Genomic DNA, 116,300 nt, shown 5'->3' with positions numbered 1-116,300 from the left:
GATTCAGAGATTCGGTCTATTAGATTGTTAAGACTTAAGACTACTGCATACTATATCATAAAAAAGACTACTATAGATATATCTTCAATTTGGTAACACGTACTCATGCGGGACATAGCTCATGTCCGATTTATTATAAGTAGGGTATTTGAATTAAATTAATTTTGAAGAAAAAATTAGTTGATCTGATTATTTTAATTTTATTAATTTATTATCTAATTGATTTAATTTAAATTATTAATTCGACTTGATTCAATTTAATTCAAAATGTTTTAAATAAGATTGATGGTTTTAATCTTATTTTTAGTTTTTTTTGAAAATATTAAATAAAAAAATACATAATAAATAATAATTTAAAATATCTAACATTTTATTTATATCTCATTATATAACTAATAATAGAATATTTGTTAACTTAAATAATTATTAAAAATATTTTTAATATATTTTTCATAAATAAATATAAGTTATATGACAATTTTATAAATATATAAGAAATAAAAATAAAAATGAATGATACTATAAATATATGAATAAAAATATATACGTATCTATAAGTTGGGTTTGGATCCGTTTCTAAAATTAAATCTTAAATTCGATTCGATACTTTGATTTTTCAATTTTTTTATCGTTCAATTTTCTGTTTTTGATTTTTGGATCGATTTTTTCCGTTGTTTATAAACACCTCTAGCTATAAATTTACATAATAATTACACGTGGATTTTTTATTTGTGATGCACGATGTGTATGTATTAATTATGTAATATTCGGATAGAAACGAAGGCAATTCCATCATCAGAACTTCTGAAACAAATTAAACAATAATCAACAATGATCGGATATTGCACATGTACGTTAGTCATTATTAAAGGAAAAATATATTTTTGTCTTTATTCTTTTTTGGTCAAACGTGATTAAGGTTATTACATTTTAATTGATAAATTTTATCTTCAATCTTTATAAAAACGTACATGTAAATTGTATTCTCTTAAATTAAAAAAAAACATAATGAATTCTTAGATAAAAAAACAAACTAAACTCACATATTTTTAAAGTTTGAAGGCCAAGTTAATCAAATATAAAAGTCAGTGGCGGATCATGGTCCTCCCAGAAATTTTAAAATTTTTATATAAATTATTGGTTGGTCTGTGAGACAATAAATTATATCTATTGGCTGGTTCACTTTGTAGATAAAAGTAAAGCATTTTTGCCATGACAATCATGAATAAGAATTGGAATTAATGTTCGATCTCTGCATGTCATGAGTAGCTAAAGGCACGATATAATGTTCCAAATTGTTTGAAGAGGTAGCAGTATATTTTTGTATATTACTTCTTTTGTTGCATTTTTCAAAAGAGGACGAAAAAGAGAAAGAAGACGAGTTAAATAAAACAAGACAGTGAATAATTAATTATATGATAATTACTTAATAGAAATTAAAGATAAAAATGTCGAATAAAAAGTGTATATCAAAATGAGATATCTCCATTATATTCTAATAATTTTAGACAACACATTATAATCTTAACTGTGTTAGTCCTAAGGATTCAATATTCAAAATATAAATAAAGTATACAAAAGTTATAAGAAATCAACTTTTATAATCTTGAATATATTAATTATTATAGAGGCACAAAGTTCATGGAGGCGTTAAGGTGACAATGGAATGGATCTCAGTTGTTAGCAATCGATAACTTCGAGTGAGTGGATTGGGATGAGTGAGGGCAATAATATGACACACACATTTATCCCATGGCCCATTCCCAACAAAGTCTCCTGCTACCCACCTACTTGACCCATCGAATGCAGATATTTTTTTTCATCATAGGGACCAAATAAATAATAAAAAAAAACAAGTTCGGTTATAAAAACAACAAGGCGTTTCTGATTGATAGTAAGAGTTCAAGTTTGAGTCGGATAAAAAAAATGAATAAAAAGGAAGAATCTCTTTAAAAATAATGAATAAATTTCTCAACAACAAGAGATTAAAATCAATAAAAAAAAAACAATCACCGGTTATTATCAACATATTAAAAAAATGTGAAAAACAAGTAGTGTGGTCGTACCACTTGCATAGAAAAGCGTAGCCAATGAAACTACAACCCCAAGGCACTCCTTTCTCAAGTCTAAGCTCGAAAGCACGCTCTGACCAAAAATAAAAACGAGTGATCGAAAAATCAAAATTTTAGAAAAAACCAAACTAAAATTCTCGTGACCCTTCCTTGGTAGTTGGTACTTGGTTTGGCACGCCTGAGCCTGAGATGGGATGAGTCTCACGCCAACTTGTCAAAAGAACCCTTCTTAGCCCTTCTTCGGTCACCGTCCCGTGTTAGTTGAAAGTGATTTTTTTTTTAATTATTCATATAGATTAAAATTAAACACAAAATATTTCCTTCAAGAAAAAAAATTAGCCAGAGAGAGAGCGAGAGAGAGAGAGAAAGGGTCGCTTTAAGGCACAGAAGCTTTAAATGCGAGTTGGTTGATTGTAGCTTCCTTTCAATCTTCTCCTAATGCTTATGGACTAAGCATTTGCCCAAGAGCGCGTTTTTTATTCTCAATATCCTTCTTCTTGTTATTATTATTATTGTTATTGTTCTTTGTTGTTAACATATATTAATAACTCTTTCTTAAACCCAAATCTTGTGACATCACAAACCGTACCCTTTTTGTTTATTTCCTTTGTGGGTTTTCAATTCGTGCAAATTTCTGCGACACCCAGATGGATTTTGCGCTGAATCCGTGTCCTTTGCGATCTTCTACGTTCGTGAATTTCGTCGAGAGGGTTAAACAGCTTGGTACCCTCGCCTTTTCTGCAGTCATTGGGAACATCTTCTCCGCGATCTTGACCTTCTGCTTCGCATTAGGTTTGATTCGTCTTTTCCTTTTATTCATTTTCATTTTCATTCGTTGCATTTCTCGCTCAAACGCTTGATCTGCTTCTGTTTACCTCGTATCATGGGTTTGGCCTTTTTTTTAATCATTTTTTTTGGGGGTGGGGGGGATGATTGTTGTCATTGTCTGGTGTTGTACGATGTTCTGTGCTTTCAATTAAGACAGAAAATGTGTGTTTTTTATAATTTGTTTGAAAAAAATTGAAACTTGGGGTGGGGGTCTGCTATTTGTTGGCTGGATTGTTTTGCTTAGGTTGTCTTATTTGGTTATTTTCATATTTTTCAAAAACGTCCAAAGTTTGGTTAATGTTTTTCTTATATCCCTACCCTAGTGTTTTAACCATTAAGGTGTGGTGTGTGCTTTGTTTAAGGTTGTTTTTGTCTTCTGCAGTTGGCACTTTGTTGGGGGCTTTGACTGGAGCTTTGATAGGACAAGAAACTGAGAGTGGCTTCATTCGAGGGGCTGCTGTTGGTGCCATATCAGGAGCTGTTTTTTCCATTGAAGTGTTTGAATCCTCTCTTGTTCTCTGGCAATCTGATGAATCTGGGATTGGCTGTGTCTTATACTTGGTGAGTTGCTCAGCTTTCAGGGCAAAGGACAAAACTTAAATGCAGTTGTTCAATTAGAATTGGAGTTTTACCGTAGTATTTTGCGTAATCCTTTGATGCAAACCTTTATCATTGGGGTTAGCTAGATGGAATTTCAATTCTTATTGAAGAACAAGACAAAAAAACATTTGAAAATGCCATGTAAGTTTTGACTCTTGTCAAATTGGGAACATTTGTTGGGTATGGTGCTCATGATGTAGCTACATGATTACAATGGAATGTTCTGTTGGCTTGTAAACTTATTGTGTTGTAACCTCCTGAGTTTTATTTATCATTTATAATTGCATGTTGTGTAACCTGATCTTTTTGAGTTATACAGATTGATGTTATTGCCAGCTTACTGAGTGGGAGACTTGTGCGTGAGAGGATTGGTCCGGCCATGTTGAGTGCTGTTCAAAGTCAGGTAATTTGCTTTGCCAACTTGCATTTGGCCAGTAAACTCAGTTTGGCGATATGTTTAGAGTATGTTTGATTCATCATTTGGTGGGTTCAAACATGCTTTTGGACCCTCAAACGTTCTATGCTTCATGTTGGTTGCCTCCAAACTGAGTTTCATCCGTAAGCAACTTGGGGGTTCCTTTTGAAAACTCATTTTCTGTTTGAAGTATTTATCTGATAGCAACATCAAGTAAAAGTACTTTTAATTAGTTTTATCCAAACAAATTTCATTTTACCAACATACTTTTGAACAAAAAATATCCAAACATAATCACATTATAGTAAACTCATTTTTTTTTATCAAACTTAAGTTACCAACATATGTTTGATTCTAACTTATGTTTAGCAATATCAAGGTACTTTTGCAAAATGAAATCCATTCAAACTTAAGTTTGCAAACTTTAATCCAAAAGTGCACTTATTGCAGCAATGAGACTTGAGATTTGCTCATGAACTTCCTCTTCTTGCTGACAACTCTGCTCTTGCTTATCAGATGGGTGCTGTTGAAGCCAGCTTTGATGAGGTTCAAAACATCTTCGACACCGGGGGTTCCAAAGGTTTGTCTGGAGATTTGGTTGAAAAAATCCCCAAAATAAAAATTACAACAGACAACAATTTTGATGCATCCGGTGATAGAGTCTCTTGTTCAGTTTGCCTGCAGGTTAGTTCTTACACTTTTCTTTGTCAATACCACTAGATGTCTATACCTTGAACTAAATATTTCTAAGATTGTGTATTGTGATATGAACATTTCTGCATTTGTGCAATATATAGGACTTTATGCTTGGAGAGACAGTAAGAAGCTTACCTCATTGCCATCACATGTTTCACCTACCTTGCATAGATAAGTGGCTCTTCAGACATGGTTCTTGCCCATTATGCAGAAGGGATCTGTAATTTTGTATATGCTTAGTACAGACCGCTAATAATGTCCCTATTTTATTTTTGTTTTTGTTTATAAGCTTATTTAATTCTAGGACTTACATCTAGTGGGAGCCATTGCAGTTTGAGTGGTATCATTGTACTAAATTAGTGTAAAGAAAATTTTGAGATGAAACAGCTTCCACTTGTATATGGAGGAGAGTGATTGACCCATTTTCTAGCCCGTCTCCACTCTTTTTCTGCTCTTTTTTTTTTTTTTTTGAATAAAGAACAAGAGACGGTGATATAACTAGTGTTTTGATTCTTGCCAACTAGTGTATGTTTGGTTTTCGTTTGGGGTGCTTCAAACTTAGTTTAGAGAGTAAATTCAGTTTTATGACATGTTTAGCTATTCTAAGAAAGTATGAGCAAATGATTGGTTCTGAATTTAAAACGCTCTGTATGGTTTTTAAATCCCATTTAGACAATATTGTAGAATATATATTTCAAATTTTATTCTTATAAAGTGAAGAGGCATGTAGTGTCAACAAATGTGGACTTAATTATTATTGACTTGTAGTGGGTTGTGTTTATACAATTAATGGTAAATTTCTTTTTTTGTTTTACTTTATACATCTTAGGAGTTAAAATCTCAAGACTAATAAGTTATTTAAATTTTTAGAGAAGGAATGATCTTAGCTGGTACTATTTGAGATTATGTACACTATTGTCAGAGCAAGATTTACCTGGGGATTTGGATTCCTTAGTTAGAGAATGCACGTGTTTATGCAGTGGGTTAGATTTAGAATCATAGGATAAAGATTGGATGATTCATATATTTAAAATATAAATCGTTCCATCTTTATCTAATTGTTAGATTTATGAATGCGACAATCCGTGAATGCATGAAATTCCTTCTGGCCTTTGTATCTAATCTCATTCGTACAACTTTTGTTTTGATTTGAAGTTTTGAACTTCACAAACAGTCTTTCTACAATTTTTTGGCAAACAATTGCAAATTTCCAATAACAGACTATAGATCGAACCTAACCAAGTTGTAACAAAAAATAAAATAAAAATCCAACCTAACGATCACTCGTTGACAAGTGTCCATAGTTCTAATCCGACAACTCAGATGAAGCCCGGGGTTTTAAGTGTCTAATCCAAATAAGCATCTATAATTATAAAAAAGAAAAGGACTAACCATATTTATTGGTCCATGGCCTTACATGGGAGTTGGTATAAAACCATGTACCCATCAGAGTCAGTACAAAACAATGGTTTGGTTAACCCAAAGTCTAAATTAAATTGAAGAGAAAAATTGAGTTGGTTCTGACCATCAATTTAGTTCAGATTTTAATATTATAAATACGATAATATCACTTCAAGTATCAAATATAGGTATGTGGAACATATTTGACATCAACCAACCTAAACTTAATATAATTCATATAATTGGAACCATATTGCGGTGAATGAGAGAAACCTTCCGGTGGGAGACGTTGAAGACCATCCTATCCTAACGTTTCTGTGATTTGATTGCTCCTATTCCAACCCCCCAGGATGATTCTGATTGGCTAATTTTCAACCTTCAAACCCACTCTTTTAAGCCTCCAATGGAGTTGTGGTGTACCAACTCTGGAACGCTTTTTAAAATATATATACGTGATGCTATGGGTCGGGTTACTTCGTGCTTCCATGTTAAAATGGGTTCTTGTAATGCTTTTTTGGCATCAAGGTGGCTGCAGTTGATAAAAGGAAACAAGATTCCTCCTCCGGATTCCTATCTCATGAACATCCTTGGCAATATCAAAAGGATGTTATCCAACACTGATTGGAACACTAACCTCCTCAGTCATATATACCGGGAGGCTAATAGAGCTGCTGTCTTTATTTTCCTTTGTATCGAAAAAAAATAATTCTGACTTTTGAGATTATTCGTTAATTTTCTTTCATTTTAGTATGTTTTTTTTTTAATTTTTATGATTCCAATAATAAACCAGATAATTAACTCAATCAAACTTGAATATGATGGGGTTAGTTCATAACATGCTGTTAGTTTTTTTTAAAAGAAATTCCTAAATCAACCTAAACCAATTGATATTGATCAACTTGGATTTGGATATAAATATGATGTTGACTTGATCTAATCCAACTCAAACTCATCTCTAATGGCAAGAGTAAAAAGTAATAATAGGCTAAAATGTAATCTTAGGTTCCTATTTTTTTAAATTTATGATTTTAATTTTTTTTAATTGAGATATTTTATTTTTCACTTTTAAAAAATTTATAATTTTAGTCTTTATATTTTTTAATTGTGACATTTTGCTCCTCCCTTTTTAAAAAAAATCTATAATTTTAATCTTCTTTTTTAATTTCAAACTTATTTATGCATGTTTTTAATTTTTTTAATAAATTAAGCTTATTAGCAATTAAATAATTTTAAAAAAATATTTGTAATGTAGATAATAAATAATCACATGTTAGTCAATATTTACAACATATATAAATCAACATTTCATATTGAACATCAAGATTAAATTTGTGGATTTTTCTTAAAAAAAAATAGAGGATAAAATATCTCAACTAAAAAATAAAAAATAAAATCGGGAATTAAAAAATGGGCCACAATGCTCCCTTATTTAAGTATTTTTTTTTAAAAATGAAAATAATTTAAGTTTAATTTCTTTACATATCGTATAAAATCTATTATTATTTAAACGAAGTTCAAATCCTCTCTAAAAAAACCAGCATCTTGAAAGTGTCATTTGCTCAGACCATGAACACCATGCATCCCACAACATGTAACTAGTCGTATTTTATTCGTTCCTTAACCCAATTTTCACCATCATAAGGCCACGAATGCTAACACGAACATTCAGTTTTTAACCCAGAAATAGAAAACGAGACAATTACCCAACATGATGCACCAACATCACCCACTTATCACTCATCAGATCCTCAACATCTTTTTTAAACGTAACCAAAACCCACAACAGGCCAAGGTTATCTCGATGTCGTTGTGTCTCCGTTGTATACACCGCACCTTTTTTCCTTTTCGACGTTAGTCTATGCATGTGTTTTGCGTTGAAGAAATTTATTTACAATTTTTTTTCCTGTTTTGAAAGAAGCTTTCTCGTAACAGAGGCGATATAGTCTAAAGCAATCACGTGAAGTGTAAAGTTTAAAATGTTTTTCTAGGTGAGGAAGGACTATTTCACTTACTATGCTTTCCTCTCTTTTCTAACTTATTATATAATTATTTTATATAACATTTTTACTATCATAAAGAAGATAAGAAAAAATATGGAAGTATAAGATAAAATAAGAATATATTAAGTTACAAAATGTGCGTACAAATAAGAAATCTAAAATTATATAGTTTTTCATTTCTTATTATATTGCAACTAGGTAGAGGGAGTGTTCGTCACTAACCATGCTCTTGAATATGTAGTAAAAAGTTCGATTTCTAAAAATCTATGCTTATTATAGAACATTTATTAAAAAAAATACAAGTTCCTTAATTGAATTTAGTAGTTCGAGATATTAATTTTTCCTCTAATCAATTAGGGAATTCCTGGTTGATTAAAAAAGACATTGGTAGCTATCAATCGATCTTTTTTTTTGCTTGGTTAATTACCAAAAGAAATCTTTTTGTAAACCTTTTTTTTCCTCCCAGCATCATATAGTGTAACCTTTTTTTTTTTTCTTTTATTTGAAAAAGAAACAAGTTTCATGTTTGGATCTGGTCAAAGAAAGAAAGAGAGAAAGTCACCCACTATAACGGTCAAAATGTTTCTTAGAAATCTTGGAATTGAGAATTCAATGGCTTTGCTTCCTATTCTATTGTACTCTCCATATAATAATTTCCATCACTAATATTTTGGTTGTAATTTTCAGTTGAGATGTCTCTGGCGCACAATGCAGAGACCAACACCAACTAGCTCGCAGCCTCCCCAACTTTTTCATGCATATTTCAGGAAAGTGGGTAACTTCCACCAATCGCCTCCTTTTCATATTTTGACTTAAAACTCTCACTTGCCTCAACCAAAAGCATCCATCTCTTTATATAATTATGTTCTTTAAATCAGTCCTTCAATCAATGAAAATTAAATATGTCTTTAATATCATATAATGTATCAAATAAAAAGTAATATAATAAAATTATTAAAATAGATTACATCAGACTTTAAATTAATATATATCAAAACTAAAAGGATTTCTGGTCAAAAGAATAAAATAACCATAAATACAAATATACCCAGAAAATTAAATAAATGATGGGAAACTGAAAACAATAATTTATGAAGACAGGTGGAAGGAAACAAAGAGGTCTTTTAATGGAGTAATTCTTTTATCATTATTCTTTTCTTCCAGTTTGTTTTTAGAGTATTTGAATAAAATAATGCTTTTAAAAGTTGACAAAACAAAAGTAAATAAAAAAGTCTTCCTTACCATTGAAAGTGTAAATAATATAATTGCTGGTTGTCTGGTTTACTTAATTGGGAGTTTTATGTTTGAATCTAAAAAAAGTAGCTGAAATGTAAAAAAAAAAAAAAAAAAGATGAAGATAAACCAATATTTTTAACATTAGATCAATTATTAAACTATATAAAATCTGTTTGCATCTAAGGTTAGAAATGTTTTTAAGAATTTATTTACTGAAAAATGATTTATATTTTTAGTAAAAAAAATGTAAAAAGTAGTTATCTGCAGACCCATAATAACATTCCTTTTGATTTATGACAACCAATGGTCGTGACAGAAATAATAAACATTTGAGGAAAGGTTGAACGGGTGCAGTTGGCTTCCCGTTCTTGTTTTCGCCAGCAAAACCAACTTCATAAGATACAATTTTATTTTTGAAGGAACGGTGCATGATTAGATAAGATACAATTTCCATGATTTTTTAATATCCACTCTCGCGTAGTAAAAATTACCTAGAGAAATATAATCTATATTTTATTTTGAATGAGAGAAATATAATCTAGTCCCCCAATCTTTACATTTGAGAAGTATTATTTTCTATCCGTAATTAAAGAACACACTTTATTAACTAGCTATCCGAATGGATAAATAAACTCATATAGAATTATTTATTAATGATTTCAAGTTAATATATTAAATATAAACATTCATCAAATAAGTTAAAATTGTGCCCAATTTTCTCCAGTAAAATCTCGATTCAAGTATATGCATACAAAATTATGATTAGAAAAAGAAATCTCACAAAAAGATAATAGCTAAATTTTCGTAAGCAAATTAATCATCATTTGCATAGTGATCCAAAAATTCATTAAATAAGTTATAAAATAACTTTGTCAATCATATTATTTCTATCCATAGTGAGCAAAATTATATCCCCTAACATGTTATAGGTAATAAAAAAAACACTACACCAAAATACAAACTAGAAGCAAAAAAAGAAAAAAAAATATTGATTCAGAAATTGAATATATAGAACAGGGGCCCACAGTGTTCCAACGTGAATCCCTTGATGCTAAGGGGAGAAAGAGGAGTTGAACTTTTCCCTGCAACTGGGATGCTTAACCAAACTCAACCGACTTTTGACGTAGCTTCCTTCTCCCTCCTTCCCTCTCTCTCCGTTTTTTTTTTTACTCATTTTTATATTTTATCTATTTCGTCTTAACGACCACAGTCCACAGACCAAAAACACGAAGCCTTCTCACACATACCATAACAGAACCATATATCTATCTCTCTGTTCTGTCAAAACCTCTCGTAGCTACCTTCAACAATAACTCACGGTCATGGCTTGTCACAGTTGGCTCTGTAATATCTCACTGCTGTTGCTGCTGCTGAGTTTAGCTTCGCAGAGTTGCCACGCTCTCAATTCCTTCGGCTTCGACATCCACCACCGTTTCTCCGATCCGGTGAAGGAGATTCTCGGCGTTCATGACTTACCCGACAAGGGAACTCGCCTGTACTATGTTGTTATGGCCCACAGAGACCGAATATTCCGGGGCCGGCGACTCGCCGCCGCCGTTCACCACTCGCCTCTCACTTTTGTCCCCGCCAACGAGACTTATCAGATTGGAGCCTTTGGATTGTACGAATTCTTTGACAACTTGCAAAAAATTTCATTCTTTCTTTTTGTTTTCTGGGTGCTACTCATTTTTTTATAAGGATTTTGTATATATAGATCTGTGCAAAGATGGAATATTGTTTATGTTTTTTGGTGCTTGAAAAAAGTGGTGCAGGAAGAGAATCTCCAGGGGATTTTTTTTTGCTTTCTTTTTTAAGATACCATATGAAAACAAATGGATTTTTCCTTCTTTTCGTTTTTGGGTTGTGTGAAAATATTTTTTTTACATTTTACACCCTTTGTCTTTTTTATTTTCAATAAGGGAAATTTTTAATGGGTTTTTTTTGTGTTGATGTGTGTGTGTATGTGGTAGTATTAGTAATTAATAATTTAGTAATTTGTCCTCCTTATTTGGATTTCAGCTTGCATTTTGCCAATGTTTCTGTTGGGACTCCACCGTTATCGTTTCTGGTGGCACTGGATACTGGTAGTGACTTGTTCTGGTTACCTTGTAATTGTACCAAATGTGTTCGAGGTGTAGAATCAAACGGAGAGGTATGCCATCTTATTTATTGTTTTAAGTATTTTTTTTCTTTTAATTATATACTTTTTTATGTTTTATCTGAATACTTGTTAGTTTGTAATTTATGATGGTCAGTGAATGCCCTGTGTGAAACTTCATTGGTATCATTATTAGTTTCTGAAGGATATCTTGATAGTCACTTAGTCTTGGTTAAATGGAATCATATTGTTTTTGTCTCTGATGTAGAAGTTTAAATTTAATGACACTTTCTTAATACTTTTATCTGACAGAAAATTGCTTTTAATATCTATGATCTTAAAGGATCATCCACAAGCCAAACCGTTCTGTGCAATAGCAACTTATGTGAGCTACAGAGACAATGCCCTTCATCTGATAGCATCTGTCCATATGAAGTAAACTATCTATCGAATGGTACTTCAACTACTGGATTCCTGGTGGAGGATGTGTTGCACTTAATTACAGATGACGATGAAACAAAAGATGCTGACACACGAATTACTTTTGGGTAAAATTCTCAACATCTTACTGAAATGTTTTGTTGGTAATACATGTACTGAGCATACATATGAAGCATTAGAGTGTAACTCATAGTAGTCCAACCCAGGTCGAACAGGATTGTCTCAAGTGAAGGATACATATGATCTATACAAAAAAAAAAAGTGTATTCTTGGCCATACTGCATTACACTGCTTTAGGAATTTGGCAAAAACTTCATCTCTAGGATGTTTGATGATACCCACAATAATAACCACATGTCCAAATCCAAAATGATCCTTGAAATTAAACTATTATTTCACAATCATAGCTTCTGTTTGATTCTTGTTCTTTGAAACTGCTAGGTATAATCAACTTTTTCTTCGGCCTCTCTTGTCTTTAACAACCTGCTCATTGTTATTTGTCATTCAATATGTGGCAGTTGTGGCCAAGTTCAGACTGGTGCATTTTTGGATGGAGCAGCTCCAAATGGTCTATTTGGACTAGGAATGGGTAATGAATCTGTCCCAAGTATCCTAGCCAAAGAAGGGCTCACTTCGAATTCTTTTTCAATGTGTTTTGGATCTGATGGTCTTGGAAGAATCACATTTGGGGATAATAGTAGCTTGGTCCAAGGAAAGACACCATTCAACCTCAGGGCATTGCAGTAAGTAGTTATTCTTCTCTCCTTTTAGTCTAAACAAGAAGTGGCCACTTAGATGCATTCTGAAACATACCAAAAAAGAATAAAAATGAATTGGTGCTGGCTGAATTGGTATTTAAAAAGTGTTTGGTTTGATTCCAGTTGAGGCTCATGACATGCCTTGACCTTAAAATGTAGCACCCTCCCCTCCCCCCAACTTCTTTGGTAAAAGAAAAAGAAACATACAACAGAAACTGTAGAAGAAATTATTGAGTCTAACTTAATTTAACTAGTGCTTATTTTAACATGTGTATTTCTTTCCAGCCCTACTTATAACATCACTGTTACCCAAATTATTGTGGGAGGAAATGCTGCCGATCTTGAGTTTCATGCAATATTTGACTCTGGTACCTCGTTCACACACCTAAACGACCCGGCTTATAAGCAGATTACTAACAGTGTAAGTAATCTTGATTGTGGTTCATTAAGAAGGTAACTAGAGCTTCATGTGACATGAGTTTTTTTTTAATTTTTTTCCCCATTAATTTTGCAGTTCAATTCTGCAATTAAACTACAACGGTATTCATCTTCTAGTTCTGATGAGCTCCCCTTTGAGTACTGTTATGACTTAAGGTGATTTATAGCTTGAGAGAAGCCTCTACTACTTCTTTTTCATTCTAAACCGTTAGGCACTGAATTTGACTTTATATGCAGTTCAAACAAGACTGTTGAACTTCCCATTAATCTGACCATGAAAGGTGGAGACAATTATCTTGTCACAGACCCTATAGTAACGATCAGTGGTGAGGTGAGAACATAAAATCAAACTTTGGGTTTCATTAATATTACTATATAATGATTTTCAGCCCTCTTAACCTCATAAATGCTTCTTGTGATGTCCAGGGTGTTAACTTACTTTGTTTGGGAGTCCTGAAAAGCAACAATGTGAACATCATAGGACGTGAGTATTTTAATTGAAAAACCTAAATTATACTATATGAATATATGATCTTGAAGCTTTCATTTCAGATTACTTTGTCAATTCATGTTTCTTATCAATATAGCAGCCACAACTGCTACATTCTTATCAGACCTTCTATGTTTCTTCTGGAATTTTTTAGCATTCACCAATGCACTGTCTTGTTTGTATGTTTTTAAGTTTGACAAATCATACATCAATACTATGACAAAAACACCTAAACTTCCACTGTTATTGTTGATGAATCGATGCATATACCTGAAATATTCATTTTATTTATCTTGATGCAGAAAACTTCATGACTGGTTACCGTATAGTCTTTGATCGTGAGAACATGATTCTTGGTTGGAGGGAATCTAACTGTGAGTACAGTTCACTTCTTCTGCTTCATTACACTGCATATCCTTTCTCCATTAATTATTGTTAATGAGACATGTTATTCACAGGTTATGTTGATGAACTCTCTACTTTAGCTATTAACCGATCAAATTCCCCTGCTATTTCTCCTGCCATAGCTGTGAATCCTGAAGAAACATCAAACCAGTCTAATGATCCTGAGCTGTCACCTAATCTCTCATTTAAGATAAAACCTACCTCTGCGTTTATGATGGCCCTTTTGGTGCTTTTGACCATACTTTGAGCATATCTTATAGGCTATTCAGTATTTTATAACTAATATTAGTATTTTTTTAGGACACACCAGAGAAGCATTATTGCTACGCATTTTTTGGATTCTTAGTAGCATTATTTTGATAATGAGTTTGTAAATAATGTAACATGTCTGTATAGTTGTGAAAATATATATTTCCATTCTTACATTATTATACTTTTATGGACTATGGTTTTTGTCTGATTTCATTTTTACTCGGTCTCAAGACTTTCAATGCAAATCCTCACGGGTTAGTTACAAATCCTCGTTGTTGTAAACGCAGCAGTGTTGACTCGTGACTTGGACAAGCACCAATCAAATTGTGCTGGTTGTTCTAGAAAAACGGACTAAACGTCCCATGAGATTAGTTACAAATCTTCATATATAGTTGTAAAGGGTCTAATACATTTAACAATAATTAAAAGTTTCGAATTTTTATGGATTTAAGTGGACCTTTAGATTATTAGTATAAAGACACATGGGGGTAGAGATTAAACCATCTGGCCTTGTGCTTTATCTCAGTACCTACACTAGAAGGGCCGACCTAGATCTCTTAGGGGAAGTCACATTTACTACGAAAACGGTTTTATTAATTCTCATTAACTTTCATTAATCTTCATTAACCCTCGTTAGTCTGTTATTTCTGCTATCAATTTAAATATATTTAGTGTGACAAATCCGTAGGAGGCAAGGCACTTCAAGACTTAGCATTCAGTCTCTAAATTCATTCAGAAGAGCATAAATAAAAAGACCAACATGGAAAGCAAGCCATTCAGGCATTCAATTAAAATTGTCACCGTCCAAGTTGGCCGTGCATAAATCAAGTCAACCAGTTATGAACACATATATTGACCAGAAAAAACAGATATGAACTCTTACCAGCGGCCTTTAGCTTCCAAAGTTGAAAATAAATTTATCATGCGAAGAAATTATTTTTTTTCAACAATTGACATAAATATCGGATGCTATCTTAAGCCTATAGAAGTAGTAGTCACAATTAAAAACTTGTACTTGGTACTCCTCTTCCATCTACAATAAATGTTTTGTAAGAAAAAGAAATGCTATAGCAGATAGTAGTAGCTTATAAATTGAGTCGGTGTTCAAAGATTGATCCAAAACGTGGATCATCAGCAGCTCTTATTTTCTCCCTAATCAACACAGCATCATTACCCTTTTGCCCTTGCCTGTTAAAATCTTACAAGAATATCCCAACCCTAGGAAAGAGCTCTTCTTTGCTAGCTCTGTCTAGTGTCTACTCCATCCATAATTTGGTTCTTATGTTCTTTCACTTTTGATCCTTCCTCTAAACAGCATGTTCCTAATTAAAGACGGAACAACATCCAAAACAGAAATGTGTATGAATATCCATTAGTCGATCTCCACTTCTTCGTCCAAAGAAGGTATAAACAAATACGTATATACACATGTATTGCAAATTATTAATAATGCGCAAAGGCATGTTAATTAGCTGTTTAGCACCAATAATGAATTCTGGTTCATGACACGGAAACGTAAGTCATTTTATGAATAAGCGCCTCTAACTCTATCTACGGAAGGTTTTTAATATAGAAAGAGAAAAAATTATCGACACAATTTCAGTATTTTAGGACTAAACACATTGACCTGATCGACATTGCAGACATACATGAGTACACAGAAACCGTTTTGATTAGCCCACTTCTCACTGGCAAAATAAAAAGATAAAACTTACAAACGCAATTTCACTGTTATTGTTCTCTAATCAGAATTAGAGTTTTACTTCAACAATCTTTAACATAAATCTTTAGTATGCGAATTATCAAAATACCAATTTTACTTAATTTCAGAATTCATTAAATACTAACATAAACTTACGGGAGGGTAAATATAAGGAAGAAAGGTATTGTTCAATGTATGCAAGAGGAGGACGTTATTATTGGACTATTAATACGATAGAACAATTAGTTTGTTACTATTTAAAATGACTCTGTCGGTCTTCTGAAAATGAGAAATTGTAGTAATTGGTCAAACTCTCATAGTCACTTGTGTTTTAACATCTTGATTAATGGGAAGGGAGATAAAGCAGTAAAATGTATTTCAACCGTGGGGCTTGTGTATAACTTCAACTGGTAACTTTGTCACTCAGTTTTATAGAATATAGGTACTTAGCATCATTTAATAATTTTTTTGGACCAACAACTACAAGCATCGTTTAATATATAGATAAAAAAAAATCATTTCATCTTTACTGTCAACGTAGTCAAAACTCTTAAGATCGATTTCAGATGGATAAATAAACACCTTACGAATTGATTTGTAGATGCAGGAGTAATGAACTTAGAAATTGTAGTTTTGTTAACGTGGGACTGTAGAACTCACGTTGCAGCAGCTTAACTCTATGGAACTATTTTAGTTAACGTGGTATTAACGTATTTAATTTCTTTCTTGGGCAATTTCTCACAATAGCTAATTTGAAAAATACTAATTCTTGGTTATTTCTCACTTACACTTTGTTGGGATAAAAGAGAAGAAATATGGGGAAACAGACATAAAATATAAAACATGTTATTTAAATGGATAATAATAAATAAACATTAAAAAAAAATTCCTTAACCTATTTGGATCAGTAGAAAAAAGTGTCTTACGCACAATCTAAAGATAGATTACGATCCCCATCATAGAAATTCCATTTGCATTCTAAAAACATCCAATTAATGTCGCCTTCAATTCACCCAGTAACACAATAACACTCTCACACTGAGTGTGACTTAAATCAAGCAAAATCCCTTAACCAAAATATCATCGGACTTCAGCAGCAAGTCGACTAGGGACCATTGTTTTGGACTAAAATCACATCATCTCCGGATATCTGCAAAGATCACAACACAATCATCTTACATTTATTACCCTAATAAGATCTTTGGAAAATACAAGTTATGATTTTATCTTTATACAAGCAATTGCTAATACAATTTTAAAAAATATATAAAATAAAAAAACAATATAGTGAAAAACTATCAGAAATTTAGTCTAATGAAAAAGAATTAGTCCCTACGAAGTAGTGAATTATGGTCAAAATTTTCATTGAAAGTATTCACATTTAGTGTTTAATTTATGCTTTGAGTATATGCTTCTAGTAAATTTTCATTGAAAGTATTTATATTAGTATAACTGCACAAACATGCAGTACCAGCAACACCATAACTGGCCACATAGCGACATCGTATGCATATCTATTCATCTTTTTTGACAGAGAAAAAAGAGAGTAGCTAATTTACATTTTCAACCCAAAAGTGCATTACAGACTTATTATTACATTACATAAATTAAATACACCCCCGCTGATTCAATAAGCTACTTTTCATCTTAAGAACATTCAAAAATCGCATTATACTATTTGCTTTTTACAAATGCACCGGACTATGCGGACACAAATCAGTATCGTTAATAATTAGATTCCTTTGAAGTTTAAACCGTAATCCACATTAGCACAGGAAAGCTCCTTCAATAATTATAGTTTTGATAAGACCTGGCGACCATCATGGCTTGCAATGCAAGCTTTGGCCCCAAAAAACAAAATTACGATGGCTCAACCTCAACCTTAACTACCGCATACATTCCTATAACTGAGGCGCAGTTTCCTATGCTAGTGAAAGCCACTAGTGCATCTAGACTAATTCTAGCATGAGAAAGATTTTTTTGTTTTGAAGATTTAAAATTTTTTTGAGAAAAATGTAAATTATATTAAACCCAAAATATACAACAATAATAGGGACATATCCTGCGGCTAAAAAAAATAAAAAAATCTCCCTAATATAAGAAGGTCTATATCAAGATGCTAAAACAAATACAACACGTGCGCTTGTCTATACATAAAAAACTAATCTTGTTAATAATCTCTATTATACAAAATTCATAATCCTCAAAAATCAGTTTGTTCTTAGATCTTGAACACCTGATGTGAATCTACCTCTAATTAAAGAGTCAGTAATGTGCTAGTAATGTGTTGCAAAGAAGTGAAATTTTCCTTAAAATTGATTGGATGGATGATTGAGAAAAAGATGATGAGTTTGATCTTTTCCGATAACACAAATTAATAATTAATATTTGTTGATAAAAAAAATATTTTTGTTTTGTTGTATGAAAAGTTATAATAGCCGTTGAATTTATTAGTGTTGAGATGGATGGGTGAGCAATTCTTTGAGTGTACCGTGGAAAGGTCATAGACTTTGCAAATTTAAGATGATTAAACAACTTTTTATTTTAAAAAAGTTGAAACGCAGAAAAAGAAATGAGTACTTTTCTTGTAAATTAATAATAATAGTTTTAAAAAAAACCATAAATGTGTTTTACAAAAGAAAATTATCCAAACATAACATGATATGGCATGGACAATTGGCCACGAGGCTGTTGGCCTCAATTTCCGTCAAAAAGCCTAAACTGGAATATGGCAAGAGTTTGATCACAGAAAAAGTGCTCGCGGTAAAATCAAACATTTCACTTTTGACATGAGGACAATAGGAGAAGAGACCAAGGATTATGTCATAATCAATGAATCATAACCATGTATTATGGGGTGGAGGATGATGACATTGTGATTTGTGATCTTACCAACTACTCTTGAAGAGTGAAGATCATGAAACTATAGCTTAAGACTGGATTTAACATGAATATGTAATTAAATTATTCTGATCGAGAGTAACATACAAATAAAAAAAAAAAAGGAGGAACATCATAAGCCACAGAAAGCTACCAGAGGCTTGAAAAGTTTAACCTTCATTTAGTCCACGGAGCATAAAGTGAATTGTCTTTTTGTAATGAGAATGCTTCAACATTACTACTCTTCATTGACAGTACTTCTTAACGAAATGATTTCTTGGGCCACATTATCTCACACAATAATTAATCTCTTTTATATCTATAAGAACCCATTTTCCCCATCTTTGATTTCCACGGCTAAAAGCTAAAAATCATCGAAGTACTCAAATTAGCATGGCTGTCACGGTTGCATTCTTGAATTTGATCATCATGTTTTCAGTAGTCTCTACAAGCAAGTCACTGAGCTTAAACTACTATTCAAAAACATGCCCTGATGTGGAATGCATTGTTGCCAAGGCAGTGAAGGATGCCACTGCTAGGGACAAAACTGTTCCAGCTGCACTTCTGCGAATGCACTTCCATGACTGTTTCGTTCGGGTAATGACCCCACCCCCCTCATTTCCTCTTGACAGCTCCGCTTTATTTGATGCATTATTAAATCAAATCATATTATCTTTTTTCCTATACTCTTGAAGGGGTGTGATGCCTCTGTGCTGCTAAATTCAAAAGGAAGCAACAAAGCAGAAAAAGATGGGCCACCAAATGTTTCTTTGCATGCATTCTATGTCATTGATGCAGCGAAGAAAGCACTAGAAGCTTCATGCCCAGGTGTGGTCTCTTGTGCTGACATCCTTGCTCTAGCAGCAAGGGATGCAGTTTTTCTGGTAAGAAAACTTTGTTAAGTACCAAATTTCTCATCATTCAGATCCTAAACAATTCTTATGTCTTCGAGAATTGACAAATGCAGCTAAGGTAGCTTGTATTTGCAAGTCTTGACTAATGGTATAAATATATTCTGCAGTCAGGAGGACCTACATGGGATGTTCCTAAAGGAAGAAAGGATGGCAGAACATCTAAAGCCAGCGAAACCAGACAATTACCAGCGCCAACCTTCAACTTATCACAACTGCGGCAAAGCTTTTCTCAAAGAGGACTGTCAGGGGAAGACCTGGTAGCTCTGTCAGGTAAGTTATTCCTAAAGTCAAAACTGCCAAAACTTGACCATTTTTCATTTATTCCAATTTATATCTGAATAGAGTTTAGAGTAAATGTCCTTTGACCCATATGTAGGGGGGCACACTTTGGGTTTCTCTCACTGCTCATCTTTCAAGAACAGAATCCACAACTTCAATGCTACACATGATGTTGACCCTTCATTAAATCCATCATTTGCAACAAAACTGATATCAATTTGTCCACTAAAAAATCAGGCAAAAAATGCAGGCACCTCTATGGACCCTTCAACAACAACTTTTGATAATACATATTACAGGTTGATCCTCCAACAGAAAGGCTTGTTTTCTTCTGATCAAGTTTTGCTTGACAACCCAGACACTAAAAATCTGGTTGCGAAGTTTGCCACCTCAAAAAAGGCTTTTTATGACGCTTTTGCAAAGTCCATGATCAAAATGAGTAGCATCAATGGTGGACAGGAGGTTAGAAAGGACTGCAGAGTGATCAATTAAAAAGTCTTAAATTAATTCAAGTTAAATTGATGTTTCAAACAAGTTAGAAGTATGAACTTGTTGGATCAAATTTCCTAGATGGCAAGAATATTATGTCTTTTTCCTCTATTAAAGAAATATGTATATTTATCTGAAGTTAATAAATATATCATTTTGATAGTCTTGAGTAATGAGTGAGGAAAAGTCCCAATCAGGATGAATAGTTATGAAGAATGCAACTGTTTTCATCGCAAAAGAAAATTGTCAAATTATCAATTTGAACTAATTATATGGCTTTTACACTCTAGCCACTTGACAGCACTGCAAATATCAACATTTAAACATTTTTTTTATACATCTATAAGAACACACCTAGCAATCCTTAGAGGCAAATTCCTCAACAATTTACATCCTAGTCCCCATCCATAAAGATTGCTGCTTGATACCATGTCTCAAGATTAAGCAACCGGAAAATAAAAAGGAACAGTGTCTTTTCTTCATCTAATGTATAGCAAAGAAGTGCAGTATCTGTTTTAAGAGGCATTTCTGTAGCATGATCAAGCCCAATTGAATTTCTTGATCATCTATATATGAAATGGAATTTTCTCAAAGCAAAAAGAACATAGATAATAACAATGGCTGCCGGATAAATAAATAAAAAAAAGAGAGAGAACTGCTAAGCTTTATCACAATTTTGAGCTACCTCGGGCATTATCTTTTGAGATAAGAGATATCTCTGCCAATTGAATGTTACCACTTAGCAGTGATGCTTTGTCAGATGCCAAGAAGGAAAACCCATCAAGAAGCTTCAGACACTCTAAGCCCCATTTTCCTATCAAAAACTCAATAAGGTGATGCCCACTGCAAACAATTAGATAGCTAAATTAAAAATATAGGGAAACAAATATCAGATGCAAGCTGTAGAGCTACTATTAAATTTCCTCACAAGTTTTGAGCATCATATAGAATGCAAAGTACCTTCGGTTATGATATGAGGTTATAAAAGTTGACCCAGGAGAATTTCGAAACAGGAAAGTCACAGTGGCAAAGAGGTTATCAAAGGCTAAATAATACATCAAAAACAATACTTTAGTCCAATAGACAGAGGAAGGTGACAGATAATTAACACAGCCCATTTTTTCTCACCGTTTGAATCATACAGCACATCAGCCCCTAGAATAATTGTTGGCTGTAAACTGAATAGGGATGAATCCCAAACTCCCCATGTCAATCCCAACACCTACAAATAGAAGGCCAACATTCAAATTAACAAAAACAATATGATAAAATTTCAACATCAGGAACATGCACAGACAAGCATTGACAAACTTCCGCTTATTCACCACATGCCCAATGTAATCACTTATCAATGGCGAAAGGCCAAAATTCCTCCATATAAACACGCCATTGTGGCCTATGGTGCCGCCATAGCAGGCCTCCCTTCACAAATTGCCCATGGCATTTGGCAAAAAATCCGCAACACCATTTGGTCATGGTGGCCAAGGTGCCACCATTTAACAACAATGTCCATGCCACAGACATAGTACTGTCATATTCTACTAAAATATTAACACATTATTAAACCATGCACACACAGGCTTTGTTATCTGGAATACATTGAAACAATCACTATAATAATAGCATACGTTGCACTCAAGTTTGTTCAAGTCACAAACTCTTCTCATGTTGTTAAGCACCTGCAGGCCCAAACCAAACAAGAAGCAATCAGCTGCTAGATATATTAACTTTTAGGATCCAACCATTAATTTAAACACAAGCTTATAAAAATCATATAAGAATACTATTAATAGAAATCAATGAGTCATTGACAACCAGTTTTTTATCTGTAAAAATCACATGTAAGTGCTCTCCCCAATTATTCATCGCAACACAGCTGCAAACCCAAGGCAGGACTCAAACTAAAGATGACTGATTAAATCAAAACAATCATGTACCAATTGATCCACGTGCTTGGTGGTTGACAACAGTTTATTTGAAAGCTTTATAAAAGTATATAAAATAAAAATTGGATGGTAATAGTGTAATACCTCTAATCTGGTGGAGTCATCGGTAAGAGTGACACAGGCACCGAGTTTTGCTGCAACCAAGTCAGGCAAGGAAGTTCCAGCACCTAGATGCATGAATACAATAAGAAAAAATAATGGAGAATAATAAATGAGCACATAACATTAGACAAGAATTTGAAATAAGAGGGTACCTCAACAACGTTGGCTCCTGAAAATCGATGTTTGTGCTGCCAAACATACTCGGCGAGAACTACGCTGCAGGGCCACAGGAATAGGCCATATTCGTCCTTCATGTTCTGCGAGAAGAAGAGTAATTGTTAGTTGGTTGGGAAATTCATGGAGAGTGTAGTGGGACTGGGAAGTGAAGAACCTCGATGATGGAGATGTAGAAGCTTGGCGCTTCAGAATCATCGCGGAAACAGTGCTGAGAAACGGTGGTCATGGTGAGGCTGTCATCATTCCAATCTTTCTCCTCCATGGCTCTCATCGGAAGGAGTTAACTGAAACCTCCAAATTTCAGGGGAATCGGACCTTCAAAACTTTTTTTTAGCAAATAAGTAAATTAAACACTAATTAATGGATTAAGTATTTTTTTTCAACCCTTAAAAAAAAGTATTTTCTTGTTCAGTGTTATCCATGCAAAATATTTTTCAATTGCTGATTAATTTTTATTAAAATTAATTGTGATTGCTTATAATAAGTTCTCACCTATCTTAGTCATATTTTTCCCATTCAGAAAATTAAAATTTGAAACATTATTTAAAGAAATTAAGTCTGATATCACTTATATTATTATTAATCATTAAATATAACATATTTAATTATAATTATTTTTATAATAAATATTCTAAATTTTATATTTAAAGTGGCTTTTAATTAAATAATAGTATTCTAGAAGAAAATTTAACTATGTCTTATGAGAGTGCTTATATGAATTTTTTAATATTTTTCTTCACTGCTGGAGCAAATGAGGTCACCTTAGTTATATAAGCACCATTATTTAACACATTTATATTATAAATAACATATTTTTTAAGTATTATAGGAAGCACAAAATTAAATTAATCATTTTTTACAACCTTAATTTGAAATGAATTTTATGTAGAATGTTTAAATTTATGTGAAATTATAAGACTTTCAAAATTATGATAAATAACTCATCTAAACGATTATCCATGATAGATACTCTACTTATAATTTTTTTATTTTGAAATATAATATTTCTGGAAAAAAAAAACAGAGAAATATTATATCGTTGATACTTGATATTCATGTTTGATAGTGTAGTTTTTATTTTTTTATTTTAAGTTTGATAATCTTAATCTTAAATTATTTTTCTAACACGTGTAGTTTGGTAGATGCGCCAAATTGAACAAAAACAAAAGGTTTTCTTACCTCAAATATGCATGGGCTAAATTGACTTACGTAAGAGGAAAACAAAAAGGATAGTTGCTTTTCACACTGGCATAATTGCTTCCTACACCTAATTTGAAATGTAAATATTACATTATCTTACTATACGTATTTAAACTCTTATTCTTGGACTTAAGGCCCGGTTTCCTCCAAATCAGGAAAAGTATTTTGCAGAAGTGCCAGTCCTCCTACTTTCAGTTATTAAGTCATAAGTGGCTAGTCCTTGAAAACTTTAATTTCCAATCTGTTTCGGGAATATAAACATGAGATATTTATCGTATAATAAAAGGTAGATTATATGATTTATCATTTTAAAAACTACTAAATAATGTGAATTTTGGAAAGAAATAAAAAGTTATATGAATTTAAAAATTATCATGTAGCAACTTTTAATTTATGATAGTACTTTATAAAATTTAGCCACTTGTTTTTAATTAAATGTTATTGATGGACACCTTACTTCATATATCCTCCTTGCGTCTGTACTGAACTTAGCCTTTATATTATGATCTATGAAAAGTGCATCTTGAGTATTTTCAAAGATGAGCTGTTATTCAAGCAAGTTCTTAAAAACCATCGACACGTGAAGATTTTAGTGATATATTCGAAAGGCGGTTTTGTTAGGTTTGTGTGCCCATCGTCCCGTCTACCCATGATCAGGTTAACATAATTTTTGGTGTTCTTGGACTATTTCATAGGGACCACATTGTACGATTAAAACTTGAAAAGTAATAACAATAAAAAAAAAATAGTATTCAAAATTAAAAACTTGTGAAGTTACAATGATCACCCAAAAAACTTATTTACTTTTTTCATCTTAGTTATTATACTATACAAAATTATTCATATAAAAAATTCATTTAATTATACATTACCTGGATGCTATGACTATAGCACCATGTTATTTCGTTATAGTAAGTACTTTTTGTTTGGGCCAAAGCTACGTGGAAAATGCAAGCACCTTTTTCTTGCCAAAGGAAAACCCGACCATACTTGAAAAAAGTAATGGCGTTAGTTGTAAGAAATAATTAATTGATTTAATGGTTTGACAAACAAGTTGTCCAATGGAGACTCACAATTTTAATTTGAGTGCGTAACTCTAATGGTTTTGGATAGAAAACAAAACACTAACATGGGGAGGTTTAATTACGAAAATGGGATTTTTTTTTTAAAAAATTACCATGGATATTTTTAAAAAAAATTACTAAAATGGATAAATCGTATTTTAATATATGATTTTACAATGAAGAAATTGTATATCAAAATAAGATTTCACTTTTAATTTATTTAAAATATATCTTTTGTAAGAATTAAAATCATATGTTAAAATATGAGTTTAGTTTTTTTTTTATTATTAAAATCGTGTGCAAGGGAAGGGCATTATTTCTAAATTTTTCTTTTAAAAAACTGAAATCGTATTCTATTGCATGATTTTAGTTATGTTTTTTAAATGGGTTTTATTTTTACGTAGAATTTATGATTTTTTTAGAAAGAAAAATAATATATAAAAAATAAAGTGGTATATGGATGAAAATTATAAGTTGAACGATATATAATAATTAATTATGTTTGAAAGATTAAAGATTACAAAATATTCAACATAATTCATTGTCTATATGGACAATTACTATGATGATAACCTTCATTTAGACACACTGAATATTTCTTCGGCCTACTTAAAACTGATTCATCTATCTCATTATGTATGCAAGTAATAATTGACCTGCCTGATAGAAATCATCGTTTGTCAAGATTAGGAACAAAATTTGGATCCATGTATTGAGACCAATAATCCTTATTTCCAAGGGAGTGAAACTGAAGTTCATAAATCTTGTAAATGGTATGCAACTTGTATGTTAGGTCAACAAACAAGTCGGTCTGTTGGTGGCAAGAGGAGCAAATTGCAATAACATGAGAGCAAGGGAGTCGCAATGCCTGAAATTCCCCATAGTCACACTATCATTCATTTAGTTTAACACTAGTCATTGCTCGTCAACCTAATTGGGAATTTGCTAGCTCTTACACCTCAAACTTAAGATGTTTCGCGAGTATACCTTTGCACATGATGCATTTCAACACAAAAACGATTTTCTTGCAACATGACAGCTACCTTTTTCGGGTAGCCGTGTCCCACATGTAACATGGAGGATACATGCATCCCTCTTTCAACTGAACATGCTTTTATTCTCTCAAATGTTGCTTTCACCGAGACAATTATAGGCAAGGTGTGTGCTCCTTTTAAAGCAAAATTCATACACTCAACAAAATTAGTAGTCATATGGCCATATCGTTTGCCACCATCATAGGCTTGAGTCCATTTTTCCCTTGAATATTTTCTAACAATTTTCTTGCTCGCCGAAAACTCTGATTTCATATCAATCAATTTTGCATCAAACTTCGATTGCTACATTCCGTATCCTATGACAAAAACATCAAAATAATTCAATAAATAAAGGTTTCATTCAAATAAATAAATACATAAGTAAAAAAAATTAAATAATTACCCATACTAATAACTTTTTTTCCAACTCAACATTATGAAACTTTTTATTAAAGTTTGATGCAATATGTCAAATGCAATACACTGATGCATTCCACCCACCCAACTTTGTGTGATCGTAATGGTGATGAAGATAATAACAACAATGATGGTGATAATATTGGGACCCATAATGACAATGATGATACTATAACAAGGAAAGCATAACCAACTCAATATGGTCGTAAACTAAGACAACAACAAGCGAAACCAATTCAACAAAAAGAAAAAGAAAAAGACCATGATGCTATATGCGGCAACCTACACGTGGGACGTCATCCCACAAACAATTTTTTTAATATATGAAATATGTATATGTTTTTCTTATTTTTATAAAAAAATCTCAGTATTTTATATTAGCTATCCAAAACTTATGAAAAAATGAAAAACAAGTGTTACCTACTTAACACAAAGTTTATCAAAGAAATCATGTTGAAATACACAATTTAAAAAATAACTAAAAACATGTTAAAATTGATATACAATTTCAAAATAATAAAAAAATGAAAATTGAAATCGTATGATAATATACAATTTTAGTGTAAAAGTTTTCTGAAAAACAAAATTGTATTTTGAATTCTTCAAAGTCAAATCGCATCTCAAAGTATGATTTATCCATTTTCATAATTTTAAAAAAAATTTTCCATTATGCTATTTTAAAAAAAATAATTACACCATAATGGTGTACGAGCCAACATGGGAAGGAAATTTAACGGCAGTCACAGTAACTGCGTAATGACGCCAACAGTGAAAGTCATAACGGAAAGAGAATGGAAATAACGCGGGGACATTCGGGTAATTTCGCGCGCGCGGAAAAAGAAAACCTGGCATCCGAAGCATTGCACAATAATCCTTCGTCTGAAAACGCATTCATTCTTTTCTCCCACGCACGCACGTACACACAAACGAACCAAGGTTCTTCTTCTCTGCGATCAGATCGCACAAATTTTGGAACCCTAATCTACTACATTTCGTTTTGGACCTTCATCCGAATCGTAAAAATCACTCTCTGCGAATCGAATCCTCTTTCTGACGTCGATCATTTCGTCGACTGAGTCATTTAACCCTAAACATTTTACATGGCCATGACCGGTAACCATTCCCCTCGCCATTCCTCCGATAACCACCAATCGCGTCGCGCCACGCGCCTCCCTGCTTCTTCGCCGTGGAACCAGGTCGTCTGCGGCGAATCGGAGCCCGTTGCGGCGGTTCCGTCTTCCTCGACGGAGGATTTCCCCTCTGCCGCCGCGCCGGTGGAAGATTTTAGCTCCTCCGCGACTGAGAGCTCAGACAATGGCGGCGCTGCCAAGAGGCCTGTCTGGAACAAACCTTCTCCTAATGGCGCGGCGGCGGCGGCGGCTTCGGAGGTGAGGCCGGAGATGGACGCGAACTCGTGGCCCTTGCCGTCGGAGTCCACGAGAGCTGCTACGAAATCGGAATCCTTGAAGGGTCTGTTGGATGGATCTTCTGTGCCACAATCGCAGGTTTGGTTCTCTCGCCATTACTCTATTGTTTCAGTTAGTAATTAAATTAATAATTAGTAGTTCCTGCAATTTTAGTGTTTCAACTAGTTGCAGCCAGTTATCTTTATTGCGTCGTTGAATTGATTATTCATGTGTACTCAATGGTGATAAGTGGCTTGACTATATAATGTGCGCAAGTAAGCCTTACTTGTTCGTTATACTGGCATACTGAATTACTGATAAGGAGTGTTCTAGTTTCCATTTCTAGCATAATTTGTAAAATGCATGTATGTACCTCATGTGGTATGTGGATACCGGTATTGGATCAAGCTGCTGTGAATTAGGAACTGAATGGGATGGATTGTGAAATATATGATAGTTTAGTTTTCTGGCGTATATGTTTTGTTTCTATTGGTTGTGTCAATATGCATAGACATTGGTATTGTTTTAAGTGTTCTGATTGTAGGGTTTGGGAAGTATGTCTTCTTCTTCCCCTTCACAGAGGGAAGTCAGTGATAATGCAAGCACCAACAGTGTGGTGCCGGCTCGGCAGAAATCAACAAAGCATCACAGTTCTAATGCATCTTCTAATGGTGGCCACATGCAACACTCTGCGTCCCAGGTTTCGATAGCTGCAACTGGGTCCCGAAACTCCTCTCCAAAGGACCACACACAAAGAAGTGGGTTTGCGTCTCATGATCATCCACAGCAGCGTAATTCGTTTAGAAATCGTAATGGCGGTCAACACCAGCGTGGAGATGGTTCTCACCATCATAACTATGGGAACAGGCATGATCAGGACTGGAATAATAATAGAACTTTTGGTAGTAGAGATACACATGTGCCACCAAGAGTTGTTCCAAGATTTATACGGCCGCCTCCACCTCCTAATTCTGCTCAGTTTTTTCATCCATCACCAATGCGGCCATTTGGTAGTCCCATTGGTTTCCATGGTATGGTGTTTTCTCATGATGATTTCTTTCAATATATGAATATGCTCTGATGACTGTATTCATTTCCAGAACTAGCACCTCAGCTGGTATTTGTTGCAGCTCCACCTCCACCCCCGGATTCACTAAGAGGTGTTCCTTTTGTGCCTCCTATGCCACATCATTCCCTGTTCTTTACAGGCCCAGATCCTCAGTTGCACAATAAGATAGTCAACCAGGTTGACTACTATTTTAGGTATTGCTTTTACTTCGGTCTGTCTGTAATTTGTTTTTATTATTTTTTGTCTTTAATTGGTTTAGAGAGTTGACTGTAGACATACCACAACTTGTCTATTGCAGTAATGAAAATTTAGTTAAAGATACATTCTTGCGGCAGAACATGGATGACCAGGGCTGGGTTCCCATAAAATTAATTGCAGGCTTCAACAAAGTGAGTTTTTTGGGACATGATTGCTTTTATATGTATTAATGAGGGAGAAAGAGATGGTTTGCTTTGTTGTTTTCATACCTCACTCATAAAATATATGCGTTTAGAAAAATTGCACAAATAATTAATCTACTATAGTGTAGAAGGATTACATTATTTCTGATGAATCATCCGCCTTTGACTGGATTGACTGATTTGGGTGTTTCTTGGTCTTGGCAAGGATTAGTCATGACTGATGCATATGAAGTGTTTTTTTATTTTGATCAAATTATGTGTTAATTTTGTTGCTCTTTCCATACAATCATGGGATGACAAATGTTGGTAGCATGTATTGTGTCCCACTGGTTGCATTGTCTGTACCATTTCAGTAGAAAATATGTTAGACCGGGAAAAACTTGGCTCACTAAAGTCAAGTTTTTGCATCAAAATCTTCAAAGTAATGTTAAGGTCTGTTTTGTAAGTGCTGCATTTTAAAGAGGGGGTTTTCTGGAAGTTTGTCTTTCTATTTGTGGTGGGTCCAAGTTTTAGTGTTTGATTTTTCAGTTTTTTCTTCAATCCTACTCTAGTTTTCTCCAATATGCAGTTATGTTGTTATTACTAAATGAAACTTACAAAGAAGTTACTGTGGTGTCTTGAGGAAAAAATTATAACATTTAGACAATACTTGTTTAAAAGGTTAAGCTAGGTTCTGATTAAGTAAATACAAACTAATTTTTGAACGATTCTTTTACATTAAAACCTTTTATTTTTATTTTGCATAATCCAAATCTTTTTTTAACCATCAATATGATGAAGGTGTCAGATGTCTCCTAATGGGTATCATATGTTGACATGAAAATTGTTTGTATGTGATGGGGTTTCTCTTTACCTAAAAAGGGTAATAGAAACAAAAACATGGGTTTGATTATCAAATTTAGGTTATACATGAATATATGCATAATGCACCATTATTATGAAGAAAAAAAAATAAGGAGCTAAGTTTGATTTTTTTTTTTTTTGTTATCTTGGATTTAAAATTCAATGTTTTTTTAATGTATTAAATAATATTATCATCATTATTATTATGAGGACTTGGGTTGCCGCCGTTATACACCAAAAAAATATTCAATCGATATAATTACTGTCATAATGAGATATTTTGGTTATACACCACATGGACCAAAAAAGGCTTTATGGTTTGTTATTCATAGCCATAGGTCAATGTTTTTTTTTTTTATCTAGACTATTTTTTTCTTTTTGCTTAAATTGAAACATCTTACACTCTGGTGCATACAAAAGTTTATCTCACTAATTTATGTAGAATCTTAATTATGACTGAGGTGAAATGGCAATGGATTAGTGAATGTTTACATTTTGGGCATAATGCCTACACTATTCTTCAGTTTTATTTTGTATTGTTAACTATTGTAGTGTTGCCGTTCTTCAATTATCATCTGAAGCAGTTCAAGTTATGCATTCGTTTAAAAATTTCTCCTATTTGGAAGTGAGTTTAGCATTGTTTGTCTCCATTTGATGAATATTTTTGTCTGTCAGGTTATGCATTTGACTGACAATATCCAAGTTATATTAGATGCTATTCGAACTTCATCTGTTGTTGAAGTGCAGGTATTGTTTTGAATCTTGCTTTGGAGATTCAAGTTTATGAATTTGAATGTAGACATGATTTCATTGGGATATTTAGGGGGTGCTTACTTGTGATCTTATTTTCTGTTTTTCATTTTTTAATTACAAAATGGTTACATTGTTTTCGATCTGTTTCTTATTTTCAATGATTTGCATAGGAAACACTGAACCTTTTTTTATGTTCTATGTTTTCAATACAAATCTTTGAAAATGGGAACAGATTGGAAACAAGGTGACAGTTTTAAAAGGTGAAAGCAAGAAATGAAAATACAAGTAAACAACACCCCCTTTTAGGAAAATGTTAATTCTCAGTTTTGCTTTTTTACCCCTATCAATTTGTTATATCTCTTGTTTTAAATTTATATCCTTTTCTATTAATTATAGGGTGACAAAATAAGGAGACGAAATGATTGGAGGAGATGGATCATGCATCCTCCTGTTCAGTTTTCTAATGCTACAACCATTGGAGTGTTGAATCCTGACATGCTGGCAGAACAAGTACACAATATTGCTCTGGAGACAAGTGACTATGATGGTGCAGGAGGACCGGATGTTCTACCAGATACTTCACGACATAGATCTACATTTAGGGATTTGCAGCTTTCCACTAGCGAGGGTCCTGGTCCTGGTCAAGTTGGTATTCAAGAGGCTCAGATCACTCCATTCCAGGAAGAAATTAGAGCTGTAAATGTGCTTTAGCACTATGTTTTTTTGGAGAGCTCTCAAGAGGGACACGGGAAGCAGGTATCTAAGAATGGTCTCGGTTTTTTTCTTATGGTACAATGGGAAATGATATCTCTCGAGGCATATTTAGGAAGGATAAAACATGATGGAGAAACGGAAGGAAAAGACCTAGTATAAAACAGAAAAAAAAAAAAAGAAGGAGGATCAAACGGTAACAGTCCCCTCCCCCCTCTCACCAAAAGTACAGAAAAGGATTTTTTTTCTTTTATGTTTATTTTTGGTTGTGGAGCTAGTTAGCACGACTCTTGTGAATACTCTTTTTTATGGGTATAATGTCCTCACTCTTGCGGGGGAAATGATTTGCTTCAATATGGGGGAATTTTTGTCCTTGTTTCCCGTCTGCCCCTCAGCTGTTTTTTAAATCTTTGGGGTCAGCTTCCCCCCAGTTTTAGGAGCATGTGTTGCATTACATTAGTTCATGTCACGGGTGTTGAATTGAATGTGTTTGATAGCTACCTGCAGCTGCCACTGAGGGAAGAGCAAATATAGCTTTCTGCTGCTGGAGCTTTGTCCTACTGCTTTAAAAGTGTGATTGTTAGCCATAATATCTCCCGTTACGTCATACATGACATGGATATTTAGTAGTATATCTTTCGTCTGTTAAAAACTCGCGAAAATTCTGAAGCATAAGTGGTCCCTGTGGGGTCATTAAGACTTTTAATTATACAGGTTACAGCTGTATAAGATGGATTTTTCTGCCTATTTTAGACCTGAAGTTGCACGGGCCTTGGACTTAGAACCTGTATTTGATGTTTGATTCTTCAATAACGCCGCCCCTTTCATACCCGCTGTTGATGTAATTAGTTTATTATCACGTTTGCTGTTACGGGCAGTCATTTTTATTAACTAACATACTGGTTAATTTTGACTGGGCACCACATCTATTTTTTTAAAAAATTCTATATTTATAATCTATTTTAATTTTATTATAATTTTCGGTACCTAAAATAGTTCTAAAAAAAATTATAATAAACACAGTATATTTTAAATAATTCTTGACCGATTTTTTAAATGTTACGTAGATATATTTTAGATATAGTATAGCTTGGACTATTTTAAAATTCCATTATATTTTTTTTATCAACTTTACCGTGTTAATATTTGATTACATGAATATAATGACTAATGTTATTTTAATATATTTTTACAAGTGCTCAATTACTTCTCTTAATAGTCTTACTTTTGATAGTTTTATAAAATAGCTCCATTATGTTTTTAGTTCCTGAAATTTGAAATAAATTTGTATTTAGTTTCTTTAATTAAAAAAAATCATTTCAGTTATAATTTTTTTTTTGAAAAATTCATTTTTAGACTTTTAGTTCTTGGAGATAGATGGCGTTAATGTAGGTTGTGAAAAATGGTCACATGGTGTTTAGAAGTGTACATGTGAGAAATGCTCACATTGCTATGACACCGTCTGTAGAGACTAATCGATTTATTGAAATTGTAGAGACTAATTGAATTTTTTTTTTCAATTTGATTGACCAAAAATAGATATATCCTAAATTTCAGGAAAAAAACATAATTAAGTCTTATAAAATTATTAGTTAAGGTCACCTTACCATATATTGCCCTACTAAATTTATCGACTTTTTTTTTTACACTGAAGAATAATATAATGAATATAGAAATATTTGTTTTATATTATTTCTCATTTTCTCTGCATACATCAGAAAAGTTGAAATTTATTTAGAATGCTCACAGCTCGTATTTATCATTGATAATATATTTGACTCTACGTATTATACTAACTGCCTGTTTTATGCTGTCAACATGGAATAAATGAATTTAGCCGTCAACAAATTTGGCATTGAACATGCTGATGTGGTTAAAATTCTAATAAAATATTCAGCTCAATCTAACCGAGTCCAATTTTCATTCTTCTCAGCAAAGAGAAAAGAATGAAAGAAAATTGAAAAAATATTTAAATTAAAACAAAGAGAAAGAAATATGAGAATCACATTATTTTTTAAAAATTTCTTCTCATTTTTTTCTCAATTTGAACTCGACCAAACACACACTAGAGGAACCGGAGGGAAGCGATGGAACCGAAACCGAATCACAATAGCTACTTGCAGGGGAGAGGATGAGGCTAACGTCGCCAAAATTCTGCATTAAATGATAAATACAGATGTTGAGGTGCTTAGAAGAACACCCATCAAATAAAGGGATAGCCTTAGAGGCGAGGAACTGGCGAAAGCAAATATAGATCTTACAAGCGTGTGTATCTAGAGAAGTCGATTTCGCTATCATTAGCAATTGAGAATTGTTAAGTTATATAACAACTTTATACTATGTTTCGTGCAAAAGGAATAAAAAATTATGATAAATTGTTTCATGTGTGATACAATTGAGAGAAATAAAGAAAAAAAAATGTTATAAAAATGCGTTGTAAGAACAATCTTGTTTACTTCGATAATAAAGTTTTGTGACTTAAGAGGTGTTTTGGAATAGATGTGTAGTGTCAATAGGGTGGCACGGCACTAGGTGAGACGAAACTAGCTTGGGGGAGGTGTACGAAAGTGAGCAGGGTTTGGTCTTGGTTGGTGAATGAACATGAACATAGGTTTAGGTATGGGAGGAAGCTCTAATGTCCACGTTGATGCCACCTCTAATAATGATTATAAATGAAAGCCACCTCAAAAAAATAATGATTATTTATTTATTAGAATAGATTAACCCGAAGTAATATATTACTATATCTTTTTATGCAAGTTGACAAAAATGATTAAGGATATGGAATAAACTCCTATTTTCTCCATGTGCATGAGTTCGAATCCATTCCCCCACCCTCTCCCGACATCTTGGAACCAGTTGAGTAATTACAATTAGGTGAAACTGCTTTACATTCATATTTGTGCTGTAATCATCAGGTACAATCTCAACCAAACATATCCAGGGGGTGGTCTCTCCCTGTTTTATCACTACATTTCAACACACACACTGTACTTACTCTTTGTAAGATCGATACACTTATCACGTTCCTACATATATTTTGCAACTTTTATGACTTATCATCATTTTATAACATCTATAGGTATATATGGTTAGATCGATTCGTTTAGCCTAATCCACAAGTTGGCCCAATATCATACATACACCAACTTGTAAAATTCGAATATTAACTCAGAGACTCAAACGACATAATTCACAAAATAAATAGAATAAGCCCAATAAACCCACATTTAAGTGTGGTTTGCATATTTTTTTCTACCTTGTCTTAATTTGTTAGTCTCATAATACAACTTATTATTAAATTAGTCCCTCAACTTTACTATTTAATATAAAATTGATCTTTAAAAATTATAATAAAATATAAAATTGATCCTTTAGTATTATAATTAAAAGAAAAAAGATTATGCACTAACAAGATAATTTTTATATATAATTATTCAATCACAATTTATCATGTATGATAAATTTATTAATTTTTAAAGTAATTATCTTAAATTAATTTAAATAATAATTTATATTGTTTTACATTTGAAATTAAATTCTATAACTACCCCCAATTATATCTTCCAATTGTCCACAATAACAATCCACCCTTCTCCCCTAAAAGGTGATTTTAATAAATATTTAAATATAATACTTAGACTAAGGGTTAAATTGGTTATTTTTCTTATATTTTCATCCCCAGAGCTAGACATGGCAATGGGGCGGGACGGGTACGAGTATTATATCTCCAATCCCTTACCCCAACTCTCCCATATATTCTCATACCCGTATCCGATACCCGACGGATTCCGTACCCGTCAGGTATCAGGTATCCTCGACCCCGTCCCATACACCATCCAAATTAGAAAAATATATTTTTTTACAAAAAAAATATTAAAAATTTGATTTTACAAAAAATAAATTGATTGTTAAACATTTATTTTTAACTACTTATATATCAATAAATTTATTATAGCGCGTGTGTCTACAAAAATAGTTAAGAAAATAATATTAAATTATGTAAAAATTTTAAAATAAAATTAACTAGTAATAAAAATTTTATGTCTTTGATTAAATTATGCAAAAATTTTAAATATTTTAAGTGGCGAGGCGAGTTCAGGTTCGGGGTCGGGACGAGTTTAGTAATCTCATACCCGTACCCAACTTTTGGTTATCGGGGAAAACCCGAACCCATGTCCGGTCAACTCAGATATGACCCATCAAAGTCAGAACGGATTCGGGCGATACCCACAAGTACAAGTTTTCTTGCCATGTCTACTCGGAGCCCATGTATTATGTACACCTCCAAAATAAAGAGTCTTGGATATTAGAAGAAACACATCTATATTTAACAAGATTAAGTGAATAACTAAAATTATAATTATTTTATTTCTCTCTTTCCATACATAATTGAAGAATGGAACAGATTTTTCAAAAATATTTTTCACTTTTTTCTGTCATTCAAAATTTGCATGAGATTTTGATCTCAAATGGCTTCTAAGTGATAAAAGATAGAGGATGAGTTCTTCTTTCTTTTTTATTACTTTCCTCGCGAAAATGATGAAATAGTTGATGAAAAACTAACCACGGAACATAATTGTTCCAAATCCTTTGCTTATGCCTTTACGCGTGTCGAAATGTGGGGATATGCCATTATTGAGTTGAGTATCCTTAAAAAAGAAAAAAAAAATAAAGAAAAGAAAAGGGAGAAAAGCCAGATACCATTTCCCTTTATACTACACTGCCACGTAAAAACTGTTAGCGTGGAAAAAGGTTGATAGAAGTGGGAGTGTGCAAACGTGCATTTGAATTGAATGGTGCTTCGGCTTGGCCAAGTGTTGGTCTTCCTAGACATGGTCCTTTTGGAGTACCACTCTGCTTTGCTTCTTTGTTTCCAACCACGTTGGACTCTATGCCCATGCCCATGCCCTAGGGCTTCCTATATATACTCTGTTCACTTCACCCAGCTAATCAAGGATCCAACAGTTACTATCCAATTGGACTTTTTACACCACTGGAGAATACCACATTGTCTGTGCTAGCTGACAAAAATCCATTATATGGGGTGTGACAAAAGATTTGATTCTAATTCTAGCTAATGTACCAAAAATAATAATAAAAAATGTGTAAATTTATTTTTGTTTCAAAAGAACCGAGCATGTTACGTCCTTTAATTCAAATATTAAAAGTAAAAAAAAAACAACTTACTTTAAATCCATGTTTTTTATATTATAAAAATTAATTAACATATTACAATATATCTTTAAAATAAAATATATTATTTTTCTAAAAAATAAGACTGTGTCTATCTTTAATTGATATTGATTCTGAACGCCTGTACATTATAGTGCTAGCTAGCTTGATGGGTATCCATCAATCAAACCATCTATGATGTGAATGGTTTCGTTAGTATGCATTATTGAAACTTCTTCTAGGCATAGGAAAAACTGCTAGCTATGCATATCCTTCTAGCGAGTAGCGATCATCATTCTGGGCAGTCTCTAATTTTCAACTATTGCTTAATAAATTTGGTAATCACAAACGTTAGTAGAAAGGGAAATAAAAATGTCGCACGATTTGGTTTGATTTTAGGCGTACCAAGTAAGGAAGAAAAAATAGGGAGGGATATTTAAAGGAATTTGTGTCTCCTCTTCATATGGAAAAGATGGGTGAAAAATGGTATGTGAGGGGGGAAGAAGAAAGCAAAAAAGAAGGACTAGTTAGGAGTAAGTAGTAGTAGGTACAAGATGACATGAGGATAGAGATACTTTTACGGGAAAATGAGGTGGGAACAAGCTAAGAACAATGACTGGTTAAAGCAAAAGTGAGTGGGTCCTCAAGTGCAAAGAAAGGATTATGTTTCACGTGGAGTTGTTGCCCAACATTGTGTGATGTGGAAGATATTCACACAGACTAAAAGTAGACACCTGTCCAGTTCTAAGTTGACAAGCTAGGCTCAAACTAATGTTTTGTTTCAACATGGAACACAAATTAAGTTTCTTGTCTAGATAAAAATAAATTACATAAAAAAGTTGTTAAGAAAATAGTTATTTTTTTTAAATAATCTTATTTATACTCACATATTTAATTTGTTGTCATATTTTTGTTTTTCAAATATTTTTTTCAGAAAAAAATTATTTACTATATAACATTAAATCATCATTTATGATAAGTGTATTAACTTTTATAATAATTATTTTAAAAATTATAATAACACTAAATTGTAATTTAATATTATTTTATATTGTTAAATGTCAATATATTATTATTAGAATTTATTTTTATTATTATAATTCTTTTAAATGTTAATATAATATCACTTTAGTATTTAAAAATAATAACAAAACAAATTATTTTCTTTAAAGTTTAAAACGTTACTACATTTACTTTTATAGTATTACACGAGAATATAAATATGGTAATCCACTTACATTCCAGAATGCCTTGACAACAATGTCCACATTTTTCAAATTGAATTTGCCCAATCTTGATAATTCTTGCGTATTTGCTCTTTGTTTTTAATCTTTCATTTTGCTAGTGACGATGTATTGTGGATTTTTTCGGTTGCTAAATAACCTATAAATGCAATTTTTGTTTTTTTCATTTTCTTTGCTGTCTTTACATTTGTATTGAAAAAACGTAGTTATAATTATAAAAAAATACAATAAATGTCACAATTATAATAACAACTTCCATTTCAGTGCATTGCAGTTGCATCTCTCATTGAGCCGCTTGAACTAAAGGGTGCTTAAGCTAGAAAGTAAATGTACCAAACGGATTTAATTTTTAAATTTGTAACTCTGAAAACTTACATCCATTCAAACAGGATCTGAGTTCATGATTTCCCAAGAGGAAGAAACCGGATTAACAAGTTGATAATCCAAAAACAAATATATCTTGAATGAGTCTGAAATCTGAATAGGTGGATCCAGCAAGTTTGGACAGTGTAATTTTTTTATGTACTTTGGCAACTGATGCACGTGTCAAATCAGCGTGTCCTTAAAACATTATGGAGCGGCTCTTCTCGTGGCTCAACAAGTGGATTAACATTAGCCTTTCTTTTATTTTTTTCGAAAGTTGATTTAAACAGATTCGTACAAATCGTGCTAGGGCTAAGTGTACGTTTTTATCATCTGAGAACTGCGACAAAGAGCTCCATACAAAATATATATTACAAAATTCTGTGCAGGCTTTTTGGAGAGTTTATAAAACTCCTTTTGACTACTTTATGATTTTTTTATTAATTTATAAATTATTTTGATCAAATTAAATTTTTTTAATACATTAACTTATTTTAGTAGTTTATAACTTGTTTTTATAGACTACTTATTAATCAATTACGAACTTTTCTTCTTTATCAATTTTATCCGCTCATTAATTTATTTAAAATTCATTTTTATAAGCTATTTGTTTATAACGCACAAACAGTAAAATAATTGTTTCTCACTCAACCAGTTCTTAACTGGCAACGAAATGTGAAACCAAAAGACGATTGCCTCAAATAAATTGTCAATTGAGACAATTGCTAATTATCAATTATTCATACCAAAAGACGAGATGCATGATGAAAAACTTCATTTGCTTAGCTCTATTGCTAAAAAATATATTTTATTAGAGGCAATAGCTTATGATATAAGATTATCTTTAACACGTACCCAAAAAATGTTTTTTAAAAAAAGGCTATATTACAATTTCAATCCTTCTACAATTTTAAATCTATAATTTTAGTCTTCTTATTTTTAAATAAAAATATTTAATTATTCTATTTTAAATAATACTTAATTTTAATCCTTCTATCAGTTATGTTTACGTGAAAAAAAAATGAAAAATAAAAAATGTCTTAATAAATATTGAACTTATTAGTCTTTATTTATAGATAAGACAATAAAAAATTAATACATTTATTTTATTTAGTTAATTATATTATCATTTTTTATGTATCATTAATCTATATTTATTAATTTTTTAAAAAAATTATCAAAATTTATAAATATTTATAAATATTTTACATATAAATCTTTTCAATTTAATTTTATATCATTCTATATATTTTTATTTTGAATATTTTACATTTTTATATTTTACCAATATTTAATTAAATTTCATAAATTAGTATGTAAATTATTTACATGAATTTTTTTAATTGATTTTAATAAATAGATTATTTTTACTCTAATTATTTACATTAAATTATTCATAGAAAATTCAATAAAATATTTATTTTGTTTAGTTAATTATATTAAAATTATTTTTCATGTATCATTAGTTAATAGTTATTAATTTTTTCAAATTATCAAAATTTATAAATTAAAAAGTATTTAATCTGTAAATATTTTTTTATTTTACGTAAATAATTAGAATAAAAATAACTGGTATATTAAAATAAATTTAATATATATATATATATATATATATATATATATATATATATATATATAAGTAAATTACATGTTAATTTATGAAAAAATAAATTAAAAATTGGTAAAAAAAAATAAAAATATGTAAGCTATTCAAAGTAAAAAGATATAAAATGATATAAAATAAAATTCAAAATATTTATATATTAAATATTTATAAATTTTGATCATTTGAAAAAAAAATTCTCTTGATTAATAATACATAAAAAATAATTATAATACAATTAACTAAACAAACAAAGTGGGTTAATGATTTATTGTCTAGTCTATTAATAAAAAGGTCATGAGTTTAATTTCTCTTAATAGATTTTTTATTTTTTCATTTTATTTAATATTTTTTCACATAAATATCATATCTTAAAATTACTTATTTTGAAAAATACAAAAACTAAATATATTAATTTAGAAATAGAAAAAACAAAATCAAGGACACATTATAATTCCTGCATTTTGTTTGTTCTGTCTCGATCCCATTAAAGTTACTAAGGACTCTGTAATTAAAACAAATCATCAAAGGCTGAACTCATTGTAAATCAATGACTTAACACACTATAATCCTACAAATTACCCACATTAACCCATTGTGATTCCTGCTTTGTCCTTTCTGTGGCTTTGCGGATCTGCACAACCAAAATAAACAATTAAAATGTGAAATTGGGATCTATAATTAATTAAGCGTTCCAAAACTTTATTGATGACATGATTAAAGGTTAAGCAGTTGATTATTTAAACAAGTCTTAAATTCAATTTTGATCTATATTGTTATCGTGTAATTTTGGTCTATACAAAAAAATTATTGCACATTTGTTTATTCACTTTTTTTTTTTTATAATTTAGTAATACTGATCCACCGTTTGTTTGTTATTAATTTTTTAACACAAATTAATCACATGGCATCTCATGATAACATGTATGTTGCCATGACATTGACCTCCCTACCACCACATTAATCCAGCCATGTTTAGATATTTTATTCGTTATTATTTATAAGACTTAATTATTTAACTAATCAAGATTATAAAAAAATATTAATTTAATTGATATAAATAAATTTATGTTAAATTTATATTCTTTTAAAACTATTTATGTCATTAATATCTTTTTTCCTTTTTTTTTTTACAAACACTTCTCACTCTTCTAGTTAATTGTTTATCAGTACCATTAATTGGAGACAATCTAGTTTAAAGACAATTAATGTTAAATATAATATGAATTGAGTCTTATAAAAAAGAATAAATATCACTTTTAACTTAGGTATTTTAATTAGGAGTTAAAGGAGTATGTGCGAAACAAATGTGAATTTGAGTTTGCTTTAACATAAAAGTTTAATGGACACTTCAAACTCCTATGCAATACATAGAGAAAAGGATTAAGTATGATATAATAAGAATATGGAAATAAAGATAAATGAGAGGTACTGATTGATGTTTAAAATAATAGTTTTGTTAATAAGTATTCTTAGACATTTTTTTATGAACTAAATGGATAAAATATTTACTTTGAAGATCATAAGAACATCTTTAATAAGGATTATTCAATTAAGTTATGTCCATCAAGTCTACTATTATTTTTGCTTTAAGAGTTTTTCATGTTGAAGGTTGAATTTCATGAAAAGAAATTTCAATAACTTGATTTTTGTAAAAAAATTTATTTTTTAATGTCATTTGAGAGAAAAGATTTTTATTTTTTATTTTTTACAAGTAAAATCCAAAAATCTAAATTGGACTCTACCACTAAAGGAAAAATAACAAAAAGCGATCCAAAAATAAAAAATGAATTCTTTCATTGAAGATGTTTTAAGAAAATGTAAAAAAAAAAAATGAACATTCTAATTTTTCATATCCTAATAAAAATACTTGTATTTTTAATTTTTCAACGAATGATCTAAGAATAGTAGTTAATATTTATTTATTTTTAGAATGAAAGTTAGCATTTATTTAAAAATAAAAAAATATTAGCGTATAATTTAAGGAGGATGGGAGGAGAGTGAGCTTAGGGTTTAATTGAGAGTCCCGCGCGTGTCACGTGTGGAGAGTCCGATATGACCACTCACACAAAGTGCAGAGAGGACTGGAAAATATTAAGCAAGCAAGAAAGCATAGTGTAAGAACACAAGTTGAGTGCCCCCCTTCTTTCTTGGCCTCCATGGAAGAGGTGTGGAAAGACATAAACGTGTTTCAAGACTTGACCACCATAGACTCACCAAACATCATACTTTCCTCTGCTTCTTCAGAAACTGGTTTCTCTCTCCCTCACTTCCATTTCCAATCTCAGCCCTCCTCCCAACACCCTCCACCCTCCAACAAAACTTCTGCTCAACCTCCTGCTGCCGACAGAAGAAATAAGCGCATGATCAAGAATCGCGAGTCCGCCGCACGATCTCGTGCTAGAAAACAGGAATATTATATATCTCGCTACTTCCTAATTCTTTTCACCCTCCTATATTATTATATTATTTCTATCATTACAACTACCGATTTAAATTTAATTAATTCAACAAAAAATTAATATTTTATTTTTTCTTACACATTTTTTTATTTAAACAAATAGTTTGAAAATTAATTTGAAATTCATTCAATTCTTAGAACTAATTTATAATGGATTAAAAATTAATTTGATTTAGAATTAATTTTTTGAATCAGTTTTGTTTTAAATTGATTTTCAAACCAATTTAATTATTTAAATATAAAATTAAACCGATTAAAATAATTTAAAGTCAGATGAATTCGATTTTTATACCGAATTAATTTGCACAGCCATAGTAACAACATAACAAACCACATTGTTATAGTCGAAGGACTAGTCATCTTTAATGTTCGACGTGTGTGTGAGCAAGATAGTCTCCAAACAATATTACCCGTGGAAAACAAAAAAATTATTAATAAAAAAAAAACATCACTGTTGCTGAGTGGAAGTATAGATTACGTTATGCAGTTTATATCATTTTCGTTATTTTTTTATTTTATAAAAAAACAATGTTTAACACGTCTCCCCTTTTTCGATTCTTCAGGCTTACACGAATGAACTGGAGCTTGAAGTGGAGCACTTAAAGGAAGAGAATGCAAGGCTCAAAAGACAGCAACAACAGGTATAGTTTAATTATGATTAGAGAAATTACATTCCTATATATTAAGCAGAAAAGTAAAAGGATATCATATCATGTGAAGCAATTAACATAATATTATTTTAGTTTAACTAGTAATTTTGAATTTAGTTATCGAATATGTAGCTTCTTTGAGAGAATTTACTGTCCATAATGTTTCTCCTCTGCTCAAGCATGTGCCCCTAAAAGATACATGTGATCTCTGAAAAAAAAAAGAAGGCGAGAAAAGAGAGAAGAATGCAACTAGATGAAGATGAATAATATTAGGAAGAGAGGTAAAATAACAAAAACTATAATAAGAGAATATTTGTATTTTTGAAAAGGAGTAAGGAAATATCTAGAAAAAACAGTATAAACATAAAATAACTTGTGTTGTTGTTATCCCGCAACGATAACAGTAGTTGTTCATCCTCTTAGTAACAGTAACTATATACAAATATGCTTTGATATGTGGAAGGTGGTGATTAATTGATTTTAGGGGATTATCCCTATACTATTACTATGTGATTGCAGTTGTGTGAAGCCGCATCCAGTGAGCAAAAGAAGAAGGGCACCACCCTATATCGAGCATCTACGGCTCCATTTTGAGGAGTCTCTATTTACTATTTAGTGTCAACGCTCGATCACATGCCCCTGAATCTCCGGTTTACCCTTTTGAATGATGATGATGTAATGGGTTTTGGTGCATTTCTGGATTCGTGGTCGTGACCCTTCCACGTTGAAATCCTCCCTTTATAAAATAAATACGTTAGACAGTGATTTGGGGGAATGTATTTATGAGATAATGAGAAGGAAGAAGAAGAATATATGTGCTTTTGCGTTCCCTGCGGGGGACCTCAACCATAGGAACTTATTTTGATGGGTCTTTATATGGTATTGTCCTCCTAACTAGTTTTGAATTTGACGTCTTGTATTGCAATTTTCTTCTTTATCACTGAACTTTCTTCATGCGGAAAGTAAGCTGTCTGTTTGGTGAACTATCCATTCTTTTTCCTTCAAAAGAAACTATCCATTCTTACCTTGGCTAGCTACCATACCTAAGATTGCTTCACTTATATATTTTTATTATAAGTAATGATATGGAAACACTATTTTAATCTATACACTATATTATAACTAAAATGTTTGGTCTAGCTAGTAGAATTGAACTTGGTTATTTCAAACAAAATTTAGAGGGATAGAAAAAAATTGTAATTGGAGGAGAGATTTTACCAAAAATAATTATTTAGATTTTTTGTTAGATATTAATAATTAATAAAGTTTGTAGATATTTATTTTATACCAATAGGTCAATAATATAGTGACAGATTTTTTTTTAAAAATATTTTGGTAAAATCTATTATTTATTTTTATTTATCTTTTATCTCATCAGTTTATTATTATACTAATAAATGAACTTATTTTATTTTTTAAAAATATTTTCGAAGGTCGCTAGAAATAGTAATTAAGATTATAATGTATTAATTTATTATTTTTAATACTTTAATATAAAAACTAATTATTAACCCATTTCGTATTACGCTAGTCCTTATTTTAAAATTTTAATTTTTTTGTTAATTATTGTTAATTTTTTTTAAACAACGAACAACTGAACAAAAGAACAAAGAGGAAAACAAGCAAATTCCTAGTAAAGGGAGTTCTGCAAGCATATGCTAACAGAAGCTGCCTCAACCGGGAAGGGGAAGATTCTGGGATCTGGAGTTGAATACTTTGATCAAGAGCCAAGCTTTGCCAAGAAGTCAGGGCTTTGGTTCCCCTCACAATACATATGCTTGAAGCATATGGATAAAGACCGAGTATTTGAAGAGTTAGCATAGAGTCTGATCCACTAATGACATTGAGGGAGCCCTAGTGTCATGCTACTTGAAGACCAACCATGATTATTGTTAATATGGAGCCCATTTGCTTTTGAATTGAGTGAAACTCATTTTAATAAAATCATTTTTAAATTATAATATATATTCAATTTTTTTATAAATTCTATATTAAAATATATAGCATTCAGAGTTTAATTAGAATATATTGATATTATTACAATAAAGAGATTATCTTATCATCTAATTTGTGGTTTTCATATATATAATAAGATTGATATATTTACAATATTTGCTTTTAAAATCAAATTTTAATAATATTTAATTATTTATTAGTGTAACTAAATTGAGAGATTTTCTTTTACTTTAAAATTTTTTAAAAAAATAGTGATAAATGAGACTTTTTAGTTGACATTTTTTTACCTTAAAAAAAATTAATAATAAATAACTTTTTGTTGGTTGAATAGTAGACTTAAAACTTTAGTTTTATTTGCTTTTACTTTTAAGCAGTTTATCATAGGAGGTATATATGATATCAGATAAAAAGTGTAAGTAGTAGAAAAATAAATTCTAAAGTTAATTCCAGGTGTTGGTCAAACAAAAAATAGGTGGTGGAGCATAATTTCCGTTGCAAGATGTATGTAACGGATAAGTTGCTATTTGGAACATAATTTCCATTGCTTTGCGGTCCCTTGGAATCATCAGATTCAGCTCCTTCATAATTTGCTGGCTGGGCCTTTTTCTTTGATGCAGTTCAATTTGTGGTTGTGTTTGGGAGGGGCCTAAAAGACGTTTTGTTTTTTTCCTCTCCATTCTTTTATCTAAATATATATCTTCATTTGTGACTCAAGTGTTGTCCACCCAAGAGTGGATGAATACGTTCTTCCACACGTGGGAATGTCCTCAGACTAGCTAATTTATTCACGTAGATCAGGGGTGCTGCCAATTATCAATGTCTCAGATAACATAATAGCTTTTCCAAAAGGCAATTTATTCACGTGCATATAGATCCTTTACCACACCATCAACCCAGGCCCACTAGGTTCCCTCACGCCAACTGTGCTCATTCTTCTAAGCTATATATCACAGTTAACATCAAATTCTGGAAGAAAAAAATGTTGAATGTAAAATTCTCTGAAATGCTAAAAATATAATTTACTAAAAAAATACACACAATATCTGTCATCAATCAGTATAAGGATAAAAAGTGAAATTTGAAAGAAAAAAAATTAAGACAGAAACATGGTTGATCGAAAAGCTATCTATCATTTTCCTCTCCTAAATTATACTCCTTGCATTCAGTCAAATGCGAGGATAATTTCTACTATAAGAAATTAAATCTGATGCCTTTAATCATCAGGTGTCATCGATGAGTTCAATTAAACTTTGCACTATAGATAAATTCCATTCACTTAAAGAACAAGTTGCCAATTAAACCATGCCTCGTAATTAAACTTGCTCCATTGTTTGAGTATTGCCAGCAATGAATCGTTTGTTATTCTAATATGATATGATTCTCCAAGCAAGCATTATTTTCTGTATGCTTATATTTTCCTCCAACTAACCGACTTCCTCTTCGCCCCATCCGAACTTTTCTTTTCATTTCTTTGTTACTTTTGCTATATTTGCATAGGTCTTTTTCTTCCACTCGTTGTTTCATTTCATTTTAATATTCGTTAAAAGTTATAAAGTAAAAGTAACTTTTTCCTCCATAAATTTTATCACACTACTAAGGACATTTATATCCTATATGGACCTGAGAAAAAAAAAATAAAGAAACAAGAAATAAGATATAAAAGAAGAGAATTAGAAACACTTAAGTCATTTGCTTTTAAAATTATTTCTCATAATTAACACCATTTGCAAAATGAGAAAGAAAAAAAAATGACACATTAGCTTTTTTTAAGTAACATTATTAGATGACACATCATCAGTATTGTGCTTTAATGATTTGAAAATAAATGGGGTAAAAATTTTAATCTAATTAAAGACTTTTAACGCAATATTTTGTAAGATAAAAGATAAAATTATTGTAAATAAGTTACAGATGTATGCCTTATAATTACATGGTCGCATAAATTTGCTAAACAAGCATAAGTTATCAAGTAGTGACTATCTTAAAAGTTATAATTAAATTGAAAAATGTAACATTAATAAAAATCCGTTGTCGTCCAGCGGTTAGGATATCTGGCTTTCACCCAGGAGACCCGGGTTCGATTCCCGGCAACGGAATACATTTTTTGTTTTGCTTTTTCAAAGCTTTCTTTTTCACTTGACAATTTGACATTGGGTATTAGCAGAAGGCTCTAACGTATACAATCGTTAAATTAGCTGTACCAAGATTATATGAAAATGGCATCCACATTAGTTAATATTTACTTTTTAATCAACTTTGATAGCTCTGAGATTGAGGATGGCTTTTTCTTCGTTAGCATGCGGACTATAGAAGATATTTTCGCAATCCATCCAACTGTTGACTTTTTTCCTCTTTGATTATTTGTCTGTCTATTCGTGTTTCTATAATATCAACATTTTATCTTCACTTTTGAAATACTTCTCTTACACAGTAGACACTGATCAAGAATGGTTTGTGATTATATTTTTATTTAAGGTCTCTGGAGAATTATAATTTATAAATATCGCCAATTTATAATTTATGGGCATGTTCAGGGGGTGATTGTTGTCATGGATGATGAGAGTATGTTATAGTGATCTGTTAATATCAACCAAAGATCTATCATCTATTATGGTCAGGTTTGTATTGCTGCATAATCTTTAATTCTTGCAGCAGTTTTTCTAATTATAAATCTCTTTTTGTCCAGCCGCACGTGATATGTAATTTTACAACATGAGCACACTAATAATGAGCTAAAAATCACATATCTTATCCAAAAATTACTACGTTTTATAGATATATCAAAGAGGAGTACAAACAAAAAATAGTCTAACACACACTTGGTTATTGGTTAAAGTTTATTAGAAATCATATAATCATGAGTGATAGTGTGAAACTTATTAAACAAGAAATAAGATCTACAAGTTAATATAATTTTCAATCAATTTTAATTAATAATAAATAGTGTGTTAGATAATATCTTACGCTAGAGTTTTAAGCCAAAAGATAAGGTGCATACATATTGGGAATTGAATTTTTATTACTAAAATTTAGGTGACTTAAATGCAAAGTGAAAGATTATATTTTACTAGATAAACCTTAATTGAATGGGTATATTAGAAGTTATTTTTGTTTCAACTTTCAAGATAACTTATTTATTATAGTTGGTAGCAATCTTCACTTTAAATAGATAAGAGATTTACTGGAGAAACAATACATAAAGAGGGAGTGTGTGAGAAGATAGATTGTGAAACAAAGTCACTTTGTCGAAAGAAAAATATCTTTGTGTGAATGTTATCATTTCTTGTAACCATTGAGTGAGCTACTCGAGTTTGTAGAGTGATACACTATTTGAGAGGTAAGTTAATCATTCTTGTGATATTGAAAATATCTTTTTGATATAGTTTCATGAACGTAAACAAGAGGTGTCAAACCACGTTGTGTTTATTATTATTTTTAATACAATGTCATCTTTATTGTATTCTCATGATTCTTTGTGGATATGAATAATTTTATTTTGAGAGCTTTGATTATCCAACCATTATTATCATTTTATAAGAAATTATTAGATATTCTGGAAATCACCATTATCTCCTACTAATGATATCATGGATATAAGTAACCAAATAAAAACCATAGCAAGTTTGACTTTTCAACTATGTATCTAACTACAGTATCCTTTAGTGACGTGTCTGTTGGGAGAAAATTGATCGATGCTTCTTAAAGAATGCAATTGCTTTGGTATATGAACCTCGTATCTCTTATGTGCCAATATGCCATGGGGTATTTGATTTATTGAATTAGGTGGTTTTTGTTCCTGCAGATTTATAATTACAAAATGTCACTATGGACAGAGCATTTTGGCATATTATATGAAACTTTTGAGGAACCAGAGAGATTGAAGTGTGTGCTTAAAGTGAATGCAATTGCTTACAATAACTAGAGAATATTCGCCTCTGAAGATCTCTCACTTCTGAAGAAAGAAATTTAGGATGTATCTGCTGAAAATAGAAAGCATCATGCTCAATGAAATGGCCTCAGGAAGTTTTCTATAAATATATCAAGGTTCAGAAATGGACATCGTATATTGAATATTAACTTATTATTGCCTATTATGCAATTCATGATCAAATATTGGGGGATAGATTCTCTTATATGTACAGAAGACATAGTATATCGAAGAGAATCGATCCCACAATAAGGTAAAAGAAAGTGGCAATGTCAATCATTTCCCCTTATGAACATCGACATTTTCATTCATATATAGCAGGCATGATAAGCCATAACAATTTGTTTCAGCTTGCACGAAATCAGATTCACAAGCCTTAAACAAAACTTGAAAGCAAAGCAAGGCTCTGCTTGTAGAAAACTACAAATAGATTCACTGGTGAAACTTAGATCATTACATACCAGCTACATGGAAAGAAGAAAACCATATTAACATCTCTTCAGTGAACATTTCGGCACGATGAGACTTCTCCTCGGCTCCCATTGAGAAACGGCAAAGTGGACACGTCTTGTGGCGACCCTTAAGCCATTTATTTACACAAATCTTATGGAATTTGTGCGAGCAAGGAAGGACACGGATTTCATCTTTGGCCTTTAACCTTGACAAGCACACACAACACCAACTATCCTCATTAAAATTGGATGCTGATGCTGATTCAGATGATTGTTGCTTGTTATTTTGTATATGGCTAGATAGCATGTAACAAGGTAAAGGGGGGGCATCATTGTTCCTTGTTCCCTCAGCTAGGCCAATTAAATTGATGACAAGTGATACCAAGCCTTTGAGAGTCATCTGATTTTTACTGGTAGGGAAGCATATCTATTGAACCCTTAATAAGAAATAAGAGTCGCAACAAATGGTCACACTGTCACAATTATAGTTCTCATTTGGTCATAGATGTTTTGCTTGCTTGGTTTGAAAGGGTGGTTAGATAAGGTTTGTGCGACAATTTCAATCGTCCAAACACAAAAGCGGTTACACCAACATAGGAGTGTTACACTTGACCTAGACACCTGATTCTTTGAGGGAGAATAATGCTATAAAGTATAAACTACCGTATTCCTAACTAAAGTGTAGCACCTAGTGCTTTGTACTATGTGCTTGATTATGCGTTTTTAACAATTTTTTTTCTTCTTATCCCTTGTTATTTCTTACTTTCTTTGTTTTTTCCCCCTCTTTTTATTAATTAGGGATGGCGTTCCATGAAGGCATCATAGCTTGTCGTCCTCAATTGAGAAGTAGAGGTATTTTGATACCCCTAGCCCCTAGGGCACTCATGCTGAATATTTTCACCAAATCTTATACGGGTCTTAGTCAATGAAAACTCATATACTCTTCACTGTGCCCACGTTTAGCGATTAATATGCACAATACTTCGCATATATGAGGATTCTTCTACAATGAGCTTTACACTATGTTTGCTGTAGATGATTTGAAAGGAATGAATTGAGGAGTGAAAGAGAGTAAAAATAGGAATTTTGGTTACTTTGGTTGGCCCGCAAATGAAAAGGAAAAAATAATAATGTGGGACAAAACAATTGTTTTCCATCGTTATACCCGTCAAATGGAACGGAAATTTGCTCGTTGGCATTAGTTTTATGCTTTGAAGTATCGTTTACAGTTGTTTTTAAACAAAATTAAATATATTTTTTGTAACATAAACTAATAAATACAAATTTGATGGTTAAGAAACTAATATAGGAAAAATTTTGTATATCTTTTTTATAAAAAAAATTGTAACATAAATAAATATCAGTTTTATGATTAAAAACTAATATATTAAAATTTACATTTATCTTTTTATTTTTAAATTTCTTAAAAAAAATTATAACAAAACTTTAAAATAATTAACAATTTTATCATAAGAAAAAAATAATAGAGTCAATTTTCTAATTTGTCTAAAAATAATTTTCACATGACATTTAATTCTTCCAATTTTTTTTAATTCATTTAAACAATTTTAAGTATGACCAAACTCAACATTAAGAATTAGTCTCATATCAAAAGGTTGAAACTTATAAAAATACCTCAGAATTTCATAGAAGAAGAAAAAACTACAGTAATTGTAAAAAAAAAACAAGTGAAGAGAAATTTTTCTACTTTTTTTTTATTTCTATTCATCCATCCAGATAATATATCTGCTCCAATCTATTTCTCTTGTATTGCTATCACTCTTTTTGTTTCCTTTTTATTTTACTCATAGTATGAACAAAGCATTTAAAATTTTATCTGCCTTGTTTTAAATTATCTGGGGAATAACATACTAACTCGTGACATTAACTAAAGCGGAAAAATAACTAAATACGTAAATATTGTAAAGATTGGCCGAAGAGATTCCCATATCATGTTAACGATAACTTTTAATAAGTTTAAGCTGTTTTAGCAAAAAATGCACGTCTTGTTAGAAAAAGAAAATGCACACCTGTATTTTTATAAGTAACTTTTTATTCAAAAGAATAAACGGACAAGAATAAAACTCTTGAACATTTAGTGCAAACTGCCAAATCCGCTTGCAATCTCTTCGTTAGTTTTGTTAGGAATTGTTTCTTTGCAAAGATGTGTTATAAAGAAACTATCCTTAACAAAACTACCATAGTGTTGTGACTTCAACCTTTACTTAACATCACATTGCAAAGCAATAAATATATTTAAACAGACACGTCATAATGTCTCTTTGGTATGCCATAAGAAACAAAACGCTGAGTCCTATAATTTACACATGTGCTTTTTTTTTCTTCTTTTTCTGTGGGATCTTTTAAATATCACAATGAGTAATGAACTTATAATAATAACAATAAATATCACATCTGCATAACTAATAACTAATTATGATGGGTAAGTAGGAGTGGGAAAAAAACCGATTCTCATTCAATCAAATTATAACCAAACCTAAATCAAATTAATTTTTTTTTCAAATTAGTTAAAAAAACAGAATAAATTATTTTATAAAACCAATTCAATTAACCGAATTGTTTTTACAAAATCAGTTCGACTAATCGAATTGATTTTCACTTGAATATCTTTTTTTATTTGAAAAACTAGTTCGAAACTGGTTCGACTATTAAAACTAATTTAAAATTGATTAAAAATCAATTCAGTTCATAATCAATTTTTTGAAATCAGTTCAATTTTAAACCAATTTCTAAATCAGTTTGACTATTTGGATATAAAACCAAACCAGTGGACTAGTTTTTGCCCACCCCTATGGGTAAGGTCTCACTTATGGACACAGGTGCAGAAAATTACTTGCAAATTTGATGGAGATGAGTTAGCTTCGTTGTCATTTGAAAAACAGTAATATATAGATCAAGGTTGAAAAGCCTCTTTATGCAAAGCAATTGATATTATACATTTCTATATCAAATACGAAATCCTTATATCTCTTCAATAGAGGTTAGTATCTTAAACACTTCTTATTGAACAAAAACATTATAGTTTTTTTCTTTCTTTACGAAGTTGTGTATCACTACTAAATTTCACACGAGTAATAATAAACCTAGAATCATGTGGTTAGAGAGAGAACTCTCTTAGATACAAATCAACTCTATTCAAACAATAAAGGGAAGGGGAAAATTGAGAGATTTATTTGTCCAGAATTTTTCCATTGTAGGAAAATAAAGAAAAAGAAAATGTTTCTTCACCAAAGTGTAAACAGGGTAACATCTTACTCACACAACATTCCACCACGACCTAGGCTAACAGACAATTGATCATAGAAATTGAAGTCGAAACATCTTACACTTCATCTTAGGCCACTTCTTCCTTGATTCTCTTCATTTACTGCAGATAAATTGGTATCATTATCAGGTTTTGAGGCATCTTCTTCCTCAAGTATCTTCCCATCTCTTGGAACCAAGCATGGTATCCCATTTTTTATCTAACAGGTAAAAAACAAAAAAGAAACATAACTACAGAAGTCATCACCAAAAACTACATGCACATTATTATTTACATGAAAAAAGACACGTCTTGCATAGTTTATGTTTGCTAATGAGCAGTGATATCAGCCATAAGAATTATTATTGGAGGGAGGGATAATTTTTCCCTGTAATAAAAATTTCAACACAAACATTTTATAATTCTTCACAATTCAGAAATTAAAAAAAGAAAAAAGAAAAAAAAGAACCCTTCCCGGGTGAAATTTACAGAAAAAAACATAAATTGTGGAATTTATGAGCTTATACTTGCAGGGACAATTAGAAATTCAGTAACAAAACAACATGGTAGGCAAACAAGCAAGGAACCTTAAAATTCTGAAATGATCAAAAGGAACAGGGAAAATTGAAAGGAAGGAGGAGAAGGAACTGACGGGGAAGGCAACGCCAATAGCATCGCTGATTAAGGAATTTGATTCCTCACAATACCTAAACGAAAAAGAGAGGATTCAAGTTAGGGAAGAAACGCCCAAATCATTCTTTGCAGTAAAAAGTGAAAAGAAAAAATGTATGATAATAAAATTGAGAGGGGAGACCTCAAAGGCTGCTTAGAGAGAGGGCACACGAGGATTTCGGATAGGGTTTTGGCTGCTTTTTGCAGAGCCTCTTTGCTTACTCTCACCATCCCCTTTCAACCTCACTGCTGCTCTCAACTCTCATGGGCTTCACGATACAGTAGACCACTGAAATTATTTTTTTAATTACAAAATGGTCCTTTAATAACTTTTTATATTTGCAAAAGAGACCGTCTTTTCGTCACTCTAGATCTGATCTGAGACTCCATGCATCACTGCCACGGAGCAACATCTTCGATAATGTCAAGAAGTGTTTTTTTTTTTTTTTTTTTTTTTTAAATTATAGTGTTAAGAAATAACTTGTAAAATTATTTTTAGAATTAAATAAACTGATGATCATTTCCAAAATATTTTTTCTCTCAATTATATATAAAGTTGTAATTATTCCAATTTATATGACTATCTTTATTTTTTACTCTAACTTGGTCTCAATTAGAATATCTTTAAGTTATCATATTGGCAAATTTAGTAGGAGTGGATTTTTTTTTTTTAAAATTACAGATATTAATAGATTTTAAAATTATTACAAGTTATGAATAAGTAGTGTTTAAAAACATGATTTTAGAACATCATGAATTTTTTTATAAAAAAAAATTAAAAAATATGTGTTATGAATCGCAACTTCAAGTATTTTATTTTAAAATAAATTTAAATCATATTTTCAACCACAACTTTGAGTATTTTATATTTATTTTTAAAAAAATTATGATATTCTAAAGTCATGTTTTAAAACACTTAACAAAGTTTTGTTAGTGTTCTAAAACACAACTTATGCATGACGTGTAATATTTTCAAAGTATATCCATTCCTCTAAATTTTTTTTATAAAAACAACCAACTCCCGTAAAAACATCTTTTGCTTTAACTTTGGCTGGAACATCTTTCACTCTACATGTCCAAACATATTTCACTGCTACTTCGATTAGAATATTTTCATCTCAATCTCATCCAAAATATTTTTTGGCTTTGACTAAAGTATTTTTTGCCTTGATCTTGGTTAGAGTACTTTTAATTTGAGCTTGACTACAATATTTTTAGCTTGAGCTTGGTTATTGTGTTTTTAGCTTAGGCTCAATCTATTTACATATTAATCTTAACTAGAATTTTTGGTTGGAGTGTCTTTATTTTGGTCAAAGGAGAAATATGTTTTTCTTAATGTATAATTTATCATGATAAGTTTATTATTTTATAATAATTACCTCAAAAGTATCCTGATTGATCGAGTAAAAAAAATTTATATTGATATTATGTAGAAATTAAGAGTGTGTTTGGATGATAACTTTTAACTGAGTAATTTATTTTAATTATGTAATTAAAATATTTTAAAGTAAAATTACATGTTTGGATAAATCATTTAAAGATAAATTAAATTCAGTCATTTTAATAAGGAATTTTATTCAATAGAGAAAGAAAGAATTGAAATTCTTAGAAAAATGAGAGAATTTAAATTTCTTAGCAACTCCTCTCTATAGATTGGTCTCCTTCATCACTCTCCACCTACACCTCACTTGCTTTCACTCGTCCCTCTCCACCCACACGCTCTCCCTTGCGACCCTAATCAACTCTGATGACTTTGAATCAAACACGACGTCAATATCCAGCATCAAATTCGTCAAGGTGTCATGCAAAACCAGAATCTTGAACAACTTCTCTGGCGACCTACAGATTATGCTTATCGCCTCGACAAAGTTGAGGAGCTGAATTAGAGGACCTTTCACCGTCTCCATGAAGCAAGTGTCGTTGATGGAAGTTACGACGCCGTCGAAGATTTGCTCACAGAGCTTCTTCTCGCTCGCAAAGAGAGTTCTAACCCAGACCTTGGCGACTTTTATCCCGCGTCTGATTTTGTTCTCGAGCTGCTCCTACTCGAGGCGCTGAATGTCTCCGATGTTGAGCTTTTCGATGTGGAGCTTGCGAAAGCTCGTGTCCACAAAGGATTTTCGCACGCTATCGTAGACCTAGATGCACTCGCAGAGGTAACCGGAGAAGAGCTTGCGCTCAGTGATGCAGCGGAGGTCATAGACGGCGTTGAAGGGAATCAAATCAATCTCGTGGATGCTGCTAGTGGAACGGTAACTGCTGTTGTTAATGGAGTTGCGGAGATGATATAAGAATTCAAAAATATAAAAAAATTAAATTGATTTATCAAGAAATTTGAAATTCAAGAAATTTAAATTGATTTATCCAAATAAAGAATTTTAAAAAATCTAAGAATTTTAATTTCCTTGAATTTTAAACTCCTTGAAATTTTAAAATACTCCATGAGAGACTAAGTTTATTCTAACAAGCTTTAAAATGAAAATATACTTAAAAAAAGGTTTCTTTTATATTAGTATTATTTAATCATAAACTGTTATATACAATTTTTTATTACTTTTTATATTAATTATTTTAAAGTTCTGTAAGAAAAAATTAAAAAGTTATACCAACAGTAATTCGCATTAGTTAACCGTTTTTACACCTTATTAAACAAGAAAACAATGAGAAATGTTCGTCAATGGCGATTAAGCTCTCCGCATCAGAAAACCGTGAGAACCAAGCTCCAAATGAATGGCCAGAAGAGTCTCCACGGGCCAACGGTTCCCATTCCGAAACACTTTTCGCACGCGCCCCATCGCCATCACCATCACCAACAACAATACTTCACCAACGAAGACTCTCACTCTTCTCACACTTCGATGCGCTTCTTCAAAACTCATGCCGAAACGCTCGCCACCTCCTTCAAATGCAAGCCCTCCTCGTCACTTCCAGCCTCTTCCGCAACCCCTTCTTGGCACGCACCGTTTTGAGCCGCGCCTCACACTTATGCAACTTCGCTTACACCCTTTTGATCTTTCGAACCATCAATTCCCTCGGCACGTTCTGCGTTAACACTGTGATCAAGTCGTATTGTAACAGCCACGCTCCCCGCGAAGCGATTGTGTTCTACTTCCGCTCTTTGATGTGTGGGTTTTTCCCCAACAGCTACACCTTCGTGCCACTCGTTGCTTCATGTGCCAAAATGGGTTGCATTGATTCCGGGAAGGAGTGTCATGCTCAGGCCACGAAGAATGGGGTTGACTCTGTTTTGCCGGTGCAGAACTCTTTGATTCACATGTATGCTTGTTACGGGGATGTTCAGCTTGCTAGGGTGTTGTTTGATGGAATGTTGAGTAGGGATTTGGTTTCGCGGAACTCGATCATTGATGGGATTATGATGGTTGGTGAGTTGAATGCTGCACACCGACTGCTTAATGAAATGCCTGATAGGAATTTGGTTACTTGGAATGTCATGATAAGTGGGTATTTGAAGGGTAGGAATCCTGGTTATGCGATGAAGTTGTTTCGTGAAATGGGCCGGTTGGGATTGAGGGGAGATGCTAGGACTATGGTCTGTGTGGCTACAGCTTGTGGTCGGTCGGGTAGACTGAAAGGAAGGGAAGTCGGTTTATGGGAGCATCGTTAGGATGTTGGTGAGGTCAAGTTTGATTCTTGATACGGTGTTGATTGATATGTACTGTAAGTGCAGAAAGGTGGAGGATGCGCGGAGAGTGTTTGAGAGGATGGGAGAAAGGAATTTGGTCTCTTGGAATGCGATGATCTTGGGGCACTGCATTCGTGGGAGTCCTGAAGATGGACTCGGCCTGTTTGATGTAATGATTGGGATGGGGAAGATGAAATATGGAGTTGAGAGTGACGAGACTCCAAGGTTGCTCCCTGATGAAGTACCTTCATTGGTGTTCTCTGTGCGTGTGCTCGGGCGGAGATGTTGGCTGAGGGGAGGTCTTTCTTCAAACAGATGACTGATGCGTTTGGTGTGAAGCCCAATTATGCTCATTTTTGGTGCATGGCAAACCTTCTTGCAAATTTGGGGCTTGTTGGCGAGGCAGAAGAGTTTCTGAGGAGCATAGCAGAGTTTGATGGCGATATGTCACGTGAGTCATTGGCATGGGCAAGTTTGCTTGGTTTGTGTCATTTCAAGAGGGATGCATACTTGGGGGAACGGATTGCTAAGATTCTAATTGAAATGGATCCTAAGAACCGCGCCTGTTACCAGTTTTTACTGATCATTTATGCCGTGTCCGCTCAATGGCAGAATGTTTCTGGAGTGCAAAAACTGATTAAGGAAAGAAGGCTGGGGATAATAGCTAGAAGCAGTCTTGTGGACTTGAAAAATATTGTTCACAATTTCAAAGTTACAGACAAAGGGCAAGAGGGAATTGAAGCGGTACTGCGGTAGACTTGATGATGGATGAACTAGCTCATAGATTCAGGTTGCTAAGTTCTGATTTAGGCCAGAAACAGTACTAGCTAGAATATCAGCAAAAGTGAAGATGACAAATAATGCAGACCCTTGAACAAGTAGTGTAGGAATTCAATTCACATTCTTTTTTAAGCTATCAAGATTTTTGTTGGTAGAGACATCCACGCACTCAACAATCGTGTAGGATCCCAGTTTTATATAGATCCAAGTGTCTCTTCGGGCATGCATACGGATACTTGCAGAAATCCCAATTTTGTGTTGAGGTTTTGGATTTATGATTAAGCTCATGATCTTGTTTAAGTTTAGCATTGCTTGTGCAAGACTCACTTTCTCTCCCACCACGGACTTTTCTACTTCCCTGCAACAGAAGGATTGGTTGTCGAGATGATTAATCTTCTTATTATTGAAATGGATTACTCAAAGGATGCTAGAAAGTAGAAATATAAAATTTTGAAAGATTATGACAAGCTGACATCACAACATACAAAACCTCGTCTTCATGTTGGTTTGTTTAATAACAATTAAATTCATTTTACGCAGTTAACACTCGGACTTATTTACTAATAACTAACGAGGCATTTTAAAAATACTAAGGAATATAATTTTTTTTTATCTCATCTCAAAAAGCAAGATGAAAAAATTTCATATGAAAATATGTTTTTCTAGATTAAAGTTATCTTCTTGTGTGTATGAAAATTTCATATGAAAATAAGTTTTTCTAGATTAAAGCTATCTTCTTGTGTGTAAAAAGGAAATAAATCAATCAATCAAATTATCATATGTTTAAAAACGCAATGAGGATATTATGATCGGTCACCGTTATTTATAGGACGAGTATCTAATCTCCACTCTAAAGCGGATAACCTAAAGGCAACCTCGTGGACGAGATATTTTTTCCGACTTTCATTGGCGTTCCTTGTTAACTCAGAGCATCTATAATGTATTTGCTTATTAAGTTGTTCTATAATGTATAGTTTGCTTATTAAGTTGTTTAAGAGCTTTTTTTGGTAGATCGTACACCCCATTTCAGACTTAAGATTTCCAAATGAGTTGCTTTAATGAGTTCGGAAAATGATAAATTGGTTAAGCAACACCATATCATCTACTCCAATGATAAACAACATTGCTTAACTTCGAAACAACTTCCTGTGTAAGCAATAGCGTTGCAAATGCTCTTAGGGGGACTCCCATTTGAAAAAAAATATATTTATGGAATTTGAACAAAAGTGTATCGACTAAAACGGGATGAAGATAAAAATCCATTGCTTTCACGGATGAAGATATCCTGCAACGAAAGTGTGTATCGACTGAAAAAGGATACAAATTCGAACAAAATAAATAAATTGTCATAATTTTCAATCAAGAAATAAATCATTATTTAGTATGGAAATCTAAATATAATTTGTTGGTCAGGTCTAGGGTAATTCATGTGCTCTAATTTTTAATAGACATCTGCAAGAAGAACTATCAAAGTGGAAGTAGTGCCAAAAAGTTCACTTGGGAATAGAGCATAAATATACTGGAATATTATAAGATACTTGGAATGTTCTCTTACTTCTTAGACATGAATGACAAAGTCTGAAAGTAACACATTAATGTAGATTAGTGAGACGTGATGAAAAGTAATATGAATCGACCATGAAACATGGAGCTACCTACCACCTTGGCAAACATGATCAAATGGTCTCCGAATCTTGTTTCTGCACCTCCCCTTTACAAAGGTGCATATACACATTATCACGTAGTTCACGGGATGAAAAATATGGAGCCAAGGGTTGGCTGTTATTGAACTCAATAACCCTCGTGTCAGAATCAACGCATCCCTCATCATAACTATTACTTACAATTCAAAGTGCTCTTAAGTTCATGAAGGAAGATAATTCTTATGACTAGTTGTAGTGAACACAGTCAACGGAAATAGTCTTGAATATAAAACAAACAAGTATATAGCATAGGCAAATCTACAAGAGAGATCTTTGATAAACAAACAAGCATAGCATAAATCCACATGGCAGATCTTTGATTCAGATTTTTTGAGATTAACAAAATCATTCAAATGCCCATTGGTTTTCCCGACGAACTTCCTCTTCCTCCTCAGGGGTGAAGTCATTCTTAATGTTAAAGGTCTTGCGAATTTCCTCTGGAGTCTTCCCCTTGATCATGTCGGCTACAGTTTGACATGTAAGGTCCAGCAGGCTCTTGATGTTCAAGTAGTTAGCAGCCTAAAAAGAAAATTGTCACATTAATATGTATTAGTACAGACTTAACCTACTAAATAAACAGAGTTTATGTGGCATTGCAATGCACAAACAATACAAACATGGAAAATGAGGAAACCTAGTAGCAAGAGACCTCAGGCCATTGACGACAAAAAAGAGATAGTTGAATACACGTGCAGTCATTCACAACAAACTACATCATCCTATGAACAACAAATTGAAATGACCAAAATCTAATAAAACTAGACTATAATATGGAATATCTTTGTGAATCTACAAATTTACACTCCAATTATTAATTTCTTCTAAAAAATGTTTCAGTTGCATTTTAACTACACCCAATGCACAATTCTGGTACCCCTAATAATATCTTACGACAACCAATTCCAGAGTTTGAAATTCATGATAGCAGAGCATGATGCAGTAGGCCCAGTATGCTATGCCATGGAGTAGACAATAGGATGACAGCTATTAAAAAATTTATAGTTTATATTATTCAATTAATGTCTATATATACAAAATGATAAAAAGGTAGAGGGAGCCCAATAATATTGAACAAATTGTATATCATGCAAATGTTGAACCTACAAAATAACAGCCGTTGACAAAGCAAAAGCAAATTATAAATACCATCAATTTAATGCAAAAACACACATCAGGTACATATAAACAAACCGTCCCTTCCTTGTATGAGCCCATAAAAACAGAACAAAAGAGCAATCCTGCATCAAACTCATAATCAACCAAAACAATTATAAAACCTCTCAGCAAGGGTTAGCCATCAGGTAACATAATAAAAACAACAATTAGCAAAATTGCCAAATTGCAACGGCACGCAATTCGAAGAACTAGCTAACTCCATCACCGACCAAAGCAAGTAACACACAGCAAACGCAGGAAAAACACGAACTAAAACAGATTCTAAACGCGTAAACCATGATCAATTTAGGAATTAATGATTATTAAATTCGAAATTATTATTAAAGTGGTCAATCGAAAAGGAACTGACCAGGATGAGATCGAAGAGCGTGGCCTGGTCGACCTTGACGAATTCAGCGTCCCAGGCCTTGAGATCGTCCTCGGAGGGTTTGTCTTCGGGATTCGCGGCCTCGACGTGCTTCTTGCAGTACTCGATAACCTTCGCCAGGATCTTGCTCGTCACGTTCGGCAGAGGGATGCCGCTGTCGGCGCAGTCGTCCTCGATCATGTGCTTTATCGTCTGCGACTCCAGCGCCACCGCCTCCTCCACCTCGAAAGCCTCGCCGTCCGAACTCTTCAGCGTGATTTTCTTCGCCGACGACATGATGAATAATGAATGGATGATTGATTATTTGATTCAGATTCGCAAGCAAAAGGAAAAGGAAAAGTTGTGAACCCTAACTTTTCTCTCTGATTGGGGATGAAAGACCAAATATATCGCTTGGGCTTTATTTATAGGACTAAAGGGACTTCTTTTTTTTAAAAAAATAAAAATAAATATATCGTTTTGTTTATCCATTAGATCATTATATTACGTCCCCTAGTCTCTCCCGCGTCACATTAGATTAGATTTCTTTTCCATTGCTGGATTCAGATTTGATATGATTTTGCAATCAAAAACAAGATTTGGTATGATTTTTATTTTTTTTATTGATATATATGGACATGGATTTGAAGAAATTATTATTTTACTAAAAAATATGCTATTATTTTAGTATTTAATTCTATTAAAATGAGAAATCCAAGAACAAATGAAATATATAATTATTAACTACTGCTAAAAGATTAATTAAGGATCAAGACAAATAAATATACGATCTATGTCATTATTGTATTAGAGTATTTTTAAGAATTATTCATGAACATGAAACATTTTTAAGAGTTATAATTATTTTAGATTATTGAACGAGGACATTTTAATCAAGATTTATTTTCAATTTCATTAAGTCATATATCTTACATCTTATTCAATAATTCCTATATATTAAGTATTTTTTATTTTTTTTAATTCCTTTCAAATATACTTCTTAATTTTAAATTTAATTCAATATTCAATCCAAAAAAATATTTCTCAATCATCTTATTCAAATTACCCTCATTTTTATCTATATCCATGTACTAGATTTTGCTCTTTCATTGAAAATAATAGATTAAAAAGTATGTGATTAAAAAAAATCAAATATACGATTAAGAAAGAAATTGTTGACGTGGCAAGTGAGAGTGGAAATACTCTGAAAATTAAATTAAATTAAATTTGAAATTAAAATTTAACTGGAATAAAAAAGGTTAAAAATAAAGCTAAATGTTTAAATCATTTGAGAAAATGATAAAATATGGACAAATAGATGGGAAAAAAAATCCCTTTTCATTAATAATATGTACAATAAAGTATAATATAAAAGATAATAAATAAGAAAAGAAAGTATTTTGTGTGATTAATGGAGATCAAATGCAGCTACTAATTCATGATTTCACATGTATAGAATGAAAAATTTATTCTTAATTCTACAAGAATTTTTATGAGATTGTTGATAAATGTTAAATAATATAAAATAATATATTTAATATTTTTAATATTTGAATTTATTCTTAATAATTTATCTTCTTAAAAAGTAGGACAATAATTTTGTATTATATAAGGAAAAAGAATAGTAAACATATGATGATTTTGTTCATATGGTTTAAAATCAAAATTTTAATAAATTAATTTTGTTTTAAATCATTTTATTAAAAAGTAAAACTAAATTAAATAAACTTATATTATTTAAAATCAATTTTTTATCAATAATATTATTTTTTTAAAAAAAGATAAAAACTATTTTTTTTCTTTATAATATTGATTTTATATCAACTTTTGTTTAGTGAACAAATATTTAAATAAAAAATAAACAATGTATTAATTCATTAAAATAAATAGTTTGACATTAAATAAAATAATAAAAAAAGTAAAATTTCAAGTTTCATAATAACTAAGAAAATAAATGTCTATAAAAAAAATCTGGTCTAGTGTTTGTAAGAATGTTAAAATAAGTAAAAGGGTTTTTAAATAGAATAAAAGGATAAAAAAGAAATTTCAAATAAATTAGTGAGGATAAAATTGAGAAGAAAAAAAAGTTAGTAGTTTTAAGAAGAGGGAAGAGAGATGGTAGTGGTAAAAAAAGTGAAAGAACAAAAAACTCTCACTAAAGAGAGAAAAATACACACCAGAAATGGAAGAAAAACCTCCCATGAACATGAAGGTAAAGGAACCTCCCATGGAGAGGGTGGCGCTCCCTAAGAAACTAAATGTGGCATGTCTCTAAACCATGAAACATCAAGGTCAGGTCCACTCATTCCTGCTTACACCCTTAAATTCTCTTTTTAGGGTGACATTATGAGCACAAAGGGTTGTGAGATTAACTGCCTCTCCTTTAGCTTTATTCTTTGTCAATGTATAAAAAAAACCGAGATCGCCAAAAAAAACTAGGGTTAACTAATCGAATGAGTTGTGAAAAATGAAAGATTTTAATTTTATACATGACAAGACAAAACATGACAAGAAATTAATTCAGACTATATTAAACCAGGGAAACAAAAAAAAAAAGGTTTATGATACACCATCAACTATATCTAATAGCAATTTTTTTCGAGTACAACAAAATAAAATTACTATACATAGTTAAAACGAGGCCAGGTGCGGTGAGAATAAAAATACATAATTCCTGCCTTCCTGTGAGAATTCTAATATAGCCAAATAGCCTCTATTTTAATAAGGTCTTCAAGGAACCTTGAATCCCGAACAACCAAATGATAATCTCATTTGTTAGTTAAGATTCCATGTACTGAGAGGGTGGAGGGCTTGTTTTGGTCTTCTCAGAACCTGCAAAATGGTTTGGCATCAAACATTTCGCATGCAACTTGAGCACTGATCACCGAGAATAATTTGGAGCTAAAAAGAAAACGCTTCACGGAAATATAAATAACAATTTATAATAAGCTGAAGGTGAATTAGCAGGTTGAACAAGATAAAGTTCCCAATATTCCATTCAAGTAAGCTGAAGAATTAGGAGGGCATACCAGTAAGCCCACGGATCTCCACTTCTCTCCATTCTTGCACAAGGGCACAGCAGCAACACATCAAATGAGAGAGGAAATCATCAATAAAGCCCCCCTAGCATAGAAAGTAGCTGTGGGTAAAAAAACATTTAAAGAGACCAGCAAATGTATGCTTAATACTAAATTCCGATGTATGCTTAAATTTTAACAAATACGTTATCAATATTTTTAACTCACCTTGAAAATTGAACAGGACCTACTTTGAAATAATAACGGTATAAATTGCATAGAAAAAAGGATTAATAATACACTGAATGATATGCGCACACTAACAAAAATAAGTGGGGATTATGGAATATATCCCATGGAATAAAATGAATGCATTTACAATGAGTAATGATTCCAAAGAAAGCTTCACATGCAATCTGCTTCTTAAAAGCTAATTGATATATAAAAATCCACAAACACTAGGTACCAAAAAAGAGGAGATGAGAGGTCATATTTATGCAAAGAATGGATGAGGCATTACTGTGATGTTCAACATCTTCCGAAGCTTCCTCCTTACGCAGCAAGTATAGCAACAACAAGACAAAATTAACGAATATGCCATCAAGTCATTACATGCTTCTCCAGATGCTGAAAAAACACAAAACTGAAAACATAGTAACAGAACCTCAATAATGCTTAAAGTGTTTCAAACCAACCAGATTGAAGGTAAACATTATAAGTAACGATTTTTTTTTTGCAACAAAGAGAACCCTTAGCATTAACTTGTAAGTTGTGGATAAATACTGTGGGTAAAAATATTCAAGATATAACACTCTGCTTCAGATAGAATGCCAGTTGTAATAGAAGAAAATAGGATTAAATGACACCAGATCACAGAAATTACAGCAATTTCTTGGCTGTCCTAAAGTTCAGAAACTCAGGTTTTCTCTCAAAAACCAAGTTCTAACATTACATTTATTAAAATTAAGTCCTATTTTCCTAGAATATACTTTCCAAATAGTGGGTCTCTGTGGGCATGGGTGGTTTGAGTCCTTATCATGATATCATCTTCAGTTTTCACAACATAAAAAAGTTTATTTTAGTCTGAACAAGATATTAGGGTTCTGTGGAAGCATCAATGAGTGATCTCGTTCTGTAACGGAGAGTGGTGGCTGTAGGAAACCCTAATCTAATCTTCAGCTAAGTTGATGAAGTAAAGATTCCAGATTTCATCACTCTAGCTTTCCAAAAATGTCATGGTAAACAAGGAAGAGATTTGAATAAGGTGAACCCAAAAAAGTCATGGTCAACTTGATCTTAAATTCAAGATTTTTTGGCAGGAAACATTTAAAATGAAACAACAACCAGAAGTACATTCATCACTTTAAAACTAACACAGTGCATTACAGCTAACTTACATATGGGCCTGTTTCTTGCAACAGAAGCAATCTTTGAAAATGTTCCACAAGGATAGAAGAATGTCTTCATACCTGCAGAGCAAATTTTACACTTGTTATTAAGAAGGGGAAGTATAGAGGTATTGGAGGCTCTCTTGAAATAATTTTGCTGTGTTTATACTATCTCCTTGTTTTTTTCTGCCATTCAAAGGACTGACCAGTATAGTTTCTATTTCATCAAAACATAAGGGGTTTTCAAAGCTCAATGAGGCAACCCCTTGACAATTATTCATGTGTGATTCAACATGCAAGTTAAAAACAGAGAAAGGCAGATTCCACAATTACCACTAACAGCATCTAGTCTGATTGAGATTCACAGAAGAAAAAAGGTGTCCAGCAACATAAATATTCCAATTCCCTGATTCGACATGTATTCATCTTATTCCAAGTGCATCACACAAGCCATATCCAAGCCTTTTCCCACTAAGTAGGGTCAATTACATAGATCAAATAGCACCATATTATTTTATTATGAATAGTATTTACAGAAAAATCATTGACCTCTAAATCTTTCTTAATGGTTTCGCTTATTGTTTTCTTGATCTCCCTTTTCCTCTAGAGATAGGGTACCCACCATCTCCATCTAATCTACTCTCTCCTTATCGAGACTTCTTCAAGTCATCTATCCTGTTTTCTAATTTTCATGCAGTCATCTTTTTCATCCAATTAGGTGTTGAAAAAATATCATGCAAACCACATTCCCGTAAGTGCAACATGAGGGATTAAAATTTGGTGAAATAAAGTCAAACTTACATTAAACTAATATTTCAACTGATTAGATCCCAAATGCCCAAAAAGGAAGGGGGGATCAACAAATCATTTTACCTCAACAGACACATGCTAAGCATACAATAGCTTAAAAAGATGAAAAATAAGCCTCAAATTGATGGCACAAAAGAGCACGAATTTTGTAGCATTCCACATGATAAAGGGTTACAAACTACCAAACTAGTAGCGCTGACATAATGGAAATGAACAAAAAAGGCATTATATCATTGATAAGGCTACAAGTACAAATACAGTTAACCACAATATACAGGTAATAAACCTTGGATGGAAAAATGGTAAACAAAACCTAAAGAAAATCAAGCAAGGGACATACAAAGAGAAGGTTCAGAACAACAAGCGAGTAAATCAGTGTGCCAATCTTCCTGCTGATATGAACCTCCAGTTGATGCCAGATCCTTTTGCGCAACTGAATATCTGTTTGACATCAATATAAGTTAGTAATAAAAAAGGTAAAGACAGATAAGTTTATTAAAAATAACTATTATTGACTGCATGTAACTGAAATAAAGGGATGGAAGAAGCAGGAACTTTTTAGAGAAGTTAAAAGGTAAAATTTTGTCTTCCAAGATAACAGAAGGGTATGGTTCAAAATTCACATAAATATTCTGATTTTGGTCAACTAGTTATCGTGAGTGAACCTAAAACACATTGAAGTTGAGGAAGAGAGAAATACATCACCTTGATGGTGAATGCTTGTCAATTTTTGCATGGTATTTTTCATCAGATGAATGGTCCTGGTCACTGTTGACATCAGAGTAATTGTATTCCTCTTTCTTGTGACTTTTCTCCGGTGAACACTTGGCTGGAACAGAATAAGCTGCAACTTCTGTGACATCTAGTAAACGTTGAATGACTTCACACTGATTCATATCCAAATTTGCTTGTGACCGTTGTAGTTCTAGTTTAAGCTTTTCATTTTCTTTTTTAAGTGCTTCAGTGAAAGAACAGTTGGGGTAAGAACATGATAGTGTTTTCTTCAACACAGCAGTGTCATCCTTGTCAGGCTCAGGTTTAAAAATAACTGTTTGTGCCTTTTGGTCCTCATCATCCAATGTGTATTCACGTTGATCCATTTCGATAACTTCAAGTCTCTCCTGAATATTCCAGAGAATGAGATAAGTAATAGTTTGCTAACCATATATTCAAACCAAATTTACAGACGCAGATGCTACCGTTAAAATGACAAAGCAGGTCAAAATCCTCATAAATATTGGGAATATGAAAAATCCAAAAACAAAATGCAGCAACTTGTGCAACAGCCACACATACATAAGAAGAGGAACATGGATTTGATTAGTTGGCCGATAGCTTACAACTTGGGCTACTGCCTTTTTTATTGTGCTGTTGATTGAAAACTAATGTAAAAGTAAAACTAATACCTAACTCTAATTACAGGACCAAAATAATGCAGTAATCCTGACAAATGAGTTGAGTCATAATTTACAATAAATGCTTTTTGTCCTGATAGCAAATAGTGCAACACAAAACATCAGGGGACATAGTTGTGTGTGTACATGTACTGAAGAAACACGGTCCTTTTCTTAAAGTATGAATCTTAATACGACTTTCAAAAAGAGTATTCAGTTAAATGTTATTTAATTTTCAAACTAATTTTCCATACATTTAAGCATACAAGTTGTTTATAGTATCAAACTAAACCACATAATATGGCTAGCTGGCAGTACGCTGTACATATTCAGTAAATGCAAATAACAAGGGCCGGACCCAAATTTTCAAAAGCCAATATTTTAAACTTTCTGTGCCCAACACTACAATATTTCAGTGTGGTAACTGAAACAACCAATAACAAATTATCTGGGGTATCTAGCAAGATGTGGACCATATGCTAGATAACATGTTTAGGACAACACTGAAGAAGTGAGCAACCCCATTTTAATCCTTGATAGCCTCAAAACTTAAACACTGCTCAATGTTGAAGCTGACAAGAACATGCAACATAGAAATCCAGAATATTATAAGCTAAGATAGCTAGGTAAACAATATAGGCATAGATTTGAAGGGGAACACAACTCCGGCATGGTTGATCAGTAACACCCAAGAAGTTGAAAGAATGTTCCCAGTGAGTAAAATACCACAAACTTTTTCCTCTATCTTTCTTTTTTTGGGGTGAACAACAATAAAAATACCATTCACAACAATAGATAGCATATAATTGAGCAAGGCAAAGTATAACAGGTACCCTGACTCGAGAATTGTCCACAAGAGTAATGAGAGGAACCAGACGCAGGTATCTATCGATTTCGTTTTGAGCCTTCCTGAACTGATAAACAATGTTCCAGCCCATAGCGAGCAAATAAAGGTAGCTCCTGTCCTGACAGCTATTGACCAATATATAAGATCTTCTGAGAGCATCTTCCAGCTGCTCCAGAGGCTCCCTAGTTTCCGGGTACTTCTTCAGCTCCGAGATCTTGAGCTGCTCCAGCAAGTTCCCAATCAACTTCAGATGCTGTGCAAACTGCCTGCAGTTTTTCTTATGCATCCGTGCAGTGCTTGCAGCTCTCACAATCATCCCAATCAGCCGCACAGCATCTACACCAGTCAACTGTGCCACATTTGCAAGTTCCCCCATTTGATCCCAAGACGCCATGCTCTCTGCAAATCAACCTGAAATCCAGCTACATCAGCTCAGAACATCAGTTGCCAAAAATTGCATTATAATCCTTAATTTCATCACAAAAGAATGGAATAAATTATAACGGTGATTGTAAGAAAAAAAATTAATGTCATAAAAATTATAATGGTGAATATTAGAAAAAAGAATGTCATAAAAATTGGAATAAATTATGATGATTATAAAAATAAAAATAAATAATGTAACCTGAAAACACATGCATAAACATCATTTATACCTTGCAAGAGAATATGCCTTTAATAGTAACACAGGCTGCTCCACTCGCACAGTCCAAGACGAAAATTATCAACAAAGAATATTTCACGCCGGATCAAGCGCTCCTCAGAAAAACGTTTCTCAGAGATAGCATTGCCCTTGAAGATCTTGGTTATTCAGACAAAGACACTACAAAAAATAGCAAATGCAATTAAATCCGTCACGAAAACAAATAAACCAAAAAATCTTGAGACTGAAGAAATCTAAAATCACTACATCCCGGCATGAATTCTATAATTAAAACACAGCCAAATCCGGTTTACTCTCTCTATTTATTTATTTATTTAAAAGAAAAAAGGAAAAAAGAAACTGAGTTCGGAAGCGGGTTGGAATGCATGATTAAACATTATTACCAAAACAAGCAAAGGAAAAACAATGGCATCAAACGCTAGACAAAAAAATGCAGCGACGGGGCTTTATATTTATTTATTTTAGTTATGGAAGGGTCGTGAGTAGTGAAAGAGACGAGAGCAATGCGGAGAAACGGAAAAGGAGCATGGAATTCAGGTGATGACAGGCATTGCTTTGCGCGAAGGAGCTCTTCGTCCCTCTGAATCACTCTTTGTGTCTCTCTCTCTCTTGCTCTTATCGCTCACAGCTTCGGTTCGGTGCTGTTTTCTGCAGTGTGGAGCTTGGCCGCATGTGAACCCCACCTCAAGCACTACGCAAGTGCCCTCCGTTTTTTACTATTATTACGATGATGCCACTCTCCGTTTCACGGACTGTCAAACTGTAACGGCGTGACACGGACAGGTTGACCCTTCCAGAAGGCATTTCTCAGTGGGAGTTTTTTTTTAATGGCGTGCCAGCTGGCACTTGTAATGTAGTTGAAGCAATGTGCATGAATAGTAGCATTCTGAGCTTGCCAATGCCAACAAATGAAAACGCACTTATCAAAGTCTGTAGCCACTATAGGGAAAGGTCGTAGGGATACAAAATTGTGTCAAGGATTTCAATCAAATTTGATTATAAAAAAAAAAAACCAAAAGAAACTCCTAACGTTATTGGACAGAATGCTAATACTAGCATGTAGTATGGATTGTCGGTAGAACTTTACTTATCACACATAGTTCAAATTTGTGAGCAATTTTATCTAATTATAGTTGTTCAATTAGTCATTAGGCACCAATAATCTCTTTAGGAAGCTTTATCCACCAAGTAAAAAAAGTGATATTAGAATCATTTAAATTCACACCAATAAAATATGGGAATTTACACTGAATCTTTAATTATTTTGTAAACTCGCATTGCACTAAATCTTTTTTTATATATAAACGGTAAGTATTCTTTCTTTGAACATTAGATATAATTACATATTCAAGGATCAAAATTAGTTAAGTTAAAATAAAATAACTTTATATGGATTCATCCACACGTTTTATGATATATTGTATAGAAAATAATATTCGTAATATTAGTGTGAAAATTCACTAATTCTATGAACGATTATTTTTTATCAAAAAATTTAAATATATCTTGCCGTCCTTATTGAAGATATTATGGAATCAATAATTTATTAGTAATATACTGTATCAAATAACAATATTTTCAACGGATATATCCATTAAAAAGTATTAATTGATAGTTTTGGAAAACAAAAAACAAAGAACAATATTGAATGTCTCTTTATTTATGGACTAATTTATTTTATAAAAAATAATAATATTTAATATAATAGATTGAATATGTTTTAATTATATCTTAAAGGTCATGTCAGTAAGATTCTTTTGAAAGTGGTGTGATTTATGAAAGAAAAAGAAGGTTGGTTAGATTGGAAGTTGAGAGGTTGAAAAGAAAAGGAAAAGAGGGAGTAGCAAAGAGCATTGAAGAAAAAGGGCAATAGCATGATTTAAGGGAGAATAATGAGATTAATTATGATAAAAGAAAGTGTTGATTGAAGAGAAACAAAAGGCAATGGTGAGGATGAGAGAGAGCGCACATGTGGTGAGGTGCACGTGGCTTCACACTATCCCCACCATCTACAATTTCATGCAGTGGACTATGGTCTATGGATGCAAATGGATATGGATTAACTATGGTCTTGTCTTTGTCTTTTTCGTCAATGAGCAAACTAATTATAATCTTTTCAATCAAAATTTTATAAAAGTATTATGTAAGTTTGTTATAATAAAAAATAACTTTATTCAAAAGCCAAACAAAATTTAATACATGCCATAAAAGTGTATCAATGATTTATTTTAGTTATGAATTTAATTAAGACTACGGTTATGGTTGGGAAAGGAGGTCTAAAGGTGAAATGAAGAAGTCACAGCAATTGGTTCCAATTTCATGCATGTATTACTAAAATATGTTTATTATTCATACATGTATTATTTGTAACTATTGGCTGAATAATGACTGTGATTGAAAAAACAATATTTAGATTGGAATCTAATAATAAATTGGAAATTTTTTGTTTTTATAATGATTTTGAATTAGTTGATAGCATGAAATATTTAGATTGATAGTATATAAAAAGTAGTAAACAAAATGTTATTCTAAACATTAAAATTTTTAAACTTGAAAATATATTTCATGTTCCCATGAATATAATCATATTTAATAAGAATAAAAAATATATTTATTTTTTTATCTCAAAATATCTTTTAGTCGCGAGCCACAAACTATGCCTCGAGGTATAAAAAAAAATGCATTAACAAATTTGAGAGACAAATCGATCTGAGAATTCATTTTATTCTTAAATATTAAATATAAATATAGAATTTAGTTTTAATTTTTTATATATACTGTTAATATGATTTTTTATATATAGTATCAATCAATTAAAAAAAATTAAATATAACTTTTAAAATAATTATTACAAAGTTAATAATGTTACCATGTATAGTAATATATAATTGAATAGTATCATAAAAATATTTACTTCCTAAATATATTTAATCAAATTCATAAAAAAAATATTATTCTATTTTTAGTTATTCGACAACTGCATACAAATAAGAAAAATCTAAAATTTATTGTTGCTACTGTTATTTTATATACATGATTGTGCGGGAAAGAGAGTAAGCATGAGAAAAATGAAGAACGATTTTATTAAAATTTAATTTTGTGTATCCCCTCATCAAACACTTTCGTGACTAACTTGGGCACTGATTAAAATGCAATTCAAATGTTTTTATATATAGTGCGATATCTGCCCCCACAATGTCGTGGTTTCTCTTTGATATATGGGACATTGGCCCAAACCTTTAATTTTTGATATATCATTAATTATTGTTATTTTAATTATATCTCTTATATGAACTTAAAAAATTTAAAATTAATTAATAATCACAAGATCAATTTTATAAAATTATTATTATTATATTTTATCCATTTTTCATGTAAAATAAATTAGGATGGGTGGAAGACAATTATAATAAGACAGAAGAGTAACCGGTATGACATTATAAAAGTGAGAGGGATTCAAATGAATTTATTTATAGAAATAGGGACTAAAAAATTAGTGTATGTTTTTTTATTTTGGGATATAATTTTGTTCTAATTGAATAAGATTTTTATATAAATCAAAGTTCTCTCAAAATATTTAACACAATTATATGTGCACGGATAGAAATTAATATAAAAAAAATTTCAAATGCCTCAGAAAAATACAAAGAAAATTGGGAAATTATATTAAATTAATTAAGCTTTCAATATAAATTCCGTCCAAACTTTAGAATTTATAAACAAAACTTTAATTTACATTTGTTATTCAACAATCCAACTTATGAAACTGTAGTAGGTTTGATACATTTGGCGTAGGTTCAGAATAATTCATTCTAAAGTTGTATAAATTTTTAAACAGATTTTTTTAGGAAACTTTATAATTAGGTATTTTTTGAGGAAAAAAATTGTAACTAGATAAGCGCCTACTTGTATGGTGCTATCCATGTGACCCACTTTATCCACCTCACATTAGCACACACGGGTGCTTTACGTGCGCTGTTACATTAAAATATGGAATTTATGAATGGTTTATATTAAATGGTTGCGTTTAATAACTCTTTAAGTACTTCATGACCATAATCAGTTCACATAAGACAAACTAAGATGCTGCTGTCATAGTTGAGCCTGGTTTTTTGGTCACGGGAGAAAAGCTATTTCGATTCTATGTGTGATAGTATTATATGGAGATATTGGTTGTTGCAGTACTATTATATTTACTTTTTTTTATTTTAATAAAGTTTAGAAGAGTTAGGCTAGGAGATTCATTAGATTCAGCACAAGACTCAAAGTTTAAAGGACATTTATAGAATTTTACGTAAACAACGAATTCTGAACTCACATACATGAGTCCAACCTTTATTTTAACTAAACCAATTTTTGTTTGGAGCATTATTATATATTTATATTCATCTTATGTTTGTAGTTTTTTTTTTTTTTAAGTTTGCAAATTTTTCTGTTATATTTATCAAAGTTTGGACCCTTTACCGTGCCGACGTGGATTCACGGATCATCTTTCGAACTCTCTTGAGTTCAAAAATACATTATGTAATGTATATTTTCTAGAAAAAATATTTTTTATTAAAAATTAAAATATAATTATAAATTCAATTAAATATTCAGGTGATATAATTAATAAATAATTATATGTTGAAAAATAATTAACATATACTTTTAAATTTTTAAATTTTTTTTAAATAAATTAAAATCAATAACATATAATGGGAGATGAAAAAAGTATATGAATGGATGAAAAAATCAGACAGAGCCGAAGGCATGAAAACCATATTTGTTCATTTAGTTAACCACTTAGTTTTCATCGCATTCAAGGGAAAACAAACTGGTCATAACTTTATGTCTTCGTCCAAATTTCTTTTACACCTAAGACAATCGTTTGTGTGTGGATGGCATAAGGAGAGCTAAGATCAAGATGGCTTTTAACTTGTCGCATGCTAGGAAGTTGTGGATTGGGACCCCTGCATTTTTTTTATTATCAGGAAAAAGACACCCAATTGGCAAGATAATGCTGGGTCATGTGGCTAAAACAATTGAAGAAAGAAGCACAATATATATTAAAAGTGTAATAGTCTTTTTACTTCTATAATAACTATTTCACATGTATGGTATATATATATATATATATATATATATTGAAATCTATAATAATTAGCTTTAAAGTTATTTTAGGAACTACTTTTATGATTTACACTGTAAAAACTTTTATATTGAAAATGTATGTCTATTAAATTAAATTGTATTTCAATATATATTAGAAAAGCAAAAATTTAATTGAAAACATAATGATAGCATAAATATCCTATTAATATTAATACCCAAAACACTACACATGATTTAGATTTTCTTATCAATGAGTAAGTTTGTTTAAAGTTATTTATTGAATAAGTGCTTATTTTAATAATAAGTAATTTTTTGTAGTGTGTTTGTCTAAATTATTTTTTTTTCTGTTTATTTTAAGAAGAAAATTCTATCTTATTTTTAAATAAATGCTTATTTAAAAAATACTTATTTTAAATTTATTTTTTAAAAAAAATTAAACAAACTCACCCATTATAGAAATGCAACCATAAGAAAAGGTAAAGTTTTTTTAAAAAAAATTATAATATGCTATATAGGTAATTTATTTTAATGTTCTAGAAGCATTATAATTTATACCATATCAAATGTAGAATAGATTCAACCCCGGTTTGTGAGACATTTAGTCAAGGCATTCATTAAATTAAATTGAGTGTACAAGTAGGTGCTTTGCGTTGATAAATTGCATATTGGATTTTAAAACATAAAACTGTAAAAAAAAAAAAATCAACCTAATTAAGAACCGTAATTATCGTTCATTGACATTGGTGGACCTTTACAAAGCATGCCATCGCCCATTGACAATTGGACATCATTGGAGCTGTCGTTTTCTGATTTTCCAATTTTCCAATTTTCCTTGTCGTGACCATTTAGTTGAAATCACAAAGGAATTCACTGATCTTTTGAACTGTTATAATTAGCCCATGAGATGGTGTAGTGCCAACCATTATGTAGGTAGAATAATCGACAAGAAAGGTAAGCTTGTAAAGCATCATTGGAAATCAATGTCCTTTTATTGGCCCCTCCTCGTCCTATATAGGGCAATCAATCACAATTTTTTTTTTAAAGTGAAATCAATCACAAAGTTGAACACAGATGCATAAATTTCGGCAATAGACCATATTCAACAAAATTCTTAAAATACAAAATTTGATCTTGGCGATGTTTATCTATTGTTGTGCTGCTTTTTTTTTTTTTATATAAAAAAAACATAATTTGTGCTGTGTAAGTGTAACGATACCAACCAACAACCGAACATTTAACATTGGCATTGCTGTTCGGTAGTATTAGGAAGCACAGAAAATGGTGGTGAGGGAGATAGTGCAGGCTAGGATTCAGAATCAATTGGATCCAAGGGGAGGAATGGAAGGAAACTGGGCTTTTTAAAAGCCTTTGTGTTCTCAATTACTATTGGCATCCTCCTAGATTTTTCTGAAAATTGTATTGACAAAAATGCCCCTTAAAAATGGAAACTTGTTTTCTGTTGCATGAGAAAGAAATGCATAATGAAAATAAATTCTCATTGTGTATATGAATTCTTATAGTGTGTAAGAATATTTATACACAGTAAAAACTTATTTCTATTGCGTATATGAGAGTGTGAAATCATGATACACAATAAAAAAAATCCATTGTGTATAAGAATTCTAACACAACGAAAACATGTGTCTTTGCAAACTACACTTTGAAAACTTGTTTTTGTTGCATAAGACAATATACACACATCAGTGATAAAAGTGATTTTGAGAGGAAAAACATTAGAACAAACTATATGAAACTTAATAATACAAGCATTTCAACTATTAGAATATTCAAAATATATATTAGTACAGTTAGGATCTACTAAGGTCAATATATTCATGTGGTGTGGGAACAAATGGACAATATAATCCACGAAGGAGCTTTTGATTGCCCATTGTTCCAACACATAACATGAATATATTGATTTTAGTAAACCTAATTGCAGTATATTTTGAATATTTTGTTAGCTGAGACTTATTGTTTGTATTGTTAAGTTTCATTTTCTAACTTTTTTCCTCTTAGAATCACTGTTGTCACTCATATGTGCATATGTCTTCTTATGCAATAGGCACAAGTTTCCAAGGCATATTTTGCAAAGACACACCGTGGAAATAACTCAATAATTTTCTTTTGTGTGTAAGAATCTTATATATAATGAAAACTTGTTTCCGCTATACATTTTTTCCTCGTATTCAATGGAAACAAATTTTCCTTTGAGTGACATTTTCGTCATTATGATTAATAAAAACGTATAGCATGTGCCAATAGCAATTGGAGTGCCAATAGTATTCCCCTTCTTGTAATTGCTACTTGATATTCCATTAGTTAGGCCCACAACCCAGTTCTGTTACAAACAAATAAAAAATAGATAATGCTGAAATTGGTGAGAATGGGGAGTCTAGGACTTGTCATTTCGACTAGAACACAAATTATGCAAGGCTCGTAAATTATTTTCGGTCAAATTATAATTTAATATCTGAACTTAATTCGTTTTTTAAGTTTTAACTTTTATATAAAAGAATATATTTTTATATGAAAAAAATGCATTAGGTCAAATGTTGTGATAAAAATGTAATTTTTTATATGAAGGAATTAAAATGAAGTTTATTTGTTTATGAAAAAAAATAAAATGAGAAACAATATCACATATAAAGACTTAATTTAACGCCATTATAACTTTGAGAAATATTAGTGATTGATTCGTGATCATGTTTTTTATATAAAGTCCAATATATAATATTTTATTTAATAATTGAAATCAGAAAATGATATTAAATACTATTAAATATAAGATAAAATTTAACTGTGTTTCTTTTTTCTGTCACAGTGGAACTTTGTAGGCACGGGTTGGATGGTCTAAGTAATTTTCTTCCTATTTTAATTAAGCCATAACTATAACTGGTTATGTGTGTTTTTTTTAAGACATGGTGTGTATCACATTATACGTACGGATATAAACTATAATATTTGGGCTTATTCCCATTATTTTTAAACTATTTAATTTTAGCATTCATATTTATGTTTATATTTATTGCAAACCAAACCTGTGCCCGGTGGCAACTTCTAACTGCCACCTATCACTAATTAATTCTACATACTAGTCAAGTCCATAATGTCATCAATCATCATATCACCATACTTGCTTTAAAAAAAACCATATCACCATACTTGACCACACAAAAAAAAGTATATCATCAAACTCGCTCATGACATTAAAGATACCCATAAGGTTTGAATAAAGATATTGTCTCATCAAATAATAAACGATAAATATTTTTCGTAGCAAAAAGGATCGGAACACATTCTCAGTGTTTCGTATGTATAGCATTTAAAAGTTACAAGTTAGGACCGTAGATGAACAAAAATCAAAAATCGTAAATTATAGAACTACATTAGAAAATTACCATTCAAGAATGAGAGTGGAACTGCATTCAGAAGAAATCCTTGATTTTGTTATCAAGCACCAAAGAACAAAGCACATTGTAGGCCTCTTCCGTAGGATGGAAACTGTCCCAGAATATGTAGTTTGCGGTATTTGAACATATTTGTAGGGTGAAAGGGTTGCAAAGTATGCCTGCTTCAATAATTCCAGTGCCACAGCATCCTTCGTTTGTTACCTTAAAACCTAAACAACAAAATACCATGAGCAATGAATCAGTCGAATCAAAATGTGCTAATCAAATTTTTGGCATTGAATAACTAGTCAAGATATATAGTGCCATATATAGGTGCATGAGATTCTTATTCCATTGCTATTATGGGCATTTTCATGCTAATTTGTAGATCTCATGGACCCACGCGCGCCAAGAGTGTAAGGCAAACAACCCAACAATTATACGAACATGCAAGTGAATTTTATGTAACTAGTTAGTTACTAATAATTTCCTTTTATATGAAAAGTCTCTCAATATAACGACAACTTTTATATTTTGTGTTCTGAAATTCAGGGTCCATCCAACAACTGAGTGAGACCAAAATGTTTTAGATATTTTTATCAATATATATGTGGTTTTCTATAACATATATGACTTTTTTGTTATGTAAAAATTAATAATAATTCTTTTTTTTTGTCTAAAGTTTATGTTTTAGTTGTTTTATTTTGGGTGGATCCTATTATGAATAATTGGTGTATATAGGATAAAGTTCAGAAATTATATTGAGCTACTTAGAAAAGAGATGATTTGTAAAAAAATAAAAGATATGATGGTAGATGTGTCTGTACCATATGTGGAAGGGTTTTGAATCATATTCAATAATGGGTTGTAAATATCAAGGTACACAAATCTAGCCTCGGGGAAATTTTTATTTAGGGCATCAGTTTGGGATGAGAGTTTGCTGTTGAAGAGCATTGCTGCTTGGTTTTCAAAATCTGAACATGATCTCAATATGCCTCCTTGAATTGTTCTTTGTGAGGGCACGCACCCAAGAACAGGCAAACCAATTACTCCAATTCTTCTAGCTCCTAGTCCATAAAGTTCCTGCATTCAATTCATTTTTATATATTAAATATTTTTATGCAAAGATATATATATATATATATATATATATATATATATATATATATATATATATATATATATATATATATATATATATATATATATGAATATGAACTAGGTTTTAAGAAACGGCTGTCCAAAATAAAAGTCTAAACCAAATTGTTCATTTGGACATGTGGTTCACACATGGACGTGGGCTTTAGACACATTCACACGCACATTCATGTTAGATGCTTCGAGTGCAATTGGATTTTGAATTTTGACCCAATATGAAAGGGTAGAAATAGAATTGGCTGTTAAGCAACCCTTCAAAGGAAAAATCCAATTGCCAACTACCAACAACGACTAATGCCTAATGACAATGTCATTTGCCAACCATATTGCTCTACCCTATTTTGACCATAGTGTTGGGAACAGCTACATATTCCATCATGTCTGAAAATTTATCACCTAGACCATAGTTTCGCACGTTTAAGTCGGTTAGCTTCAAAATGTACTGGAAAGTGCGCACATGCAAAGAAATATGATAACTTCTAACTTCCTCTTTTTGTTCTTTAATTAAAACATACCTGCAAGAAGTTTGTGGCTTGTGAAGCCATTAAGTCCGTGTATTCTGGAACGTCATAATGTGCTCTCCTAACCGGTGATAGAGAGTAAGTATTGGCAATGTCATTACTTCCTGTGCACAAGACGTATATGCTTTTTGATATTATTGTGGCCATTCTATTTTCTCCAACTGTTTCCTTTATCTTGTTTTTGTATTCGCTGAACTTGTCTAGTTGATCTGATAATGATAGCACGGACTTTTGTGACACATGGCAAAGAAAGTAAATTTTAGTTAGTTATGGTGAGGAAAATGATTAAATGAAGATATATAAATATAAGGTTTTATGGACGGTTATTTACTACTGTTTTAGAAGTTAGAGGATCATATCCGGAGCCACCGGATGCAAAGCTGACGCCTGTGAGGAGATCTTGAGGTTGCAGTTTTGGATCAAGATAAGCTGGTAAAATCTTCTTGACTCCAAATTTTGCAGCTGAAAAAGACAAAAGGAAATTTGTTGAGAAATTGAATAAGAAGATGAACATGTTCTGATGTTCATTCTGTTATGCTTATGCATATTGTAGCATGTGGTAACATAGTGCAAGAGTAATGATTTTTTGTACCAATGATGTCTGATGGGGTTAAACCATTGCTGAACCTCCCGGTTGGTTGATTTCCTCCAGCAAAATCTCTACCATATGGTTGGAAATTGCATTTGAGTATGGTGTTGATGTAGTTGTTGTTACCTGAATCCACTATAGAATCCCCAAAAACAATGACTGCTGGGACAGTTTCATTGTTTGGTAGACTCACAGCACTAACATGTTGTTGAGAGATGATAACAGTGGAAAAATACCAAAGAATGACTATAGGCAATTGAGAAAGAAGATTTTGAAAGAGAAACTTCATGTTTCTATGACTTGTGCCCTGCTTTTCTTTACAAAGAACCTAATGATCCCTTGTTATTGTGGATACATCTTGAGCTTGGTGCAAGACTGCAAGCTACTTATAGCAAAGCTAGACTTCTTTTTATTTTTTTATTTGGTTGCATAGACAATTTATTTATTTATTATTATTAGTATCTAATAAGTTTTTATCCCAACAATTTTTTTTTACAAAGAATTATATGATATGATGTCTTAAAATTATTAATTTTATTTTATATTGATCACAAGTATCCTCTACTCAAATTAGGGGGGTGTATTGGATTAAGATTTCAAAGGATTTTAAAAGACTTTTTTATGATTAAAAAGTCTTGTGGTATTCAATCAAGACTTTTATAAAATATAAACAAATCTTGTGGTATTCAATTAAGACAATAAAGATTTTTTTTTCAGGGCAACAAAATCTGTTGGTATTCAATTGAGATTTCTTACCACTTTTAAAATGTCTTTTGGTATTCAAAAGTAAATAGATTTTGATGGATTCTTTTGTGGAATGGATTTTGAGAGACTTTTTAGTTAGAAATACACATAAAATACTCCTCCAACAATCTCACCCAAACCCTTGAGACTTTTCATAATCTTCCAAAGACTTTTTCTTCTCCTGCCGAACAAGACACAAACCACTACCAGGTTCATTCTCTTACAACTTTTCAATCAATTTTACCTATTTTTTTAATGGCAATCGATAGTCAATATTGTTCATACTATATGATATTACGCAAATCAAAAGAAAAGGGTGTTGTATATGCTTCAAGATTTCGTATTCATATTGTTTTCAACGTCCAGGCAATGAATATGCATCAAAAGAATGGCAATTGATATGCATCAAGATTTCATATTGTTTTTTTTTAGTACTGTATATGCAAATCAAAATAAAAAACTCTTTTTTTTTTTCTGTTTCTTCAACTTGTTTTTTTACAACGTCCATTATTATTATTATTATTTTCTTGTGTTATTATTAAAATGTTAATTATTAATGTGTTATTATTATTTTTTTGACAGCGTGTTATTATTATTATTATTGTGTTAATAATTTTTTAATTGTTATTGTGTTATTATTATTGTTATTTTGTTAATAGTTTTTTTTTTAAATGATTTTATGATATATGAGTATTATTTTTATGGAAAATGCTAACATGTGCCCTTAAGACACTTGTTAGTGTATTATGTATAGAAATTTTGTATTGAAAGTTGTGCAATTTACTTTTTTAAAAGTAAAAAATTGTTGTTTTTAAGACATAGTTACTATTGGAAGTATCCTTAACATGTGCCCTAAGTGCGCATGTTAGCATGACCCTTATTTTATTATTAGGTAGTTTTTTATTGGTTTTTCTATTGAATTGTATATTATTCGGGATATAGTCACTATACTTTTGACAATTAGGAAACAATAACTATTTTTGTCAAATAACTAGTTTCTTATATATATATTAGATGCTTGTAACTTTGATTTGAAATTCATGTACGTTCTTAGCGGGTGGGAGGGTTCAGCACATGATTCCAAGGTGTTAAGTGATGCTTTGGCAAGGAAGAATGGACTTAAAGTGCCCCAAGGTAAGTATTATCTGGTGGATTGTGGATTTCCTAATCGACGCAAATTTTTAGCCCCATATCGAGGTGTACGATATCATCTACAAGATTTTGCAGGTCACGGTAATGACCCTGAAAATGAAAAGGAATTATTTAATCTTCGTCATGCATCCTTAAGGAATGTGATTGAGAGGATATTTGGTATTTTTAAATCGCGGTTCACAATTTTTAAGTCAGCACCTCCATTTCTATTTAAAACACAAGCAGAGCTTGTGTTGACATGTGCAGCACTTCATAATTTTCTTCGCAAAGAATGTCGTTCTGATGAATTTCCAGTGGAACCTACTGACGAGTCTTCATCTTCATCTTCAGTGTTACCAAATTACGAAGACAATGATCATGAACCCATTGTTCAAACACAAGAGCAGGAACGAGAAGATGCTAATATATGGAGGACTAATATAGGTTCAGATATGTGGAAAAATGCTAATAATTAGGCGAACATGAAGTGAGAATCACTTTGTTATTATTTTTTTAGGCAATAATGACTTTGTTATTAAAAGGTTTAAAATTTCTATCGTTTTTATTTTCTTTATTCAAACATTATAATTTATTTATCATCTTTTTCATTCACTTTTGTAACTTCCGTTATTTTTTTGTTTAAAATGTATTAATCTTTCAAAATCTTAAAAATCCATAAAGTACTTTGAAATCTTTAAAAATCTGTGTTAGAAATCCATTAAAATCTTGGGTTAAGAATCCTGATTGTAAAAAGTCTTTTAAAAAAAATCTTTTAAAATCCCACAAAATCAATACAATCCCACATAATCTTTTAAAATCTTTAAGATTGTTTTTGTCAAAATATTCTCTCAAAATCCCAATCCAATACACCCCCCTTAATCATATTCAAATCGATTAAAATAACTATAGACGATAGTAAAGTATTTTCTCAAATATTTAGTACATTAGCGTACTCATTATTATCACAAATTGTTTTTTTTAAGAAACTATTATAAATTGTTAGAACATAGAAAGATTGTTTACTAAATATCAAACAAAATCCAATAACCAATGAGGCATGCTATGCACCCCAAAAAACTAAGAAATCAATCGATTAATTAATTCATTATACTTTCTTTTTGTGCATGCACGAGAAATATCCATTGACAAATATTATATTCCGCGTTAGCACTTAATTTTGTTGAGAATAAAAAATATATAAGGAAGGAAATCCTGAAAAAATATTTATTTATTTATCAAGTGAATAACTAATTTTATCCAAATTATATGAAAAACAATTTAAGATTGAGACCATAATTTTATGGATGTCGAAATACATAAAGTGCCCCTTTATAGAAGAGAAATGGAGTGATCGAGCCTCTTTCTTGTAACTATTTTTCAAAATCATTTTTAGTTCCCATTCAAATCCAACTAACTTTACCTTATTTCTTTCCTTAGCTAAATCATTTTTTTCAATCGAATCTTCTTATTTTCCTTCTTTCCTTAAACAAAGGAATTACAATTAGCATAAAAAAAAGGAATTGCAATTAAATCTTTTCACTTTTCTTTTTTCCTTAAATGAAAATCAAATAAATTTAATTGCCAATAAAGGTTCCGATCATCATCAAAACACCCGCTGAAAGAGGGTTTAATAAACACGGGCATCCCTACCAAAAATATCACCATCTATTATTTTATTTTAAATTTTAAATTTTAACCATTTTCTTAATTTCTATTTTCTTAAAATGAAATAAATATAATTACCAATAAAGGTTCCAAATTGCAATCATTATCAAAACACCCGCTGAAAGAGGGTTTAATAAACACCGGCATCCCTACCAATAAATATTACTACATCATATTTTTTGTATTTTTTTAATTTTAAATATTTTAATTATTTTCTTAATTAGTCCTATTTTCTTAAAATCAAATAAAGTTAATTGCGAATAAAGGTTCAATCATTATCAAAACACCCGCTGAAGGAGGGTTTAATAAACACGGACATCCCTAAATATTATCATCTATTTTAAATTTTATTATTAGTTTCTTTTCTATTTTTTCTGTTCTCTCATTGTTTTTTGTTAATCTTGTTCTTCTTGGACCAAAGAAATAAAAGCTAACGGTAACAAATAATTCCCTTTATTAAGCATTCACTATCTAAATAAATATTCAGCAAAAAAATCTAAATAAATAAATTTCTGTCAAAATAAAATCTAAATAAATAAATAACTTTTTACCCATGGTCAAAATTGAGTTATAGCACCCTATAACATGCTGTCATATTTTCACTCCCTTCTTCTCCTTTCACGTAGAGAGAGATAGAGAGTACCTATTAAATAACATGCGAACTTGCAGGAGACAGGAGTGTATCAGACATTTATTTTGATGGCACAGGAGAAGATATAAGATTGTCGTGATAATTAAAAAAAATATGAAAAGAAGAAAGACAATAATTAGTATTTATCGATTAAAAAGCCAAATGATGTTGGAGTATTATTTAGTAGATACCCCCTTAATTTCTATAAATTTATATTTAGTAGATACTGACTTTTCTTTTATTCCACTCCAAATCAAATAATCAATTAAATAATTAATATTAAACCATGATTACGCTATATATAATGCTATATAATTCAAACTTAAATAGTTTCCGTGATTACGTTATTTTGAAATAAAAATTGCAATCATAATAATTCATTTAATCAAACTAAAATAAATTGGTGTGACTGTGTTTTTTATTTAAAATTATTATCATAAATGCACATTAATTATAATTTATGCAATTAAATGCATTTTTTCCAATAATATGACAATATTACCTTTAAATGAACGGGACAAAATATAAATTTACAATCATAATTAAATTTAATCAAATTAAAATAAGATTGCTGTGACTGTTTAATTATTTAAAATCATTATCATAAATGCACATTATTTATAATTGATACAATTAAAGATAATTTTTTTCTTCAAATGATAAACTTATTCATTTTTTATGCTTCAAAAATAAAAAAGGAATACAAAATTTAAAAAGTTAACGTCTATTAACAAGTTGTTGGTCAGGATTATCTTCAACTCGATTTTTTTCATTGACATCTCAACTTTAAAACTTGAATAAAAAAAACATGATTAAGAGAGAAAATTTCATTAAGAGTGATCAGTTATTCTCAGAGAAAATAAATTATCAATAAAATTAATGAATATTTTACGTTATATTATATATAAAAAAACCCAAGGAAAAGAACCCCTAGGCCGTATGTGCTAACAATTTTGGCGTGAGACTATTAGGACAAGAATCCAAAATAACAATTTAGATCCTTCTTTTGCAGTCAATCAGCCACGTGATTTCCTTCCCTGAGAATATGCCTAAATTGCAGTTGAAGCCTTTTCTAAACTATTGGATAACAAAAGTGAGAAAATTCGACACCTTTCTGAATTCCTTAAAATAATAAGCTAGGATATATACATATTCCTTTTCGGGCGAGCATATATTTACAAAAAGCAACTTGAAGCCATTTTTTTACTTATATGACAAAATGTATATAACATTTCAGTGAAGAAAAATTTAAATAACACATGCAAAATACACACAAGTTTGATATATAACTAAGATAGTAATACTACGCAAAATGGGAACACGTACCCTTACCTTCCTCCTCTATAATCAGTTTCAACCAGGGAGAGGGAGTGAAAAGCATTCCCGACTCATATATAATAATTAAAAAAGAATAAGAGTGTGCCTAGCTTTAATATCTTCCTTTAATTTAATAACCATCTGCTTTTCAAAATCGATCATAAGTTTCATAACCAATAACGAGTTTCAACTTCAGCATTCAATAATAGAAAAAAACACGACATTCGCTCTAATGCAAACAAACTTGTGTGCAATGACAGTGATAGAATGGAAGATGGATCACATAATAGGACAAGCATTTGGACTATCCTCGCTGAAGGCAGTGGTGTAATTCGGGTCGCCTAAGAAGTTCGCACGTGGAAGCATCGAAGCTTCTTGATCGTCGTGATCATGACGCAGCACGTTGTGGACGTTCACGGGTTCGGGTTGGCTCGGTTGCGGAACGACGTCGTCTTGGACTTGGGGCACTGGCAACAGTTCAACCTTCTTGTGCGTGAGGCGTCTCAGAGCCTTCAAAACATGGTTTGGATCGACGCGGCCAATGACAGTGAGCTTGCAGTTGCCTTGCTCCTCTCGATCCACTTGCACCTGCGCCACACCCTCCATGCCTTGCACTGATTTCTTCATTTTCTCCACCTTTCTATCGCACCCTGTGCATTCGCATTGCATTCGCACCTTTATCTCCACTCTCGCCTCCATTCTCTAGAATCATCACACCCTAATTTAGTAAGTAAATATACATATACTTACGAAGAATTCTCTATTAAAGCTCAATTGTTATTTTGCACAAAATTAAAGCTGGTGCAGTTAATAAACAAATATTGGATTATTGTCATAACAAAAAATGGATTTGAAAGCAACAAATTACATACGTATGGTGTGCCGATGCACCTCAGAAAGTGTGGTAGGGAAGAATGAATTCTCTAATACTGAGAAGAAAGGATTTGAGTAGATCAAGCATGCATGCAGTTTATATTCATTGAGATTCTGCCCATTTTTTATTATTATTAAAATTGATTTTGTATCATTTATAATTATTATATCATTATTTCATAATAACAGTGAAGATTAGTTTACTATCTTTTATTTTTATTATTTAGCATATACAATATAATATCAGATCATACGATATTTGAAGAATATATATATAATTATGTTATATTTTATATACTTAGTTTCACTTTTTTTATTACAATTGTCTAATTTTAGTGTAGTCTATCAAGTTCTAATTACGTTGATATGACAATTAATTATAATTAGTATCTCTGATATTGCAATTGTAAATGACTAAAAATATAATTAATTTACATTAACATACGTATTAACTAACCCGTTTGTTATCACATAAATAAAATTTATTAAATATTCATTGAAAAAAATGATGAAATGATCAAAATTATACTATTATAATTCTAGAAGAACTTAATTTGAGCAATTGAAACTCAAGAAATTAAAATTTTACAATTATAATATTAATTTAAAGATTAAAATTGTAATTAAACTTTTTTTTTGTAATAATAGAGGATTAATTTATTATCTTTTAAATTCATTGTAATCTAACCCAAAAGGTTGGCCCATTAGAATAAGATCCCTTTGTTCTCTCACACGTATCAAAATGATCAATTTATAATAAAAAAAAAATCTCATTAAATACAAAATTTCCTTAGAACAACAAAAATTATACACTACAAGTGAGATTAATGTCTCATTAAGTGAATTGAAAGACATAATATTTGATAAAAAAATATTTATTGTAATCTTTATTGTATTATTACAAGAATATTTATAAAAAACAAGTAGTATATATAATTAACATATATAATTTTTTATGTATGTTATTATATTTATTTCACTTGTACAATAATTCAAAGATAAAAATTATATTGCAAATTTTCTTTATAATATTAAAATTGTAAAACCACCATCCTATATTTGAAATTGAAGAGAATAATTCAACTAAATATTTCATCGAATAATAGGTAACGATTTTTTTTATAAATATATTTGCGTACACATAATATGAGATATATTAATAATTAATAATAACGAATATGTTATTACATTTAGTAATTATTAGCCTTTATATGTCATTGGATTTAACTGAAGCTTAAAATAATTTTTTTATGTTTTATTTAATGTTTGAGTGGTGAAAATTAAATTTTCTTTTAAATTATTATTTGATTAATTTGTACATATTGTTATCTTATAATTTTTTAATATATTATGTTGCATTTTTCAGTATTTTCCTTATTATTTCTTATATTATTTAGACTTTTTAACAATATTTATTTTTCTTAGAAATATAAACTCTGTTATTTTTTATTACATTATTCAGTTCAAGGACCGGTCTATATATTGGCGGGCAGGTTAATTAAATGAGCTGGGAGCGGATAAAAAAAAATGAAATTGATATACTAATTAACAAGTCAATCCATCGAAAACAGAGAACAATAATTAATACTCCATCATAACCATTAGCAAGATTCAACATTCATTGACTTAAAATGAATATATAATATGTGATTAAGGTTGTGTTCGTTTGAAAAGAGAAAGAAAAAAAACAGTAAAATAGTGGATAATGGATTTATACTTTTATATTTTACTTAAATTTAAAAGTTAAATCTTAATTAAATATATTTTTGGATTTAGCAAATAGACTTTACATGATAGAGCAAGCATTTGGGTTGTCATGGTTGAAAGGTGTGGCATAATTGAGGTCCTGGAAGAAGCTTGCATGGGCAAGAGTGGGTGGTTCTGTATCATGCTTAGGCTGCAGCACGTAGGGTTGAGGTGCATAAGCGTACGGAACGACGTAGGGTTCATCGGCCATGGCCCAGAACTCAGATTCCTTCCACGCGCGGCGCCTCACACGCTCCAAAACCTCGTTTGGATCCACATAGCCTGTGACGGTGAGCTTCCCCTGCTCTAAATCCACTTCCACTTCCCTCACGCCCTCCATGTTTTTCACTGATCTCTTCACCTTTCTCTTGCACCCTTTGCACTGACAATACATATTCATCATCATTATCTCCACTGTCGCTAATCCAATCTCCACTGTCTATATCATCATCACTCTAATTAAATTAGTCACCACCAAACAAACAAGTAATTCTCATCCCTAAATATTTGCTTTGAAAGCAACAAATGAGCTAGAAAGCACTTTTTACCTCAAGTTCCTCGTGCCAACAACCTTGCCAGCATCGAACGAGCCCCGAAATGATATTCTGGACACCCATTAGCGTATAACAGAATGAGACAAAAGTGTTTTTCATTTCACTTTCCTGTGAGCAGCAGCAATATATATGTACATGCAAACAAATCTCAACAAAATATTAAAAACAGGAAACAAAATCCCAAGATCAGGAAACTATACAAAACATTCCTGATTTATTACAATATATTAAATGAGTTGCAACCTCATTTTCTTTTTACGTTCTGTATTATATCAATTTTAATCAATCTGAATAATGTATCCACTAGTTTTGGATTAATGTAATTTTTTTTGTAGATAAGATTATGTTATGCAAAATAAACTTTCAATATTATAATAGTGATTTTTTTTAAAAAAATTATCGAACTAAAAGTTATTAAAATATATAATATAAATCCGTGGCTGCTGGCCTCATTTCAAAAAAAATTATTTTCTACATATATTTCTGAAATATTATTTTAATTTAAACTATTTAATAATAAATTTTATTATATGAATTTGTTAATAAGATCACGATTTAAAAATATACACACACATAAATATTGTTATAGATTATTTGAGAAGTTTTGTTTTTCATTTCATATGTTATAAGAAAAAATAGTTTATACTTTCTTTAAAATCAAATAGAAATGAATTTAAAGTGAATATAGATATTAAATTTAGTCTAAATAGTATGATTCATAAAAAGACTTTTTGATCAAAATAATAGGGATGACATCACACATTTAGTTAAAGATTGATGGTCATTTTAGTTTTTTTTTTTTTTTTTTTGATTATGATATAGTATGAAATTGTTCCTATCACAGTGATGACAAACATTCATCAAACTTTAAATGCACAGATATTCTGTCAACATGGTTCAAATCCAAAATCACTTGATTAAGAGAGACAAATCATTATCACTTGTGTTAATCATTGTTATCAAATAAATTTATTTATTTTTATTTATAATTTATTTGAAAAAAAAATATACAATCACTTTAAACTGTTTTATTTTACCCCCAATATTTAAGAATTGCAAAGCAGAATAAACTATAAAAAAATTATAAATCTTAAAACAAACTTAGATTTCAGTGTGCATTAATTTTATATTAGTGGTTTGGGGTTCTTTTTCCTCTTAATTGAAGGTAATAAAAAAAATACTACCAAAAGAAAGCAATGCTCTATTAGAAGTATTGAAGTGTACTAAAAAATTGATTATTTCTAAATACATGTAATGTTTATTAAAAATCAAATTTAAATTTTTATATTCAATTTGATATCAACTATATTGCAAGAGTGATTGAATGAATGATTGCAGTTGTACGTTGAAAATTGTCAATTATTAAATTTTAATTAACATTTAAAAAAAGAATAAAATGAAAATTTATAGTTTATATTACGGTAAGCCTCAAAATATAAAGTTCTCTACGACCTTAGAAGTTTTAGACATGATCCTGACTAGTTACATTTATTAAAATATATAGTATAATAATAGTTACATATCAAAATATACAATGAAATAGGTCTGTATAAACTTATAAACTATAACGGTATAATTTGATGTGGAAGATTAACTTATTCTAATAATAATTTTTTAGAATCCCTCATCTAATTTGATTTTGATTTTATATATATATATATATATATATACTAAGTGTGCAGGATGTAAGAGACCCCTTGTAATAATACATATATGCCGACAACATGAATATAATTGGTTTGGTTGAGTGAAGTGTACGGGTGTTATAAACCTGTATTATTATGTAATTTGCATATGTACTTATTGTTTTAGTGGCCAATTTTTTTTTACCATTTATAATTTTGGTTATTAAATTATTTGGCAGATTAATGTTTTGGATTTTTTTCCTGTCAAATAATTTTTGTTTTTTGTCTGTCAAGTGACGATGTAAGGTTTTTTTTATTGTTCTTATTTTATTACTTTTTGGTGATTAAAAATTATAGAAAAATTGTTTGTGTAACTTTTTTGAAAGGTCCTATACATATTTTAGTGAAAAAAAGTTGTCAGAAATTGTTATATCCTAAAAGTCATTTTTTAAAATAAATTACTTCCACATGAATATTTCTCTTTTAAAATTGATTGAGGAATTTTGTAAATCACATGATTTTGAAAAAAAAAACATGCTTAAACTTGTATTTTCATTCAAAAACGATTAAGTAATTGCAAAAAGATGATCCCCAAAACCTTCAAAAAAGACATTTTTTAAAAAAATCAATTACTTTCACATGGATAATTTTTTTTTTCAAAATTGATTGAGGAATTTGGTAGATTACATGATTTTGAGCAAAACACAAAAGGTTCTTCTTGGTTTCCTGATATTTCCCTCACTGCTCAACGATTTGCAAAACAAAATGGAGGGTTTTTCTTCCTCTAATTAGGATGATTAGAATGCATGCTCACACCTCCTCCTGTTTCGTTGCTTGAATCAAGTTGAATCTTCCCCATGAAGAATTGAAAAGGCCCAAATGACATGAACAGTAACACGAACCCACGTGACATTGTTCTGCGTCAGATTTGATTGGTGTTGTTTGCCAAGCTTTTCCAAGAGTAGGAGCTCGTTGTCAAAATGTGTGGGAACAGTAGTGTGGTGGTGGAATAATGACGTCGTGTTATCTCAGTCATATAAAATTTGACTAAATTATGAAAATCATGTTTCGATATACTTGTCTTAAGAGGATTAGAATAATCATTTCAAAAGCAACCCTATTATGGCCTAAATTTTGAGAAATTGATTATATAATTGAAGAGAGTTATTTCGATTGAGATTGATGATTTTAATAATTTCATTAAGGTGTGTAAGATTGGAAAGCGCTTAAAAACGAAATCTTTTTTGGTAATTGAAGTGTCAATTGATGTGATTGCGGAAAAGTTATACGAAGATAGTTAGTAGTGTTAGATTAATGTATTTAGGAATATTGATTTACACATATCGAAATTATATAATTCAACCGTTAGTATTAGAAATCTATAAATTATTGGTTGTCAATTTTCTTGGGGTTGAAACACTATCACTTAATTCTTCAAATACCAACAATGTCTACCATCGAACGTTAGCTACAAGTTCAGCAAGTCATCGTATATGTATTTAATTTTCATTTTTTATTAATTCATGTTTATTCATTTTATTGCACATTTCTAAATCCTTTAATTTTTTCAATTTCCATTTCTTCTCAAACTTTTACTTATTCAATCCCTATTTTTTTATTATTATTGAAATTATTATAAAACTAATCATTAAATCGAAAACATTTTTATCAAAGTTTCCTTATTATCTTGTAAACTACGATATTATTGTAATAAAAATGGATATATTTATCAAAGTTATAGTTGTGATTTGCATTAAGTACTAAACAATTCTTTGATGAGTTGAAAACTATCAACTTATGTTTTTAATAAAAAAAACTTATAATTGAGAATGAATTCTATGTTTTATCTTTAAACATTTATTTGTTAATAAAATTATTTAACAAAAAAATCTTTGTTGTTTCAAAAATATTTTTTTCTTTCGAATAATTAATACAATTTTCATGATTAACATGCTCTTGATGTATCATTTATGTTGAAGAACATAAAAGGGAGTGGAGCTTAAATGGTGTCATTTGTTTAATCATTTTCCAAGATGATGTGAGGAAACTTTGGTGGTGGTGGTTTATGGCAATGCATGGTGACAAAAGAGGATATGATGCAGTAGAGTTTGAGACTTGTTGCAACAACAAAAGGAAAAGCATGCAATGGTGGTTTGGAGTTATCCTTGTTGGTGGTGGTGATAAGGAGAATGATGGTGGTATCATTGGTGACAAGAAGGGATTCATTTGTGGCAAATGTGTAGATCAAGAAAGGAAAATAAAAGGGACAAATAAATAATATGATGTCAAAGGTGCATCTTAATATAACATAAGTCTAAAATTAATATAATGGCTAAAAGATATAGTGCACTATAGGTGGTTCATGTAAAATTCGTCATATAAATTATATCATAATTTAAATTTATAATAAATAAATTTTTTTAATATATTAAATTATATTTTAGATTTATGATAAATAATTTACAATAAAATATATAATATTTTTTTAATTATACGTGTATATATATTTTGAAATATTGAAATTGGATTTTGAAATAATAATGGAAAAGATGGATCCAAAGATATAAGATGTTAAAAAATATCTAACAACATTCTCATTAAAAAAAAGAAAATTATGAACATTTATTGTTGATAAATGACACATTGTCACCTAAAGACTAAAACCACCAATAATTATTCTGAGAAATGTTAGCAATATATTTTTTAATATTTTTTTAAACTCATTTTTTATTATTGATTGAATCTCTAATAAATTTGACCACTCCGCTTAACTAATGATCTCATGAAAAAAAAAAAGTACTAGTAAGTAGTAATGGAGAATCTTGGAGGAGAATAATTAGAAAAGTAGATAATTAGGATATTGATGGAAAAGTAGATGAGAAACAAGGGTATGTGAAGCAGAGTGAAAACATAACTAATAGTAATAGGGGGGTGAAAGTGAAAGAGGAGGCATATTCTCCCTTCAAAATTACGTACATCCCAAGCGGAGACCAGCACGAAGAACAAAACTAGCTCGGTTGGACCAATTCGAAGCGAACTTAGACGGAGAGAGTGACAGAGAATGATGTTGGACGGAACCGAAGACGAAGAGAAGTTTCTCGCCGCCGGAATCGCCGGCCTTCAGCAGAATTCCTTCTACATGCACCGTGCATTGGTAACTCCTCCTCCGTTAAACCCTAACCTCTCTCTTCCTTCTATTCCACGCATCCACGATCACACTAATTTTTCAGATTCGCCTTCCAAATTCCTAATTGATTCGGATCCAATTTCGATTCGTCGCAGGACTCGAACAATCTCAGGGATGCTTTGAAGTATTCGGCTCAGATGCTCTCCGAGCTCAGGACTTCCAAGCTTTCTCCTCACAAGTACTACGAACTATGTCAGTTCCTTTCTCAGATCCACCGTTATCTTGTTTTTCGTTGGATCCTGTAACTGTTTCTGCAATTACGATTGTTAATTTGCGTCTTTCTCTCGCTGAATTCGTTGTTTCAGACATGCGCGCCTTTGATCAGTTAAGGAAGCTGGAGATGTTCTTTGAGGAAGAGACTCGTCGCGGTTGCTCCATTATTGATCTTTATGAACTCGTCCAGCACGCCGGCAACATTTTGCCCCGATTGTAAGTGGCAAGTGTTGCGGAATCCGTTTTTCTTCTCATATTATTTGTTGATTATGCGTCGTTCATGATAGGAAACTTTTGCCGACTGTTCTATTAAAAATAATAAATATGTTTTTGTACCAATAGTTAGTGGGTTGTGTGTCTGTTAAGCTTGTTTCTAAATTCTGATTTAAATGATTTTATTTTATATTTGCAAGTGGAGCGATGCACAATCTTGTTGATATTATTATTTCCTGCTAATGGTGCATCATTGAGATTGATATTTATTATTTCATCATGACTGGTGGTGAAAAATACTTGGCTTGCTTAAAAACCAATTGCGCGTAACTTTTCTCACTGATGCCTTGGCATATGGTTTTGTGGTTCCGAACCTCGTTCGCACTAATTTTTAGTGAGAAGGGTTTAATGTTCTGAAGTTTTGCCGTGCTTAAGTTTTCATTCTTTCATGTTTAATATGCTTGTGAGCTGTTAATATTATGATTGCAATCAGGTACCTCCTCTGTACAGTAGGATCAGTATACATCAAATCCAAGGAAGCTCCTGCAAAGGATGTTCTTAAGGATCTTGTGGAGATGTGCCGTGGCATTCAGCACCCTGTTCGCGGACTCTTTCTCAGAAGTTACCTTTCTCAAGTTAGCAGGGACAAATTGCCAGATATTGGTTCAGAGTACGAAGGGTGAGTAATTTTTTGCCCTCTGCTCCTTTCATAGGCAAGATTATTCCTCTTTGAGGTTTCTTAGTTGAGTCTGATTTGAGGTTTCAATGAACTGAGCCAGTAGTAGTGAACATTTGGAACATAATTGATGGCACACTAAGCATCACCATTTCTCTATCTGGACCACCAACCACACTATCATCTCACTGCAACTTTGCAATGTTAATGCATGATGTCAACTCTTGCCGTCTTTAGAATATTGGATCCTCCTTCTTTGTTTCCTTTTTTTAATGATTCGTCTTTTGTTTCTTCTGTCTTTGAGTCTTTCTGATTCACTCTCTGATGTATCTGTCTTGAATATGGGGCAGTGGCAATTATTTTAAAGCTGCACCAATTGGAAATTAACTTGATGTGTGAATGCCTATTTTGACAACTGTAGGGATGCAGATACTGTAGCAGATGCTGTAGAGTTCGTGCTCCAAAATTTCACTGAAATGAACAAACTTTGGGTGCGAATGCAACATCAGGTTGGTTGAGTTGTCTGCACATCATTACAGCACGCATGTTCAGACATGCATGTCGTCACAATAGTTGCACATCATGAGGGCATGATTTCTGGTCATGCAGGTGTAGTAATGCATGTGAATCTTTCATACTCTTAGCTGACCCTGAGTTGAGGCTTGCTGTCGGGCTTTCTGGTCTGCAGGGGCCTGCCCGGGAGAAGGAGAAACGGGAAAAGGAAAGGAGCGAGTTGCGCGATCTTGTAATACCTGAAGCTTGTTACTGGTTTGCTTCTCTGCAATGGGGTTGTATAAATGATGAAATGCTTATAGAAGGCTTTTCTTGCTTTTTTGTCCTTGATACATAATTAGGTTGGCAAGAATCTTCATGTTCTCAGTCAGATAGAGGGTGTTGACCTAGATATGTACAAAGATGTTGTGCTTCCCAGAGTACTGGAGCAGGTCTAATTGCTTTATTGTTTCTATTTCTAATCATCAAAGACATGGTTAACTTTCTAACCATAAAAAAAAACGATTCCTTTTCCTCAATTATCATGGGCAGGTTGTGAATTGCAAAGATGAGTTAGCTCAGTTCTACTTGATGGATTGTATAATTCAAGTCTTCCCTGATGAGTATCACTTGCAAACTCTTGATGTTTTGTTGGGTGCTTACCCCCAACTTCAGGTCAGTGAACTTGCACATTTTTTTGTATTACTTCTGGAGGATGCCTTAATGTATATATGTTTTTTCTCACTCCGAAACATGAAAGTTCAGGTTAGTGAACTTGCACAGTTTTGTTTTACTAATATAGTAATATTATATTTTATTGTGAAAAAGCACAAATAAAATATAGAAGATATTTATCAAACAATTCTGAAAAATAGAGAAAGTAGACTCCTACATAGTAATAAGCAATTAGCACATCGTCTGAGTTATCAAACTATTTCCCAACTTTCTGTCGGCTGTAATAGCAGGAAAGATAGAATTTGAGGAGGGGATGTATTTGGCGTTTCCAAAATTTTCCTATAGAATATGATTTTAAGTTGAAACCTGCATTAATTAATTATAAGTTTGTGCCTGTCCATACGTAATAGATGAAAGCCAGCCTACCTATATTTTGTTGCATTTATTTGTAGATAATGCTACACTCACTGATCCATTTTATATTATATTCTATTTTTGAGATTTATTATTTTCTGATTCATGCTACTGAGGTACTAATAATTTGCTTAAATAAAATAGTTTCTGCATTCTGAGTTCTAGTTGGTGCTCATACTTTGGACAATAGGCCTCGCCTGTCAGGGAAACCAATCTATGTTGAATGCCATGGTTTTATTAGTTGAGCACATGCTTGACAGTAGCTATTGTATACTTTGCTTAGAACTATAAAAATTGCATCCAAAATATCTAGACAGTTTTATGCTGCAAATCCAGTAGGTATCGACACTCACTAGCTTTCTGTCTTTTTCCCCCCACCATATTTTTCAGCCATCTGTGGACATCAAGACAGTACTGTCCCAGTTAATGGAAAGGCTTTCAAATTATGCTGCTTCAAGTGCAGACGTGTTGCCAGAGTTTTTACAAGTGGAAGCATTTTCCAAATTAAGCAATGCCATTGGCAAGGTATTTTCCCCCCCCCATTTGTTTTTTCTTGGATAATCTATTCAGGTAGCACAAGCATATGTATCTCTCTACTGCTTGCTGCCTTAAAGTCAATAGGCTGTCATGGTTTGTCTAATTTTGTGGCCAGCATGATTTAACCTGTAGCAGTGAATAGCGGAGTGGCGTTTGACAGCTGGGGGATTCAAATAGCAGAGCAGTTTTCAATTGTGGCCATCGCGGCTGCAATAGCCTTTTTTGCGAGTTATAGTGGCGCTACCATGATATAGCCTTCAAAAACCCTTTTTTACTGTGTGCTAGGTCTCTCAGATGCTTTAGTTGGATAGCAGGATAGCTGCTGTTGTGAATTTTTTTATATACTTTTTCAAATGTATATTATATAGTATATACATAAAGTCTCTGCTTATTTTTAATCTTGGTTCTTCCTCTTTCTTTTTATGTTCTGTTTATCTTCAAATATTTCTCTCATAACTGGTCACTTTCAGTGTTGGATTATGAACCTTGTGAATTGTCATTTTCATTTGCCACTTGAATATTGAATGTCTAATTTTTCATACTTTTGATTTGGATGTCCTTAAAGAGAGAAATGTACTTCTTTACATCCTTCTCATTTTATGCATGATACAATGTTATTGTTGTTATGCTCATGGGTTGTGAAATATGATGTCTTCAATTGTTATGCAGGTGATAGAGGCACAGCCTGACATGCCCACTGTTGGAGTTGTAACTTTATATTCGTCCCTTCTCACCTTCACTCTTCATGTCCACCCTGATCGACTTGATTATGCAGATCAAGTTTTGGTATGTTTCATTTCAAACTGTTTGCTTTGTGCATTTTCATGTTAACTTTTTGATTCATACAATTAAGCTTACCTGAATGTAGCCATTGGCATTGTTTTATTTTTATCTCTTTACTCATGGATGGTGATAAACCAATACTTCCTTTCAATCAAAGACACAGTTTTGGTAGAATTTTATGTATCTGAAAATAGTTGTTGCATTTAATGGATGTACATTTTGATTGAATTTATAGCAACAGTAGTTCTTTTAATGTAAGGAAGCAAACTTATTCCTGTGTTTTGTAAGACCTCTGCTCTAACTGTATATGCATGTTAGGGAGCATGTGTGAAAAAACTCTCTGGCAAGGGGAAAATTGAGGACAACAGGGCAACTAAGCAGATTGTTGCTCTATTAAGTGCTCCGCTAGAGAAATATAATGATATTATGATTGCATTGAAGCTTTCAAATTATCCTCGCGTAATAGAATACGTTGATATTCGAACTACTAAGGTCATGGCAACTGTCATTATTCAAAGCATTATGAAAAACGGAACACGCATTTCTACTTCAGAAAAGGTATGTTATATCTTACTTGTGTGCTTTTTGGTGTAAGTTCTTATTATAACATAACATGATTTGCTTGTGTAGGTTGAAGCATTGTTTGAACTGATAAAGGGGCTTATCAAGGATTCTGATGGGATCCCTAATGATGAGGTCATTTTAGTACCATGACTAGTCTCATTTGTCTATTTTTACAATGCCTATTTGACTTCTCCCATTAATGTCACTTATGTTCTTATAAATGTAAGACAAAATAATACTTATTTTTGTGATCCATTCTCCTTGCATTATACTTATTTTTTTCCCTCTCCCCTTTAGCTGGATGAAGATGATTTCAAAGAGGAGCAGAACTCTGTTTCCCGTCTAATCCAGATGCTTTATAATGATGATCCAGAAGAAATGTTTAAGGTGAACTGCTTATATCCATGTGCTATGATGATGATAAAAACTTTTTTGTTTTGTACTTGTTTTTCTGCTGGAAATTTTCTCTTTCTAACACCAATTAATAATTTGCTGACTCCATTTTTTACTTACTAGTACTTCTGCACTGAAGCTGCACATGAATTTTACCCAGGAAAATATTAGAAATAAATATTTCTCAAGCACTAAACTGAAGTTAGTGTTAACTTGGGATATTGCTTTAACATTTTAATTGGTCATGGACTCCTGTAAATAAGAATGCTTATTTGTGATTATAATGTTTCTAACTCGAGGCAATGATGTTTGATATGTTACCTATGACTGCAAACTACATTGTTGGTAGGAGGCAATGATGTTTGATATGTTACCTATGACTGCAAACTACATTGTTGGTAGGGGTTATGCTGTATTTTATGAGTTCAACCTTTAATTTGTGCATAATTTTCATCCACTAAATTGCAGATCATTGATACTGTGAGGAAGCACATACTGACTGGAGGACCAAAACGTCTGCCTTTCACTGTTCCACCTCTTGTTTTTTCTTCTTTAAAGGTTTGGCAGACCTTTTTGATTAGTTGCCTGCTTTTACAGTGTGCTGTTTTGCTTTGTTGCTTACATCATGATGAATTGATATTTGATAGTGCTGGAAGCTAAAGCATAGGTTGAGACCAAATCAATTCAGCATTTTCACTTGGTTTTGATGTTTAAGTTGATTGAAATATTTCATTGACTCTACTATGTAATAATTGATTTGGAATTGGATTTTAGATTACTTAACATGATGCTAAGCCTTCTGATTTCATGCTAGAAGTTTGATAAATGACGCAACTGGGTTAGTAAGTTGAAAATTTCCCCCATTGTATTGTATGGAAATTGTCTTTATATTTCCAGCTGGCAGGAGTTATATTGGGAGCTCCATTTCTCATTGAGATAAAGTGGCACAGCCATAATATCTAAATCAAAGCCAAAATGCCAAGACATGTATTACCTTTTACTTCATGCTTTCTTGATGCTGTTGTTCCCTGTGACCCTTTTTTATCTTGCATGAAAATGAAAATGGCTGTCTGCTACTACACTGTTCAGTTATTCTTTTTTTTTTTTTTTTAATAAAGTAAAATAGTAGAGTTTATGCAGTGTATTTTACTTTACCATCTACAGTTGGTCAGACAGTTGCAAGGTCAAGAAGAAAATCCATTTGGAGATGATGCATCAACAACACCAAAGAAAATTTTTCAGCTTTTAAATCAGGTAATTTTCTCCCCTTGATAACCGATGTGGGTTTATTTTTTAACGGTGATTTATGCCGACATAATTCTGTATAAATGATGATTGAATATTTAATAATATGGAGGCGGTGAAGATTTGTTGGTACGGTAACTGATAATCTAAACAGTTATGTATAGTTAATTGGTTGATTTATTTGATGGTGTCTTGTCTTTTCTCAGACCATCGAGACTTTGTCAGGTGTCCTGGCGCCAGAATTAGCATTGCAGTTGTACTTGCAATGTGCTGAGGTACTTGAATATATTTGGTTGTTAGTGCATCAAAATGATATTTCCTAACTATATTTGCTGATTTTATTGTTTCTTTTTCTTGCATTAAGGCTGCAAATGACTGTGAATTGGAGCCTGTTGCTTATGAATTTTTCACCCAAGCTTATATTCTATATGAAGAAGAAATTTCTGTAAGTACTCCCTACTAGTTTTGTGCTTCCCTCCCTTCCCAAAAAAACAATCCTGTTATTTTCATGGGATTGAAGGTGAGTACTGAGTTTGGAGGAGGAATGTTTATGTTGACAAAATTTATGGTTTAGCCATTCTCAACTATGCATTTTGTGTTTCTTATACTAGGATTCCAGAGCACAGATCACAGCTATCCATTTAATAATAGGGACTCTTCAAAGGATGCACGTCTTTGGTGTTGAAAACAGGGATACTTTAACCCACAAGGCCACAGGGGTAATTATTGAATTTCATCATTTACGTAGTGCTCAATATATATTTTTCTACTGAATCCTCATTTTTGTGCTTTCTCATTGGACAGTATTCAGCAAAGCTTTTAAAGAAGCCAGATCAATGCAGAGCTGTGTATGCATGCTCACATCTGTTTTGGGTTGATGATCATGATAACATGAAAGATGGAGAGAGGTTTGTTTCCGTTGACATGACTTTTATGAGATTTTAGACTTCTATGGAATGCTTGTTTCTTTGCAGTGCTATGCTTGTTTCTTTGCAGTAGCTTGTAAGATTGTTCAGGGTTTTTTGTGGTTTTGGTTGAACAGAAGTAGTTGGTGAATTTTAATTGTTTGCATGTCCAAAAAGTCCATTGCTGTTTCTAGAACTATGAGATACATATGTAAGTATGTAACTATCTAGTATCTCGTGCATAGTACGTGTATTTATTTGTAAATACACGTGAAATGTGAAAAATATTTAAGAAAAGATTGTTTTATTGGTTAGAAGGTTATTGGAACTTCCAAATTTTAAAAATGAGTTTAATTGATAAATTGCAAATATTTCAGTATACTTGATGTTGATTGAAGAAATTCGAGCATTGATTAAAATAATTGAGAAAACTAAAAAACATCTCCGATTGGATAACTAATTAAAGAGACAAGAAATATTGATATAAAAACTCATAATACATGTTATAAAATGAAGACGTGTGGCTGCATAATTGAGTACATATAAAGGATATCTTGTTTTCAAGATTGAAGAGTTGAATGTATAAGAGTGTATTAGAGGAGAGTAAGAATGATTTTGTCCAATGCTGCCCTCTCTTAAGGGAGTGAACATAATTACATTGACTCTGAAGAACATTACAAGTTGGAAAAGCAGGGTGGGGAAAGAAAAAATAGATGGGGGATATGTTTCGTAATATTTGAAAAGGAATTTGAGAATTTATTTCTTACTTTATGTTATCATGATTCTTGCTGTTTTTGTTATATTCATTTTTATTTTTGAACCAGGGTCCTATTATGTCTTAAGCGGGCTTTAAGAATTGCAAATGCAGCCCAACAAATGGCAAATGCAGCACGAGGTAGCACCGGATCAGTAATGCTCTTCATTGAGATATTGAACAAGTAAGATTAACGTCCATAATCTTATGTCAGCACTGTTCTTCTTTGCTTCGCAACAGTGTAAAATGGAATAATGATGATGTGTGTATTTTTTTTCTAGGTATCTTTACTTCTTTGAGAAGGGAAACCTACAAGTCACCGTTGCGGCTATCCAGGGCTTAATTGAGTTAATTATGAATGAAATGCAGAGCGACACCACAACTCCAGATCCAGCTGCCAATGCTTTCTTAGCCAGTACTATGCGGTATATAGAGTTCCAAAAACAAAAAGGCGGTGCGGTAGGTGAGAAGTATGAAGCCATCAAGGTTTCACATGCTGGATAACTGATACCCTTGATGTTGTCATGTTAGATTTTGAAGCAATTTGTTCTTGGGCTGGTCCAGCTACTGTTTTCAATTGTCTTTAGATTCCAAACTGAAGAACCACTTCCTGATATGTGCCCACAGCAAAAGTACACTCGCTCATTGAGTTAGGACTCCGATTCACTCTGTAACTAATGAAACTGAGCCACCATTAAACATTGCTAGATCTTTTCTTCTTCCAATTTTACATCAGTTTAGAGAAATTACTTGTAGTACAGTTGCTATATTTAAATTCTTAAAGTGTGCACAAAGGTTTAGACGGACTTGTCGATTTCCAGTGGAGTCTATAGTCAGACTATAAGAGTGTGTTTTAAACTGTTGTTTTTTAATTTTGAAAATTGAAAAAAGATTTGAAGTTATTCTTATCAATCTGTTTTTTTTTTATAATAATTCTTTTTAAAAAAAGTAGTTCTTAATCATTTTTCCCTTTTTTGATAGAATTATCTCATTAAGGAGTGCTTTTTTTCTTTTCTTTTTTTCATTTGCCTAGTTCGTTAGCATGGATTATTAGTACATTGATAGGCGGGAATGGAATGTTGGATATTTTTGGATGCTATCTAGACGTAGCGTTGCCATACCGGTACTTCTGCCTTGTATATTTTTTTTAGTTAATTTCTTTAAATAATAAATAATTGAGGGGGTAGAAAAATGGTTACATACATGCTTTCAAATGTAAGACAATAACATGTAAGAAATTGAGACAGATATGAAAGCAAATTAAGACCTATGTAAATACGTTGGTTAAAAACTATAAAAAAAATGGGTTGAGTACTGCAGCTGCTTATGTTTTTAAAAGCTGGGTTAGTATATTTTCAAAAGGATAAAGCACGACGGGTTTAATGGTGATGCATAGCCCGTTTTCTCAAACATGGTTAGTAATGTTTTGCTTCGTATTCTGTCTGAGTAGGGTAATCCACAAGCGTATCTGCTTCATGTTTCTGGTCTCTAACAAGAATAATTCATAGGAATTTGGTTGCTTCATGTTTTTCTTCAAAATTGTAGTTTAATAATTTTCTAATACTAGACGTTACGTGTCGCGATCATCGTAACCAGTCTCATTTGAAATGGGTTCATTGAAAATTCTGGTTCTCACTTCATGTACTAATTTAGATGTGATTCTCTCATTCTCACTTTCTCATGCAGCATAAACCATAACAGAAAGCAAAATCCATTCTCGGTCTGTGAAGTTAAATTCATTATTATACATAAACCAAAAAGGACTTGATTTTTCGTAACATCAATAATTTTCCTTTGCATATTACGATATTACCAGTGTGGATTAAAAAGTCACGTGGTTTGACTTTGTATGAATTTTATATAAATTGACTAGCAAAGATTCATAAATCATAACCCACTAAAAATATCTTTTAATAAAGACAGGTCAACGCCCAGAGATTAGCACTACACCCAAAAAAGATGCAGGCACCCGTCATAAAAAAAAAGTGAATGAAGAAAAAACTTTATATGACAAAATGGGCTATATACTAAAATTTACATTTATTAATTTTTATAATAATTATTTTTAATCAATACTAATTTTTAATAGTTAACCCAATAAAATTATTTTATCCCGTGAGTATATTACCATTAAAATCAAACTTTTTGTTAGTAGTATTTGTCGTTCGTTTTTCAAGAAACTTGGGATTAGTCATGGAGACAACGTGAATAAAAATAATGTGAAGAAACGAAGAAACTGCTTCAGCCTAACTCTTCTATCCCACCAAATGACAACTAAGAAACAAATAAAAATCTGTACACATAGCCATACCTTGAATTGAAAAATAATATACTTCAAATATATATCTTCAAGCAAACAAGGTCGTTATCCTAACTGGGATATTCCAGTCTATTAATACATAAATCAAAACGAAAGTTATAGGAAAAAAAGGTGGGAACCATGAAATGCAAATTTGACTATTAGAGTTGACAATAATTCAAAGAAAGCAAAGCATTAACCCACCTTATGCTTCAAGGAGATCTAGAGTATTTGTCTGAGGAACACCCACAAACTCCAACTTCTTCAATAACAAAGAAATGATAAAAAGAAAGAAGGGGAGGGTAATACAGGTAGAACAAAGGGCAGTCAAATGTTAACACCTAGTGAATCACAATATCGAGCATGCCTTTTGTGCTTTACCCTTCTTTTTCTTCTGCTTAGGTGGTTGAAGGACAACTCTTATGGCTGCATCAAAGACTGCCTTCACGTTCTGTAATAAATACCAATTTTTTTTTTAAAAACATTGAATTAACCATCGTGATTTTAAAAAAATAAAAGAAATACATTCAACCATGTACCTCCTGTGTTTTTGAACTGCATTCAATGTAAGCTGGTGCATTAATCAGCTTCCTAAGCTCTTCTCCCTTAAAGGGAATGCACAAGTCAGATTTAATTTATTACATAACTAAACAAGGTTCCAGAGCACCCGAAACAATATTCACCTGAGCTGTGGTAATAGGTACGGCACCAGGATGGTCGATGCAGAACTGCTTATCATCCCGAAGGTCTATCTCATTACAAATCACAAATAATAAGGAATAGACTCTTGTTTGCGAAAATCATCAATATAATATTCACAAGTTGAGAAACTAAAACAACCATCTGTCCCCTCAATAGAACAAAACATGCTATGAACCTCACTGGAAGATTATTTGAAAAGTTTAATACATATCTCAAGGCAGGGCCAGCCTATACAATGCATGAATAAAATTAATCAACCAGAAACATCCATGCATTCACCGTTATGGTATCAGCTACACGTTGGAAAAAGGAAAACAACGGTGATGAGAATCTAAAGAAGAAAAAAATGCACCAGAAATACAGCCACTTCTGGCCAAAACAAAATCTGGTTCAGCAGTTCATCATTCAGATAAATAAAAATTTCAATGGTGCTGTACTTGTATCTGAAGTCAACATTAATCAATCATGAAATCCGTGGGGATAAGTTCATATATTTCATTGTACCACAAGCCACATTGACTAAATTAAATAAACAAGCCAGAGGGCAGCATCTAATGAATGCATGGTACTCAATATCAGTATCACATTATGCAGCAATAAGCTTACCAAGCTTTGTGCCAACCAGAATAATGGGGACACCAGGTGCATAATGCTTCAACTCTGGAATCCACTGAAAAAGAAACCAGACATGCAATTTATCATCGACTTTTTATATAAATGAATTATTTTCTTAAAATATAACATGATCCATACATCCTTCGTTACAGGCCATACAGAAACCTCATGATTCTCAAAAGAAATAAGAATTCACCCAAAACACTCTGACCACAATAAATTGCAACGAAGTACCTTTTTAGAGACATTTTCATAACTGGCCTTGCTTATGAGAGAGAAAGCCAATATGAAAACATCGGCACCACGGTAACTCAAAGGTCTTAATCTGTTGTAATCCTCTTGTCCTGTTCCACAAATAACACAATAAATCCAGAGAAAACTTCCAAGCTCCAACATCACAGAGACAATAATCACGCAGCATTACCAGCAGTATCCCACAAACCCAGATTCACAATGCTCCCATTGACAACCACATTTGCACTGAAATTGTCAAAGACAGTCGGCACATAATCCTGTTTTTAAATACACAACAAATACAACGTTATCAAATTGTTAACCAAATGTTTATAAAAAAAAAAACGTTAACCAAACTTTATAATAAACAAAATGAGACCCATTTAAAATGCACACGTGTTGCAGCCTATGAAACATTTCCCCAATGGAGATTAAAGGAAAATGTAGCTGAATTTATTCAAATATGCGGAATTGGAGAATTACCCAGAACCCAAAATTTAGTTTTTAGGAGAGAGAAAAGAACTAACGGTGGGGAAAGTGTTGCTGGTGTAGGAAATAAGCAAGCAGGTTTTGCCCACAGCACCATCCCCAACAGTGACGCACTTGATGAACCTAGAAGCGCTCATCTTTGGAACTCGGAGAAAAGAAAAGAGACACCAACAGCCTCAGATCTTCACCTGAGGACCCGATCACACACCCCCTCAAATTTCTTCTTCTTCTTCGTCTTCTTCTTCTTCTTCTTCTTCTTCTTCTGTCTCAATTACACATCTGCGCCACAAAATAATAATGAATGAATGAATGAAAAACAGAAGAGAGAATGGGTAAAGAAAGAAAGAAGGAACAAACCCTAATTGGGAAAATGCGGAAAGAGATGGTGTGGGAGAAAGGGAGGAAATGGAAAAAAGGAAACCCTAACAAAGACTGTGAGAGGAGAAGGCATTGACGGAGGATAGAGAAAGAAAGAGAAACCTTTTTTGGCCCGCGAGATTTTCCTGTTGAACCGCTCATACAACCCAGCACAGCAACAAACTCTCCTCTTTTTATTGTTTTTTTTTCTTTAAAAATAAAAATAAAAATAAATAAATACACTTTTCACTTTCTTTTGGCCATTTTTACTTTGCCTTTAAATCGCAGACAAATTCGGATCCCTATGCCATAAATTCATGGTCACCACTCAACCCATTCTGGGGTAATTTTTTTTTTTATCGTCATTGTTACTGTTATTACATGATAAATTTCATTGTGTTTTTACGCAAAATAAGGGGGTAAAAAAAAAAATTCCAATAAAAGCATATTCGTTCAGGTTGGTTTTTTTTTTTTTTTTTTTAATGAAGGACATGGATTTGGTTGGTACAGTCCAAAATTGCCAACATTTTTATACTGTCAATGCTTTTAAAATCGTTAAGTGAATATCGGATGGTTCACGTCTTAAATTTATGTTTTGAATTTGATTTATCAAAAATATAAAACAACTCGTTCGATATGAATCTTACACTCTTAAATTATTGACTGTGTAAATGTGTATAAAGAAAATATTACTCAAAATTCGAACCGTTAAATTATGATTTCATTGCATGATCCTCTAGTTACTGCTTATAAACTACGAAAAACATTTATAGCTAAGATGAGTGCTTACAATACACCCGGAAATGGATTAAATTTCTTTAAAGTGCAGCTTCTATTTTAGAATGATATCCTAACATGTTTTCTGGTTAAAATTTATTAAAAAATATAAAATTATGAGTTTTGTTAAATAGGTTGTGATACGAAAAAAAAAAAACTTGTAACAGCCCCTTCACTTTAATAAAAAAAGTAAACAAGATATAGACTTACCTCATTTTTATTTTTCTTTTTCAACAATGTCAATATATCTATTTTTTGGTACAGCATACAACAATATGTTGTGAAACTCGCTTAAGATGTGCATCAGAACAAACATCATTGATTAATTAGGATGTCCGATGAATATGAAATGCCAACCAACAAAATTGATCTTTACCATTATAATCGATAATTGACACGACACTTGTATTTCCAATTTTTCTTGTTTCCTTTGTTGGGCTTTCAATTACTACATAAAGTACGGTATTTGATTTGAAACTTAAAAGTTAGTCCACAAACAACAAGAAGTCAAAGGCTAGATTTATATCACGTGCGATACAGAAAATTCTCACATTTTTCGATTTTCTGTTAAGTGACCAAGGTGGCAAGTTGGGTTGTATATGGATAAACAAATTAATTAAGCGTTTGTTGAATAAGTGATTATTATCATTTAAAACTTATCTATAAGTCATTTTATAATCAAAGAAAAAAATATTTTCATAATTATTCTAAAAAGTTTATTGAATAATCTGGAATCAATAAATTATTAGTTATTTTCCTTTTTTATAAGCATTATTAATTATTTTCTTAAACTCTCAAACATTTATACAATTGTTTAAATTATAAAATAACCCAAACAGTCAGTTTCACAACCTAGTCAGTATTCCTTGCCCTTCCACAATAAATAGTTCAATATAACTTTACCAATTGTGAGAGTTAATAATCCGAAACCAGGTTAAATATAACTTTACCAAAATAGAGGGAAAGAAAGATACAAGTTGAGCGAGTGAGTCACAGTTGTTCTCATCGAAGCAGAAGAAGAAGAAATGGCGACTTCTCTGCAACTGTTCCAATGCAAACTAGCGAGACCCTTTCGGCCATTCCCTTTGCGAAGTTCAACTCCCCCTCTGAGTCTGAGGTGTTGCGCTTCGCCCCCTTCTTCCTACAGCATCACTCTCATTCCCGGCGATGGAATCGGCCCCGAAATCATCTCCGTGGCCAAAGACGTTCTTGTCCTCGTGGGTTCTCTCGAAGGGATCAAATTCGAGTTCCAAGAGGTTCTTATGGGTGGAGCTGCATTGGATGCCACCGGAGTCCCTTTACCCGATGATACCCTTTCTGCCGCTAAGCACTCTCATGCCGTTCTGCTTGGTGCTGTTGGAGGTTATAAATGGGATAAGAACGAGAAACATCTCAAGCCTGAGACTGGCTTGCTTCAGATACGTAAAGAGCTTGGAGTATTTGCAAATCTTAGACCAGCTACCGTGTACTCTCCGGTAAAAATATTTTCTTCATACTGCATTTTCTCATTCAATACAGTTAGGTCAAGGATAAGCACATTCTCGAACAATTAATTGGTTGAAATTTATTAGAAAAAATTACATATCCCTGCTTTGCTTGTTGTCCCTTGGAACGGAAGACAGACGGATCAGGAAAATCTTAGGGATGTATTTTATGATGTGGTAACTGTGTGCAAAGTAATTTTAATTTGTGTTATATTCTTCGGTAGTTAGTGGATGCTTCAACTTTGAAGAGAGAGGTTGCTGAAGGGGTCGATATCATGCTTATAAGGGAACTCACTGGAGGTCTGTGGTGTTCTGATTCTGCTTTCATGTTCCTATATAATATTTAAATTTTGAAATGTGATTTCTTCATCTATTTTTCTTTAACTGGACTTAGTCTTCTTGCTGCTGCTCTGTTATTATTTAGGTATCTATTTTGGAGAACCCAGGGGCTTTGGCACCAATGAAAATGGTGAAGAGATTGGCTTTAATACTGAGATTTACGCTACACATGAGGTATCTTACTATTATAAGATGATTCTACTACACGTGAGCTATAAAATATATATGAATTGCAACAGATTAATGAAGGTTGATGAAGGCTTTGAAGCATCCACTTGTATATTTCCATGAAAGAGAACTCATGTGAAGGATTTGAGCGGAGTTTCTTGTTGTACAATCATTCCAAATGATTTCATAATGATTATATGATGGCCAGTTATGATGGAAATTGAAAAATATCTCTAATTTGACTAAAAGTCGAAGCCAGGGTATCTTTAAGATCTTTAATTAAAACAGGTAAAATTGTGTTAGGAGTTAGGAGAGGTGGAAGGGGAAGTTAGTTAAGACAGTTAGGATATTAGTTAGTTAGTCAAGGAGTGAGGTAAAAAAATAGAGGAATGTAGAGGAAGGGGATTCATTCATTTGTGCTTTGCTCTTTGTGAAAGGAGGCATCCTCTATGAAGAGGAAATATTTAGACGAGAGATCTCTCTCCTTTGTTCTGTCAATTCAATAAAATCTGTTTCTTTTACCCATTTCTAGTCTAGGGTCGTAACACATTGTCTACAAGGAAGGATGTATAGTGTGTTTTGTTTAAACTTTAAATTCATTTTTAGCATAATTGATTAAAAAATCACGTGTTAAACTGAAGCAACAAATACTAGCTTGAGCTTTTGCATGGTGTCATCATGATTTTATGGACTAGAACTAGAATCTATTGTCACTTGTTATCCAAACTCACTAGGAATGTACTATATGCAGATTTCACCTTTTTCTTTCCCTTTAAAGGGACTTTTAGTTTTCTTCTGGAGCTGTTTCTTTAACAAATTTCTGTATTATCTCTGGATCTATGACTGTGTGATCAATAATAATTGGTATAACAGATAGATCGCATAGCTCACTTTGCATTTAAGGTTGCTCAGAAGCGTTGTGGGAAACTTTGCTCTGTTGACAAAGCCAATGTACTAGAGGTATGTATTGCTGGATTACCTCATGAAACTTATTCAGGGATACTGTGATGTTTTTGTATGATGTGTATACAGAAAAAAGAGTTAATGGCAAATGCCTTCCAAGTTCCAACTGAATATGGCCTTGTTTGATATAATGAGAATACCGGTGCTATTCTATACTTACATTTTCTAACTCTAGAATCTAGTTGCATGCCTCAAATTGCTTAAACTGGAAATTGGAAGATTCAATCATGCTGCAAAGAAAATGCCTCTCAGTTGTTTTGTCTTATTTAAGATTCTGCTTAGATTAGGTGTTCCAGATATCTTTCAAGACAACTTCAGTATAAAACACTTTTTCTGTTAACATTTTTATATTTCTCCAAAAAATGCAATGTTCTATTGACCTATATTTGTAAATAGTTAATGAGCACATAAACATAATAGTTAATGACCTATATATGGAATTTCCTCACTCACTGAATATTTAAAATTTGTGCATGCTTTGGATACTTGGGGGAATGAACAAGAAGATACTAGTGGCTATTTAGGTCCAGTTCCTATACTTACTATATTTGAGTTCTCCAGGCATCAATGTTATGGAGAAAGAGATTTTTGGCAATAGCGCAAGAATATCCTGATGTTGAGCTCTCACATATGTATGTCGATAATGCTTCAATGCAACTAATTCGCGATCCAAAACAGGTTTGCTCATGGAATAATTTATTGTAATTTATCTTTCATTTTACTTATGGCTATGCAAATTTATATTCACAAACAAAAAATCTTTTCATGGTTAAAATGTAAGTGTTACAATATCTAACTCTGAAAGTTCAGTTTGACACCATGGTGACAAACAACATTTTTGGCGATATATTATCAGATGAGGCTTCAATGGTCACTGGAAGTATTGGGATGCTTCCTTCTGCTAGCCTAGGGGCTTCGGTATGAAAAAAAATATACACAATCAATTATGATATAAATTATGAGCATGTTTCTCAATTTTATTTTGCAATTTGTGCTATGTTATGTGGCAAGTAACTTCATTGATTTCACTGAGTTTTGGATTTTTATTGGATCAGGGACCTGGACTTTTTGAACCCATACATGGTTCTGCACCTGATATTGCCGGACAGGTTGGTGTCTTTTATTTCCGTTTTTTTCATTTGCTTTGACTGCCGGCATGCTTAACAACAGCACAATTATTTATATACAGGACAAGGCAAATCCATTTGCTACTGTTCTTAGTGCTGCTATGCTTTTGAGGTATGGCCTAGGAGAAGAAAAGGCAGCTAAAAGAATAGAGAATGCAGTGGTGGACACTTTGAACAGGGGATTTCGAACTGGTGACATATATTCTGCAGGAACAGTAAGCATATCTTTCATTAATGTTGAAAAGACTTAGGTCCTTTTTAAATCACACTTCATATTATTTTCTCTTTGATTAATTATTGGAATTATTTTGCTGAGTAAACTTGATGTTTGGATTGTGTATTGATGCAGAAGCTGGTAGGATGCAAACAGTTAGGTGAAGAGATACTGAAGTCAGTTGAATCTAACGTTCATGCTGGTGCTGCTACAGTGTGATCTCGAGACCAACTCGCCATAGAACTTTGGATTCTGGTTTTTATCCTAGAGATCACTACGACTGCCAAAGCTGAGAAAATCTCCCTAATTTGGCTCCCTTCGTGTTTCCACTTTCTTCTTTTACTAATTTTACTGGCTAAGACAAGCATTTTTTTAAAATACCTTTTAGTATATCTGGATTAATATTTTAAAAGTATTGAAAATTGTAGTTGGCCGTTAAACAAGGTTAAGTGAGGTACCACGGCGATTCAATAAGGGTGGGAGAAAACTCTCTCATTCAAATGAGGACTTTGCCTATACATGATAAGCACAAACACCAAGCAAAAAGGTTTTTTCTAGTAATGACAATGAAATTGAGAATCCTGAAGATCTTCTTTTTGAGTATGTGGTACAGGATCTTATAGTTGTGAATCATTGGCAAACAAGATATTAGATCTTGCACACCACTATCCAACACTTGTCATTGAGAAGTTGTGACTTATTGTCAGTCAATTGGAAATTTGTGACATGGTATCAAATTGTAACTTCCAAGTTTTGAGTGAAAGGAAAATCTCTTATTCTCGTACCTTCCACATGCATGAGTTATGAAAGAAAATAATTTATAAGTCTCATTGATATCAACCTCGTATTGAAAACTGACGTGACGTGATTGAGTTTTTCCTTACGGTGTTTTTAGTTGCCAGGTTGAGAAGTAGATTTGGATTACTTTTCAGGACTATTGATAGACGTAAAAAAAAGATTATTGATGTTACTATGCTAATGTGGTTGTTAATTTTGATTATAATCAATTTATTATCTTAAGAAAAAATAGTTTTTGGCGATAGACAAAATTTTGGATATTGTGATTTAAAAGCTAACAGTTTTCAAATAACTTTTGTTTTGCTTTTTGTTTTTTTTTTCTTTCATTTTTTCAACTTGCAGTTTTCAATTAAAAAGCTCAGTAAGTGTATTACTCTGTCCATTACACCAAAATGGTGTTAGATACTTGCTTCATATTATTATTTGAATTTACTTTTTCATTATAGGTTTCGGATCATTTGGAGACCAGCTGAAGACATTGCATTCTGTGTTGCACGTTTCTTCTCTAAGAATGACACTTTTACTAACTATTATATGGTAAACAGCTTTAACCACGGCTGTCCAAGCTTTGGAGCAAAATTTTAAGCAAAATCTAATAACTATCATTTTGATTATCTGTTTTGAAAGCATTATGGTAGAACAAAATTTTATAAGCTTCTTTTGCAACAACTCAGTATCATGATGGAAGCTCCTCTTGATGAATACGGTTGGGCACATTGGACTTGGACCCTCACAAATTTTTAGGAGACACTGCTAAACTCAGCTTTATAGATGTCCACCTTAACCTCATGTTTATGTGCTTTTGTTTGTGAATTTAGGTCTGCCAAAGGAACCAAAATGGGGTCACCTAAGAGCCTTGCATGCAGCTCTGAAACTTTGCCAGAGATCTTTACAATGGGGAGAATTTTAGTAAGGATTTAGAGGGAGGCCTTTAGTTTCACTTCAGAAGAAAAAGCAGGACAAATTAAATGTAGGAGATTATTTACACCGTGTTTGTATGGTAGAGCTTATGAAGGACCAGGAAATGCATGCACTGTTTGTAGATTTATTTTGAACATCTATCAGGTTTAGGTTGTTGATTTTAATCATAACCCCTTCCCCCAAAACAGAAACAGACAGAGCGATAGATTTCAGTATTGTTGTGAGCAACAAAAAAGATGAGAAGAACATGATACGCTCAAATAATAATTATTGATCATGCCTCAATTTCTAATAATATACTCTTGCGTATATAATGGGAACCATGGTTGCCATCCAAAGTACATAAGAAAAATACAAGTGAGGTTATATAACAACATACAAAAACTCACTAAAAGGAATTGGATAAAGCTGCAATAGAAACATGGAGCACAAAGATCAGGATTTACAGAATGCACGAAGCGTATTGTCTAGAGCCTTTCTGTCATAATCCCCTGTGAAAACACAATTGCCTAGAGGACCCTTTAGAAGGATAAGCCTTAGCAACCCATCTGCTACCTTCTTATCCACCTGATATACCGAAATAAATTTATAAGCCCTAATAAAAACAAATTGAACATTAAAAGGGTATTGAGAATCAGTACTTACTGCCATGACAGATTTAAACATGTCCACAGTCACGGTCTCAGGAGGGGCTGTGGGTAACTTAGCCTGTTTTAAAATGTCTCCAACTCGTTTCACAAGAGAATCATCAATCCAACGCAAGTGAAACTACAGATATACAATATTCACTGTTGAAGACTATATAATATAGTAGCTTTTGTGTTTCTTGCAAGTTTTAATCGAAAGATGGTTACTATCTAAACTTTATTAACAGAATCCTCGGACATGTTAAACAAAAACTGAGGCAGATATACAATATTCACTGTTGAAGACTATATAATATAGTAGCTTTTGTGTTTCTTGCAAGTTTTAATCGAAAGATGGTTACTATCTAAACTTTATTAACAGAATCCTCGGACATGTTAAACAAAAACTGAGGCAGAGATGCGATCCTTGGAAGATTAAGAAGCAAATCGCCAGCTGATTCCTTTCTGGACATACCACTAACCCCCTGCTTGCAGCCAGAAGCATCATCCGGTTGAACTTCCAAATCAGGCACTTTAATTTTGCATGGTGACAATTCAGTGGTGTTAGAGTTACTGACACCAACTTTTCCACCCTCATCCGCATCAAGACCATTGTCATTTCTGGTCATTGTGTTTGTGTCTTCTGCTGTAGAAGGATCCTTCTGCAGAAGACAGTATAGCGAGTTCACCCTTGACATCACATCTGCATCTCTCAGACCATTGCCATTTCTGGTCATTGTGTCTTCTGCATGCTGCAGAAGGGAGTATAGTGAGTTCACCCTTGACAAAGCATTTGCATCTCTCAGACTATTGCCATTTTTGGCCATTGTGTTTATGTCTTCTGCTGAAGAAGGATCCTTCTGCAGAAGGCAGTAAAGTGAGTTCACCCTTGACATCACACGCTGTTCATCAGAGGTAGTTGCATGTTGAGAGTCATTGAACAAGTACTGAGAAAATTCTTCCAGAATAGATCTGCTATACAGGCTGTCACCAGCCAAACTCGGATTGTCGGATCCCATCTGTTCTGAAATGCAATGTCCAATGTGGCTTACCAAATCGTCCATTGACATTGATGGGTGAAGTCCAGGCAATTTGATCTGATCCAAATTACTGAGAAACTTCAATGTTTCAGCTCCTCTACTCCTGAAATCTTCCATTGCATGGATGTTCATCACTGCACACGATGAACACGGCATTAGTACAATATATGGATGATGATGACACAAGGCATGTAGAATGATTATAATAATATCCACATTTTACACACATGTATCATATTCTTTATTCTTTATATCATTATATTACTAAGGCGGTAGTTGAAACATTACTTAGACGTAAGAAATGCATAATATAAAAAAGAAACGGGTGTTATAACATATTAAAAGAATACACTACAAAATAATTGCTACAACGAAATGATTTCGTTGTTATATAATAGTGCAGTGGTAACAATTTTTAAAAGAGAATATCGAGAATCAATTTAAAACTTCTTATTTAATATTAATTCACTGCCAAAGGAACACGTGAGAGGGAATTAAATTTCCCTCCCCAATCCGGATTGTGGGTTGAGTTAAAACGTCAAAGACATTTTGCCATAATCCTTTGACATTATATACGCAAGAATATCGGATCACATACCATGCAACTTCACCAATGACTCAGCATTTAAGTATACGGCTTTCTTGTTTGTAAGTAACATTTGAGATAAACGTAGCCAGAAAAAAGTTGAGTTTTACTTTTACCCTGTTGATAGACGAATATCAAGATAAATGCTGTAAGTTGGATGGATAGGATAAACAGACAGGTTCATTTACCATCATACTGAATTCAAATTTTCAGATGATAATAAAAAATGAGCAGCAATTACCTGAGCTAGGTGAGGTAATTTCTTGGTTAACATTTTCAACAGCTTTACCAAGGTTATGTTCACTTTTTGAGGAAGATGATTGAACTGCAGATCCTGACTCCACATCCTGCAATCCAAAAATACCAGATCGCTCTTCGCTCTTTCTATCAAAACCATCACTAGATTCAATGTGGTCGTGAACTGAAGTTGTTCCAGGTTCAAAATATGGAGAATCCAGCACCAAATCCGGATGCTGGCTTAGATAGTTGAGACGTGGATCACACTGAATGAGCTTCTCAAAATGCTTGCCTAGCAATCCTTGCGGACACTGCAGAAAATGTCGCCTATAACAACATACAGAGTTGCATCACAAGAGAGTCATTGAAAAAAACCACCAAAAACAAGACCAGAGCACTAATACAATAGTACCTACCTGTTTATGCTGGCTTGTCCACCAGTAAAGTCTGATGTTGCCTGCCACAAAGTATGTTTCCTTGGTTGTGGATTGATCTCCCTAAAAAACAAGGGTCTTCTGGCCAGCTATACAACAAACAACAGCAACACCAACTTTAGTGCCAAAGATAATTGTGATGTCAAATACTCAAATCTGAATCATACTTTTTTGAAGTATATTTTTTTGTTAAGAAAAAGTATATTATTTTAAATAACTAAAATTTATTGAAAATTTCTGAATTAGACGGGTTTCACTCTTATTGAATAAACTTCTATTCACAATTTTATAATTTTAAAAAAATAGTTTGTGTTGATAATATAAAGAGTTTTTATATTATTATTTAACTATACAAAGTTATGTATAGTAAATTTATTAATTTTTAATAGTGATTTATGATTAATTAAAAGTATAATTTTTTTATAAAAAAAACAGCATACCTGAAATCAAATTCTGTAATAAATAATAATATTTTTAACAGGGTTGTTGAGGCACCCCTATGCCTAAAATTGGGAACAGCCTTGAATTGAGACGAATTAAAAGAAGGAAAAAAGCAGATAAGATAAGTGCAATAAGAAAGAAGAATGGCTGCTGCAACTGCTTCTTGGATTATCTTGGCAGCAGACGAGGGTTGTTTTCAAGGATTATCTGTTCTTCTTCCCCTGTCGTAATCTCAACGAAGGAACAATCTTAACCGGAGAGATCGGGTTTTCTCGTAGGTAATTTTTCCTTCTCCCCTCTGCTT

At 32.0% G+C, this 116,300-nt stretch overlaps 18 protein-coding genes, 1 long non-coding RNA gene, 1 other non-coding gene and 1 pseudogene across 27 annotated transcripts in view; 11 read left to right on the top strand and 10 right to left on the bottom strand.

Annotated features, from left to right (window-relative positions):
- Positions 1-2,126: 2,126 nt before the first annotated feature.
- LOC114373765 (NEP1-interacting protein 1-like) lies at positions 2,127-5,109 on the top strand. The gene is made up of 5 exons (XM_028331301.1): positions 2,127-2,864; positions 3,283-3,461; positions 3,820-3,903; positions 4,432-4,599; positions 4,713-5,109. Exons 1-5 carry the CDS (start codon positions 2,720-2,722, stop codon positions 4,833-4,835), a joined length of 699 nt encoding a protein of 232 aa, XP_028187102.1. The 5' UTR covers positions 2,127-2,719; the 3' UTR covers positions 4,836-5,109.
- Positions 5,110-10,306: 5,197 nt separating this feature from the next.
- On the top strand, positions 10,307-14,324 carry LOC114374238 (aspartyl protease family protein 1-like). Its single transcript, XM_028331857.1, has 10 exons — positions 10,307-10,869; positions 11,268-11,400; positions 11,659-11,894; positions 12,306-12,530; positions 12,831-12,966; positions 13,060-13,139; positions 13,221-13,314; positions 13,410-13,467; positions 13,776-13,847; positions 13,932-14,324. The coding sequence occupies exons 1-10, from the start codon at positions 10,571-10,573 to the stop codon at positions 14,123-14,125; spliced, it is 1,527 nt and encodes a 508-aa protein (XP_028187658.1). The 5' UTR covers positions 10,307-10,570; the 3' UTR covers positions 14,126-14,324.
- A 4,724-nt stretch (positions 14,325-19,048) lies between these two features.
- Positions 19,049-20,556, top strand: LOC114373488 (peroxidase 64-like). Its single transcript, XM_028330954.1, has 4 exons — positions 19,049-19,309; positions 19,408-19,596; positions 19,734-19,896; positions 20,003-20,556. Exons 1-4 carry the CDS (start codon positions 19,106-19,108, stop codon positions 20,395-20,397), a joined length of 951 nt encoding a protein of 316 aa, XP_028186755.1. The 5' UTR covers positions 19,049-19,105; the 3' UTR covers positions 20,398-20,556.
- Positions 20,557-20,677: 121 nt separating this feature from the next.
- LOC114376796 (methyltransferase-like protein 23) lies at positions 20,678-22,814 on the bottom strand. The gene is made up of 6 exons (XM_028335073.1): positions 22,640-22,814; positions 22,425-22,507; positions 22,023-22,073; positions 21,523-21,616; positions 21,355-21,439; positions 20,678-21,237 (listed from the first exon to the last, which is right to left on the bottom strand). The coding sequence occupies exons 1-6, from the start codon at positions 22,812-22,814 to the stop codon at positions 21,063-21,065; spliced, it is 663 nt and encodes a 220-aa protein (XP_028190874.1). The 3' UTR covers positions 20,678-21,062.
- A 4,381-nt stretch (positions 22,815-27,195) lies between these two features.
- On the top strand, positions 27,196-32,344 carry LOC114376938 (la-related protein 1C-like). Its single transcript, XM_028335278.1, has 6 exons — positions 27,196-27,839; positions 28,285-28,771; positions 28,841-29,003; positions 29,108-29,198; positions 30,729-30,800; positions 31,203-32,344. Exons 1-6 carry the CDS (start codon positions 27,435-27,437, stop codon positions 31,515-31,517), a joined length of 1,533 nt encoding a protein of 510 aa, XP_028191079.1. The 5' UTR covers positions 27,196-27,434; the 3' UTR covers positions 31,518-32,344.
- A 10,485-nt stretch (positions 32,345-42,829) lies between these two features.
- Positions 42,830-43,953, top strand: LOC114373723. Its single transcript, XR_003658455.1, has 2 exons — positions 42,830-43,004; positions 43,533-43,953. It is a non-coding gene; the product is annotated as an uncharacterized LOC114373723 (long non-coding RNA).
- Positions 43,954-46,993: 3,040 nt separating this feature from the next.
- On the top strand, positions 46,994-47,065 carry TRNAE-UUC. Its single transcript has one exon. It is a non-coding gene; the product is annotated as a tRNA-Glu (tRNA).
- A 1,740-nt stretch (positions 47,066-48,805) lies between these two features.
- LOC114375471 (E3 ubiquitin-protein ligase RHA2A-like) lies at positions 48,806-49,857 on the bottom strand. Of its 2 annotated transcripts, none has more exons than XM_028333255.1 (2): positions 49,359-49,857; positions 48,806-48,946 (listed from the first exon to the last, which is right to left on the bottom strand). In XM_028333255.1, the coding sequence occupies exons 1-2, from the start codon at positions 49,747-49,749 to the stop codon at positions 48,936-48,938; spliced, it is 402 nt and encodes a 133-aa protein (XP_028189056.1). In that variant the 5' UTR covers positions 49,750-49,857; the 3' UTR covers positions 48,806-48,935. The 2 variants fall into 2 exon arrangements, with proteins under 2 accessions (XP_028189056.1, XP_028189055.1); XM_028333254.1 differs by having other exon boundaries at positions 48,882-48,949.
- A 2,585-nt stretch (positions 49,858-52,442) lies between these two features.
- LOC114375075 (UPF0434 protein ERGA_CDS_01260-like) lies at positions 52,443-53,588 on the bottom strand. The gene is made up of 3 exons (XM_028332822.1): positions 53,429-53,588; positions 53,267-53,321; positions 52,443-52,834 (listed from the first exon to the last, which is right to left on the bottom strand). Exons 1-3 carry the CDS (start codon positions 53,515-53,517, stop codon positions 52,700-52,702), a joined length of 279 nt encoding a protein of 92 aa, XP_028188623.1. The 5' UTR covers positions 53,518-53,588; the 3' UTR covers positions 52,443-52,699.
- Positions 53,589-55,976: 2,388 nt separating this feature from the next.
- On the top strand, positions 55,977-58,101 carry LOC114375459 (annotated as a pseudogene).
- Positions 58,102-59,337: 1,236 nt separating this feature from the next.
- On the bottom strand, positions 59,338-61,350 carry LOC114376101 (SKP1-like protein 1A). Its single transcript, XM_028334021.1, has 2 exons — positions 60,938-61,350; positions 59,338-59,931 (listed from the first exon to the last, which is right to left on the bottom strand). The coding sequence occupies exons 1-2, from the start codon at positions 61,229-61,231 to the stop codon at positions 59,758-59,760; spliced, it is 468 nt and encodes a 155-aa protein (XP_028189822.1). The 5' UTR covers positions 61,232-61,350; the 3' UTR covers positions 59,338-59,757.
- Positions 61,351-63,439: 2,089 nt separating this feature from the next.
- On the bottom strand, positions 63,440-69,725 carry LOC114376494 (protein MID1-COMPLEMENTING ACTIVITY 1-like). 4 transcript variants are annotated; one of them, XR_003658981.1, is made up of 9 exons: positions 69,438-69,725; positions 69,047-69,213; positions 68,377-68,801; positions 66,855-67,270; positions 66,490-66,590; positions 65,349-65,420; positions 64,472-64,594; positions 63,964-64,057; positions 63,440-63,766 (listed from the first exon to the last, which is right to left on the bottom strand). XR_003658981.1 is itself a non-coding variant. In XM_028334643.1 (9 exons), exons 3-9 carry the CDS (start codon positions 68,782-68,784, stop codon positions 63,714-63,716), a joined length of 1,251 nt encoding a protein of 416 aa, XP_028190444.1. In that variant the 5' UTR covers positions 68,785-68,812; positions 69,047-69,213; positions 69,438-69,723; the 3' UTR covers positions 63,440-63,713. The 4 variants fall into 4 exon arrangements, 3 of the variants coding, with proteins under 3 accessions (XP_028190444.1, XP_028190443.1, XP_028190445.1); XM_028334643.1 differs by having other exon boundaries at positions 64,472-64,578; positions 68,377-68,812; positions 69,438-69,723; XM_028334642.1 differs by having other exon boundaries at positions 64,472-64,578; positions 69,438-69,722.
- A 6,575-nt stretch (positions 69,726-76,300) lies between these two features.
- Positions 76,301-80,168, bottom strand: LOC114375174 (GDSL esterase/lipase EXL3-like). 2 transcript variants are annotated; one of them, XM_028332933.1, is made up of 6 exons: positions 79,812-80,154; positions 79,551-79,681; positions 79,214-79,447; positions 78,368-78,623; positions 77,550-77,770; positions 76,301-76,489 (listed from the first exon to the last, which is right to left on the bottom strand). In XM_028332933.1, exons 1-5 carry the CDS (start codon positions 80,095-80,097, stop codon positions 77,577-77,579), a joined length of 1,101 nt encoding a protein of 366 aa, XP_028188734.1. In that variant the 5' UTR covers positions 80,098-80,154; the 3' UTR covers positions 76,301-76,489; positions 77,550-77,576. The 2 variants fall into 2 exon arrangements, with proteins under 2 accessions (XP_028188734.1, XP_028188733.1); XM_028332932.1 differs by lacking the exon at positions 76,301-76,489 and having other exon boundaries at positions 77,335-77,770; positions 79,812-80,168.
- A 1,395-nt stretch (positions 80,169-81,563) lies between these two features.
- LOC114375175 lies at positions 81,564-82,276 on the top strand. The gene has a single exon (XM_028332934.1). It carries the CDS (start codon positions 81,593-81,595, stop codon positions 82,157-82,159), a length of 567 nt encoding a protein of 188 aa, XP_028188735.1. The 5' UTR covers positions 81,564-81,592; the 3' UTR covers positions 82,160-82,276.
- Positions 82,277-85,575: 3,299 nt separating this feature from the next.
- LOC114376787 (heavy metal-associated isoprenylated plant protein 27-like) lies at positions 85,576-85,995 on the bottom strand. Its single transcript, XM_028335064.1, has one exon. It carries the CDS (start codon positions 85,993-85,995, stop codon positions 85,576-85,578), a length of 420 nt encoding a protein of 139 aa, XP_028190865.1.
- A 1,960-nt stretch (positions 85,996-87,955) lies between these two features.
- On the bottom strand, positions 87,956-88,532 carry LOC114376781 (heavy metal-associated isoprenylated plant protein 27-like). Its single transcript, XM_028335049.1, has 2 exons — positions 88,464-88,532; positions 87,956-88,354 (listed from the first exon to the last, which is right to left on the bottom strand). The coding sequence occupies exons 1-2, from the start codon at positions 88,530-88,532 to the stop codon at positions 87,956-87,958; spliced, it is 468 nt and encodes a 155-aa protein (XP_028190850.1).
- A 4,471-nt stretch (positions 88,533-93,003) lies between these two features.
- Positions 93,004-101,984, top strand: LOC114375851 (vacuolar protein sorting-associated protein 35A-like). The gene is made up of 21 exons (XM_028333715.1): positions 93,004-93,248; positions 93,377-93,473; positions 93,587-93,710; positions 94,201-94,386; positions 94,805-94,892; positions 95,072-95,128; positions 95,238-95,327; positions 95,428-95,550; positions 96,355-96,489; positions 97,171-97,287; positions 97,603-97,842; positions 97,915-97,980; positions 98,146-98,235; positions 98,710-98,799; positions 99,406-99,495; positions 99,693-99,761; positions 99,851-99,931; positions 100,098-100,205; positions 100,291-100,394; positions 101,216-101,329; positions 101,427-101,984. Exons 1-21 carry the CDS (start codon positions 93,156-93,158, stop codon positions 101,647-101,649), a joined length of 2,385 nt encoding a protein of 794 aa, XP_028189516.1. The 5' UTR covers positions 93,004-93,155; the 3' UTR covers positions 101,650-101,984.
- Positions 101,985-103,457: 1,473 nt separating this feature from the next.
- On the bottom strand, positions 103,458-106,076 carry LOC114376318 (rac-like GTP-binding protein RHO1). Of its 3 annotated transcripts, none has more exons than XM_028334396.1 (8): positions 105,965-106,076; positions 105,523-105,763; positions 105,186-105,273; positions 104,996-105,105; positions 104,753-104,816; positions 104,128-104,192; positions 103,984-104,049; positions 103,458-103,895 (listed from the first exon to the last, which is right to left on the bottom strand). In XM_028334396.1, exons 2-8 carry the CDS (start codon positions 105,619-105,621, stop codon positions 103,794-103,796), a joined length of 594 nt encoding a protein of 197 aa, XP_028190197.1. In that variant the 5' UTR covers positions 105,622-105,763; positions 105,965-106,076; the 3' UTR covers positions 103,458-103,793. The 3 variants fall into 3 exon arrangements, with proteins under 3 accessions (XP_028190197.1, XP_028190198.1, XP_028190199.1); XM_028334397.1 differs by having other exon boundaries at positions 105,842-106,000; XM_028334398.1 differs by lacking the exon at positions 105,965-106,076 and having other exon boundaries at positions 105,523-105,717; positions 105,745-105,762.
- Positions 106,077-107,539: 1,463 nt separating this feature from the next.
- Positions 107,540-111,704, top strand: LOC114376316 (3-isopropylmalate dehydrogenase, chloroplastic-like). Its single transcript, XM_028334394.1, has 9 exons — positions 107,540-108,093; positions 108,327-108,402; positions 108,527-108,615; positions 109,483-109,569; positions 110,134-110,250; positions 110,383-110,490; positions 110,628-110,681; positions 110,762-110,914; positions 111,049-111,704. Exons 1-9 carry the CDS (start codon positions 107,644-107,646, stop codon positions 111,130-111,132), a joined length of 1,218 nt encoding a protein of 405 aa, XP_028190195.1. The 5' UTR covers positions 107,540-107,643; the 3' UTR covers positions 111,133-111,704.
- Positions 111,705-113,419: 1,715 nt separating this feature from the next.
- Positions 113,420-116,300, bottom strand: part of LOC114376776 — a 2,995-nt gene continuing 114 nt past the window's right edge. Inside the window, exons 2-4 of the mRNA XM_028335041.1 lie at positions 115,538-115,644; positions 115,126-115,448; positions 113,420-114,432 (exon numbers count right to left, since the gene is read on the bottom strand). Coding sequence (XP_028190842.1) covers positions 113,624-114,432; positions 115,126-115,448; positions 115,538-115,644 — 1,239 coding nt within the window. The 3' untranslated portion in view covers positions 113,420-113,623. The remainder of the gene's footprint in view (positions 114,433-115,125; positions 115,449-115,537; positions 115,645-116,300) is intronic.
- LOC114376314 (pentatricopeptide repeat-containing protein At1g80550, mitochondrial-like) overlaps positions 116,073-116,300 on the top strand; it is a 2,124-nt gene continuing 1,896 nt past the window's right edge. The window contains exon 1 of the mRNA XM_028334391.1: positions 116,073-116,274. The gene's annotated coding sequence lies outside the window, so the exon portion shown is untranslated. The remainder of the gene's footprint in view (positions 116,275-116,300) is intronic.

Source organism: Glycine soja, chromosome 11, assembly GCF_004193775.1.
Source record: "Glycine soja cultivar W05 chromosome 11, ASM419377v2, whole genome shotgun sequence".
NCBI lineage: Eukaryota > Viridiplantae > Streptophyta > Magnoliopsida > Fabales > Fabaceae > Glycine > Glycine soja.
Note: the sequence above shows the minus strand (reverse complement) of the source record. Positions and strands in the feature narration are given on the sequence as shown.

Bases quoted from the DNA above. Each gene is read 5' to 3' on its own strand.
- LOC114374238 (XM_028331857.1), top strand. From the start codon at position 10,571: ATGGCTTGTCACAGTTGGCTCTGTAATATCTCACTGCTGTTGCTGCTG. The intron at 11,895-12,305 runs GTAAAATTCTCA...AATATGTGGCAG, and splicing joins GACACACGAATTACTTTTGG to TTGTGGCCAAGTTCAGACTG. The intron at 13,468-13,775 runs GTGAGTATTTTA...ATCTTGATGCAG, and splicing joins CAATGTGAACATCATAGGAC to AAAACTTCATGACTGGTTAC.
- LOC114376318 (XM_028334396.1), bottom strand. From the start codon at position 105,621: ATGAGCGCTTCTAGGTTCATCAAGTGCGTCACTGTTGGGGATGGTGCT. The intron at 105,274-105,522 runs GTTAGTTCTTTT...ATTTAAAAACAG, and splicing joins CCAGCAACACTTTCCCCACC to GATTATGTGCCGACTGTCTT. The intron at 104,050-104,127 runs GTGAATATTGTT...ATTCCCTTTAAG, and splicing joins TACCTATTACCACAGCTCAG to GGAGAAGAGCTTAGGAAGCT.
- LOC114375471 (XM_028333254.1), bottom strand. From the start codon at position 49,749: ATGACTCTCAAAGGCTTGGTATCACTTGTCATCAATTTAATTGGCCTA.
- LOC114373765 (XM_028331301.1), top strand. From the start codon at position 2,720: ATGGATTTTGCGCTGAATCCGTGTCCTTTGCGATCTTCTACGTTCGTG. The intron at 3,462-3,819 runs GTGAGTTGCTCA...TGAGTTATACAG, and splicing joins TTGGCTGTGTCTTATACTTG to ATTGATGTTATTGCCAGCTT. The intron at 4,600-4,712 runs GTTAGTTCTTAC...TGCAATATATAG, and splicing joins CTTGTTCAGTTTGCCTGCAG to GACTTTATGCTTGGAGAGAC.
- LOC114376494 (XM_028334643.1), bottom strand. From the start codon at position 68,784: ATGGCGTCTTGGGATCAAATGGGGGAACTTGCAAATGTGGCACAGTTG. The intron at 66,591-66,854 runs GTGATGTATTTC...GATGTCAAACAG, and splicing joins GACAAGCATTCACCATCAAG to ATATTCAGTTGCGCAAAAGG. The intron at 63,767-63,963 runs GTATGCCCTCCT...ACCATTTTGCAG, and splicing joins GGAGATCCGTGGGCTTACTG to GTTCTGAGAAGACCAAAACA.
- LOC114375075 (XM_028332822.1), bottom strand. From the start codon at position 53,517: ATGGTGAGAGTAAGCAAAGAGGCTCTGCAAAAAGCAGCCAAAACCCTA. The intron at 53,322-53,428 runs GTCTCCCCTCTC...TTTTTCGTTTAG, and splicing joins CTCTCTAAGCAGCCTTTGAG to GTATTGTGAGGAATCAAATT. The intron at 52,835-53,266 runs GTCAGTTCCTTC...TTTACCTGTTAG, and splicing joins CTATTGGCGTTGCCTTCCCC to ATAAAAAATGGGATACCATG.
- LOC114375851 (XM_028333715.1), top strand. From the start codon at position 93,156: ATGATGTTGGACGGAACCGAAGACGAAGAGAAGTTTCTCGCCGCCGGA. The intron at 97,288-97,602 runs GTATGTTTCATT...TATGCATGTTAG, and splicing joins ATTATGCAGATCAAGTTTTG to GGAGCATGTGTGAAAAAACT. The intron at 97,843-97,914 runs GTATGTTATATC...TTGCTTGTGTAG, and splicing joins GCATTTCTACTTCAGAAAAG to GTTGAAGCATTGTTTGAACT.
- LOC114373488 (XM_028330954.1), top strand. From the start codon at position 19,106: ATGGCTGTCACGGTTGCATTCTTGAATTTGATCATCATGTTTTCAGTA. The intron at 19,310-19,407 runs GTAATGACCCCA...ATACTCTTGAAG, and splicing joins TCCATGACTGTTTCGTTCGG to GGGTGTGATGCCTCTGTGCT. The intron at 19,597-19,733 runs GTAAGAAAACTT...TATATTCTGCAG, and splicing joins CAAGGGATGCAGTTTTTCTG to TCAGGAGGACCTACATGGGA.
- LOC114375174 (XM_028332932.1), bottom strand. From the start codon at position 80,097: ATGAAGTTTCTCTTTCAAAATCTTCTTTCTCAATTGCCTATAGTCATT. The intron at 79,682-79,811 runs GTACAAAAAATC...TGTCTTTTTCAG, and splicing joins AACCCCATCAGACATCATTG to CTGCAAAATTTGGAGTCAAG. The intron at 78,624-79,213 runs GTATGTTTTAAT...AATTGAATGCAG, and splicing joins AAGCCACAAACTTCTTGCAG to GAACTTTATGGACTAGGAGC.
- LOC114376101 (XM_028334021.1), bottom strand. From the start codon at position 61,231: ATGTCGTCGGCGAAGAAAATCACGCTGAAGAGTTCGGACGGCGAGGCT. The intron at 59,932-60,937 runs GTCAGTTCCTTT...TTTTCTTTTTAG, and splicing joins CGCTCTTCGATCTCATCCTG to GCTGCTAACTACTTGAACAT.
- LOC114376796 (XM_028335073.1), bottom strand. From the start codon at position 22,814: ATGATTCTGAAGCGCCAAGCTTCTACATCTCCATCATCGAGGTTCTTC. The intron at 22,074-22,424 runs GTATTACACTAT...TTGGGCCTGCAG, and splicing joins ATGACTCCACCAGATTAGAG to GTGCTTAACAACATGAGAAG. The intron at 21,440-21,522 runs GTGAGAAAAAAT...TGTATTATTTAG, and splicing joins TGTGCTGTATGATTCAAACG to CCTTTGATAACCTCTTTGCC.
- LOC114376316 (XM_028334394.1), top strand. From the start codon at position 107,644: ATGGCGACTTCTCTGCAACTGTTCCAATGCAAACTAGCGAGACCCTTT. The intron at 108,616-109,482 runs GTATCTTACTAT...TTGGTATAACAG, and splicing joins AGATTTACGCTACACATGAG to ATAGATCGCATAGCTCACTT. The intron at 110,915-111,048 runs GTAAGCATATCT...GTATTGATGCAG, and splicing joins ACATATATTCTGCAGGAACA to AAGCTGGTAGGATGCAAACA.
- LOC114376781 (XM_028335049.1), bottom strand. From the start codon at position 88,532: ATGGGTGTCCAGAATATCATTTCGGGGCTCGTTCGATGCTGGCAAGGT. The intron at 88,355-88,463 runs GTAAAAAGTGCT...ATGATGATATAG, and splicing joins GTTGGCACGAGGAACTTGAG to ACAGTGGAGATTGGATTAGC.
- LOC114376787 (XM_028335064.1), bottom strand. From the start codon at position 85,995: ATGGAGGCGAGAGTGGAGATAAAGGTGCGAATGCAATGCGAATGCACA.
- LOC114376938 (XM_028335278.1), top strand. From the start codon at position 27,435: ATGGCCATGACCGGTAACCATTCCCCTCGCCATTCCTCCGATAACCAC. The intron at 28,772-28,840 runs GTATGGTGTTTT...ATTCATTTCCAG, and splicing joins TAGTCCCATTGGTTTCCATG to AACTAGCACCTCAGCTGGTA. The intron at 30,801-31,202 runs GTATTGTTTTGA...TATTAATTATAG, and splicing joins CATCTGTTGTTGAAGTGCAG to GGTGACAAAATAAGGAGACG.
- LOC114375175 (XM_028332934.1), top strand. From the start codon at position 81,593: ATGTACGTTCTTAGCGGGTGGGAGGGTTCAGCACATGATTCCAAGGTG.